At 38.8% G+C, this 136,104-nt stretch overlaps 4 protein-coding genes across 6 annotated transcripts; 3 read left to right on the top strand and 1 right to left on the bottom strand.

Annotated features, from left to right (window-relative positions):
• Window positions 1-38,168: 38,168 nt before the first annotated feature.
• H2AZ1 (H2A.Z variant histone 1) lies at window positions 38,169-42,417 on the top strand. The gene is made up of 5 exons (XM_081332092.1): window positions 38,169-38,368; window positions 38,978-39,055; window positions 39,248-39,361; window positions 40,632-40,761; window positions 41,014-42,417. The coding sequence occupies exons 1-5, from the start codon at window positions 38,366-38,368 to the stop codon at window positions 41,073-41,075; spliced, it is 387 nt and encodes a 128-aa protein (XP_081188218.1). The 5' UTR covers window positions 38,169-38,365; the 3' UTR covers window positions 41,076-42,417.
• A 721-nt stretch (window positions 42,418-43,138) lies between these two features.
• Window positions 43,139-67,984, top strand: DNAJB14 (DnaJ heat shock protein family (Hsp40) member B14). Its single transcript, XM_081332584.1, has 8 exons — window positions 43,139-43,570; window positions 51,665-51,839; window positions 54,091-54,236; window positions 56,557-56,739; window positions 57,307-57,401; window positions 58,343-58,452; window positions 59,584-59,756; window positions 61,830-67,984. The coding sequence occupies exons 1-8, from the start codon at window positions 43,438-43,440 to the stop codon at window positions 61,952-61,954; spliced, it is 1,140 nt and encodes a 379-aa protein (XP_081188710.1). The 5' UTR covers window positions 43,139-43,437; the 3' UTR covers window positions 61,955-67,984.
• Window positions 67,985-71,496: 3,512 nt separating this feature from the next.
• Window positions 71,497-82,257, top strand: LAMTOR3 (late endosomal/lysosomal adaptor, MAPK and MTOR activator 3). 3 transcript variants are annotated; one of them, XM_081332770.1, is made up of 7 exons: window positions 71,497-71,596; window positions 73,594-73,633; window positions 74,437-74,471; window positions 76,304-76,362; window positions 78,906-79,039; window positions 79,982-80,045; window positions 80,616-82,257. In XM_081332770.1, exons 2-7 carry the CDS (start codon window positions 73,625-73,627, stop codon window positions 80,687-80,689), a joined length of 375 nt encoding a protein of 124 aa, XP_081188896.1. In that variant the 5' UTR covers window positions 71,497-71,596; window positions 73,594-73,624; the 3' UTR covers window positions 80,690-82,257. The 3 variants fall into 3 exon arrangements, with proteins under 3 accessions (XP_081188896.1, XP_081188897.1, XP_081188898.1); XM_081332771.1 differs by having other exon boundaries at window positions 71,561-71,596; window positions 73,597-73,633; XM_081332772.1 differs by lacking the exon at window positions 71,497-71,596 and adding an exon at window positions 72,391-72,406.
• A 206-nt stretch (window positions 82,258-82,463) lies between these two features.
• Window positions 82,464-132,593, bottom strand: DAPP1 (dual adaptor of phosphotyrosine and 3-phosphoinositides 1). Its single transcript, XM_081332769.1, has 10 exons — window positions 132,510-132,593; window positions 124,663-124,769; window positions 108,005-108,127; window positions 105,492-105,625; window positions 95,278-95,408; window positions 93,789-93,836; window positions 91,100-91,162; window positions 88,572-88,657; window positions 86,695-86,782; window positions 82,464-84,341 (listed from the first exon to the last, which is right to left on the bottom strand). Exons 1-10 carry the CDS (start codon window positions 132,516-132,518, stop codon window positions 84,294-84,296), a joined length of 837 nt encoding a protein of 278 aa, XP_081188895.1. The 5' UTR covers window positions 132,519-132,593; the 3' UTR covers window positions 82,464-84,293.
• Window positions 132,594-136,104: the final 3,511 nt, after the last annotated feature.

Genomic DNA, 136,104 nt, shown 5'->3' with positions numbered 1-136,104 from the left:
GCTGAAGCAGAGGCCTGTGCTGTGCTGTGCTCTGTGTGTGTGTGTGTGTGTGTGTGTGTGTGCATATTACAGAAATACATATCTTTATTCTTGTTTATGCTGACCGTTACTGCCTACTATGTTATTTTGTCAATTATATTGCATTCTCTCACATTTGATCATTAGCTGCCCTGCCACCTGCTATTAAAAGAATGAAAAATACAAAGCAATAAATAAAGGAATGTTAGAAAACATTATTTTTTGTCAATAAATGCAGAAAGGAAGAGAAGGATAGGCAAAGGGGTTTTCCCAAATAAAGGCTGGTGAACTGGGGGAAAAAATAAACTTGTGGATACTACCAGATTTAACATCCAGACTGCCTCATCCAAATGAATATTGCTGCTAAATTTCTCTGCCATTGCTCTCCAAGCCTCTAAGGATGCAGTTGTGCAGTTGTGCTTGAGAACAAAACTGTTGTGTTTACTGGGTGGCCTTTTCTGGCTGATTATTAAAAAAAACTTTCCAAGTAATTCATGTGCTGCAGGCACTTAATGAATACTGCTTTTGTGGGCATCACTGGCAACTTTAGAAGACTCACAACATGGGCAGTGGTTGTTTTTCATTAATTTTCCAATTTATTGTTTGCTTGCTTGCTTGCTTGCTTGCTTGCTTGCAGGGTTTCTGTGCCAGTCTTGCTCTTGCTGAAGTCAGCAAGTAACAAAATAAATCTGGCCAGTCTATTATTTAGCCAGAGTAGAATCTACTCCAAATGAAGCAACTTTTCCAACTTGCTGACCAATGAGAGATTCCAGACTGCATTTGGTCCTCCTGTGGAAAACAGTGAGATGTTTACAGGTATTGCTATTTCATCATACCCAGATTGAATTCTAAGTTTTATGACTGCAAAACTCCGGTATGGAATGAAAAGTCACAAAGGAGTCTGTAAGAACTTTGAGCAGTTTCTCTCAAGTCATCAGCTTCATCTTCCAAGCTCTACTCCAGTGTTTCTCAACATTAGACATTTTAAGATGTGTGAACTGCAACTCCCAGAATTCCCCTGCCAGTATGCTTTATTCCCTTGAAATGTATCTTTCCACGTAAAAGGACTGCAGCAACCTGACTCTTGCACCACACACCTGTTTACAACACATGAAAGAGTTTCTGCAATTCTGCTGACTTCCTTAACTTCCTCATTTAGCTGCAAAGATTGTTTTACAGTATTTCCTTTGCAGCTGTGGGTTAGTTGGTTTCCCACTGGCAAACACTCTTGCTTTTTCCTGCCTCCTGGTGTGTGGGATTCCCTCTCCCCTCCAGAAGTTGAGGTGTCAAGAGTGATTTGGCACATTATTTTCAGTCAATCCAAAAGGTGATGACACACTGGCTAGGTTTCAGTGGGTTAGGACACTGAGCTTGCTGATCAGATGGTCGGCAGTTTGGCGGGTCGAATCCCGAGTGCCGCGTAGCAGAGTGAGCGCCTGTTACTCATCCCAGCTTCTGCCAACCTAGCAGTTCGAAAGTACGTAAAAATGCAAGTAGAAAAATAGGGACCACTACGGTGGGAAGGTAACATCGTTCCGTGCACATTTGGCGTCTAGTCATGCCGGCCACATGACCACGGAGACGTCCTCGGACAAACGCTGGCTCTTCGGCTTTGAAACGGAGATGAGCACCGGCCCCTAGAGTCGGAAATGACTAGCACGCATGTGCCGGGGAACCTTTACCTTTACCTTTTAGTCCTTGAATTACAACTATTCATTTAGTGACCATTCAAAGTTACAACAGCAGTAAAAAAAAAGGTACTTATACCGGGTTTTTTTTTACCCAGCAGTTGCAGCAACCCCATGATCACGTGATCAGAATTCAGATGGTGGGAACGGCATATATTTAAGACAGTTGCAGTGTCCCAGGGTCATGTGATCCCCTTTTGTGACCTTCTGACAAGCAAAGTCAGTGGGGGAGCCAGATTCACTTAACAAGATTGCTAACTTAACAACTGCAATGATTCGCTTAACAACTGGCAAGAAAGGTCTTGCTCGTTTTGCAATGGACCCTTTGGGCTCAGTTGTGGTTATAAGTTGAGGACTACCTGTAATAAGCCATGACAAAGAATGTGGGTAGGAGCAATAGCAGGAGTGTTAAATTTTGCACATCACTGTTGGCACCTGAAGGAGGTTACTGGTCAACTCATGATGTTTGGCAGCCAACCATGAGGGTGCTTGCATGGTAGCATGACTGTAATGGGAGAAAATGTGACTGAATGAGCAAACTGTGGTGGCTGAGAGAAAAAGGTATAAAATGGGGATTTTTTTTCATTCTCTGTTGCTGTAACAAAAATAATTTGATGATGTTGCTTCGCTAGAAAAACCTCAAGAGAGAGAAGGAACAGGAGTAGGAGGGATAGGAAATGCATTATTTAAAACACAAATTGTCTTTATGTATACATTTGATTATTTCTATGATGAAGGCACAGTTATAGAAAATGGGGGAATAGAAAGACCATTTCACCAATAAATTAAAAAAAAAGACTGTGTGACCAGATCAATATTGGTCATTTTATGGACAAATTCCTTTTTCTTTACAGCTAGACGAGAACTTACAACTATTTGTTCAGTGACCATGTGAAGTTACAACAGCACTGCAAAAATTGCCAAATGATCAGTTTTCACACTTATGACTGTTCACTTATGACTGGTCACATGATCAAAATTTGGGCACTTGGCAACTAGCATGTATTTATGACATTTGCATCATCCCGGAGTCATGTGATCACCATCTGTAACCACCTCTTGCCGGCTACCAACAAGCAAAGTCAATGGGGGAAGCAAGAATTGCTTAACAACCGCATGACTCACTTAACTGCTGCAGTGACTCACTTAACAACTTTGGCAAGAAAACTCATAAAATGGGGCAAAACTCACTTAACTCACAGCATTCTCTAGGCGGTTTACAATGTAAGTATATTGCCCCCAACAATAAAAGTCTTCATTTGACCGACCTCGGAAAGATGGAAGGCTGAGTCAACTTTAAGCCGCATCAGGATCGAACTACAGCCTGTGGGCAGAGTTTGTCTTCAATAGTGCACTTTTTACCACTGTGCCACTGGGGCTCTGATGATGCTTTTGCAGTCGTTCCTTCAAAAATCCTAAAGCCTAGAGCTTACAGCTTTCCTATGGAGCCCCACCAGCCAACACTTTTTGGCCAACAGTGCCCACACCAGATCAGATATGCTAGGTGGAAACAACTGGAAAAAGATAGTCTCTCTTGAGCTTTCAATGGTGAGCCTGAGACCTCCTGAAAGTAAAGGGTAGCATTGAAAATAGTGGATGGAATACATTTAATCAAAATTTACATAAAATGAATAAAATTGTTATCAGTGTAGTTCCCCTTTTGGCTTGTTACAAATTATAATTTTGGGGTAAGAATAGAAATTAGAAAAGAAAAGAAAAAATAATAGAATAGAATAGAATAGAATAGAATAGAATAGAATAGAATAGAATAGAATAGAATAGAATAGAATAGAATAGAATAGAATAGAATAGAATAGAATAGAATAGAATAGAATAGAATAGAAGACAGAGTTGGAAGATGGTCTTCTAGTCCAACCCTCTGCTCAGGCAGGAAACCCTATACCATTTCAAACAAATGGTTGTCCAATCTCTTCTTTAAAACTTCCAGTATTGGAGCTTTCACAACTTCTTGAGGCAAGTTGTTCTAGTGATTACTTGTTCTAACTGTCAGGAAATTTCTTAGTTCTAGGTTGCTTCTTTGCTTGATTAGTTTCCATGCGTTGCTTCTTGTTCTGCTTTCAGATGCTTCAGAGAATACGGTAACTTAATTTCCTCTTCTTTATGACAACTCCTGAGATATTGAAACACTGCTATCATTTCACTTCTAGCCCTTCTCTTCATTAAACTAGACATACCCAATTCCAGCAACAATTCTTTATATGTTTTAGCCTCCGGTCCTCTAATCATCTTTGTTGCTCTTCTCTATACTCTTTCTAGAGTCTCAACATCTTTTTTACATCGTGGTGACCAAAACTGGATGCTGTAATTCCAAGTGTGGCCTTACCAAGGTGTTATATAGTGTTATTAATACTTCATGTGATCTTGATTCTATCCCTCTGTTGATGCAGCCTAGCACTGTGTTGACTTTTTTGGCAGCTGCAGCACATATTTTGCTGGCTCATATTTAAGTGATTGTCCACTAGGACTCCAAGATCCCTCTCACAGTTACTACTATTGAGCTAGGTACCACCTATGCTATACCTGTGCATTTGGTTTTCTCTTGCCTAAATGTAGAACCTTACTTTTTTTTCCACCATTGAATTTCATTTTGTTAGATAGCACCCAATGTTCAAGTCTGTCAAAATCCTTCTGCATCTTAAGCCTATCTTCTGGCTTAAGATACAGAAGGATCTTGACAGACTTGAACATTGGGTGCTATCTAGCAAAATGAAATATGCACCTTTATTCCTGGGAAGGTCCTCACTCTGCCCAAACACACGAAGCAGATTTTAAAACAGAATAGTACAAAAATGCTAGACAGGCTTTGTTTGTTTAGTGACTATTCAAAGTTACGACAGCACTAAAAAATGATTTATGACCGTTTTTCACACTTATTTGCAACGTCCCCATAGTCATGTGATCTAAATTCAGCTGCTTGGCAACTGACTCTTATTTATGAGCTTTGCTGTGTCCCAGGGTCACATGATCCCCTTTTGCAACCTCCTGACAAGTCAATGGGAAAGCTAAATTCACTTAACAACCATGTCACTAACTTAACCACAGTGATTCACTTAACAACTGTGGCAAGGAAAGTCATAAAATGGGGTACAACTCAGTTAACAACTGTTTCAACAGAAATTTTGGACTCAATTGTGGTTGTAAGTCTAGGACGGGATAGGCAACCTTGGCTCTTTTATGACTCGTGGACTTCAACTCTCAGAATTCCTGAGCCAGCGTAGTTGAAGTCCACGAGTCATAAAAGAGCCAAGGTTGCCTACCCCTGGTCTAGGACTACCTCTATATGTATAAACAGTATGTATGTATGTATGTATGTATGTATGTATTTATTTAGAAAATATATTAGCCACCCACTCACTTTCAGTGATTCTAGGCCAGGGGTCCCCCACTAACAGGCTGTGAGCCTTTCGGAAGTGGGACGCAGAAGTGGTGTGCGATTGCGCACACATGCATATGAATCCCGATTTGCGTGAACAGCTTGCACGCACGCTACACACATGAAACCATCGTCTTTCCTCCATCCTACACTGGTCCGCAAAGCCCAAAAGTTTGGGAAACTCTGCTCTAGACGGTTTACAACATTAGCATATGTATCACCTCAGTTAGTAGAAAATTCTATCTGCCAACACAGCTCTCTTTCTACAATGGGCAATTTCTACTAAATGTGAAGTACAGTGGTAATTTATCTCATAATTACAAGTATTTACATCTGCATTTGATACTGAAATTGTGGCCTTAAAGCAATTTCACAATTAATAACATAAAATTGTAATTACAAGTCATAATCAAGGGTTGCCAGTATACAAACATTTCACAATGTAACATTTATGGGCCTATGTCCTCCTCTAAAAAATCTCATATAGCCAAACTAATTCACTGAAAAGATTCTGTGTGCAATGCCATATTTGGCTGCAGATTTAGAAGCACAAGCTAAAGATACAGTCTGAAGTAAACAGTCATTCCTAGAAATGTTTTGACTGCAGCTGCTTGTTTTGCTTGCTTGTTTTGAGTCATTAAAGCATCTAAAGCACTTTCTGTGTGCAAAGCTCCTGCAGTCTGGATAACGTGATCCCCACAAACAACCTTGAAAGACAGATTTGGAAGCCTTGCTTAATGTGAAATTCAGACAAATAGAGGGCTTTCCACAACTAGTTTTTGAAATGTTATGCACTCAACTTCTGTTTGAGAGACATGGTGAGCTAAAAGTCCCTTTTTAATACTGGGACAGAATTTCAACAAATTAGGCCTGATATGTCTCTGGAATAAGGGGAAATCTTGAGGTAGTCCACATGAGCCTTCATAGATGCTTCTCATCAGTAAACTGCAGGAATTGCCATTTCACAGTTTTTCTTATGGGTTGAGCAGCTAGAGGTTGAGGGAGGAACCATCTTCATTCACAGTTGTTAACACAGTCTTTGTTAAGGACGCTAAGCAAAACCAAGCCTCAGTTCTTAATCACTTGGATTTGTATTTTTTTTCCTGTTGTTTTGGAAGTATAGGGACGCTTCAGAATGACTACTTATACTGGCTTTGCTAAGTGACTTGCCTTCTCCTTAGAGAAAAATAAATATATTTTCTTAAAACATTTGAAAAACACTTTTTGGGATTAAACATCAGAAAGTTTCTCAAAATATGGATTTTAAGAAGCTTAATAATGGATTAAGGGTTCAGATGGACTTAAAATTCCAATTTTAAAATGTTGAAATAATTCCTTTTTCTTCAGTCAAAACAAGGCAATGGAACTTTAAAAGCTGGACACTAGAGGGAGGTAGAAAAGAATGGAAGGAAATATTCTAACAGCTGTTTGATGGAAAGCTATGAAAATTTTATGAAAATTTGAGACACATGGTGTTATGTATGCAGGCACCTGTATAGCAACAGCCACCAGGGGGCGTTGGCCTGAACGGTTTTGGCGGGAAACCCAGTTTCGGCGGGAAACCTAGGGCCAACCCCATTGGCTGTCCGCTTACCTGGCTAGGTATTTAAGGAAGCCAGGTAACCCTCATTCCTCAGTATGCTACCCCCCTTCCAATAAAGAGCTGAACACGTACTCCGGCTGGCGTCTCTTCCTTGCATCGGACCCACTACACAACACATGGTCTTTGAAACTCTTCAAAATGATGTGTAGATTGTCTGTTAAGAATGCAATGGAAGAAGAAAAAAATAATCTGGATAAGTTTAAAGTCAATCTGAATGTATTTATAAATGGGCAAGTAATGAGAAAGATGCAGAAGAAGACCTGGAAACTGGACTTTCAAATTGAAACAGGATCAATGCGTAAGAAATATATAACTATCAAATCATAAAAGGGATATGATAATGGACATATAAAAGGGATCTCTTAATATTTTGAAGGAATTTCTGAGAAATGACCAGGGAAAAAAGGACAAATTACTCTTACTGGGAATCTACTTACAAAACTTTATTTGAAGATATTAAGAATTAAGAGCATTTAAAAGCATAGGAAAGGAATATAAACTTGGCTTATCTGATCAAGGCTAAGATAAATAATTAGTTCTGTCTGACAACCCTTACTGGACTTTCCTGATAAGGAATGAATGACGAGGATTTTAAATCTTATTTTTAGCTAAGAGATGAGATATGGGATGAAGAGAATGTATGTTGTAATTTAAGAGAAGTTGATAAATGTATGTATATACAGTATGTTGGGAGGAAGAGTAGTTCTTTTTCCTTTTTTACACTACTTTTATATTTTTGTAATTTGTATAATTTTTATTCTTTTTAATTGTAATCTTTAATAAAGTTATTTGTTGGGGGTGGGGAGAAGTATTATGCACTTATCTTTGAGTCAGCAGTAAACTATACAGGCATGAAACTTGCTGACCCTTTGTTCATCCCCAGGTTGCCTTTCTTCTGGATTCAGTCACATCTGACTTTTCTCCTATGGTAAAGAATTCTTCTGAACCCTACTAAACACAGACAGGCATTGGCTTAGTAGGGAACAATTCTGAGGAACATGAATGAATTACATTGCCTTCAACTTATCTTGGCCTCATTGGGAGTGCAGCTTGCACTTGTGCTCTCATGATCCACTTATAAAGTGCTAAATTTTTTAAGCTGTTGACTAAGCTTCAGGATGAATAAATCCTACCAACAAAACGGGGAAAGCCTGTCCTGCTTATACTGCTGATCTGGCTTCCCATCCAGCCTCTAAAGTCTAATTTGAAGAGCTGTTGGCTTTTGGCAGCAAGAGAATTGGGGCTTTTCCTTAATGTCTCTACGCCCCGTCTCCAACTTCATTTGCTCATCTATATATTTGTAGCTTCATGATGTTCCTGAGATGGAATCAGGACTGAATGCAGGAGCTATGGAAATCTAATTGCATTTAATTCCAAGGGATGTGAAAACAGCATTGCCTTCAGGTGCAACACAACCCACCCACCAAACCCTTAGTTTATTATAAACCAGTAGTGGCACATACAGAATATTTTTCTGGCAGAGTTGAAACAGACAGAGTGAGCTACTATCACTTGTCCCAGCTCCTGCCAACCTAGCAGTTCAAAAGCATGCAAATGCAAGTAGATGAATAGGTATTGCATATAAGCCTATGGGAAGATAACAGCATTCCATGTTTCGCCATACATTGTGTACTGCATTGTGATATCATGCTGGCTACATAACCATGGAAATGTCTCTGGACAATGCTGGCTTTTTGGCTTAGGAAATGGAGGTGAACATCATCCCTTAAAGTCGGTCATGACTAGCAAAGTAAAACTTGTGGGGACATCTTTACCTACAGTTGAAATACATAAATATATAGATCCATACGAAGGTCCTGGATGAGTTTCTTCTCAAAGTGGACAGAATTATATTTCATTTTTGCTTTTTCTCACAAAATCTGCAGCCCTGCAAGGCACAGCTTTTAAAAGTAGTGCTAGAAAAATTAGACTGTGCTATTGCTTCTCTTACAATCTTTTGTCATTTCCAGTGCCACACAGAACTTCTGCAATGAAACATTGCACAATTCAGCAGCAAAAGAAGAAAAATTAAGATCAGTATTGAACTGGAGAAGGGTCGTATCAATTATCCAATTGGCTCACATTAAAGACAGTTCTCAACTGCTCTTTCAGATGGAATTTTAGTATTCTGGGCCTCAATGCCATCCGTGAAGAATCTGGAGACAGAATTCCTTGCTGTCATGTAGCAGTACAAGTAGCCGAGGTTCCCATAACAGCAGGTTTGTCTTATCACATATTGAAGTGTATATTGCAATTTAAACAATCCTTCACTCCAAATCATTGAAGTGCAAAGATCAAAATGAGTTTTGGGATGTGTTGGAGCATACAGCCTGTTGAGGATACCTTAAAGTAGCTTGCATATGATCCTAGGGAAAAAATGAATTAGTTTAAGAGATTCCAATAAGTGTTGTGCCTTGCCCACACACTGAACAAATTTTTTTGTAGTCCAGATTGTTCCAGGTTCCAAGGTAAAATAAGTGAGATAATGCATAGTAGCATCTAAACCACTATTTCTCAATCTCAGCAATTTTAAGATGGATGGATTTCAACTTTCAGAATTCCCCAGCCAGCAGGGAGAATTCCCCAACATGGCTGCTAGGGGAATTCTGGGAATTAAAGTTCACCCAACCTAAAGTTGGCAAGATTGAGAAGTACTGGTCTAAACTCACTGCTTTTACCACATTTCTGAATAGGTCTGATTGTTACCAGCTGTGATTTATTTTTTAATTGCACTTTGAAGAAATGTAGACCTATAGTCTTCAAATATACTATCATGAAGCAAGAGCAAAACACTGGGTATACATGTGCATGAAGGGTCGCTACAGATGGATCTTATACCTGGCAGTCAAACTAGATTTTTTTCAGGTCACCCTTTTTCACAGTAAAAAAGCACAGCGCTTTGGATCCACACCTTTTCCCTTAAGGTTTAGTAGCCTCTGTGCAATTATTAATGATGTAGCCTTCCCAAACTTTGGAAACAATCTGCTAAACCATGGGTCGGCAACCCGCGGCTCCGGAGCTGCATGCGGCTCTTTGAGCCATCTCCTGCGGCTCCCAGCCGCCCGGTGCACACGCACACCTCTTCGAATGGGCAGTGGTGCGCACGCACCTCTCCAAATGGAGAGTGGCACCGCCCGTTTGGAGAGGTGCGCGCGCACGTCTCCGAATGGGCGGAGGTGCGCGCGCACCTCCCCAAACCTTTGGAGAGGTGCGCGCGCACTTCCGCGTGAACGGGCAGCGGTGCCGCTCTTTGGGAAAGCTGCCGCGGCACGTTTGCAGGCTTCCGAAAGCGGCAGCTCTGCAGACGGGCCGCGGCAGCTTTCCCAACAAGCGGTGCTGCTGCCCATTCCGAGAGGTGCACGCGCACCTCTCCAAACGACCGTAGGTGCGCGCGCACCTCCCCAAACCTTTGGAGAGGTGCGCGCGTACCTCCGCGCGAACGGGCAGCGGCGCCGCTCTTTGGGAAAGCTGTCGCGGCACGTTTGCAGGCTGCTGAAGGCGATAGCTCTGCAAACGGGCCATCGCCGTCGCGCAACCGGGAACCGGTTCCATCACATAATGTGTGATGGAACCGGTTCCCAGTGGCTCTTTTCCTTTTTCAGGTTGCCGACCCCTGTGCTAAACCGATGGTGCTTTGATTCAGCAAATATTAACTCTGAGAAGCATAATAGAACACAGTCAAACTAGAGTCTTGGACTTTAAGAGAGATAATTTCAGTAAACTTAGAGAGAGTTTGGGAAGGATTCCATGGATGAGAATACTCAATGGGAAAACAACTCAAGAAGCTTGGGAAATTTTGAAAAGTGAGATAATAAAAGCCCAGTCTAGCACAATACCAACAAAGAAAAAAAATAACAGCTCTCAAAAGAAACCAGCATGGCTGCATAAAGAACTCTCTGATAAATTGAAAGATAAAAAGGACAAGTATAAAAAGTGGAAAGAGGGGCACATAACTAAGGCAAAATATCGGCAAATTGCCTGTGCCTGCAAAGATGAAGTGAGGAAAGCTAAGACTCAAAATGAACCTAGGTTTGCGACCAAAGTCAACAGTAACAAAAAAAGCTTCTTTCAACATGTAAAAAACAAGAAAAAAGCTAAGGAAATTATTGGTCCATTAGTGGGGGAAAGTGGCAAGAAGGTGACAAGCAACAGGGAGAAAGCAGAACTACTGAACTCGTTTTTTTGCATCTGTCTTTACACAAAGGGAAAAAAACAGTCCAACCTATCAAAAACAGTACCATGAAAAACAGATTAGAAACACAAGTTAAGATAGGCAAGAAAATGATAAGGGAGCACCTGCCCACCCTAGATGAGTTCAAATCACCAGGACCAGATGGATTATACCCCAAAGTTCTCAAGGAACTGGCAGATATGATCTCAGAACCACTGAAGAATCCAGATGAATTAGCTCCTTTCATCTTCTCAATCATGATCCAAGAGTGATTTTCAAAAGGCAACTGGATTTTCTTGGTTCTTTTCTTGAAAACACTTCACTTCTGAACTGAGGGACGTGGTGGCTCAGTGGTTTACTATGCTGAGCCTGTCGATCAGATGGTCGGCAGTTTGGCGGGTCGAATCCCGAGTGCCGCGTAACAGAGTGAGCGCCTGTTACTCGTCCCAGCTTCTGCCAACCTAGCAGTTCGAAAGCACGTAAAAATGCAAGTAGAAAAAATAGGGACCACTATGGTGGGAAGGTAACAGCGTTCCGTGTGCCTTTGGTGTCTAGTCATGCCGGCCACATGACCATGGAGATGGCACTGGCTCTTCGGCTTTGAAACAGAGATGAGCACCGGCCCCTAGAGTCGGAAACGACTAGCACGCATGTGCGGGGAAACCTTTACCTTTACCTTACGTCTGAACTGAAGAACCTTCTTGGGTGAAAAGCGAAATGTTTGCAAGGAAAGAACCAAGAAAATCTAATTGCCTTTTGAAAAGCACCTTGATCTGGTTGATTGAGAATCTCCAGAGACTTTCCCAGTCATAAGTGTCTGGAGTCAAGAAAGGCAGTACAAAATTATCCTGTGTTATATAATGTCCAAACATACAGTATAATTCATATTTGGGGCACTTGCTGCAGAGAAAGTTCAGCACTGTAGTCTTTTGTGGTCAGATCTTCCCAGACAACCTTGTATTTGAACACACAAATAAAACAAATATATCTTTTAGAAGGGCACCATATGCTCATAGAACATTGTATACTGTAGCAAGCTAAAATGAAGAGATCAAGGACAAGGACAAGATTTTTTTTCATCTAAACACAGAGAGGATGAATAATTGATATACATCTTAACACTGGATTATGAAAAATTTCCATGGTATTAAGAAAGCCACAAAAAACAGAGGTGGGGAGCTGTTGTTTGTTAAAACAGGCACAGGAAAGTGTTTTTTCACACAACAATTCCAGGGATTCATTTTTCGAGGTACAAAGATTAGAATTAGAGTTTTGGGAGAATGTGATGAACACTTGGGTCCTTTAGAATCATATATTACCAATGATGCACTTGTCTTCTGAAAGATGCTGTGTTAAGTTCTCTTTTCAAGGACAGCTCTCTCATTTCCAGGGAGATTTTTTTTTTGGAGATGTTAGAAAATATAAGCTGCAATATGGAAAGGGAAGTGATTAAAAATAAAACCTCTATGGGCTCTTTCTTGTGGCAAAGTTAAAACCCTATCTAGTAGTCTTCAAACCACCAGAATGCTACTCCTGTGTAAAATTTATTGTTCCTCTGTTTTGGTGATTCTCATCCTCTCTCAGTTACAATGGCAGCAAATACTGCTTGCTTTCTTTATTTATTCTTTATAGCGTAAAAATCACATTAAGAAAAATAATTGGCGGATTTTCCCATTTTATTTATCTTCCCCTGCTCCCATAGACATCAGCCAAAGTGGAAAACTTCAGTTTAACATGCAGTGGGGATAGGGTGAAGGCAGTGGTGGGATTCAAATATGTGAACAACCGGGGCTTCCGGTGGCGGTGCGGCGCCGAAGACAGCCTTCCCGGGCTGCCCGCGGCTCAGCTGTTTGTTTTTTCGCCCGAAACAGCGCCGATCAGCTGTTTGGGCGAAATTGAAGCCCCCTCCTCGGGAGAAGAGGAGGGGGTGAGGCCCCAGGTAGGGGTAGAGTTCACCGGGGCCGCCTGAGCTTGGAGCTTGGGCGGCTGAAGGATTGAACTCCCCCGAAGCCTGGGTCGCTCCCAGCTGGCCGGCGTCTCTGCTCCGAACTTCTTGGAGCAGAGCCAGGCGTCTGCGAACCATCCCTGCCTGAAGAAAGGACTATGATTTAAAGGAGCAGGCAGAGCGGTGCAAGAGGCAAAGGTGAAGAGGATTATTTTACTATACTCTCTAGCTTGTTGGACTTTTTAAACTTTAAGTGAAAGTGCGTCATAATTGAGGATTAAAAGATGGCGGCGAAACCTCCCCCTAAAACTCTTCGGAGCGGTGGATCCTCGCCGGGGCAACAATCATCACTACAGGCGTTGCACCCTCCTGAAGCGCTGACATCGCAGGACTTACGAGATGCTCTGGATAAACTTTTGGAATCAATCAATCAATCAATGGGTGATAAATTTGCACAGATGGAGGAGAAATTGGAGAAATTGGAGGAGAGAATGGAAGAGAGGATGGAACAGAAGTTCAGCGTGATGAAGGTAGACATTTTGTCTTCAGTGCATAAAGTGGCGGAATGTGTGGAAGAATTAGATGAAAAAATGGATGATCTGGCTCAAAGGAATGCTATATTAGAAGTTAAAGCACGGGAGAATGAAAATGTAAGAGACAAAGTGGAAAGGAAGTTAAGCCTAGCCCAATATTACCAGATGCAGTTTGCTGTCAGAATCAGAGGTTTAAAAGAGAATATTAAAGAAGATTTAAAGCAGCTGATTTCTGAGGCTCTTGAAGTGGTATTAAACCAGCCAGCATCTGAAATAAGAGCAGCTATGGATAAAGTGTTTCGGGTGAATTCATGGATTGCCAGACAGAGAAAGTTGCCTAGAGATGTGGTGGTTTATTTTGCAAAAAGAGAGATTAGAGATCAAGTTATACAAGCTGCCTATGATGCTAAAGTGGTGATTGCTGAACAAGAAGTCTTGGTTTTAAAAGAAATTCCTCCAAGGATTTTAAGGGGAAGGAAAGACTATACATTTCTCGTGCATGAGCTTAAGCAAAGAGATATAAGGTTCAGATGGGAGATTCCAGATGGGCTGATGGTGATGCATGAAGGTAAAAGATATCGGCTGATTACTGTGAAGCAAGCGCGTGATTTCTACAATAATGTCTTAAAAGCAACCCCATTAACACTTCTGGAAGCTGGAAAGGGATCTGGAGAAGGAGAACATCAAGAGGATGAAACAGAGGAAAGTGGTGCTGGAGGAGATCAAGCTACAACTTCTTTGGATGATCCTAGAGAGCAAAGAGTAACGCGTGCTGCTTTAAAACGAGCAAAGAAAATAAAAGAACAAGATCAGCAAAAGTCTTCAGATTCTTCACAACGTACATATAGTCAAGCTGTGGGAGGAGCACGGCCTAAAGAAATTAGTCCTATCAAAGCAGTGCTTCAAGAGCTTTGGGAGGATATGCATGGCAACTAAATTTCTAACCTGGAATGTTAATGGACTAAATTCACCGCAGAAGAGGAAGAAAGTTTTTCAATATTTAAAACAATTTAAGATAGATGTTATATGTTTGCAAGAAACGCATATTAGAGTTTTGGATCAAAAGCATTTATTGAACTCGAGACTGGGTACGCAATTTGTTGCCTCTGCAGAGAATAAGAAAAATGGAGTGGTTGTTTATGTTAAAAGTGCATTAACAGCAGACTTAATTGAAGCAGATAAGCATGGAAGATATGTTATGATTGAGCTGTTGTTAGAAGGTAAAAAGACGCTTCTAGTTGGATTATATGCACCTAACCAACAACAAGCTGATTTTTTTAGCTTACTCCATACAAAGCTTACCCAGTTGGATTATAAATCTTTTATTTTTATGGGAGACTGGAATGGTGTTTTGGATGTACAGTTGGATAAGTCTGGAGCTTTTAAGCGCATTCCAAGTCATGCTAGACTGCCTAAATCTTTTTTTGAAATGAAGGATGACCTGGAATTGCGAGATATTTGGCGTGAGAGACACTTGCAGGAGAAGGATTATACTTTTTATTCTGACAGACACCAATCTTTTTCGAGGATTGATTTTATTTTGTTGACTAATGATTTTTTTTTGAGAACTAAAAAGGTGAAGATTTGTGCAAGAACTATTTCTGACCACAGTCCAGTTTGGTTGGAGATTGATAAGGAGAAAAGAGACAGGCGCTCGTGGCGCGTAAATGAGAATTTGTTTAGAAATCAGAGAAATGTGGAAGAATGCAAACAACGGATGAAGGATTTTTTTGAAACTAATATGAATAAAGGTACTTCTATGGATATGGTGTGGGATGCTAGCAAGGCATATATGAGAGGGGTGTTGATATATATGAACAACAAACATAGACGTGCTGTGGAAGCTAGGAGGAAAGAACTGGAGAATGAAATAAAGGAAAAAGAAAAGGCTTTGATTTTGAATTCAGAGGATGTGAAGACTAAGGAGGCTATTAAATTGTTAAGAGGACAATTTGATAAATTAATGGCTGACCAAGTGGCAACCAATCTGCGGTTTGCCAGGCATAACACTTTTTGTAACGCTAACAAACCAGGCAGATGGTTAGCTTACAGATTGAGGAAAAAACAAAGGGCTTCTAATATAGACAAGATTGTGCATAAAGGAAGGGTTGTGTTTCAACAGGACCTTATCAAGGACGCTTTTGTGGATTTTTATTCTAAATTATATGCTAAGGAGAAAATTAATGAAAAGGACATTGATATATATTTGGAAAATGCTAGCATCCCGGTTCTCACGCAAGTACAAAAAGAAGGGATTAATCAACTGATCACAGAAGAAGAAATTTTTACAGCAATTAAGGAATTGAAGGTGGATAAAGCACCAGGTACGGATGGCTTGACTGCGGCCTATTATAAAAATTTACAATTAGAAATGATAAAACCGTTAAAGGAACTGTTCCAGACAATCCAGAGGGGGGGAAAGGTGCCACCGTCTTGGAGAACAGCTTTTATCTCTTTGATTCCGAAGGAAGACCAAGATGTTACTCAAGTTAAAAATTATAGACCGATATCGCTTTTAAACACAGATTATAAGATATTTGCTAAGGTTTTGGCTAATAGACTGATGAGGGTTCTGCAACAGGTGATTCATGGGGATCAAACAGGGTTTATTAGTGGTAGGCAAATGAAAAATAATGTGAGGCATATAGTTGATGTGTTAGAGTTTTTGGAAAGGAACAACCAGATTGCTGCGGTGCTAATTTTTTTAGATGCTGAAAAAGCTTTTGATCAATTGAATTGGAAATTTTTGTTGAAAGTTTTAGATAAAATGGATTTTGGGGAAAATTTTTTACAACCGATTAGGGCATTATATCAAAAACAAACTGCCCGAATTATAGTTAATAATAGCTTGACAGAAGCATGTAATATTGAGAAGGGCACAAGGCAAGGGTGTCCGTTATCGCCCTTGTTATTTGTGTTAACATTAGAGATATTATTGGTTAAAATTCGGAATTCGGAAAAAATTAAGGGGATTCAAATTGGAGATCAGGACTATAGATTGAGAGCATTCGCAGACGATCTGGTTGTTACAGTGACCCAGCCAGAGAATTCTGTTGTGGACCTGATGGAGATAATAACACAATATGGGAAGGTTTCTGGATTTAAGGTTAATGTACAAAAAACAAAAATTTTGGCCAAAAATATGACAATATCGCAAAAGGCCCTTTTAGAAGGATTAACTGGATTTGAGATTGTTAAAAGGGTTAAATATTTGGGGGTGATTTTGTCGCCCTCTAATACAAAGCTATATAAAAATAATTATGAAAAATTATGGGGGAAAATTCAAAAAGAATTGGAGAGTTGGAAAAAACTGCAATTGTCTTTGTTGGGACGGATTGCAGCAGTAAAAATGAATGTCCTGCCTAAATTTTTATTTTTATTTCAAATGATACCGATTCTTAAGAAGGATTCCAATCTGGAGGAATGGCAGCGAGGTATCAATAAATTTGTGTGGGCAGGGAAAAAACCACGAGTTAAACTTAAGATTATGCAGGATACTCGTGAGAGAGGTGGCCTTAAATTGCCTAATTTTAAATTATATTATGAAGCTGCTGCATTAAGTTGCAAGATACCATTGTGGGCAATTCCAAAACACGCAATAGAAAATATACATGCTGGCTTCAAACATGATTTGACTACGTACAAGGAGATTCTCAGCTTGGAAAGAAATGTTTGGTGTTTGAAATCATATAGCCTCTTGCGAGAAGAGAAGGTTGTTCAAAATTGGTTTCAATATACTCAGTTACGGGCCAGGTGGAAAGAAGACCAGAAAAATGGATTTACAATGACTGATGAAAACTTGATAAAGCAAATTAGGAATCAGGGACCAGCACATATCAAACGGATATATCTTGCATTAATAGAGATTGACTCGGAAACAGAGCTTGTTAAGGATTGTATGATAAAATGGGCCCAAAATATCCAGGAAGTTATCACAATGGACACATGGGAAAAGATTTGGGTGAGGAACGTAAAATTTACACAAGCTCAAAATTTAAGAGAGAATTTTTATAAAATGTTTTATAGATGGCATTTAGATCCCAAAAAGCTTGCAAGTATGTATCCGAATTATCAGCCTAAATGTTGGAGGTGTGGTGATGAAGACGCAACATATTTTCATATATGGTGGACTTGTAAAAAGGTTAAGGCTTTTTGGATAAAAGTCTGGTGGAATATGCAGAAGATTTTTAAACAGAGGATAAAGTTTTGTCCGCAATTTTTTTTGTTGGGAATAATTACAGATGTCACAGTTGTGGACACTAAGTTGATGTTGAACTTAATTACGGCGGCAAGACTTTTGATAGGCCAATATTGGAGGAAAGAGGAACTGCCGACCATAGAGGAGTGGACTTTAAAGGTTTCCGACCTGGCAGAGATGGCGAAGATTTCGGCCTATTTGAAAGATCATTCGCAAGAACGCTATATTATGGAATGGAGAAAATGGATTGATTTTATCCAGAACAAGTATAGGGTTAAGAAGTTTTATGTAGCATTTGAATAAGTCTTCTTTCGTTTTTTTTTCTTTTATTATTTTAGTTTCTTTTTATACATATTCAATATTATTATTATTTGTTTTATATAAGCTAGAGAGTGATGGATTTTAGAGTTTATAATTGTTAGTATATGATTGTTTATGATTGCTTTTTATATATATACCTTGTATTTAGCTCTGGGAAGTCGGGGGGGGGAGGGGGGGAGGGGGGGAGGTAGGGAGGGGGGAGGAGGGAGGGGGAAGGGGGGATTTTTAAAGGAAAACTGTATTTTAAAACTTTTCAATAAAAAAAAAAAATATGTGAACAACCGGTTCTCTGGGTGGATGCCCCTTCCGGAAGTCTATTCTGAGCCTGGGCAACAAAAAATTAGCTACTGGTTCTGCCGAACTGGTGCGAACTGGCTGAATCCCACCACTGGGTGAAGGGGAGTAGAGTTTTGACAGATAGACAGAATGGCAGATTTAGTCATCTGTCAAATTAGCTCTGACTGTATTCAAAGAAGTCCAACTATCAGCTGATATCAAAAGAAATTTACTTGATTTCAGTGTTACTCTGAAATACTTCCATTCCAAAATAGAGACCTTTTGGAATAGTGCTATTCTGGAATAATACATCCCATTTCCCAAAATAGCCCAACAAATGAAGAAATTATATCTTCCTCTAAAGTATTTTGGATTCATATTTATTTCTAATCTCTACTTAAATTGATGGCATCACTTGCTGATTGGTACCAGTAATTCAGCCAAGAATTGGTTTCTGTATTACTTAACTCTCTGGGGCAAATCCAGTAGAATGCACTTACAATTGTTCTACTCAGAACCCTGCATGGACAGGAAAGGCAATCACCAAATCCTGAAAGAGTCATGAGTTTATTCCTCCAGAGTTATTGAACTCATTTTAACTGACCTAAGCGGAAAACCCAGGAGATTAATCTAATTGAAATAGGATTTTTCCAGACTTAGACTTGATATCATTATATTTTTCAAAGCCAAGAAGCTGTCAGGATGAGGAGATGGAAGCTACAAGCCTAATGCAACTTTTCCAGGAATAAAGCCCCAATGAACGCAACAGAAGTTATTCCTGAGTACACCTCTGTATAGGCTTGGGCTATAAATGGGACATGGTTTAGGAATCTAAAGTAGGAGAATAGGAAAAGTCACTCTCTAATTGTCTCAAAAGAAGTCTACTATGATACATTTTGGTTTGAACTATTAAGAGGCATGACCCTAATGCTCATAAAGGGATCACAGATAATATGTGAATGTTTTTATGTGATGATTATTAACTGATTAAACTAAAGGCTTCAGTGAGCGAAAGGTTTATCACCGTGGTCTCTCCGATTGGATTCCCCACCACATTCCCTGACCTAGTCCCCAGATTGGTCAATAGGTCCAGTGAGTAGCAAATAAGAGCAGAGCAGACCAAAACAATAGGAGCCAAACTTCAAGTCACATTGCCAATGAGAATGATTATTTTTTGTTAAATTAATTGTTGCTGATTGCATTGGAAAGTCACATGGGAAGAAGCTGTGTTTTAGGAATGTTGGAAAGTACCACAGTGGCACACACTCTCTTTTCTGATTCGTAGCAAGAATCCACCATGTTTGTTATTCTCTCAGCATTTGCCATCCTATGTTTCTTTCATAGTCCTTCTCCTGACACTTCCCTTTTCTACCTATTTTCAGTTTATTTCAACCTATTTTCCAAAGCAGGACAAGAAGCAATGGATGGAAACTAATCAAGAAGAGAGCCAACGTACGACTAAGGAGAAATTTCCTGACAGTTAGAACAGTTAATCAGTGGAAAGAGTTGCCTGCAGAACTCATTGTGGATGCTCCAACATTGGAAGAGATTGGACAATCATTTGTTTGAAATGGAATAGGGTTTCCTGCCTGAGCAGGGGGTTGGATTAGAAGACCTCCAAGGTCCCTTCCAAGTGTGTTATTTTGTTATCTCCCAACTTCTCTCTAAGCTAAGAATAAATAAAACCACCACTATTTCATCTGGAGACAAAGGATGCATTTATGCTTATCAATAGCGTTTCTGCATTTGTCAGTTAGAGCTACTCAACAAGCTCCTCAGTGTCACTTCTACCCTCTTTGGACCTAATTAGTTCTGTAATCATGACAGCCTTTTCCTCTGTGGGACTATTTCTGCCTTGATGTCTTTTCATATAATTATTTCACCTTTTGTTTTGTTTTAACATGTAGGAAAGATGGGCAAACAGACTGCTGACTGCTGAAGTCAAACTCACCCCTGCTACAGTGCCCAGATTGGTAGATTTTGTTTTCTGCTGGCTAAAGCTGAAAGGGCAATAAATCCCAAGGAGAACATCAGTCACTTTACCTGTAATGAGTGGTACACTCACAAATTAGGACATCATTTTTCACGGGAACCCAGAAAAGAAATAATAAGAGCGGGGCAGACAGTGGAGACAAAAAATGTTATAGCCGCAATGCTTGTGCCAACTGAAGGAAAGGTAGATAGCACTTCAATAGACAGTGGAAGGGGCTTAAATCACTATATAGTGATTCTCAACCTTGACAACTATAAGATATCTGGACTTCAACTCCCAGAATTCCCCAGCCACCATGTAAGAAAAATGAGTTCATTCATTTTTAATCTATAAAGGGAAATAAACTATATGGAACTACAGTAAAAAAATGACAATAAAAGGTTATCTATAAAAGGTTATCTTATCAGTCAAAGCAATTATATATTTTTGAGATATTCTAAACATGTGATTATTGCTAAATAGTCACGCTTACCACTACAAAAGGGTACAAGTAGGAAGGTGCCAACCACATTCATCGAAACCTAATGACTCTAACATAATATTTGTCTGTAAAATTTTGGAAAATTAAAATAGACATCCATGTCAAATAATCATATTGATAGGATATATCAGCGCAGAAAAAAAAATCTCTACAAATTATTTTTTTTTCTCAGAGAACAGTCTACATCTTAAGTGTTGGATGAGCATTAATTTATGTTAATTGTATCTTTACTTTCAGCAGAACCAAAATGTAAAGGCTGTATTGTATTGCATGTGCAGAGCCAGTTCTGTCCTATGACAAGGAATTAGTTTCTACAAATTGTTCAGACAGTGTGCTGGAGACGCCTAGTGTCCATTAAAGGAAATGCCATGGCCCTTAATCAGTAATAGTGAATATTAGGCTCAAACAATTGTCAACAGATCACCAGGTTGAAAGCAAGAATTTACAGTTCCTTCTTTCCTTCTTTTAAGTATAAATGTGTGTTTTCTAACAGCATAACATAGTGGCATAGAATTGCTTTTGGGTTTTTAATTCATGTTAATGTTAGCTTGTTTGCTTCTGACAGTTTTTACCATTAAAACAGCTCATATTTTCTCAAGAACAAAACAATCTTTTTCCTCTTTTCCTCCCTCAGATTCTGGCCACCAGGAATATGCTGCCCTTTGGTCTAATCAAGCAGGACTCTGATATCTACCTGTAGACATATTAAAGAATAAGATATTGGCCGTTTTTGTGCCTGAGCCAAGAAGGCTGTACAGGTAGTCCTTGCTGAACAACCCTAACTGGGACCAGAAATTCTGTCACTAAGTGAAGTGGCAAAGCATCATGTGACCACACTATTTAGTGATGGTAGTGCTGGCAATTCTAGTCATTAGGTGAGGATCATGCCATTGTTAAGCAAGGACCTCCGACTCCTTTGGCCCTGCTGCAATTACCTCCACTTCACTTCTCCCCATCTGCCTCTCTGCTCCCATCTCTGCCCTTTTGGACACCTTGCACTCTGCTGCCACCACCCCCACTGATATTCATCATCTGCTTCCTTTTGCTACTGAAGAGGCCCGGCCAGCTGAGGCAGCTGCTGGCCCTTTGTGAGGCCTCACAACATTTTTGAACACCTCAGGGGGGCTTTGCAAATGGTCAGCAGCTGCCTCAGCTGGGTGTGTTTCAGTGGAAGGAAGATAGCAAAGGGCAGTTGGTGGTGGCAGGAGCATAGGGTGGCTAAAAGGACAGAGATAGCAATAGCAATAGCAGACGTATATACCACGTTACAGCCCTCTCTAGGTGGTTTACAGAGTCAGCCTATTGCCCCCAGCAATCTGGGTCTTCATTTTACTGACTTTGGAAGGATGGAAGGCTGAATCAACTTTGAGCCGGTCAGGATTGAACTCCTGGCAGTGGGCAGAATTAACCTGCAATACTGCATTCTAACCACTATGCCATCATGGCTCTTTAGGCGTAGGGGAGGGTGGATATAGGCAAGTGGGGGGAATTAAGGGTAGGCTGTGGTCATAAACTGTAGATGAGTTGTGAAGCTTTCACATTTTGATCATATGACTGGAGGTTCTGCAACAGCAGTGACTTCAAGAACCAATTGTAACTACCCTTTGTTCAAATGGTCTCTAAATGAATGGTCATTCATTCAGCAAGGACTACACCTGCATCTTATGGGAACCTGAGCAAATTACTTCAGGAGCTTCAATTCCACTTCATTTACTGTACTGTCACAATTAAATCAACTATAGGGATTTTGTGATACTCTGCAATGGTATGTTGGAGTCACCTTGGGAGATGCTGCCCAGGGAATGATCAACCAAGAGACAGCATCACCCACAGCTGGATAGTGGGTGGGACAAGAGGCTCAGAAGGGACCCTCTCTAATCTCTCAAGATGTAAAAGAAGCACAGGGTTAATATAGTTTCAAACCTGCAAGACTTTATCAACATAGCTTTATAATTAAGTAGAATTAACTCATCTGGTCTTGTTTCCTATCTAGCTTCTCCTGCAAGTCAAACACTAAATTGCTTAGCTGTTTTCCTATACATAAACAAAATTCCTTCTCACTTGAATATTTTTATGGTTTCTAAAATGGCCCTACGGTTGGGCATCCAAATAATATAGACTAGTGAAAAGGAATTATCTCAAGTTCCGTGGTAACTTAGTCTGTTTTTTGATCTTGAGAAAAAGCTGTTATTTAGAACTGTAATCTAGCATATGTCTCCCAGAATCACAGAATCAATTCTACGATCCTACTTTTTGCTCCAAGTGTCATGGAATACGTATTTAGAAGCACAAAGCAAAACACTCAGAAGGAGCATGTTTATTGCAAAGATCATTGGGTTCCCATTTTCACAGGAAAGTGGATCTCCAAAGCTTGGGAAAGCAAAGCTTTTTCTAGAAGTTGAGGGCTTCAAGATGATAGGTTCAAGGGTTCTGAATTGCTGGCAATTTTGGAAGAAGCTAGGCAAGTTACTATCAGTTTATCCAGGGTTATTTCTATTATTGGGTAAAATGGACCTTTCGGGAGAATAGCATAGCTGCCAAGTCCATTGGAGAGATGATGGAGAGAGGGAACATTGAGATAATCAAAGATGTATCCCTGGTTGAGGATGGAATATTGGGGCTTCTCACTTCATTATGTTTAAAATCCCTTATTGGGGTTGCCTTTGGGTTTAATATGAGCTGGTGAGGAAACGTCTGTTATCTGCTGCAATGGGGTTGCAGTGGGTCTTGTTTGGGAATAGGGAACATCAATTTGGGTCTGATGGGATTAGCAACAAGAGGAGCCGGGCTTGATCCTGGTCACAGGGAGGAAGGAAAGGGTGCTGCAGCCTCCACTTCTATCTTCTCCATCGTTTAAGTCCTTTTTTTATATTCCAAATCTGATTGTAGCAATAACTAACCCAGGTTGCCTTGTAAAATGACTCATGTACAATAAATAGGTTTATTGAACAGTCATAGCAAATGCAGTGCACAGCACAGATCAAAAGGTTGCATGAAATAAGCATTTAATATTACCCACAAAACGTACAACATTTACGGCCAGGAATTATGCCTGCTATACAACATCATTACTCCCTTGGAAACATAAAAATGAAGGTACTGTATTACAACGATAGAGGCAGCTTCTGCTCAATGTAATTAGTGTCTCCTAAAATGTGCATTGTGATAGTATGATGGTTAAGCAATGGTGGATGCTAAATAAAGGCAAAGTCCATCCTAGATTGCATGGTAAAGTTATATCATGTTTACTTCTGGCACATTCAATTATTGAAATGCTTAATAAACTGCATTGTTCAAACATTAGTCTTCAGTCCTAAACTAGTTCGTTGATCTTATTTTAATACCAATGTTTAGTACATTAAATAACTTAAATGGAGATACAGCTGGACATTTAATAATTTTGTTTCTTCTTGTACTATATAGTAATCTATGTCAAGTAATATCAATTAAAAGTTTCTGCAAGTAATATAATGAGGGAACAAGAACAAGCAAATTCACTTGAAACCATGTCCCTAACTAATTTTTGTCTTCAAGGTAGCTGTCTATTCCTGATGTTGTCCAGAAGATTTTGAGCTTCTTGGACCCCATGACCAGCAGCAACGTTTAGGAGTTTTTCTACATCCCTGGAAGAGATTAAATTAGTTGTATAGATAATGGCAGAGAATGAGCAATTCTGTCCTGACGTAGCTTCTTTATTATTTCTAATACTAGAATCCATCTTTGTTCTATTCCATTTCTATTGTCTTATTGAGCTGTCTCTTTCCTGTGCCTCCATTATCTACTGAATTACTATATTTTAAGAAGTATCACTTGACATTCAGAGAAGAGAGTACTGTGGTGGTCTGAGTCATCCAAAGCTATATATGTTTTTTTAAAAATATCTCTCTTTTATATGAGATTTATTTATACACTGAATGTTGTATAAATGCATGTCGAACCAAGGCTTGCTATTCTAGAAGTATCAAATCATTCTGAGTTTTCCATGCCCTCTATGCAGAATAGAAGTCCCAACCTCACCGCTTCACAAGATAAATGGGCAACCTTTGGCCCATAATCTGTTTTAATGCTCTTTGCAAGAAATTAGTAGATTTCTGGCAAAAAGAGTGAACATCACCGTGACAAAAGTATTGATGGAAGAAGGCAAAAACTTCTGGCCCTCAGCAAACTCAGCATTCACAGGAATGCACTTGTAGCAGCCTGCCTCCAGAATGTCTTTTTTTTTGCATTTGAAAAGACTGAGCATATGGCACTTCTCTGTCTCCCAGCAAGCATTATTTCCACTGGAAATAACCCAGTGCTTGCTGGCCACTAAGAATGATTCACATGCCCAATGAGATAGTGCTTGATTTGTCCCTTTCCTGGTCACTTGCTGGTCACTCGCAGTTGAAGGAGAGAAAAAAAAATGTCAGCAAGAAGGAGAAGGAGGGACCTAACAATGAAATGTCTTCCTCTCCTTTGAATACAGGTAGTCCTCGACTTACAACAGTTCATTTAGTCACTGAAGTTACAACAGCACTAAATAAAGTTTTTCTTCTGACCGTTTTTCACACTTATGACTGTTGCAGCATCCCCATTAGTCATGTGATTTATATTTGGATGCTTGACAACTGACTCACATTTATGACAGTTGTGTCCCAGGGTCATGTGATCACTTTTTGCAACCTTCTTGACAAGCAAAGTCAATGGGGAAAACAGATTCACTTAACAACCATGTTACTAATTTAACAACTGCAACGATTCACTTAACGCATGTGGCAAGAAAAGTTGCAAAATGGGGCAAAAGTAAAATTAATAAATTTCTCACTTAGCAATTTAAATTTTGGGCTCAGATGTGGTCGTAAGTTGAGGACTACCTGTATTCTGCTCTTGCTTTGGCCTCATCTATTCTTGGCACAGATTTCATCCTAGAAATTCCTCCTCCAGTGAAAGGAAAACCGGTTCCCCATTCTTGTTTTGGATGCTATATCAATTTGGCTATTAGTTTCTGAGAACAGAACTCCCACCCGAGCAGAAAGCAGTAGACATACCTGTCTTCAAGCCCAGTTGTCATATTCTTCAGTTTGGCAACAGCCAAATTAAAAGAGGAATGGGGGTGGCCTTTCTCAGCTGCTTGTCTAAAAGGAGAAGGCAGACAGGCAATCTAAACCCCATTTCTAAGAAGTGGGATTTCTTTGTACTTCTCTTCATGCTCCTACTCACTGACTCGTCATTCTGGATAGTCAAGAATTATGGAGGACAGTAATAGAGGCAATATTGTAATCCTATAGTCCTGGCATGCAGTTTTTAACCCATAATGCAGAGTTGCACAATCTATGGTCCAGGGCCATTTGTATCTCCTCTCCCTAGAGCAGGGGTAGGCAACCTCGGCTCTTTTATGACTCATGGACTTCAAGTCCCAGAATTCCTGAGTCAGCTACCCCTGCCCTAGAGCATACAGTACAGCTCTTACAACAATCCAACAAAAGTTGATGCTCTAACATCATATTTAATAATATTATTTAATATTTAAGAGGAAAAAATTATTAAATACATGTGGAGCAGTAATTTTAACTGTATTTAATTCCTTCCATTTAAGTTTCATTAACATACATTTAAATTAAACCCAATCATATTTTATTTTGTTCCTGGCCCCATCTCCAGTTTTTGCAGTAGATTCCCCCCATTTTCAAAGGGAAAATGTGGTCATCAATGCAGAAAGAATTTTGCAGCTCCGGCTCAAGGAAAAGTTAGACCTGAAGAATGTTAAAGATGTTCTGCCAATGAAATGACACTGTCTATCCAACCTCTACATCACAGACTCTCACACTTTTCAAAACAAAAGAAGGAACACATCTGACCCAACGTTATTGCTGCACTAAAATTATATTGTCTATGCATACTGTGAAAGGAAAGGTGTTATGTCTTTCTTTGCAGCTCATCTTCCTATTGCAGCTATTCAGTGGTACAGTTAAATAGTTCTAAACTGCTCTCAAATGGTAGTGGAATAAATGTTAAATTGAAGACCCGCCCCATTCTCTCTCAGGGTGTCTATCCCTAAGTGCTGTCAAAATTGAACAAGAATTCTGGATGAAAAGAACTTTGGAACCATTTGTTTATTCTTCAAGATCTGTTCTAATAAACATATAGGAGTGGTAGGTGTAAAAATTGGAAAAAAAATGCAATATTAGATTGCAAATCAAATTTACCCTAATTCACTTACCTGAACCAGAGCATGGCCTTCTCTTCATTTTTTTCTACACCAATTCCTAGCAATGAGATAAAGTCAGAAACAATAGAATAATCTGATGTTGTTGTTGTTTCTTGCTCCTGTTTTATGAACTAGCAGCTCTCAACTAATACAACATGTGTACCAAATATAGAAGTCAGAGGTTGTCTAGGTGGAATACAGGCTTGCGGGCTATGTGTTCTTGGAAACTGTGCAGGTTTTACTGCATAGGAACCAGATTCTTTGATAAAGTGATTGGTGAAAATTTAAGATGCAAAATGTTGACATCCATTTCTGCAAGAAAAATGACAGTTTATCCTATGGACCACAGTAGTTGTCAACGATAATACAGTACTCAGCTTGCAGTGATTTCTGCAGAGCAAGTTATTTTGGTAACCTTATGCTGTAGACACCATCCAGCTTTGTCTCATGATCTTCAGTATCTACTTTAGATAGCAGAACTGCAACATCTCTGATATCCTTGAACTATGTTAAAATCTTGTGATTCACGAAATGACATGCACAATTGTTCTAAATGCCATAGTTTAGTCTACATGCTTTGCATGCAAAATGGTCCAGACTGAGTTTCTGGTACCTCCATTTAAAGAAGAATTGTAACTTGAAGCAACTTGAAGCAGTCGCTCTTAGCTCAAAGAAAGGAAAAGACTATGAAAAGGAGAAGAATCTTTTTCTGAAGCCCTGTAAGCCAAACAAGTCTAATGAGTTGCATTTGGTCTTTGTTTGAAATTTCCCCATACGTACATATTCATCTCCCATATAATGCTGTGTTTGGGAAATTTATAAATCCTGTCTAACTGAACATTTGCCAAGAGTTTCAGGAACCATGATTCTCTTAAATTTTTTAAGACAGTCAATAATATTGACAAATGTGTTAAAATGCCATTCACCGTTTTCTATATATATAAAATACAGATAGGAGAAATTCAGATACACCTACTGGTCCCTGAACCTCACAACTATGTCTCCTTTTCAATATTTATATTTCAGCATAATATGTGAAAACAGCCAATGTACATAAATCATAAACCTACATGAAAATCAGTAATCACAAATTAGGGTAATGACTGAACTTCAAATTCCAATTTTCCAGAATGTATTTAGATGTGAAAATAATTTACATTTCTATCATGCCAAGCTCTATATACTGTAAAGAAACGAAGATCTTTCATGGATATCATTTTCACAAATTCAAAGGCTGAAAACCTGGGTTAAGGATTGGTCACTCCTCAAGTCAGATATTACCTTTCAAGTATCTCTGTCCCACAATGTGCTGGGCATTGGGATATCCAAGATGAGCATACATATGAGCCACATGGAAATGGAAATTTTCATAACACAGCACAATATAAAGCAGCAGGAAAATGGAGCCACCAATAGCCGTCAGCTATAAAAAAAGGAAAATAAATTGAAGTAGCCTGACACTCTCTATAGATTTTTGTTCTCATTTCAGTGATATATTCTCACTTCTCTTCCTCCTTTTTCTGGATATATATATATATATATATATATATATATATATATATATATATATATATATATATATATATATATATATATATATATATATATATATATATATATATAACTAGTGGGGAGAGGCTAATGGACCTCTTTTCTGGAGTAAGTAATCCATCTCAAGGACGTGAAGTGGCTCAACATTCGGTAAGTTGCATTTGCACCCAGATCACCTGTCACAGGCTGCTTCTAAACTAAGGTGAGATGCATTATATTTCCAATGAAAATGCAGCATTTCTAAGTATGTGCCCACAGATGCTCAAACTTTGTGAAACGTCTATGTGGGATATGTGTGTACTTTTGGAACAGAACTGATTCCTGGTAACTGCCTGGACAAGTCCCTTCAGTTTTCTTTGGAACATTTTTGGAAGTGATTTGCCATTGCCTTCTTCAGGGTAACTGGCCCAAAGTCACCCAGAGGGCTTTGTAGCTAAGACAGAATTAGAACTCAACATCTCCCAGTTTCTACCTTGCTGTCTTTACCACTACATCAAGCTTGTTCTAATTTTATTTTTTATTTTTTTAATAAGGCATAAATGACCACCTTCAAGTATTGCCACAATAAAGTTCCTCTCAACTGCTCCTGAGGAACTGAGAATGCACTCCTCAGCAACCAGTATCTCTAGGCCCAATGTAATTAGGGCATTAAATATGAAGATAAACTGGTTTATAATATTTATCCAAGGTCCCTGTATACCAACCCAGAATGTACTTTTTGATACAAAATTAAATTAATTATTTATCCAGGACTACTACTTCCTTGCACATAAGCGGAGCAAAATTAGGTTTCCTGATTTTATTACTGTACAAGAGAGCAACTGCAGTGATTCCTTTGAATCAGGGATAGATGCCTTCATCATAATGAATTTCAGATTTTTTATTGTCTCTGATTTTTGGCCATACTGACTGGGATTGACAAGACCCAGACTCATGCATTACAGCTTCCCATACTGGTCTGAGATCTTAATGCAGCCAATATTGTTACAGAACGGTTGAAAAATAGACAAAGGAACTGAAGTCTGGTGCAAACTGGCAAGGGTGTTGCAGAAGTTCCTAATTGGAAGAAATCAAAGGAAATAAAGTAAGTAAATAGGAGCCTAAATTAAGCAAAGGATTAAGAAACATATTGTTAAACAGCTTTAAACCAAAACTGGTCCCACAGAGTACAGAGGGAAAAGTTAAATACAGAGTTAGGAAAGATATTGAAAGCTTTGAGCCTATGGGTGCAAGACACAGATGTGCATGGAAAATAACAAGTACAGTAAGCTACTGAAGAACAGTAACCAGCAAAAATTCAAGGAAACAGTCTAGAAAGGGCGAGCATAAGAATACAAAAGGAATAAGAGACAAGCCATTAAACCGAGAGAGAAAGGGGGAAAGCAGCTAAAATCCCATTACTGCAGCTAATAAGGGGAGGTAAAGGTAAAGGTTCCCCCGCACATGCGTGCTAGTCGTTTCCAACTCTAGGGGCCGGTGCTCATCTCCGTTTCAAAGTCGAAGAGCCTGCGTTTGTCCGAGGACGTCTCCGTGGTCATGTGGCCGGCATGACTAGACGCCAAAGGCGCACGGAACGCTGTTACCTTCCCACCGTAGTGGTCCCTATTTTTCTACTTGCATTTTTTATGTGCTTTCGAACTGCTAGGTTGGCAGAAGCTGGGACGAGTAACAGGCGCTCACTCTGTTATGTGGCACTCGGGATTTGACCCACCAAACTGCCGACCTTCTGATCGACAAGCTCAGCGTCCTAACCCACTGAGCCACCGCGTCCCTTAATAAGGGAAGAGGGGTGTTCAAAAAGTTTGGTCAGTGTGGAAGAGAGAAGGGCAGGCAAGTTTATTTAGGAGAAAATCACCCACTAATTGACTGGTGGAGGTCAGAGACTTGAAGAGCAGGAGAAATGAAGCTGGGTGGATTTAGATACGCCAGAATGGGGATAACCAAGAGGGATTAAGCAGCAAGAATAGCCTAAAACAGCTCAATGAGACTTTTGCAGTGACAGGAATTGCTGTAGTCATTTTGCAAGGGAGGGAAAAGAATGGAAATATGTACCATATTTTAGAAGTCAATTGCACCTTTAATGAGACTGTCCAGCCTGTTGTATATAATCTGAGGAACCTCTTTTTTACAGGTTAAAAAGAGATACACTGAGCCTAATATCGTAGTGTCCTTTAAAGGTATATTTGTATTTGTGAGATATTACCTATTTCTGTATATCTGTATGGTTGCTGTTTTTTCCATAGGAGTAGTAATATTATACTTGGTGTCGAAAATTAGATGCTGATTTTTTTTTTCTGTCTCTCATTGGTTACTCCAGGAAATTGTCCCTTATGGTGGCCATGCTAATTTCTTCTTTTATGAAACAAGGTTTGGGGTTTTTTAAGTATCTCTGCATGAGAGGACAAATGGAGGAATAGATGAATAGTTTTGTTTTAGGCAGAGTAACTGTGTTCTGTTTTCCCCATGTAATAAAAGAATGGGCCATTCACACTTCTTTTGTACAGGTTGTTGATAAGTTAGTTTATCACATATTCACAGGCAGTGGCTGGCAATTTATCTGAAGCCAAACAATATCACAACTAGAAAATCTCCACCTTCCACAATGGTTCAAATACCTACTTGACAGCCTCTGGCCAAATAAAATACAGCTGTCTTTTTAAGCTTGACAAACTGTGTTTTTTAATCGCCTTGTGCATGGTTATCAGCAAAGAGCTCTTGTAACAGAAAACACTGTCCTAGGGAATAGATGCCATGTTGCATATAGTTTTTCTATGCTTTAAAATATGCTGTAGTGTTTCTTCTGTGACTTTTCGATCCCTCCAGAAAGTTTTTTGAGATATTTACATTCAAACTATCCCTAGATTGAATGTAATATATTTTCTGTTTGTTTGCTTGCTTGACGTGGACACTGCCTGATTCCAATTGACTCTGGATGGTTCATAAAATAAAAACAAACAACTGTATGCAATCTACATAAAAAAAACCAATGTACAAGATGGTAAATCTAGCCAATAATATACATACATCCTACAAGGAGCTCCAATTACCCAAGCCATAACCCTGGGAGAACAGCCAGGTCTTTAAAACTCTCCCTCATCTTACATGAAAAGAGGTATTTATACTGCATTTGTAAAATAAATGAAATGCTTCTTCTAGGCAGCTCATGTGTGAACTATACTTCATTTTCAACTTTTCTTGGGTTTTAGTAGCATTATAGGTAGAGCATTGCCAGAGTGACCTACGATAAGATGATCTGAAGGCATTCAAATGAAAAGTAAGGGGCAGAGTTCCATGAACTATGATTATCTGCATGCAAAACTCATGCTCTATGGTTGAGCATTGGTCTTTCTGCATCAAAGCTATAACATCTCTAAAGAAGACTGAGAAAGCTTCTTGTAGGAAAATCCTAGAATATGAATTCTAGTTGACATGGAGATCAGGAGTCAGCCTCTTTTCTGACCTGGGCACCATCAATTAATCTTCTGCAATAGCCTAGCCTCAACCCCACCCCCAAAATATATCCAAAATCTTGTAAGATTCCCAAATCGCAAGATTTCCCTTTTTCTTGTTCTTGAAATCCTTTGAAACTTCATGAGAAAAGTCAAGAGCTCATAAGATTTTTGCAATTTTTGTGAATGCTTTTTTATTTAATTATTTGAACTTAATCTGACAAACCAGTGGAGAGCTTGGTTCTATAGATGGGCTAAAGAAATCAAAGGACTGATTTGGTATAAAGCAATGTCTTATACTTATGAGCAGACCTGAACTCCAAGCAGACCTGAACTAGGACTTTGGTCTGGGTTAGCTACATCAGTTTTCTCTATTTTGTATTCTCTGGGTGTGCTGGACTCTTGCTTCTATCCTCTTCAGCCAACACAAATACCAGGTGGTTGGCTTGGGTGATAAGAATTTTAATCCAAACCCATGCAGAGAGTTGTCAGGTTTGAGAAATGTGTCTGACTACTGTATTAGGGATGCTAGCTAATAATTGGCAATCTGACCCAATATTTACAGCATACACAGTTATAAACATGTCCTTTCTAATGGAAAGTCTGTCAGTCTATTTACCAGGTAGACAGATGGGCAGATAGATAAGGTAGATAAGACTAGAATTATGAAAGAAAATTCTAGTCAAAATTGCAAATATGAATGGGGTATAATTAAAGTCCTTATTATTATGCCATGAATGCTGACTGTCAGGGGAAATGGTTGAAAATTGAAGGTTCGGTAAGGAATAAAAAAAATGCTAAATGAAGGTACAGCTTAATCAGGTTCATTGATTCTTTCCTGAACATTTCAGGCCCCTCAGTGTCAAATATGGCCATCTTAGATATCAATAGAGGCCTGGATTTCTTCTAAATCTAAGGCCCTAATCCCAATAAAAATGACAACACTTTAAAAACAGCGTCCAAAATTATGTGACAAAACTTCAGTATTCAAGAAAACAAGCACTCGTTTTTGAGTCATTTTAAACTTAAAACTCAGACTAGTAGGCTCTCTTGTCCCCATTCCCCCCATCTCTCTCCAGTTAATAATAAACGTAATAAAAATGTAAAGTTTCAGGTGCAAAAATCCCAACAATGGACACTCACCTCCCATTTGCTCCACGTAGAAGGTGAAGGTTTCTTAACCCTCTGGGGAAGATGAACTTCATTGATCCCTCCAGGACCTGCCTGGCTCCCTGCTGTCTGCTTCCGCTGTACCGTTACGGATTTCATGCTCCTCCGTGCTCTTGCATGCTTATTATTAGCCAGCTTTTTACTCCAGTGAAGCACTGCCTGTCTCATCCTCCTCCTGTAGCTCCCATTCAGACTTCATACCCAATCCCTGCTCTTTTCTTAGCAACACTTCTTGCTCTGATTTATAGCCAGCAAGAAAAATAAAATATAGCGTTCATCAAGGTGGACACAAAAGAAACACCAGATTCATCACTTCCCTCTTTCCAGCAAGTAAGATTCCTATATTTTTTTCCCCTGGGAAATAAATCTTTCTGGATTCTGGAAATTTGTCAGGGGATACTTGCTTGAGATAAATGCAAAAATGATGGGCATAATCAAACTGTTCTGTCCAACAAGGGACATAATTTTGCTTTCAGCAATCTTCTAACATCCCCATTTATTAAAGCAAAAAACTTTCTGTGAGACATTTTTCAGCTTTACTCTGATTTCTTAGTAAATACCAGGCAATCAATTAAATGGTAGTTATAAGTCAAAATAAATTAGATACCAGTGAAAAAAAGATGTGAACTATTTTAAAGAAATGTACAGTTTTCCATCAAGATAAATGCAAGCTTTCCTTTGGCTTGAATTAGAAGTAGAATAATAACCATTCCATTAAAGTTCTAATAAGCATGTATGCGCACAGTACTGCACAATCGTTCTAATTGCATTGCTACACCAAATTAATAGTGAAATCTAAGCATTAGTTATTGCCATAAACTTTCAGAGTCTTGAACATTTTGGGGAAGCACTAGAGGATATTTAAGACCATAGTTATCCACTTTTTATTTTTTTACTTATATATTCAATTTCTATAGCCGTCCATCTCAGACAAGTGACTCTGAGCAGTGAACAATTATAAATTAAAATCAGTACAAGCAACAATAAGTATTGTAAGTATTTGGCAGCCAACTATTTATTTTTTCAGATAATACACTGTTATTTTACAAACAAACATGAAAAAATTAAAATGTCTTCAATTCTTATATACGCAAGACCAACGTTTAAAATAGTGCTTATATTCTTGCACTATATTTCACTTCCAATTGAATAATATAACTTCTTGATAGGAACAGTTCGATAACTGAATCAATTACCTAGTCGGTGGCCAAAAATCAGACTAGTATTATTCAGACCAATAAATCTTATTGAAAAGCATATACTTTTGTGAACGAAATTTAACAACTTTAATGTATTAAACATTCATTGTTTAAACAAGTGTCTAAAACCTTTTGATGTATTTAATTTAGGCAACCTCTCCTTTGATTGTGCTGGTAAAACTTATTATTTCCTTATTTGAAATCAGTAATGGAACATCCTGGAAGTCATAATGCTTTGATATTATTTTGTCCTTTTTTTGAATCTTGAGGTCAAATTTGTGTGTTAATTCTTTTGAGAACGTCTGTCCTAATAGTCCTATTAGAGTCCAGATTGCTGGCAAACAATGGCATATATTACATTAAAGGAAGAATTTGTGAAGGCATCTTTAATCTTGGATGTGAAGATTATTGGGGCCTGTGGTGCTGTTGTTGGTGTAAATGTTAAGTTTCTTGTTGCTTATGAGATTTCATTACTGGAGATCTTAAGACAGAAATGTCAAACAGCTATCTCTTGTCTCTGCATCGAACAAAATGGTAGGTGGTTTACATAGCTTACAGGTCCACTTTAAACACTACAATTTCCTGTCCCTCTTTGTCCTTTCTTCTTCAAACAATAGTGGCACTTCTTTATTTACTACCTGTCCTTCCTGCTATGATGGTTGGGCAAATTGGTCTCTTCCTTTGCTTCATTTTATTAACCTTACTACCTCAGTTTATTATCTTAATCACCCTGACCCATGAGCTTGTTGGGTTTTTTTTTCTCACATTAGCACCTTCCTTCCCAATTTACTGGATTATAAGTGAACATACTTGTACTTTTCTTGGTACCAAAGAAAAGATGGCTCGTCATTGTTCTCCTTTGAGATATCTTACAGCCCTGATATTTTCTAGTGGTCTCCTGCCATGTCTGACTCTGCTTAGATTCCAGGCCCAGACAAAGTCAGCCAGATGCTGCCCCTGTTGAGACAATGATATATTTCCTTATACACTTAGCTGTGCTTATTATTTAAATTTATTTGCTTTTATCAGAAGTTTAGAGAGATGGTGGGAAATTGCCATATTCAAAGACCAATCTTCTCAGTCAAGTGCCTTCAAACTATACTGAGTGTAAGTGGCTAGAATGAGAAATGAGGTCCAGTGCACATTAGGCAGAGTAAAATGTTGTTAGTTGCGAAGTCGTGTCCGACCCATCGCGACCCCATGGACAGCATTCCTCCAGGCCTTCCTGTCCTCTACCATCTTCTGGAGTCCATTTAAGCTCACGCCTACTGCTTCAGTGACTCCATCCAGCCACCTCATTCTCTGTCATCCCCTTCTTCTATTGCCCTCAATCTTTCCCAGCATTAGGCTCTTCTCCAGTGAGTCCTTCCTTCTCATTAGGTGGCCGATAAAATAGACTGTTAAATAGATAAGCTCTGACTGTCCACAGCTGTCCAGGAGACATTTTGGATTCTATCTGAAAATGCTACATGCTGTGCCTGAATCTTTCTATACATAAAGTATATTAATCTACAACTGAGGCATAACCTTCCTTGCACAAAGCAGTGCTAAGAAACAGTGTTGTAGGGAGATCCCCAGGTTCATGTCTATCATTTGTCATGGAAGCACACTGGATGACTGTGGTTCAGTCACACTCTTTCAGCTAAAGGTATTTCAGTTTTGTTCTTGTGGGGAAAAATGGAAACAGTGAGCGCAATATATATTATGTTGAATTCCTGAAGGATGGAACTAACAAATAACAAGCATAATAAAGTTTCCTTTTCAAAAGAAAGGCTAAAGTTAATGACTATGATTAGTTACTTGAATGCCCAATATATTTTTAAGAAAGGCTCTAATTAATCACCTCCAATCTATTTTTACTGCACTGCATTAAGTGTACAGCAACTAACATACAGCAACTAATTAATGTACATGGATTGGATTTGTGCAAACATACAAAATGGCTACTGGCTAGCGTATGTCATATAAACTCAGCTCCTGATATAATTTATCTTCTGAGGAAAAAAGCTGAAACCTGGACTAGCATACCCATACCTTTCTCCTTGTTGTTCACCACTATTCTGTAAGCATACATGATGGGTTTCCCAGGACATGCTGATTCATAAATGACCCAATTTAATTTAAATATTGTAGGGCAGGGGTGTCTGGCCCGCAGACCGGTTTCATCATACCAAAGCAGCACCCACCCCATTGCTGGCAATGCAGTCGCAATACGCTGCGACAGGTCATGTGACGTGGCGAGTTTGACACCCGTGTTGTAGGGCATGCAAATTTTAAAGGACTCAATGTTTACAGCATTAATTAAAAAACTGAAGGTTGATAAACGTATTTTAAAAGGACTGGGTGTATTTTCAGTGTGATTTACTTTTTTCAATTTTGCTTTTTTAAAAGTGTGAATTTCTTAGCTTTTGTTATTTTACAAATACAATTTTATGCTCTCAAAATTCAGTTTTTATATCCCCAGCAGAAATACTTAAAATTGTCTCTTCTTCGATGGTGAAGGAGTTTTACCATGAGAGAAAAGAAAGGGGGTAAAAGAAGTATCCAATTTATGTTTTGAGGGAGGGTTCCTTTGTGCTCTCTAAACTTGCTTGTTTCTTTGCAGACGTTTCATTACCCTAACTAGGTAACATCATCAGTGCTAGTAAGGAATGCTGTTTGCTGTTGGGTTTATATTCTGGTGTCTTGCCTGTCTGGGAGGGTGGGGGCAGTCAGGGATTCTTTGGTTGGGCTGTTTACTAACCATGGCAGTTTCTTGCTTGCTTGTTGGTCTGAAGATGACCCTGGAGTTAATCTATGCTGATCTGAGGGCTGATTACTGGTGGGGAGGTGCTGGAGTCTTTTTTTCTTTGGGGCTGGTTCATTATCTTTTGCATAATGTATATCTGTTGTTAATATCTATGTGTATGTTGATTGATTTGTTAAGAGTGCTGGGCTTCTAGAAATTCGCTGGCATTTTTGGATTTGGACTGGTCTAGGATTGTCACATTTTCCAAATTGAAACTATGGTTAAATCTGTCTATATGTTTTGGAATTAAAGAATTTTCTTCATGCCTTTTCACTGCGTTAGTGTTCATGGATGCATTCTGCCAGTCTTTTGCCTGCTTCTCCTAAATAGTAGTTGTTGCAGTTTTAGATGAGTCCTGTTTTTTTCTTCTGGGGCAGCTAGGTCTTTGGGTTTACTTAGGATGTAGGGCAGTGTAATTCTTTTTAGGGTATGTGTTGTTTGTGCTGTATTGGGTTGAGCGATCAGGGACTTTTTGATGAAGTTGTGTGGAATCCATTTTGCTGGAATGTTTTGTATAGATGCTCCATTTCCCTTTTCTGCTATTCTGGGTTGCTGCAGTGAGTTTGGACTCATTTAAAGTCCTTACACAGTTTCTGTTGTGGGAGGTTTGCTTTGGTAGTGGAGCGCCTGGTTAGTACAGGTGGTGTTTCTGTAGACTTGCACTGTTTTATTGTTTTAAAACGTATTTTATAATTTATCCATTTATTAAAAACAAAGGAGGAATGCTTCCCACACTGCAATTAACCTTAAAAGATAGGACAAGAAGTACCGGATGTAACCTTATCAAGGAGAGATCCAACTAGAACTAAGGAGAAATTTCCTGACAGTGAACGGCTTCCCTCCCGAAGTTGTGGGTGCCCCATCACCGGAGGTTTGACCAACACATTTGTCTGGAATGGTCTCCTGCTTGAGAAGGCGGCTGAATTAGTAGCATCCCCCACCCCACGGTCCCTTCCAATTCTGTTATTCGAGGTCCGGGTAAAAACCAAGGCGACTTGCCACGCTGCTTATCCACTGTAGCTGAGAGATCTAGCAGCGAGCGACTGGAAAAGAGGCGGAGCTCACAAGCAGCGATTCCGCACGAGTTTCTCCGAACAGTTTAACAGTCCGTGGGGTTTTTTGTTTTTTGTGTCTCACTTCCTATTGGTCGACGGAGAGCGCAGGACGAATCGCCCCTTTGTGACGATTGGCTGGGCTTGCCAGCTCGGATTCCCGGATGTTGAGACGTTACAGACGGGTATAAACGGCCGGTAGAAGGCGGGAGAGGGTGCAGTTTTGAACTGGCGCCGTCGCAGAATAGCAGCGGCTAACAATCGAAATACCGAGTAGTCGTCTTCTTTGATTGGCCCTAAACGATTCTCTTCGTTTCTCCTCCCGCTGGTGGACAGGCCTCATTTAAAATGGTAAGGTAGCCATACGGCTAAGGTAAAATTGGGAAGCGCGGGGCGGGGGCGCCCGGCTGAACTCGCGGATTCTTCTCCCTCAAGGGGCCCTTCAGAAGCCAGACAGCCGTATCGTACTCCCCACAGAGTTCAGGTTTGAAAAAAATTGGGGAAATGAGAAAAAAAACGGGCGCGGTCATACCCGAACGCTACTGCGGTGGTCGAGCGTTTTATAGTTCTTGAAGCGCATGCGCTCGTGCTGTCTAGGAACGGTGGTGAAGCGCGTGCGCGGCGGAGGGTGGGGACGTCGAACGTGATTTGGCTCAACGCGCATGTCTTGTCTCCGCGCTTCCGAGGCTCTAGATCAGGGGTCTTCAAACTTGGCCCTTTTGTGACTTGTGGACTTCAACTCCCAGAATTCCTCAGCCAGCCATGCTGGCTGAGGAATTCTGGGAGTTGAAGTCCACAAGTCACAAAAGGGCCAAGTTTGAAGACCCCTGCTCTAGATCTAAATTCTGCGGAACAGCCGCGGCGGAGGGGGAAAGAATATGTGGCGTTAGTAGGCACTAAACGTTTCACGGTGTAAGTGATTTCCTTTCCTTCCACCCGACTCTCCCCAAATGGCTTTAGGCTGGAGGAAAAGCTGGGAAGGACTCCGGAAAGACGAAAACCAAGACGGTATCTCGTTCACAAAGAGCCGGTTTACAGGTGGGTAGGCACGTAGGAGTTTTAGGATAACTGTCTTACAGAGTCGATACATTTTGCGTTTTCTGGAAAGGAATATTAAATATTAAAATATTCCTTAATTCTTTTAAGAATTTAAATAGCTCGCGATTTTTTAAAAAAAAACACGACTTGAAACAAGTATTTAGGTGCTGAGTTTTTTTTCTTTGTGTACAGTTTCCTGTTGGTCGTATTCACCGACACCTGAAATCGAGGACAACAAGTCATGGACGTGTGGGTGCTACAGCTGCTGTGTATAGTGCTGCTATCTTAGAGTACCTCACAGCTGAGGTGAGAGCTTGGTTAGGGTAAAAGCATTTTGCGTTATAGGACTTATGGGATGTAATTGTATTCTACCTTTACAGTAGCAGTATTAGATTTCTTTTTCTGTTCCAAAAGACAGGCTATAGTTATCCTAGAGTTGCATAGAAACAAGTGGATGCAAATAAAAACAAATATTGTTTCAAAAGTCCCTAAGCACTTTTCTCTTAAGCATAGCTGATATATCTTGAGGTTATAAAGGAAGAAATTCAGTTGGGGGGGGGGAAACATCCAAATTGAAATGCAAAAGGGAACTGAAAAACACAATATAGAATGTGGCCTTCCAAAGTATGGAGCAATAATTGAGCATAAACTGTTGATGTTGGCTATTAAAAACTTAGGCAGAAGTAGTTTGTCTACCAATTTACAAACAAATTGAGATACAGCAAGCACTAGATTACAAACTTGTATGTAGTTATGATATTGGCTAACCGTTTGCCAGCACAAAAAAAACTTAACTATAGGGTGTGCATGAAATGTTTTTCAAATCTAGAACCTTACATTTTGGATTTCTCCCAAATTGTTCAAGATCAGACACAGTCTGCAGAACCAAAACCTTAAATCTTATTCAAAGCTTTAGATTTTTTTTTAAAAAAAAAAAGATGACAGCTCTACTGTCCTTAGCCATTCCCACTGCAGCATATTTTATGATCCATCTGTTCCTGAACTTGTTTCGTTCTGCAATCACTACATTGGCTTTTTCCATTCTTCACTACCCCAAATCACTTGTCCAAAGCAAAGCAGCCGTGGTTGGTTGGTTTGTGTGTGTACACATAGAACAAAACACCCCAAACATATTTTTCAATGAGGCACTTGCTACCTGAAAATCACTGTTCCATAGGATGTTCTCACATTCTTATAATGCTATGCTGTAGGCTGATTGCCTTATGGCATTACGTACCTCAAGGGGAATGTGCCACTCTCCAAATTCCTTTCCAGCATTTCTGATATGCTCCAGGAGGATGGCTTATCAGACGTCATTTGTGGGGACCAGCTTCCTTAACCCCTCTAGGTCAGGGGTTTCAAACTGCCAGCCCGCGGACCGGATGCATCATACAGAAGTGGTGCCCACCCCATTGCCAGCAATGGCAAAATCGTCCCGATACATTGTGCAACATCACATGACATCGCAAGTTTGACGTGTCTGCTCTAGGTCATTGAATCCTCAATAAGACATGGTTATTTGGTATTTTAAATGGGAAGCTTTGCATTTAACAGTTTGTCTTGGTTTTATCTCTAGGTTCTTGAGCTGGCAGGGAATGCATCTAAAGATTTGAAGGTAAAGCGAATTACTCCTCGTCATTTGCAGCTTGCAATAAGAGGTGATGAAGAACTGGATTCATTAATCAAAGCAACAATTGCTGGTGGAGGTATGTGCTGATTTTACTATTTTGTGGCATCTAGTTGATGCTTTAACCCAGGGGTGTCAACCTGCCGGCCCATGGGCCAGATGTGTCACACAGAAGCCGCACCCACCCCATTGCTGGCAATGGCAAAACCGTCCCAATAACTTTGCGTGACGCCACATGATGTCATGAGTTTGACATTTCTGCTTTAACCTAATGATTCTGTGCTTCTGTTACTTGACTGATGAAAAAATCTTTTCCTTTTTTTTCTTTCAGGTGTAATTCCACATATTCATAAATCTCTCATTGGAAAAAAAGGTCAACAAAAAACAGTGTAAAGGATTACATATCAGAACTTTCAAAAAGCTATGTTGTCCATTGTTAGTGGATTTCCAGTGGACTTCATCTGTGAAATACAATTTTGCCTTTTTTTAATGAAGATGGAGCCCATCAAGCTTCTAACCAAAATTCTGCATTGAAGTCTTAATCTTATTTAAGTGTTACATGGCTTCAGAGAAGCTATTGTCTGTAGTGGTTCTTGACTGTTTTAGATATGTTGGATTTTAATGGGATTGTTGACATTGTTGCTAATCTGTAATTTTAATACATTGAGTATTCAATTATACTATGAAATTTAAGACAGATTTGGACATCAGCATTGCTAATTAAATGAAATTATAAAAAAACTTGAATTATAAAGCTTTGATGTCAATCTCTTGTAGTTAAGAACAAAAGGTTCCAAAAGAGAAACAAAAACAGCATTGTTTGTCTTTGTACAGAACTTTAAATCTGGTAAAGGAGCTAAATGAATGGATTGCTTTAAGGCAGTATGTTTGAACCATTTTTAAGTTGCTGAAAATATGTATGATTAGTTAGGTCAAATTCTTGAAAAGCGCTTTAGAGAGTAAGCTATGTATTTATATTTGTTCCCCATTTCACAGAAACTGCTGATCTTAGTACTAATGTGCATGCACTATGCTAGCACATATAATTAAAACCCTAGCAAAACTGTTCCATGACCAATCACTGCCAAAGGAATTGCATTAAGCCATATGACTTATGGTTTCGGTTTAATGTGTAAAGCTAAGCATTGTGACTTGCATGCCACATCTGACCTGGGTACTGTCCATGCTGTGCCTTGTTCTAATGTTTAAAACTAATCTTCAGTACTTGTAGCTGTGTTGCTTCAGCTACCAGCTGAAATAAGCATTGTTTAGATGAGTCCATCCAGTTCCCAAACTAATATGCTAAAATTGAAATCTCCAATTGTACTTAATGGATATACTTGGTATATAATCCCTTCACTCACCTAAAAATACATGCCTTAGAATGTTGTATAATTTTTAAAAAACTGGCATTTTGTTACTTGTATCCTGAGTTTCCTGGGAAGAAGGGCTATATTACTTGAATTACTGTATTTCTGCCTTGTCAACCCTTTGTCATATAATAGTTTTATCATTTGTTTACAGAAAAATGTACATTCTAAGTTTATTAAATTAAAACCAAATCATAAATATTTCTATAGATTTTCAATTAGTTTAGATTTAGTTGTTGCTAACAGATTTTTAACCATTATGGTTGTATTGACCCCCAGTTAAGTTTGAAATATAAAACAGGTATTACTTTACTTACCTGGTCTAGTGGGAATCTATAATGTACAAATAAAGTTACTGAAAAATACTTTTAATTGTGATGCTTACTTGATGAAGCAAGTGGCTTTGATTTCAGCATACAGTACTGTAATGTGGGAAAGTACTGAGTTGCATGAAGTGAGCCATAGGTCTTGCAGTTCTAAACATGGCTTGTTAATGCCAACTGCCTTGCCAAGAAAAAGTAAAGTACATTATCAGCTGTCTTAATTCTGTCTTTGTGGGATGGGAGTTAGTCAAAATGGCCCTTAATATTTACTAATTTGATGAAGTTGTCTACGATTCCTGAAACATGAATTAATAAACTGCTTGAGGTGTCAGTAAAATTGCTATCTTGTTTCAAGCATCTGGAAGAGTTTTGGAGATGCTTATAGGGAGCTGAAAAATAAAGTTTGGGTAGTACCCATCTTAATACTGCTACCGTAGTAAAACCAAATTCAAGGCAGCTTGCAAATACCTCAAGAGCAAAATGAATTGTAAAAATGACAGTCTGTTAATCTCTTACCGAGAATAACAATAAGCAAAAGACTGAATAGGAATTGAACCGTTGAAACCTTTTAAAAGTAGCTTTGGTTAAAGCTCCACAGAGGCCTGTCAAACGGAGCAGGCCTGACCGGTGGTAGGCTGTAACTACGTGGACGCTCGCGCGCTGCCCGCCACCGGCTCTGCGTGAAACCGACCGAGCAGCGCGCAGAACCGGCATTTTAATCCCCGGCGCGTGCGCAGAGACAGCTCCGCTACCGGCTGCAGAACTTCCCGGAAGCGAGAGGAGCAGAAGCGGCTCTGCTATTTGTCGGCCTAGGGCTCTTCGGGGTCTCAGGCGCGACGTTTGTGGGCACCGGGTCCTTGGCGAAGGGAGGACGATGTACCGGAAGAGCGCCGGCGGCAGCGGCCTAAAGTAAATTTAAGGCCGTGCGAGCGAAGTCGTCGCCGCCGCCGCCGAGTCAGCCCCGGTTCCCTCGGCACCCGTCCGGCTGGCCCCGCAGCTCTGGCCCCGTCAGGCCCCTTTTCTCTGCGCTGCGGCGGGCGGAGGCGGCGAAAAGAAAAGCCGATGGAAGGGAACCGGGACGAGGCGGAAAAATGCATCGGAATCGCACGAGAGGCCCTGGAAAGCGGCAACCGAGAACGGGCGCTGCGCTTCCTCAATAAGGCTCAGAAGCTCTATCCGACGGAGACCGCCAAGGGTAAGCACGGGACCCCCCCCCCCCATAGGCCAGCGGGGACCTGGTAGAAGCCAGCCCTGCGCCCTTGCCTTGCAGAGCATCCCCGCCGCTTGAGACGCGTCCGTCTCGGTGAAAGGACGGCCCGAGGCCTCTCGCTCTCTTCCTGGGTGGCTTGGCCGGAGCGGTTGGGCTCTTGACACCAGAGGAGAGGGAGAGCAAGGAGCAGGCAGAAGCTTCCGGTGGGTGCTTTCGTCAGGATCGGTCGGGGCTCTTTAACAAGGTTCTTAGATAAGCTCTCCTATGTTGACTAACCAGCGTTTCCCAACCTTAGGAACTTGAAGATGCGTGGACTTCAACTCCCAGAATTCCCCAGCCAGCATAGCTGGCTGGGGAATTCTGGGAGTTGAAGTCCACGCATCTTCAAGTTCCTAAGGTTGGGAAACGCTGGACTAACCCACATTCAACCCACCCCCCAAACTGTAAATATACTAAAAGCAACATTTTGGCTCGTTCATGCAATGCTGTAAGCTAAAAATCAGATCATATTATGGTTTAATGAGATATATAACTCAGCCTTGTTATCACTGCCACTCAAGAGTGCTTATACAGAACATTACATGTTGGTCTGCTTATTTACCACCTATTCTGAGAAGGGTTTGAGTCGTTGAGGATGGCAAGTGCATCTGTTTGGAGAAACCAATCCTGAGAATACTAATACATTCAATAGATTATTTTAATAGTGGCCAGAGTGACCTTGCGAGATAGCTGTGGATTTTATTCCAGAAAGTTCTTTAGAGCACAGTGACTGCTTGAGACTCTTGAAAGCAGATGTATCTTTTTCCCAGGATTTCATAATTGCTTTAAAGAGTTGTACATGGGTATTTTCTTTATAATCCCATGTGCTCCAAAGCACATTTTTAAAGCTGAATTCACACAATTTCTATCCCAAAGAGAGAGGTAGGCTGAGACAGCTGTAGATTGCATAGTAAGTTCGCATTTGAACTAGGTATTCCCTTGTGAAGAAATTCTGTCATCATGTGATATATCATAATTTGCATTCAAACTCATTATGCTATTCCCTTTTGAGATAAGGAAAGTTATGAAAGAGCAAACAATTTTTCCTTGTACTGTGGCCAGATACCATTTCAACACCCCCATTTAAAGTCCTCATCTTCTTGTCTACCCATTTACTCTTATTCATAAATTTATATTCTAAATGTATTTGTATATTTGTGTTTATCTTATAATTGGTAGAATGGATGCCCAAAGCTCTTATTGGCTTATAAAATAATCTTCAGTTTAGAGATCATAGCTTGCCTAAAGTAGCGTGAACATACTTGGGGGTTAAATTTGACTTTGGTTGCAATTGTGGCATATTGGCCAGAATGTGCCAAAACTATCTTGGATAGTTAATATTGATAATATCAAAATTATCTTGATATTGGCAAAGAATGCTACATTAACAAGGACATAATGAGTGCTGGTAACTTAACAAACACAGTTTGTTAGTTAATTAGTGGTATACTATGTTTTATGAGCCCATAAAATTTGGGTAACCTACTAAACCATAGTGTTTATTATTAGGTATATATTTTTATTTTTATTTTATACAACTCAAAATGATGCACATAATACTCCCACCTCCTGTTATCCCACAGAAACAATTCTGTAACTGGCACAAAAAGGCATCCAGTTGGCATAAGAAAGGACTAAAATTCACATTTCCCAGCTTCTACTTTAACATTTTAACCACTAATTTAATTGATTAAATTAACTGTGGATAGCTATTTCATGTGAGCATAACTACTGATGTAATGAAATGTGCAAACTCATCAATATTCAGTGAACTATGCTTATATGTAAATACTTTAGTGTTTTTGCAACTTTCTGTATTTTCCACCCTCCTATGAGAGGATGACTAGTCCTACAGCCTTGTAGTAGCCTTTTTGGTTTTAATTTTTACATAACTCACTGTCCTCTGTTCTTCCATTCCCTTGGCCAGTGTGGTTTTATTGACAAAATCTTAGAAATGTAGCCATGATTCCTTTAGATACAATAAAGAGAAATCTGCATTCAGGATGGCATTATAATTGGTTAAGAGGTTTCAAGTTTTTTATGTGTTTGTAGAGGTGAATGGTAAAGGATAGTGCAATTTAGGTGTTCAAAGTTTCCATGAATGTGAGATAGTTACAGCAAGATAGCCTAGGTTTTATATACATGTGTATTTTTCAATATTGCACATTTGTTGGTCATGGAGAAGGAAAATAGAAAGCAGTGAAGCAGATTTCCATGTGTGTGAAACATGTCTTTGGTAGCCCTAATGCTGGAAAGTTTATTCTTTTAAAATAGGAACTTAAGTGTTTAAGATACTGAATATCTTCAGTGCCAAATTCTTCAGTGTGGTTGTAGAATTACAGTTTCCCACTTTTCCTTGCTGATGCTCCATCCTGTTTTCTATTTTCTTGGTTTATTACTGATTTATTTCTAATTTCCTCTCTGCTGAATCTTCACTATTGGCTTTCTGTTCTTCAAGTCAGTTTCAAACTATTACTAGAAACATTTTTAGAGAATAGCACGATTTGTAATGTAACTAGGCTGTGGGATATTGGCTGAATAGATGAAATGCAGAAGTACAATATATGAAAACAAATATTCAGTTTATGCAACCACCATCAACGTATGAATCTGTGTGGGTAACAATGAATAAATCAAGATAAAAACATCACAACAAATAACTAATATACTATATACAGCAACTGAGATAAAATCCATCCAATACAACAAAACTATGATACAGGCTCAACCAAATACTCAAGAACCTAAGCTCGGTAGCAAAACCTTTTTCAAAACCTTATGAAAGGCCTCTAAGGTCAGAGCAAGTATAATCTCTCCAGGCAGGGAATGATATTCCAGAGCAGAGGTCCCCAAACATTTGGGCACCAGGGACCGGTTCTTTGGAGAGAGCTTTTTCCGAGGACCGGAGGGTGCATAGTTTTGTGTGCTGCCTGCATCTTGCAGATGGGGCTTTGCTTGTTTGTACGGACCGATACTGGTCCACGGACCGGGGGTTGGGGACTCCTGTTTCAGAGGCCAGGTGACAAGACAGAAAAGGCTCTCTTCCTGGTTCCCACTGACACTATTGAATAGATGAAACCCAAAGCATGCCTCTCCTGCTGGATCTAACAAGACTGGTTAATATAACCAGGGAAAGGTGGTGTTACAAGTAACTCATTCCCATGTCAAAGAAGTTTATAGGAAGCAACTAACTCTTCTAACCAAAGTTGCCACCTGCTCTTCAAGCAGGAGCCATGAATCCAACCCTAACCCTTGTCACTGACCTCTAAATCAGGGGTCTGCAACACCTGGGCCATGAACTGGTACCAGTCCATGGCCTATTGGGAATCAAGCCATATCTTTTGAAAGCACCTGTTTTAGCTTAACCTACAAGTTTTCTGTGATTTTATTTTTTTATTTTAATTCATGAGGGACTGTTTATTTTTTCACAATGTTGCTTAAAGCCAATGACTCTGGCAACAACCATAGTGCAAATTGTAGTAAACTGAAATTGGATCTTTAAACTAGGTGTAAATCAGGGGTCTTCAAACTTGACCCTTTTATGACTTCTGGACTTCAACTCTCAGAATTCCTCAGCCAGCGTTGCTGGCTGAGGAATTCTGGGAATTGAAGTCCACAAGTCATAAAAGGGCCAAGTTTGAAGACCCCTGGTGTAAATTGTCATAGCGTTTCAGAGAGAAATCCAACTGCCATTAGATACTTTATTTTTACATCATTCTGTCTGATTATACAACGACATTCTGCAAATAACAGTGCTGAACTGAATGGCATAACATGTTATATTTGCTTTGAAATAAATCCACATAGCTTTCACATTTACAAATATATTAGGATCAGGTAAAATGTTGGAAGCTGAAGAATTCTAGGTGAGGAAAAACATGACGACAGAAGCCTGTAAATGGTTGGCAATTTCAGTTAACGATTCCTCATTTAAATAGCTGGTTGGCAATGGTTGTCTATGTATTTCTTGAATGACTTGTTAAAGGCTAATGGGACTGCAGAAATTCTTTTTGTATCCCATTTGGCCTTAGTCTCAGTAATATTTTCAAGCTCATTTGATTAAAAAAAATGTTTGTTCTTGCTGTGCAAGGACTCGTACTCGCTTTTATCTTGAGGTGCAACTTTGAAATGTAGGTCAATATAGACTTCAAGAAAATTTTATAAATTCAGCCAAACCCTAGCATAGTTCTATAATATAACATCCAAACAAATGACTAAATTTGCAATTTCACAGTCAAGCAATCAACTGACAAATATTCATATAATTGTTGAAACACATCAAAGGAATCATAAGAGTAAAAAGGTTTATTAACATTTTCATTCTAGATATTGCTTAAAAATGTATTATTCTTCTATTATAGTTTATGGTCTTTACTTGGCAAAGGGAAGGGACAAAAGAGAATATAATGTATTAAGAAAAAAATATTGGGTATGTTCCAGATATTCTCTTTTTTATTCTCAGATCATTATTTGGAGCTCCGAAAAATGTTTGAATTTAAAATAATGATTTCAATTCTGTTAATTTGATTTTTAATTTCTGAGCTGTTAATAAACATACTGCAAACAGCAAGAGTTGCCATTGGAGATTTCAACAAAGCTTCTTTCCTTAAAGATTGTAAACTTCCCTACTATCTTTTTAGTAGTAGTTATATTGATAGAAATTAGTAGGTAAGGATTTTCAGAGTATCATGATCAGCATTAAAACCAACTAATGTTTTTACCTAAAGCTGTTACTTGAAGCGGTCATTTATTTAAAATGGTGAGTTTTTTCCACTTACATATAAATGGAGCTTTTTTCTGTTTCTCTTCTTACATCATTTGAAGCTCTATATGTTTAAAACAAGGGACGCGGTGGCTCAGTGGGTTAGGATACTGAGCCTGTCAATCAGAAGGTTGGCAGTTTGGCGGGTCGAATCCTGAGAGCCATGTAACAGAGTGAGCGCCTGTTACTCGTCCCAGCTTCTGCCAACCTAGCAGTTCGAAAGCACGTAAAAATGCAAGTAGAAAAATAGGAACCACTACGGTAGGAAGGTAACAGCATTCCATACACCTTTGGCGTCTAGTCATGCCGGCCACATGACCATGGAGACGTCCTCGGACAAGCGCTGGCTCTTCGGCTTTGAAACGGAGATGAGCACCGGCCCCTAGAGTCAGAAACGACTAGCATGTATGTGCGGGGGAACCTTTACCTTTATGTTTAAAACATGGAATAGCTAAAGTGAAATTTGGTTTAAATCATCATGTATAGCAGGCATGTCAAACTGCCGGCCCGTGGGCTGGATGCATCATGCCAAAACCGCGCCCAGCCCATTGCCAGCAATGGGGGAAAAGTTCCGATATATCGCGTGACGTCGTGAGTTTGGCATGCCTGATGTATAGTATATGCTAAAATGTATTCAATCTAGTGTGCTCTAATGGTTAAGGTGCTGAACTAGGAGCAGGAGACCAAGTTCTAGTTCACCATCTACCACAGTAGCTCACTGAATGTCTTTGGGGCAGTCACACTCTCTTATCTCACTCCACCTCACAGCTAGTCATTGTTTTCTAACTGTTTCTTCAGAGACTCTCTGAAATTACAGTGGTGTTGAAAAAGCACGTTTATGACCACTCTGAACTTGAGGCTGTCACAGCATCCCCATGTTCTCATAGAAATGATCGGAGCGCTTGGCAACTAGAATGGCAACTTAAATAGCTGTAACAGCCCACCGTTATTTGCAACCTTCCCTACTTAGTTTCCCACAAGCAAAGTCAATGCAGAAGCCAGCAGTATGTCGCAAGTCATGGTGATTTGCTTAAGAGCTGCAGCAGTTGTAAATTGGTCATGTGAAGTTTCAGTTAACAACCACTTGGCTTAGCATTGGAGTTGATGGTCCCAATTGAGGTCAGTAAGTGAGGACTAGCTTTTTCCTTCCTGATGTTTTCCCTGCAGTTTTTTTTTTATCAACTTGAGTATTGATCTACTGCTTGTGAGGGAAATTGACCAATCAGCTTGTTGCCCAAGCTTGACTGTGGGCTGAGAGAGACTGACTGGCCCAAAGTTACCTAGCCAGCTTTCATGCCTAAGGCAGGATTAGAACTCATAGTCTCTTGATTTGTAGTCTGATGCATTAACTCCTAGACCCAAGTGAGGACTACCTGTGTGAAGAAAAGTAGAAGACTGCCATCTTGAACCCTGGTATAAACAGGATGGTATATCAGGGAATCAACCAAATAAATAAGCAAACTAATAATTGCATACTGTGTGAAGGGATGAATAAAAATATAAGGGATGCCTTAGGTCAGACATGTCAAATTCGCTACGTCACGTGACATCGCGTAACATATTGGGACGGTTTTGCTATTGCCGGCAATGGGGTGGGCACAGCTTCCGGATGACACGTCCGCCCCATGGGCCAGCAGTTTGACACCCCTGCCTTAGGTTGACAAGAAGAGAAATTCACCACGATGCTAAATGTATTCGATAAGCTGTTAATTGTATGAAGTTCAGGGTATAGCAATAGATTGTATCTTAATCTTTTTACTAAAACAAGAAACGGTTTACAATTAATATATTTTAAATTGGGAATGTTAAGACTGTAACACTACAATTGCCAAATAGTTCATTAGTTCAGAAACATCCTTGTATAGATAATATTTTGGGTTTTTTTAGTTCCATCATGTTAACACCTCGATAGCAAGCATAGAAATGTGAATGTTTCATTTAGTTCAGTAAAAATTGTATAACTGCATTGGCTACCCTAGGGATATGTGATTAAATTAAATAACTTCATTATCTCACATTTCATTCATATATGCATGTTTACACAAGTCTGTTAATGTTAAAATATATTATAATTAAACTCTAATTGATATATAGCACAGATTTTTATAATTATCCTTGGTTTTCTTTTATTACCATCCTAATTTAAACTTACTAACTTAACAACTGTAGTGACTTACTTAACAACCATGGCAAGAAAAGTCATAAAATGGAGCAAAACTCACTTAACAAATTCTTCACTTAGTAACAGAAATGTTGGCCTCAATTGTACTTGTAAGTTGAGGACTACCTGTATACACTTACTTATAAATGAGAAACTTCTCCAGCATTCAGTCTCTCAGAATTTCTAGCTTGATGAATATGGGCTGCTTTTATATACATTGTTTATATTTAATATGCCTTTTAAATTTTCATTAATAAATTATCACATACCTGTTACAGTGATAAACGCTGTATTAAATGATTGTACAACCATTTAGATATAACATTTTACGAATAAATGTCTGCAAGATGATTGGCAGTGCCTACTTTTATTGTAAGCGAAGAGGCTGATATTCTTTGCTGTTTCTTTCAAGAAAGAGTAAGCCTACAAATCTATGCATGCTTACTCAGGGGATAAACTCATGGTAAAGGTAAAGGTTCCCCCACACATGCGTGCTAGTCGTTTCCAATTCTAGGGGCTGGTGCTCATCTCCGTTTCAAAGCCGAAGAGCCAGCACTTGTCCGAGGACATCTCCGTGGTCATGTGGCCGGCATGATTAGACGCCAAAGGCACATGGAATGCTGTTACCTTCCCACCATAGTGGTCCCTATTTTTCTACTTGCATTTTTACATGCTTTCGAACTGCTAGGTTGGCAGAAGCTGGGAGGAGTAACAGGCGCTCACTCTGTTACGCGGCACTCGGGATTCGACCTGCCAAACTGCCGATCTTCTGATCAACAAGCTCAGCGTCCTAACCCACTGAGCCACCATGTCCCTTATAAACTCATTATACCCAGTGATAATTACTTTTGAGTAAACAAATATAGACTTGTGCTAGCAAAAACAAGTACTATAATTAGGCAAAAGTCAGATTTTTTTAATGTATGTCTCTGTGTTACTAAAGATTGGAGCAGGGAACTTTATTCTTGTTTATACAGTGTACAGTGTACTGTACTGTGTGCATGTGTGTGTATTTCTATAAAAATACTTGACTTTTATATCTTCTCTTAGAAGAATATTGAACTGGCATAAGTCATGGAAATATTTGAATGTTTTATTTGCACTTTTTTCTCTTTAGTGTTATTGGAGGCAATTATGAAGAATGGGAGTACAGCTGGAAGTGGTACTCACTGTCGAAAACCAGCAAGTAAAAATGATAAAAGTAAAATTAACAACATGAAGGACAGCAGTGCATCTGCTGCAGGTGAAATTGGAAAGACTTACACCAAGGAGCAAATTGAAGGAGTACAAAGGTATTGATTGCTCTATAACACTTTATCTAAAAATGCTAGTACAATGCTGCCTATAGGTAATTTAAAAAGTACCCGATTGCAGCCTGTGTCGCTGTGTTTTCAGGAGGTTGGTATAGTCAAGATACTACGCTGTTTTTAAGTCAGTGCTTTGGGGAAAAACTTTTATCGCCTAAATGCTGCTATGCATGACTTAATTTCATGAATTCACCTTTTGAACAGTCTCATAGCGTTTGACAAACTAATAATTTTAATTTAATTTAATAATATTTCTATACCGCCCTTCTCCCGAAGGACTCAGGGCGGATAGATAATAATAAAGTGCCTTGGTAATATCAAATAAAGCCTGATGCAGTTTGGAATAGATTACTTGTCACTAGAGTTTTTGTTTGTGCTATAAACAAATTGTGCATTTACAATACTTATATCAATATGTTGAATGGTTTCTTACATTGAAGACTTTATTTTGAAAATACATATTTCATAATTATGGATGTATGTTAATCATTTCATTTTTTCTATATTCTAAGTTTTGAGCTTTTATCTGTTTATAATCACATTAGTAAAGCTTTATTTGAAACTGAACTAGGACAAATTGTTTATACTTTTAAGTAAGCTCTTTCTTGATCTTCATCACATCTTTCCTTTGGTGTATTTGTGCATTCAAAAGGAGGTAGGCATGTATGGGATAACATTTTAAAGTAAAAAATAAGCAGAATGCAATTAAATTATGTGGTAAGAAAGTTAATGATGAAGGGCATTCAAACGTGTGCTTTAAATTATTTTAAAGCACTAGCTACATGTTTGTTCTGACCTTTTTTCAACACGATTAGGGAAATTACGTTTTTTACTACAATGATTTTAATGTCAGAACAACCCTGAATAATATGATAGTAAGCAGAACGAGTGAGTTTTGTAACTGAGTAGGAATTTTACATTACCTTTATCAATGTAAGGTAATCTAGCACTGTTTATTGCCACATCAACATTGGTTTGTCTTGTTTTCAAGCAGAAAATATTTTAAAGATATTTCAACAATACATGGAACAAATTATGCTCAGTCTCTGAATGGTAGTAATAAGAAATGTAAGAGAAAATAGGGCAGCCGCTCAATTCGTGTGCCTGAGTTTAGCCATTTGGCTCTCCTCCGTTCTAATAATGTGTTGGTAGGCACAAATATAAGCACCCAACGTAGGCTTGTTTTTTTTCTCTGTCTTCTGTGTCCTATACACAAGAGACAGTGCTCCCTTCCAGATTGTTGTAGCTCTTCAACTGAGTGTTGCTCAGTGACAGTTTGACTCAAGTGGGATCTGGGAAAGATGCAATAGCTCTTTACTGATTGCATAAGTACTAAGCAGTTATGCACGAAGAATAAGGAGAGAGCAAAGGGCTGCTCATTTTGGTTGTGCAAAAGAAATCTGATAATATCATAGGAGCTAAGTTTCATTTGCAAACTTCTAAAAAATGAACTTGGTTTTCTAATAAAGAAAAAGAACTTCACAACTAAATAGTAATGATTGCAATTTTGCTCTGACTAATCCCAATCCATTGATATATTTTTTTTTACGAATAAAGCAAAGTCTTTTTATATTACAATAAGGTAAAGTGCTCTTTCACTGAGGGAGAAGACATGGAACCTTTCCTTCTTGATTGTCTTCATTATTCTGGTCCATTCTTGAAAAGTAGTTGTGCTATCTACCCCTTAGGTACTCTTTATTTTATAGTCTCTAGTGTTTGAAACATCTTTCTTAGTGGTTGCATCACTGACCTAATAATACTATAATATTGAATAATATTGAAAATACAACTCATGGAACTTGTCAAGTGACTGGATCTGAATGTGCCTGTTATTTTCTAGATGCTTTAGTCTATAAAAAATAAATTATAAATATTAAACATATTTTTATGTATGGGTTTAAATATTTGCAAGTCTTTGAAAAAAAATAGAAATAGTAATTGTTTCCCAATCGTTCTATCTGAATAAATCTTAACTTCTGAAAAGTGGTTTTTCTTGTTAATCACAGCCACTTGCATTTCAGGTATAAGATTTGGCTGAAATAATAATGCTATAGATATGTGTCACAACACACCTGTTAAAATAACCATGAAGTCTAAGATAAAAATATTAGCTCTATAAACAGTAGGAAAGTTATGTAACCTTGAAAATTAAACAATAAGCTTCTCGCATTGTGTTTTGAGATTTAATGTGCATTAAAGCTTGGTCTCTGAAGAATTACTTCTTGTTATTCTGCAGCGTAAAAAAATGTAAAAATTACTATGAGGTCCTTGGTGTGTCAAAAGAAGCAGGTGAAGAAGACTTGAAGAAAGCTTATAGAAAGCTTGCTCTGAAGTTTCATCCTGACAAAAATCATGCACCAGGAGCAACAGAAGCTTTTAAAAGTAATATTTCATTATTCTTTTATAAGACTATTGCTGGTGCCTTACTGATTAGGTTACTTATACATCTTTTTAAAGCAGGATATATCCAAAAATATATTCTAATGGCATTTTTTTAAAAAATCTGTGTGATTTTTTTCAGTCCAATTTCATTTTTTTGTTTGCCCAAGATCAGGGATAGGCAACCTCGGCTTTTATGACTCATGGACTTCAACTCCCAGAATTCCTGTGCCGGCTGGCTCAGGAATTCTGGGAGTTGAAGTCCATGAGTCATAAAAGAACCGAGGTTGCCTACCCCTGCCCAAGATGGATGAGGCAATGGACCAGTCAATTCTTCTATGGGGAAAATTCAGTCAGCACCACTTACAGACGTATTTGCTGAGTAGTACTCCTGTTTTGTTTTCATTCTACTATTGGATACTTGATTCCAGCCAGTATACTCAGTCTTTGCAAAGAAGCTAGTCTGCTTGAGTTGGCCAAAGAAAATTAATTATAAGCTATGTGCTACTACATTTTAAGTTCTGAATACATGAATGAAATTTATCAAACCAGTTCTGTCAAAAGGTACTGAATTACATAATGCAAATAGAGGACAATATTACAACTTTCTTGCAGAAAAAGCTGTAATAATGCCCTTTTATATATAACAGGGATCTTCAAACTTGGCCCTTTTATAACTTGTGGACTTCAACTCCCAGAATTTCTCAGGCAGTGTGCCTGGCTGAGGAATTCTGGGAGTTGAAGTCCACAAGTCATAAAAGGGCCAGGTTTGAAGACCCCTGCCCTATATCGCAATCCAACTACAGCTTTCTTTTTCCAGCCTTCTGCTTTAAAAAGAAATCCACTGGAGTTTTTTTAATCCCCATTCTCTGTAGCTGCTCAGTCTATTGTGTTTTTTACATTGGTTGTTACTTCTTTTGAACATGCTAAAATAAAGAGTTAAGATTACTTTCTAGTTTGTAAACAAAAGAATAGGTATGTTGTAAGACAGTAAATCCTTTGAAAACAGGTTTAGGAACTGAGCAGGCACTAAATAACAAAGTCGTTATTTACAGTCAGTTTTGAGAGCAAATCTCCTTTAGCCTTCTAAAAAAATTACGGTAACTGCAGCTGCACTATAATAGAATTGGACTTTGTTTAAAATATATTTGGAAAGAATCTGTTTTCAAGATGATGGATGCTGTCTAGGGTTTCAGAGATTCTTTAATGGATTCTGCTAGATTCAAAGAAAATGCTGAAATGACAGCAGAAGAAAGACAAGGTGGAGAAAATCAGCTTTGCACTTCTCGCTGATCACCTATTAAATCCAGAATTCCCTCTGGAGGGAAGAAAAATAAAGGAACGATGCTTTGGAACCAGAATAACACTAAGCCTCTCAAAACAGTACTTTTGAGTTTTTAAACCAAATTTAGCTACAGCTAAATCAGCCTCTCTAATTGTTCTAATTGGTAAATAAGATCTAATATAACTTTGCACATCTCAGGAAAAATGCTTTTTGAAGGCAAAAATATCTTAGGAATTCTAGGTTTATAGAATATTTAAATTAAATAGCAAAATGTGATCAGATATGGCAGGAAAATCTATCCATCACCTTCCTTCCAAAGAAAAGCTTTTCAAAAATTAGTTTGTCATGTCTCAGGAAAGACTAAAACTTCATTCGTATGGTGATACTTTTTAACCTTCATTACTGTTATTTGTTTTTGGCATCTTATGAAACTTACCACATTTTCCAGGATAGTGTGCAGAAAACAAACATAAAAGCAATTTATGTTTGAGTGTAAGTTTAAACAATGTAAAATTGTTACAAAATAGAACTTGCATCATCTTGAGAATTTTTGTACACATTACAAAACTAAGCCCTTCAGGCTATGCAAATTTTTAGAAACATATAACAGGAATGGTGATAACATTGCAGCAACTTTTTATTTCGGGAGGGGTGTTCCCCAGTTCCCAAAAGGCAGAAAAATAGTATGCAGCAAATCTCACGCTGCATTTTCAACAGCATGGTTGTTTTGATGTGTGGAAAAGGATATTGCAAATCATGCTATATTGAATTTTTGCTTTCTGATATAAACAGGGCATTTTTTTTGTCATAGAATGCCCAGAACGGAGTTCCGGCACCTTTTTTTGGGATGGAACCTTGTAGGGTAGGCAAGGCGGGTTGTATGACATGTGTGAGTTCCGGCACCTTTTTGTTTTTTACAAAAAAAGCACTGGATATAAACATACTCATTTTTTACACTTTGAATTGCTGGACAATGGTAGTCATATCTGTATTCATTTCAGATTTTTTTCCTTTTTTTCTTTTACATTTTATTTTCAGAAATTGGGAATGCTTATGCTGTGTTAAGTAATCCAGAAAAACGCAAACAGTATGATCTCACAGGCAGCGAAGACCCCTGTAATCAACCAGGAAATGGTAGATTTAATTTCCACAGGGGATGTGAAGCCGATATCACCCCAGAGGACCTCTTCAACATGTTCTTTGGAGGAGCCTTTCCAACAGGTCTGTTTAGCTGTTAAAAAATAACATTCAGACCTTTTTTTGTCAGTCATAAAACTGATTAAATCTCTATCCTAAAATAGCATTCATGTGTAGCATCATAACAAATTAATTAAATGTTGTGTGGGTTAATAACATTATCTCTAGGACAAAAATAGAACAATTGAATTGCCTCATGCAAAGATGCGCTACTTTTTGATCAACCATAGAAATGGATAATTAACATTTGTACAATTGAGATTGAGAATTGCAGTGAGCAAGATTGCATGCAGAATGGATGAGGAAATGTCACACAGTTTAATGGCAACATTTTCAGGATTTTCTTGGCAATTAAGGGACAGAAGATAGCTTAAGGATTTTTCCTTTCTTTCTTTTTATGCTACAGTAAATCTATTTAAAGGTTTATGCTATAATTTTTTACGTCTTCTCCCCATAAATAGCATCAGACAGGTTTGACAGATGTGCTTGAAGGGGGTTCTGCAGGCTGTAATTCCTAGATTCAAATGAAAGGTTTCTAAAACTTTAATTTTGTATTTAAATTCTATCAACTCCATCTGGTTTTGTTTATAGGAAGTGTACATTCTTTTTCTAATGGACGGTCTGGGTATAGTCACCATAATCAGCATCGTCATAGCGGACACGAAAGAGAAGAGGAAAGGGGTGATGTAAGCTTCTTCTAAATAACTATTTCCTCAGTCTAATCTGGGATGCATTTCTGTATATTAAATTTTCTAAACTTTTTTTTTTTAAAAAGGCACGCCTGTAACATTTAATAAATGAATGTGCAAGTAAACAAAAATTGAAGTGCTAATAATTTTAATATAGTCTAATGTAAATGTCTGCTTTCTGAGGTATAAAGCTTATGTGGGTTCCCCCGCAAGCACCCCAGGCCATAGGGAGGGAGGGAAGAGTTTTGTTTAATTCAGAGGTTTGAAAAGTCATTTCTACCACAGAACGACACTCCTTCCTTTAAACAGTTCTTCAAAGATTTTATCTGATCACCTTAACTATATTGCAGCCTGAAAAAAAAAGCTGTAGAATTCTGGAATCTGGCTGTTTAGTGATATGGGAAAACAATATTTGATCAGTTTCAAGCCTTGATTTTGTAGATTTGTTGTCTGTACTGCTTTCTCAGTCTGGATCGCATTAATTATCGGCATTAATAACAAATGTTCTGATTTCAAAATTCCATTATCTCAAGGAAACTTAACGTTTCAAGTTCAGAAGACCTGCAAAATGGTCGAAATGGTGTTTTGAATTTGGAATTGCTTGAACTCAGAACATTTTACATATGCCTATTTGCCAAACTGGATTGTTGAAATTAGAACACATTTTGAGGAAGCCTATTTTAAAATACAAGGTAATGGTTTTAAAACATTTGTAAGTTACAATGAAACAAAATTAAATTTAAAAATAGTGGATTATTAATAACACAAGATTTATTAAGATGCACATATTTCAGAAGCTTTAAAGAAAATTTATAGGGATTTGCTACAAGTACACAATTTCTGTTTAGCTTTTGTGGGCTGGATAGGTTCCTTTCAGTTTTAAAAAAATAACCACATATCCTGCAGTTCTTTTCATTGATTTCTGTTTTGTTTTCCAGGGGGGGTTCTCCATGTTCATTCAGTTGATGCCAATTATTGTGCTGATCCTTGTTTCTTTACTTAGCCAGTTGATGGTATCCAATCCTCCTTATTCCTTATATCCAAGATCGTAAGTAATAATACATTTATAATTATCTTTATTGCCCCTACTTTGTTAACAATTACTGTCTATAAATAATTCTCATTTATTTCTTGCATCTCTTTTTACCATTCTTGCCTTTCATTCCCTCTTGGGCACTGTCCTTATAATAACAACTGTTATATAGGGTGTACACAGGATATTTAATTTTTGGTACTATATTTGATGAACCTGAAATGGATTGTGGTTCACAAAATACACAAGACTCTTTGTTCATGTTTTGCAAAAGAGCATATTTTCTGTAAAATTGCTATTTAAAATTCATTCTGTTGATTCTACATTGTTTGGTCTTGTTTATAGCAACTTTTTTCTTCTCTTGTATGCATCAAATCAGTGTAATAACCCTATTTTGTAATAAGGAGAAATGCAATCTTTTCCTTTTGTACAATTCTGTAGACATTGATCTAAAAATCTGATACAACTAATTAAAAATCCAGGTGTACTCTATGCTTGATAGTGGTAGATGATGCTACCTAAATAAATGTCTTGAGCATGAGAAGATTTAAGTTAGAAATGGAAAAGTTACAGCAGACATTCTATGGTTTTGTTTTATTTTGCTTATCAGTTTTACTAGCTGAGTGGCTCTGGGCAGTTTATAGATAAAAGCTATAAAACCCATATGAAAAGACACGATTAATAAAAGCAAAACCGAGTTTAAAAGGTGAAGGAGCACCTTCAAGCCTCCAATCGTACCTCCAAGGTTACATGCCACTATTGTTAAAATCAAATGTTTGATTTTTGGAATTGGAATTCCGGAGGCGATGGAAAAAAATTGTGAAAAATAATCAACTTTAGTTGAATTGTTTTAAACAATTGGTTTTCATATTTCATATTTCTGATAGCCAAGTGTATACTACTTGATTTATGTAATGGTATATAGCAGTAATTGGCAAATGTTGCCATATTAAAAGCTAGATTCCAGTTGCATGCTGGGATCGTGCCTCTGGCTTCATAATTATTGAGGCAGTGAATAAGGCAATATTAGTGGATTTGCAACAATAATTATTTGCTTGGAAATTAAATGGTAAATGAATAACATACATTATAGATGCTTTGAAGTATCCACCCATGCTAACAATACATATGGAAATCTTTTTACAGGAGTTCAGGGCAGACAATCCAGATGCAGACAGAATATCTGCGTGTGGTTTATTATGTCAACAAGGACTTTAAAAATGAATACAAAGGTCCAAATTTGCAAAAGGTGGAAAAGAGTGTGGAAGAAGACTATGTCTCAAATATTCGAAATAACTGTTGGAAAGAAAGACAACAAAGTAAGTTTTACAGCTGACATTAAACACTTTCTCAAACATAGCTAGAGTTATTGGCGAATTCCCTGAGCAATGTTGGAGGGAAAAATCCCTTCAAATTATCCAGAATTCTGAGATTACAACAGCAGAATTCTTCCAGCGCTACTTTTTTGGTATTTAATATAAAACTAGAAGTTATATAAATTCCATGTATCAGTTAAAAAATTTCCAATTCTGTTTTACCTCAGTCACCATCCCTTCGTGATTCTCTTGGTTTGCATTCCCCACCTTTTCTCAAATATGGTATGAGGATAATGTTGGACCACTATTGATAGTTCTTATGTATATTATTAAACTAATTTATTGTAGAACTGCCTTCTGTTATATTAATTTGGTTTTTTGAAAGTACTAGAATACAAATAGAGTAAAAGCTTTTGAAAAGGTCGTGTAAACTAGCAGTTCCTCTAAAGCAGGGGTGTCAAACTCAATTTCATTGAGGGCCGCATCAGCATTGCAGTTGCCCTCAAGGGGCTGGGTGGGTGTGGCCTACTGGGTGGGCATGGCTAGAGTGTGCATGGCCTATTAGGTGAGCATGACCAGCTCTACATCGTTCGCATCAAGGGTGCCTATGGGGGCCTGGTCAGGAGTGGGACAGATCTGAGGGTCTCTGGCAGAAGGAGGGTCTCTGGGCCAGGGCCAAGGCAGTGGGGGCCGTTCCCTCACTGTTTCCAGGATGGCTTCGCGGGCTGCATGAAACCACTTTGCGGGCCAGATCCAGCCCCCGGGCCTTGTGTTTGACATGTCTGCTCTAAAGCATTGTAACATAGCAGTGTTGGTGACCAAGAAGCATTTTTCCTCGCTGCTATTGCATCCTTGAAGTCATTCAATAAGCTTCTTCCGAGCAGCATAGCTTTTAACATTTTGGAAATTGTAAGAGTTCAATGCTGTTTTTTACTAGCATTTGTCATCATTCGGACAACATAGTGAATGCTGGTGAAGAAAAGGAGTTGTACAGAATGTAATTTGGTACGAGTTTAATGACATTTTTCTTCTAGATTGAAAATTATAGTCAAGATGTTTGGCCAAACCTTACTAGCCATTTTTGGTTTGGCAATTCTATTTCCTCTCTTCATATACTCACCAGGTAAAGACAGGGAACTATGCACAAGACATATGTTTCTAATGAAGAGAAAAAAAGCATGGTCCCATGATGCTTAGGATGGACGATTCTGCAGCAATTCCTAATGAAACATTTGAGCTTGATTCCAATAGCAACACCAATTATCAATGGCAATAACTGATACTATAAGCAAGTGGTTTATAAGCCACTTTTAAGCGTGGTTAAATAAAATTGGGTTTTCTGGGTACCCTTCAGTTTCACTATGTGAGTTGTTATTTACTAGGCAAGAAATTAGGCTACAACCTTGTTAATATTTTGGTGCTGTACAGTTGAGGCTATCTTTTATATCAGTGGTTCAGAAAGTAGACTTGAATTTCTACTGATTTCTCTGCATTTATTCTTTTGCAGAATTCTATCTTACCTATTAAAATGCACGTTTTAATAATTACATAAAATTATTGGATAAAGTCAACCAGAGGTTTCAGATAACATCTAATTCTCTTTTATAGTTAATCCGCTTGACTTGATGGAGATATAAACCAAAGTTCAGCCCAAACAAATGGGTAGTTTTTGTATTCAGTTGAATAACTGATTCTGATAGATAGGCAGAAATTCATATGTAAATTTGTATCTTAGTAGCAAAATTGTAAAACATTTTTAAAGCAATATGTAGAAGATTAAGATCAAAGCAACATTTCCATTCTCCATAATTTGGATGGGCATCTTTTTCTCTGTCAGATCTGTACAAAGTATATTTAATGGAATGATAATGTTTCCTTCCTCCATTTATATTTTTAATGAAAACAGATATAAAAATAGTTCACATTTAAAAGTGAATAGATTATGAAGCAGAAGAGACCCTTTGGAAAAAAAATCATCTTAGTTTTGTTACTTGGTATTATGTGGAAGAACCTAGACTGGGGGGGGGTCTGTTTAAATTTCATTTTCTGACATATTTTTTCCATTTATTTTTAAAGAAACCGATTTACTCTATGCAGCAAAAGTTTATCGGGATGATCGCCTACGAAAGAAAGCAGAAGCTATTTCCATGGACAACTGCAAAGAACTAGAACGATTAACCAGCATCTATCAAGGAGGATGAGCTAAATTTTTGACCTATGCTGCTGGAAATACATGCTTTCTAAGAAAAATACTGTTTCATCATGACAACTGAAAAGGAGAGATGTAAAAAAATTCACTCTGTAGCTATTCCCAAAAACCTTACCCTAAAGTTTCAATATCATTTAATAGCCTCTTTATGTAGTCTGAAATAAAGGACAAAGATGGTTTACATCATTGAATTGTCCTTTATATTTTACTCCCAAAACCTCTGTGAACTTTTCCACAAGAAAGAAAACATTTTGGACAAGCTGCTCCACTAGAGATGTAGATGTAGTGGTTCTCTTATTAAAATACTTGCCATGTAAATATATGTGAGACAATTACTTATATGTATATAAAATGTTTATGGACATCTGAAGGCATTTAGAATATTAAAAGTTTTAATAGATGGAATACATAATATGACTACATTATTACTTATTCAGATGTCAGGTATGTGGAACTAAAGAAGGAAATAGAGGTTTTAGGTCTCTTTTTCCATTTATTTTCTCCTCGTCAACAAAATTAAGATCTGTGCTGGAAAAGAGAAATGTTGTATATTGAATGTACATGAGTTCCTAATAGCAGAATATTTTGGTGTTCCAAAAAAAATCAGTTAAGCAAAAGCTGCTTTTCAAACTCTTCAGTTTGATTTTTATTTTACTTTTATTTTTTAAAACATAATCATTCAATAATTTTTGAAGTGTTTTTAACCAGCTCCAGGTCCTATTTTGGTATCAGAAGTTGGTTAAGAAAGTTGTTCTTAAAGTTCAGCTTTGTGCCTTTGTTTTGTGGTTAGTTGGTTCACTTTATGTCTGAATTATTATCAATACTAATAGAAGCCATGGTCTAGTTCAAGGATGTGAGTTAAAGTCATAATATATCAACTTCAGGCCATATGTATATGAAGGGTGGCACTAATGATAAAAGTGATCTGCTTCTAAAGATCATATATGAAATATTGCTTATGTAATCACTTTTGCCAGTTTAAATTTAATGTGATTTTGCAAGAACTTAAGATAAAGACTTGGAATTTCAGAACTGAATTTGTATGTTTATAAGCTACCATATAACTAATACGGAAAAAATATTTATTTTTGATTAATTTTTATACTTTGTTCTAAGGGCAGCCAATGTGGGAAAAGATTAGAAAGTAGCTTTCAAAGGAATCAGCGCATCATTGTAATATAAAGATGCCATTTTTAACTGAAAGATGGTACTTCAGAATTATTTCATTGAAACAACTTGCATTATGATCTGTGGCGTATAAAGTTTAGTTTTGAAAACTTGAAATTTGTCATAGGTGGCACTTAAAATTTCTTAAGTCTTGACTCATAAGGTCACATGAACAGTTTCATTACTGCTACGGAACAAAAGCCCAACCAATGTGTGGAGGGCTTTTCTTTTAAACAGATAATTATAAAGCCACATTATTTCAGAACTATTTTAATAGTACGTCAGCGTTTTTGTAAAAAGAGAAAAATGTGAAATGAGTTTTGGATTTAAAAAGGGTTCTGGGAACATTCCCATCATAGCATTTTTAGGTAATAAGTTTCTTTGTTGTTCTGAATTAGTTTCAAAACGAAATTCAGTTATGAGCTGCACTGAAAAAAGCACCCCTACTGTAATCTATTTTCCCTCATCTGCATTTCAAATGGTTGGACAAATAGTGATTCTGTCAAAACTACTTTCGTTATGTCTTCAGTTTTATAGAGGAATAAACAATACAGATTCCCTGTAATTTTAGTTATCTATTTTATTAATGAATTTGGTTTATTTTGAAGAGCACTCGGGCTTTATAGAGTTGCAGAAATATTTTTTAAATTTCATGCTGAAATTACAGGTGCCATTATCATTTTAAGTTCCATACAAACACACCAGGCTTGGTCTCTGACCCTTCCTTATAGGAAGAAATGGTAAAAGGATAGAAATAGCAAAATAAAGTAATGGTAAATCAAATTTTTAGAATTTGAATATTCAAAATTTTGTAATTTGGTTCTAAAATCAATTTAGGTAGCCCCAACATCTCATAAATGATTCTTCACTTAATTCCAAGTAAATATGTTACAATGAATTCTATATTTTCTATAAATTAATGATTGCAGGTGTAGGTACAGTTTTATAACATCCACACATGATTATTTTTATTTGAATTTCACTGATACTGGAACTGCAGAGGAGCCTAACTAAATGTTGTGTGATACGTTTTTGCAATAATACGCTCAAAAATCATTAAGCAAACTTGGACAAATCGAGTAATCCGAAGTTAAATGCATTCATGGTATAGGAATTTAACATTCTGCACAGAGATTGATGACTGAGAGCTTAATTGGGCAATAACACAGCTCTCTTCGGGCATACACAGCTATTGAGAATATCAGGGGGTGCTCTAGGAGCATTTTACATTTGCGTAAGTCTCTGGCCAAGCAACCAGAACCTGAACTGGGATAAACTAAAGCTCAAACTTCAGAAACCGTTGGGGGGGGGGGAATAAGAAAGCTTTGAAAACCTGAAGTTTAACATATAGGTAAGCTGAATGAAGATAAAAGAAACTTCTATGGCCATCAAAAATATTTGATAATTTTCATTTGGTAGTTGATTTTCAAGATTTTCATTAACATTTCCATAGTGAATCCATGGGCTTGGATCTAAAGATGCATAGGAAGTTGTATTTTAAAGTGACTCTCCTCTTTATATTGATTCTCCTCACCTGCTGCAGCTCACAATATTAATACCTCATCTTAATCTCTTAAGAGCAGGTGTTTGGAAAATTGCTAGTAAGAGTAGTAGAAAGCCTGCTTGTTCAAATTGTGTCTCTTAATCCAAAGCCCAAAGTGTTGAAGTAAAACTTGGTGAAATTAGTGAAACTTGTTCTCAAATAGTATATGGGTTTTGGATCTCCCAAGGGTGAACTACTAGTTCATAACAGACTAATTAGCCCTATTAGTTTATATGCAAACAATATACTAGAATGCTTATACTTATGAATTGTATTAATTTATTCCTCTGGTCAGGAATAAATGGATGTAGAAAATTATGTTGATTATTTGCAGCATATCTTCTTTTATGTTTCTAGAATAGGGATGTTTGCTTTATATGAAATTGATACATAATTAAGTTTCAGCATTCAAGTACATTAATTCTCCTAGAATATTTTCCTCTAGGATTAATAAGTGGAAAGCATATTAAATAGCATTAGTAATAATGGAAAACATGGACAGTATTTCACTTTAAACATAGCTTTCAACTATAATTTTAATCAGGATTTATAATGACATTACTAAAGGTCTTATCTTCATTCCTAAGAAAGTCTGTTCTTTCACACTCCAATTTAACTGGACTATGCCCTGATTGCCTTACACTTTTTATTTTTAGTTGAAAATAGCCTCGAGGGCTATAAATTTGGTGACAGAATTTTGCCAGGTACAGAAGTGTTAAATTATTTTCATGAACACCCTAATCTCAATCTATTCATTTTATTACCAAATCTTGTTTTTTAGTTTTGGAAGAAAAAAAGTGGTTTAGTTAAAGAACAAACGAAAAATAATTTTAAAAAGTCTTTTGCCATCACAGCTATTCCAACCAAAGATGAAGCTTCTTTTGAATGAACAAAAAGCTGGAAGATATGTTTATAGTTCTCTTGCAAATTTGTCCAGTTCTGTTTTCCGTACTACAGGTTACTTAAATTTGGAACACTTGGTTAAGACATTTTTTATTCCTTTGGCCCAAACGTTTCATGAATGGAAGGGTTGGTTACTGGCTTCTTTTAAGTTGCTTTGATATATATATTTTTTTTAAAGTTGCAAGCTCTTTTTTCTTTCTTTAGAATGTCAGTTGGATGTATTACAATCTGTTTCACTGCTTTAAACAGTGCAGTATACAACACTGTTTCCAGTTTTCAAGGCATTAGTTATAACTACACCAGACAATGTGGTTATGATTTAGTGAGCCATAATCCTTAACAAAGCTAAGATGGCCTTCCTGTGTTAAAAAAATACAAAAACAGTCTTATTAAAAAAATAGTTTAAAACAAATATAAAAAGCTCTCTTCTAATATTGCTAAGCACATTGATTTGTGCTTTAAATTGTAAGCCGCCCTGAGTCTTTGGAGGAGGGCGGGATATAAATAGAAATAAAAAAAATGGCAAGAAACAATCCATCAAAATAAATGGAGCAATTGAGGGAAAATCATATTTGATACGCAGATCTTGCAGTACAAGAATTATTTTCAGGAATAAAAATTCTATTAATAGCAACCTTTCATGAAAGTTTAAGCATGTGCTAAAACATGGATGATTGCTTTCTGTGAACACAAATCAACTGCTGAGGTTTCTGGATGGGCTTTTCTAAATCAGCCCCATAGAAATTAATATAGGCCGTTCTACAAAAGTGCCTAATAAATTAGGGCCCCAAAGAGTTAGATTATCTGTAGCCTATGTAATATTAATATTACAACAGCTTTTCTGATTTGCAAAATAACAGCATGCCTCTCTAGATAATATGCCGGCTTTGTTACAATTTTGATTTAAAAGTTATATGCCTTACATTAAGGATTATGTTAAGGTTGCATATTTATATTTATTTATTTTTGTTAGCTTATGTGTTTTATTTCTTTTCACTGCACCAAAGTCTTTTGGTTTGGGAACTGCTGCTCTTATAAATGACTAGGTATGTATGCATCTGTATATTGCTGTATTTCCTAGCATCATGCCTCTAACTTGTGATTGTATAATATTGTCCAGAGAGTAGCACAAGTCGTAGGGATTTCGATGTCATAACAAGAAAAAATGCCTGGAAATTGCCATTCCTTTTCTTTCCTTGATAATCTTGCTCACTTTCAATTGGGATACATTAGCTGAGAGGTGAGGTCTGAACCTTCACTGCAATGAAACTGTCTTGGCTTATGTCTTTGCTCCCACATAATGCATATAAGGAGACATGAGCAAAATTTGTTGATCACTTACAAAGAGAAAATAGAAAAACAGAAACTGCCTTAATGGTGAGTTGCTCAGTGCAAAGGTTGTATGCAAATTTATCAGTAAATATTACCTATGCTCATAATGATAGTTTGCAGTAAGAGCCTCTATCTATGGCTTCATATCATGTAATTAGCCAATTTTAGTGCTAGTTCAGGTTCTTCAGGTATGTTCAAATGTCTGTACATCTGGGTATGGGAGGACATGCTGGACGACAAACAATCAGAACTAAGAAGTCAATTCTCTTTCCTCCTAAATTTCTGTCAAAATCTGTTCTAGACAAATTTCCTGGAGGAGATATTCCTGTAGCAGAGGGGAAAAAAGTTTGGTCATAGGAGCAAACCTCTGCTCATGAAACTTAAGACTTCACCCTCTAGTTCTTACAGAATCTGTTAATTAAAACCTCTGTGGATTTGCTTTTTTCTAAAAGCTACACATATTTTTCCATTTGAGTAAAGTTAAATAATACAGATGTCTTACCAACAGACATTTCTTAACAGTTTGCTAATTTTTCACATAACAATCTGATAACAACTACAGTTTGCTCATAAGGTTTTATAAAACGTGATTAAATATGCAAGTTTCAGTTGGCAAGGGCTCAGCGAGTATAAATTTGTTGTCAAGTAAATATCTTTAGAATTTCCTTGATCTGTTTTGTCTGTTTAAAAATCTAAATGGAGTTCAGTGTTAATTCTCGAAAGACCTGATGTTTTAAAATTAAGCTTTAAAAATCTATCAGATGCCCAGTAAAAAAAATCCTTTAAAATTTAGAATGGCATCTTACAAAAGAGATCTTATTTTATTTATCTGTACATTTATGATTAGGAATAAAGAAAATTTTAATTTGTAATGTACCTAATATCTGACTTATCAAAATAAAACTATTTTCAGTGTGAATAGACTGTATCTAATTATTCGCCCGAACACATTCAGATAGTAGCACATTACATGGAAGCAACAGCACAGAGACAGTGTTTGTAAAGTTCTCTTAAATCCTAAATCAGAATTTACAATTCATAATGGTTAAACCAAAACTGTTAAGTCTTAAGTTAAACCATCAAGTTAATATGGTTTGTTTTGGCATACTATGTCAATATATGAGCGTGTTTGTTGAATACAGTTTAACCTGTTGGGCAAACAAGACTTGTTCTTCTAGAACAGGGGTGTCAAACTGCCGGCCCGCGGGCCAGAGCGTCGCGGAGAAACCGCGCCCATCCTATTGCCGGCAATGGGGAAAAGTTCCAATACGTCGTGCGACGTCATGTGACGTCGCGAGTTTGACATGTCTGTTCTAGAAGAATAGAATAAAGCTGGAAGGGACTGGCGGCCTTCTAGTCTAGACCCCTACTCAAGCAGGAGAACCTACCATTTCAGACAAGTGACTGACTCTAGTCTCTTCTTAAAAATTTCCAGTGATGGAGCACCCACGATTTCTGGAGGCAAGCTGTTCCACTGGTTAATTGTCCTCACTGTTAGGAAGTTTCTCCTTAATTCCAGGTTGCTTCTCTCTGGTCAGTTGTCAACCATTATTTCTTGTCTTGCCCTCTGGTGTTTTGGAGAATAGTTTGACGCCTCTTCTTTGTGGCAACCCCTCAAAGACTGGAATACTGCTATCATGTCCCTGTTTTTTCTTTTCTTTGGACTAGCCAAACCCAAGTCCTACAGTCGTTCTTCGTATGTTTTAGTCTCCAGGTGTTTGATCATTTTAGTTGCTCTTCTCTGAACTTTTTCCAAGGTCTCAATATCTTTTTGTAGTATGATGGCCAAAATTGGTTGCAATATTCCAGGTGTGGTCTTCTATTCAGATTCCTTTTATCTAATGGGATTAAAGAAATCATATGATTTTAAAATATTCTCAGTTTATATCCTATACTATAAAAACAGTTCCTTGCATTTACAGAAGAAAATTTGATCAACAGAATATCTGTTGCACTTTTCTCCACCTGCGCAGCTACTAGTCTTGGTTTCCGTGCTATATTCCAAAGACTCTCCCAACCTTAAGAAATTTAAAAGGAAGAACAGAAAAATGATTACACTAGCTAGCAGCAAACACATACAGATTATATAGACCTGCCAGAGATCCAGGAAGAGCCTTCTCTGGCATTGCCCCTATTCTACAACCCCGTCCCCAGGTGAGGCAGGCCCCCACTCTGGCCTTTTGGAAAATTCAGCGTGAATATAGTTCTGCAGCCTTAATTGGGCTGCAGAAGACAAACAAAAAACAAAATATAACAAAGGATAACAATAAAATTTGAACAAAAGAATAAAAGGACTTTTTGCATGACAGAATTAGACTTCATAAAGCAATAGTTGCTAATAAGAATTTGGCAACTCTGTTCATAATGGAAGGTTTCTAGCTTGAAAGTAGACAACAAACCATTTCTCCTTCATTGAAAGCTTAATCTCTAATTGGTAGTAAAAATCAGGGTTTTTTTTGTCATAGAACACTCAGAACGGAGTTCCGGCACCTTTCTTGGATGGAACCTTGTAGGGTAGGCAAGGCGGGTTGTATGACATGTGTGAGTTCCGGCACCTTTTTCTTTTACAAAAAAAGCACTGGTAAAGATATACCACCAAGTAAGTTCTTAAAGAAGGGGCAGTGAATAAATATATGGACTAAGGTCTCAAGTTCATTCGGGTCTACAGTTTTTATTAAATTTTATGAAACTCCCATCTAGTACTATCAAAGGTAGAACATTAAAGTGGGCCAAAAAAGAAGGCTCTGCAGAGTGTTGAACAAACCAGATTGAACAGACAGTTTGCAGGTTGAAAACGTTTTTATGAAGGAACGCATCCTTGTAAGTTGCCTATAGTGCTCAAGTCTAACACACAATGGCAAAGGGTTTTGCAAATCTTGGCTTTGGCTTTTTCTAGGCCTGTAGGTAGCAAGGAGTGAGTAGAAAGAGCCAATAGAAAATAGAAATTTGAGCCAATAAGAGAGCGCAAATCCGAATCCTCACCTCCAGTAGGATCATTCCTGTTTCCATGCAATTAAAAAATTTGGAACTGAACGTGGAACAGTGCTCACAAAGCAAAAATGAGTGAAAAACAGTCAGACTATATAGATGTAATTCATTCAATATAATTACGTGGAGAAAGGATTCTTTTCATAGCAAAATGCTTTCAAGCAGCCTGTCCTATTTAGAGGCCTTTGGCTCATTTTGCAATGGAGTCCTGGTCTCTTCCGATACATCTCAAATTATAAAACACTGGCTTCCCTTTTTTCCACAATTTTAGATTGCTTTTGCAAATTTTTGCTTCTTTTTAAATCTTTATTGAATATCTATGCAATTCATTATAGTGGAGAAAGCTCTGTTTCTCACAACAAAATAGTTTTCCAAGTGTGGGAAGAATTCGAGAAAGAAATCTTTTGAGAAATATTAAAAAGGCAGAATATATTTCCCCAAAGGTAGAATATATTTCCCCAAAGGATTTTAAAGGCAGAAACCCAAACCCACCCAGCCCAGTCTCTCTGCTCCAAACAGAAACCAGGTCTGCAGAAATGCAGATGTGATAATCTTGTCAGAAAGATTGGAGTCAGGAAGCTGGGATTAGAAAGAAAGATCTCTAAAAGAATAACAGTTCGTGCTAGACCAAGTTGGAAGGGATCTTGGAGGTCTTTCCCCACCCTTGCTCAGGCAGGAAACCTTACACCATTTCAGTGGTATAAAACTTCCAGTGTTGGAGTATCCACAACTTCTGGAATCAGGTTGTGCAACTGATTAATTGTTCTGTCAAGAAATTTCTCCTCAGTTCTTGGTTGCTTCTCCCCTTGACGAGTTTGCATCCGTTGCTTCTTGTCCTGCCTTCAGGTGCTTTGGAGAATAGCTTGGCTCCCTCTTCTTTGTGGCAGCCCCTGAGATATTGGAAGAGTGCTATCATGTCACCCCCCTAGTCCAGGGGTCGGCAACCTCGGCTCTTTTATGACTCGTGGACTTCAACTCCCAGAATTCCTGAGCCAGCATAGCTGGCTCAGGAATTCTGGGAGTTGAAGTCCACGAGTCATAAAAGAGCCGAGGTTGCCGACCCCTGCCCTAGTCCAAGGGTAGGCAACCTCGGCTCTTTTATGACTCATGGACTTCAACTCCCAGAATTCTTGCGTCAGCTATGCTGACTCAGGAACTCTGGGAGTTGAAGTCCATGAGTCATAAAAGAGCCGAGGTTGCCTACCCCTGCCCTAGTCCTTCTCTTCATTAATATCCAATTCCAGAAACCGTTTTTTATATGTTTTAGCCTCCAGTCCCCTGCTCCTCTTTATTGCTCTTCCCTGCACTCTTTCTAGCGGCTCAACATCTTTTTGACATCGCGGCAACACATCTTAACACGGGCAGGTCAAGCGAAACTATTCTACACGTACCCAGCTACGTCGATTGCTCACACGTTAACCTGTTTTTGATTGTTTCCATCCATCCCCACAAGCCCCTCGAACTCCTGTTAGGCTCCATTCCCCCCCCCCCTTTTTTTTTTTAGTATCTCTAGCAACGCCCGAGGCTGCCGACAGGCTCTGAGGAAGTCACGCGAGAGACGGAAAGAAGTCTTCTGCCCTTTCTAGTATCTCTAGTAACGTCAGGGGCGCCTGACCGGCTGGGAGGGGTCACGTGAGAGACGGGAGTCGTCAAGAATCACGTGACGGCAGGGACCGGAAAACGATTCGGACGCAATCTAAGGTCGGTCGGCTAAAGAGTTCAATGCCGGAAGAGAGGGGAGGTTTGGATGCGGGGAGCGGTTACCGTTATTATGAAGGCTGCGGGGCGAGTTGCCCTTCTCACGTGTTTAATTTTGTTATTAGCACTCCTTTTGCTCCCCAGTTTTGGGGGGATTAGAACCTTCTGCCCCCTTTCCCGGCTTTCCCGGTAGGGCAAGAGTAGTTAGGGGCTGCCGGGTCGGACCCGGCAAATGCCCGGCCTCTTCATCGCCCTTGAGAGCTCCTTGCTCTTCCGAAGATATCCCGATGGTCTCTCATTCTGTGCGTCCGCCTTATTTGTTGCCTTTTACTTTCCTTTTCTTCCCCCGATAGCCGTGCAATTTACTTTGCAATGATAATGAGCTTATTGGGATTGCTTTTTGGTATTTTTTCTAATTGCCAGGCAATGGGCAAATCTGGGATTACCTGTTGGTCTCTCATCCAAATACTAACCAGGCCTAACTAACACTGCTCTTTTTCTGAGCCTAGATATCAGAGACAATTGGCCAGGTCATACCACGCGGGCAGTCATTCTTTATTTCAAAATCAACTGGTCTTTTAATTCACAGTGTGTTTGACTTTTCCAAATCCAGAATTCAAAAATAATTTTTCACAGCTGTGCATTACCCCTGGATCCACAGTGATCCCTGTGGACGTGGTCACTGAAGTTTCTCTGTGTTTCATAATTGGGTTGATGTTTGCCGTTATCTGTAGGGGATTATCCTTTCTTTTCCAGCCTTCAGTTCATTTATATATATTGAAGCCTAAGAAAGCAAAACTTTCCACCTAAGAGGTAAAAGGTACTATGCCTGGTTAAAGTAATTGATACCAAATTTGAGAAGCACAGATTGACTCAGTGCAACTTTTCCCGCTATTTTCTAGGGAAATAGATGTCAGGGCTGTATAGAACTCTAGATTCAAAGGGGAAAAATAAGTTGGACTGTTGACAATTCATATTTTCATGAATGTTGTGAAAAAAAATCACCCACTCAAATTAGAAGCCAAAGCATTTGAAGATGAAATGTGCTTACTGGGAGATAAAATAGAAATGGAATTTGGAAATAGATTCTGCAGAAGGAGAGAGGATCCCAAGTGCAACACTTTGAAACAGAAAGATAAAAGAACAAATACATTTATACTGCAACACTTCTGAAATTGATAAGCCATTAAATTGACTCCCCTGTTAAATTGCATACTTGTGGTAGCCCTCCGGATATTGACATGTACAATAAAAATATTATTTATGTTGTAGTCTTTTACATCATTCAGTTTGTCTTGCCTAGAAAGACAATTGCCTAGTTTATTTTAACTGACTCCAGCCTGGAGTCAAGTATGGACACTTAAGTTATACAAATTCAGCCATTTGTCTGAAATGGTATAGGGTTTCCTGCCTGAGCAGGGGGTTGGACTGGATGACCCTCAAGGTCCCTTCCAACTTTACTGTTGTGATTATGATTAAATATAATCCTGTCTATTAACTGCATAAAGAATCATACTTAAATATATGGGTATGTATATCTAATTTTATTATACCTCCACATGAGTTTGTATAGTGGATCTCAGAAAAGGTATGTTTGAATGAAGGTAGTATTAACAATTATGACATGCATGCCCATACACTTTTATAAGTTAACATGACTAAACATATTAAAAACAATGAAAAAATTAACAAAGGGTAATTGTCTGCAAGGCTGACCAGGATAAACTCAGGCAAAACAATAAAAAAACGTATCAGTGGGCCACCTAACCTCCCAAACCCAAAACATTTTTTACCTTTGAATCCAGATCATTGTGCAGTCCCAGTCCTTGGTGCTCTCTGAGCTTGCTTGTTTTCTTGCAGACGTTTCATTAACCAAACTAGGTAACATCACCAGTGCCAGTAGCTATGTTTTGTTTGCAATAGAAATAACAAAGAATCTGATATCACTTTAAAGGCGAACAGATTATCTTTTCTAAAAATATATCATTTTGTCTTTTCAGTGGACTGGCAATTCATAATTTTTTGAGTATCATGGCAGATGTAAGTATGAAATGTCTTTTTAATTATTGGTAACTGTTTTGTAAGAAGTTACATACTGAACAATTTCTACTAATGTTTGTGGAATATTTATTTAGCTTACTCTAGTCTATAACCTATATTGTATTAGTAATTCATGTGTAATTGGTTCAGATACAAAGCACAATAAGCCCATATGGTAGCTCAATAGTACAAATGCATTCAAAAATGTGGCCCAGAAGTTGGGATTGAGAAGGTTGAGTAGTACTTCTTAGCCCAGACATGTCAAACACAAGGCCCGGGGGCCAGATCCGGCCCGTGAAGTGGTTTCATGCGGCCCGCGAAGCCATCCTGGAAACAGTGAGGGAACGGCCCCCACTGCCTTGGCCCTGGCCCAGAGACCCTCCTTCTGCCAGAGACTCCCAGATCTGTCCCACTCCTGCCCAGGCCCCCATAGGCACCCTTGATGCGAACGATGTAGAGCTGGCCATGCCCACCCAGTAGGCCATATGCACTCTAGCCACGCCCACCCAGTAGGCCAGACCCACCCTGGCCACACCCACCCGGCCCCCTGAGGGCAACCGCAATGCTGATGCGGCCCTCAATGAAATTGAGTTTGACACCCCTGTCTTAGCCTATAGTGATTAAGCTTATGATCCTGGCAGTATTTAGGAATTACTGCCAATTCCTAAACAAATATCATCCTTTCTAATGACAACAAAGTATTGTTTCTCTAAAATCTATCTTAATTCAAACATTAAGGAGTGTGGTCTTTTTATAAGTAATATAAGTGGCTAAAAAAACCTGTTTGCTTTGTTTCACCCTAGGATTTAAAAAGGTTCCTGTATAAAAAACTACCAAGGTAAAATACTTATTATTTTTTATACCATATAAGCATGTAAACTTATCAGCATAAAAATACTCTGAGTGATTTCAAAAATCTCTAATAGTCTTGCAATTCTTTCCATTCTTTTCTGATGATAACTTTCACTTGAATGTTATTGCAGGATGACATTAGTTTTACCAATGAGTCCACTAGTATATGATGTATCTAGATGCAGGTCCATCTGGCTGCTCCTTCTAATTCTTAGGTCAAATGTGTAACTGCTTCAGGGCAATGCCTGAGAAAGCCAAAGACGTAGGCTACTCCCAGCTGAAATAAATAGCATAAGAAGTATAGATCTCTCAGAGGATTTTGAATTACTTTTTGAATTGCAAATTTGGGGTGTTTGTGCTGGAAAGGGAAGAATGGTAATGGCTACTTTTAAAGCTAAGATTTCTTTTTTGACAGCCCCAAATTACAAACTGCAATCTGATGGGCTCAATATATAGGAGGGTTTTTGGTGTTTTGTTTTGTTTTTTGCTATCCTATTCCTTTCTGTTACAGCCCTTGCTGATGTAAAACGAGAATGATAGTATAAAAGGAGAATAAGAACAGAAATACAGATCACCCATTTCATAGTGGAGATTTTTTTTTCCCCTGCTTGTTGAGAGCTGTAATTTGTGAAAAAGCACATGCTGTGCTTGCGAACATTCCCAGGCTCCATTCTTGTTTTTCTATGTAGGGCTAGAAAAACCTCAAAACTGAGATCCTGGAAGTCAGTGTTAACAGTGGTGGGCAAGGTGAAACAATACACTTGCCTCAGTATAAATACAACTTTCTGCAGTCACAAAATACAGGTAGTCCTCAACATACAACCATTCATTTAGTGACCATTCAAAGGGACCACAGCACAACCGTTCCTCACATGTACAACCATCGCAGCGTCTCCAGAGTCACATGATCAAAGTTTGGGCACTTGGCAGCTGGCCTGTATATATAATGGTTGCAGCATCCCAGGCTCATGTGACCACCATTTGCAACCTTCCCAGACACTTTCCAAAAAGCAAAATCGATGAGGGAAGAAGCCAGGTTTGCTTAACAGCTGCAGTGATTCACTTAACAACTGTTGCAAAAAGGTTGTAAAATAGGGTGCAACTCACTTAATAACCACCTTGCTTAGCAATGGAAATTCTGCTCCCAGTTGTGGTTGCAAGTCAAGGACTACCTGCATGGAATTCTTTGGTTGCCAGCAACTGGTTAGTAAACCTAATTTGCAAATATTATATGGCCTCAAAAGTGCTGATAATATTAAACAGAATGAACACAGTCTATTTCAATCATCTTTTCGTCCCTTGCGTTCTGATTAGAATTCATAGATTTCAAAGCCTGTCTCAAAGACCTAAAATCTGTTTAGCTTCAGAGTTACACTTCAATAAGCAAGCACCTTCAGACCATTTTTAAGAATAAAAATAATGTTTACAAAATAATGTTTACTGTTGAGAAAACTGTGATTAGCAGAAATTATTTGACATGAGCTCATCTCAAGAGATTCAGATATTGTACTGCGACCAGGAAAATAAGAATTGAGTTTTCAAATACCCAAAAATCTAATTGGATGAGATTTACCAGTCACACACTCTCGGCCTAAACTACCTTCAGGTTAATTTTTGTGATGATAAAATGCGGAATCGCCTTAAGCTACACTATAAGGAACCCAAAATTATGTTTAAAAAATCAAATTATTCTATAAACTTATTAAGTTTTAAATTGCTATGTTTATTAACTAATTAAAAGCAAGGAGGCAGCAAGCTCAAATGGCTTGCTGTCTTTCTAGACAGATGACTAAGCAATCTCCTTTTATTTTTTTTTAGTGTTGAAGGACTTCATGCTATTGTAGTGTCAGACAGAGATGGTGTACCAGTAATTAAGGGTAAGGAATAATCAAAGATAGATAAATTGGTGAATTGTCCCTTTGCAAATTGATTACTGCATGCTTGGTATTGAACTGTCTGCTGAAGAACAACCTTGCAATCTAACTGTGATGACAAAAGGAAGATGTTTCATCCTTCTTATACCTAAGTTTTAATGCGCCGCTTCAGCCTGATTACAAACTGAAATTTTTCAGAACTGAGCTAGCAAGCATGCATCTGCATTTCTCATAATTTTGTTACTTCATTCTTGTTGGCCTTTAGCATAGTTGTTGGTCAACTGGAAGCATAATGCCAGTTCATCAGCCATGACACACTTCCTTAATGTGTCTTACGGAAACTTTGACTTTGGGGAAATCATATGCCAGCTTTTTTGTGGGTGCTTTGAGTTTGAGTGACAATGTTCTACAAGTGATGAGTGAAAACAACTCATACTAAAAGCTGTGCTGCACATTAAACTGTATACTAAAGCTCTTCTAAAAAAAGGAAGAGGTTTGTCAGATCTCCCAGTTACTTTTGATTTGTAACTTTAAAGTGTATTAGGCGACTATATATTTAGGATTTTAATTAATAGCATTTCAGAAAAGACTGCAGTGGGTCGGGTTTTGAAACATACTGATTCCTTGCTCTTCATTGCTGCAGTCATAGTTTTTCCATATTAATATTCATGGAAGAGCCAATCCGGGAGAAGACACAAGGCTGGTTCCAGGCAGTAATAACTGCTTCTTTGAGGGAGGGTACCTTCCCTGCCACCTTGAAGGAGGCGGTGGTGAGGCCCCTCCTCAAGAAGCCTACCCTGGACCCGGCTATTTTGAACAACTATCGTCCGGTCTCCAACCTTTGCTTTCTTGCGAAGGTGGTTGAGAGTGTGGTGGAACTTCAGCACCCTCTGTTCCTGGAGGAAACTGATTATCTGGACCCGTACCAATCGGGTTTCAGGCCCGGGTACAGCACGGAGACGGCATTGGTTGTGCTGGTGAATGATCTCTGCCAGGCTCGGGACAGGGGTTGTTCCTCTGTCCTAGTCCTATTAGACCTCTCAGCGGCTTTTGATACCATCGACCATGGTATCCTACTGCAGCGTCTCGGGGTTGGGAGTGGGGGGCACTGTTTTACAGTGGTTCTCCTACCTCCTGGGCTGCTCGCAGTCGGTGTTGACGGGAGGGCAGAGGTCCGCCCCGAGGCCTCTCGTTTGTGGAGTTCCTCAGGGGTCGGTCCTCTCTCCCCTCTTTTTCAACATCTATATGAAGCCGCTGGGTGAGCTCATTCGTGGTTTCGGGGTGGGGTATCATCAGTATGCTTTTTCTTTCCACCCCGAACCAACCCAGTGATGCCCTCGACGTGATGTCCCGTTGCCTGGAGGCGGTCCGGGTTTGGATGGGGAGAAACAGGCTTCGTCTCAATCCTGCCAAGACTGAGTGGCTGTGCATACCGGCATCTCAGACTAACCAATCTTTTCCATCGTTAACTATGGGGGGTGAGGTGTTACCCCCCGTTGATAGGGCCCGCAACTTGGGCGTCCTCCTAGATTCACGGCTCAGTTTGGAAGAACATATAGGAGCCGTGGCCAGGGGGGCTTTTGCCCAGGTTCGCCTGGTGCGCCAGTTGCGGCCCTATCTGGACCAAGATGCCCTACACACAGTCACCCATGCGCTCGTGACCTCCCGGCTAGACTACTGCAATGCTCTCTACATGGGGCTGCCCCTGAAGACCACTCGGAGGCTTCAGCTGGTGCAGAATGCAGCTGCGCGAGTTGTGATGGGATTCTCCCGATACTCCCATGTAACACCTCTTCTCTGCGAGCTGCATTGGCTTCCAGTTGCCCTCCGGGTGAGATTCAAGGTGCTGGTGATGACCTATAAAGCCCTAAATGGCATGGGCCCGGATTATCTGAGGGAGCACCTGCTGCCAGCGTCAATTTCCCATCGTCCTGTGCGCTCCCACAGGGAGGGCCTCCTCAGGGTACCGCTGGTCAAGGATTGCCGACGGGCGATCCCCAGGGGGAGAGCGTTCTCTGTGGGCTGCGCCTGCCCTATGGAATCAACTGCCAACGGAACTCCGGACTGCCCCCGACCTTCGTTCATTTCGCCGGGACCTAAAAACCTGGCTCTTTGAGCTATCTGGTCTGGACTGAGGGGTTTAATGTTTTTAAATTGTGATTTTAATTTTTTGCGGCTCGACTTAATTTAATTTTAATTTTATATTGTATTGTTTTTAAATTTTGCCTTGTAAACCGCCCTGAGTCCTTTGGGAGTAGGGCGGTATATAAACCGAATTAATAAATAATAAATTAATAAATCCTGTTTCCCAAACTTTCTCCAAATAAATGGACCATTTTTCATAGGTCATGCTGGATCTCCACACCCAAAGGGTGCCCAAGCTAGAAAAAACTGACCTATGCTTTTTGACAGCAGTACTACTTTTAAAACTCGCTAGACCTTGTCTGGATGTTGAGGACTCAGGAGTTTATACTGCTGTCCAAGAAGGTGACGCTTTGCATTTCTGCTTATTCAGTGAACAGTTACAAAATACCTTCTTCTTCTAGTTGCCAATGACAATGCTCCTGAGCATGCTCTTCGACCCGGTTTCTTGTCAACATTTGCACTTGCGACAGATCAGGGCAGCAAACTTGGGCTTTCCAAAAACAAAAGCATAATCTGTTACTATAACACTTACCAGGTAAGAAATTAGCAACAAGATTGCTTGTTAATGAGAAATGTCAGCAGGTAAATAAATGTAAAAATGCTGCCAAAACGTTTTGAACTGGATCAGTTCAGGTGCCATAGAAAATTCTGTTCAAAATCTATCACTGTTTGGAGTTTAATTGGCATGATGCAGGAACCTTAGTAACTATGGGCTTAAGTCAAGCTGGTTTTGTGGTTTTGTGTCTGTGTGAATCTGGATTCAGTAGTTTAACAAAGTACTGTATGTTCAGGTACGTAGCTTATCACAATACCCAGCCAGTATAAAAGGTTTATACAATTTTAAGAGAAACCAGAATGTTCTTTCAAAATAGGGTATTGTGATGTTTCATGTACAGGTAGTCCACAACCTATGACCACAGTTGAGCCCAAAATTTATGTCACTGAGAAATTTGATAAGTGAGTTTTGCTCCATTTTATAACTTTTCTTGCCACATTTGTTAAGTGAATCGCTGCAGCTATTAAATTAGTAACATGGTTGGTAGGTGAGTCTGGTTTCTCATTGACTTTGCTTGTCAGAAGGTTGCAAAAGGGGATCACCAGGACACTGTAGCCGTCATAAACATGAGTCAGTTGTTGAGCATCCAAATGTAAATCACATAACCGTAGGGATGCTGCAGAGGTCATAAGTGTGAACAATGCTCATAAGTCACTTTTTTTCAGTACCTTTGCAACTTCAAATGGTCACTAAGCAAACTGTTATAAGTCGAGGACTACCTGTTTTTAGATTAGGTGTGACCTGGGTATGTACCTATGAATGTATTCAAAAGATATTATTAGCACTTTCATTATTTTAAAGGAGGGAATAGAGAATGGCTAATTGCTAATCTGCCGGCTTGCAATACACAACCCAGACTTGTAAACTGACCATAACAAAACACTTACGTTGAATGTTGAAGTTGTATTTCTTTTCTTGTAGGTGGTTCAGTTCAATAAACTTCCTTTGGTAGTGAGTTTTATTGCCAGCAGCAACGCCAATACAGGTACATTTTCAAAATTGAAATCAGCATTTCAGTACTTAGATTTAAATGATAAGGTCTGTGCCCATTTTTTAAGCTATATATAACTTTTGCAAAGAAGTCTGAAATTATTCGTTCCTGTCGTAAGGAGTAAAAGCTAGACCTAAAGAAAGCCTTATACCAAAGCTTTCACAGATTATCTTTGGTCAGCATTGGTGGCAGAACCAAATATTTCAATTTTCCTCCCATAGAAAGGGAACTATATGTCGTGCTAGCAATGATATTGCTCCTCACCGAAGAAACAACTTTTTCCTAACACTATGAAAGTGAAGTAACTCCCACTTGGGCCAGTTCTGGATTCAGTAGTGCCTCTGAACAAAATCTAGGGCAGGGATGGGCAACTGTGGACCCTTTGCAACCTGTGGACTTCAACTCCCAGAATTCCTGAGCCAGCCTCTATTGTAAGATGTAAGACTGCCCTTCCAAAACAGTAGTTTAAGATGGAATTTAAATCTTCCCATACTTCCTTTCCTTTCTGCCTGAGAAACGACAGTTATTCTTTATATCTCATCTTCTTTGCCTATCTTTATGTAGGACTGATTGTAAGCCTGGAAAAAGAACTGGCTCCTTTGTTTGAAGAGCTGTGGCAAGTGGTGGAAGTCTCTTAACTCAATATTTATATCCAAAGCACAGAAAGTCTTTAATATGAAACTGGGAAAGATTCAGTCATTTTCACACTGTATAATGAATGTCTTGGGGAAAATGTCACTTTGTCTTATTATATGTTAAAAACTGTACTGGACTGAAATATAAGGTAAGATTGGGATAAATGGGCTGTAGTTTTTCCTATATATCTTAGGTTGCTGGTTGTATTAGTGAGTATAACAACTCCCATGGAGTTAACTTCACGCTAGCATATATTTCATAGTAGAAAAAAATACTTTTTGTGTATAATATGCCATCCACAATTTTTTCACTCTACCAGCAATATGTTGCCTCTGTTTAGATAAATGGAGACTAGTGGAAACATACATTTTGCGGTCAAATCTTCCTTTATGCTTAGAAGAAAATTATGGGGAAAACTTATGTTAATATTGGTATGCAATCAATGGTTCTTTGTTTGGTTAACAGAATTTTAAACTTCAAGGTAGCTATTTGTCAACAATTTGATCAGTGTAATGTGCATTCTCTCCTGTATTCTTTGTAAAACTGATGTTTTGAATACATATAATTATGGTACTTTGCTGACTTATCTGGCTTTGTATGTTCCTAAGCAAATCTGAATAAAAGATACAGGCAAGATGTATAGTCTGATCATTATCACAGAGATAGATATTGCATATTAGCATTATTGCTGTCTTTAATATCAGTATGTTGATTTATATAGTGCTGTTGCCTTGGAGTAAAAAAAAGCCATGAAAACCTAACTCGGAGTATTTTTTAGAGAGAAAGAATTTTGAAAGTTGTAAAGTATATGAGGTATAAGAGTCATAATACATAAAAAGGAATATGCTATATGGAAGAAAGCCACTTTGACGGGACATTAGTAGCTACATATACGATTGCACTCTAACCAATAGGCTTCTTGAGAAAAACATCAGGCATATAGGTGGAGTCTAGACCAGAGCATTGTTTATCAATCATGGCAGCTTCCAGATGTGTAAACTTCAACTCCTAGAATTCCATAACCAGCAAGGCCATTGCTCAGAAATCCAGAATTTAAAATGTACACACCTGGAGATTGCCAAGATTGAGAATGAGTAGAGTAGCTAATGTCCAAGATCCATTCTAACTCTTATGATTTGGAAGTTTCCCCAATTGAAAAACATTGAACCAAGAGAATACACGAGTACTTTTTTTCAAAATCCAGTAGTGGAAATCTCATTTAAATTAAGACCAGTATCTAGCATTAGACCCCGCTGAGAAAGGAAGATTAGTTATATAAAACTTGGAAATATTTGTATTATCACTATTGTCTTATCCACTGCACAGCTATATTGTATTTTCTTTTTGTTCCTGGTTTATTAGAAATTTTATAATAAAAGTATAAAATATGATACAATTCTTCCCAATATATATTTGTACGATCCTTCATTCACTCTTGTTTTTACAAACTCTTGACAACTATGTAACACTGGAAATGTTCCTATTGGTAATACATAAAAATATTAAATAAAACATACAAGAAAACAAATGTTTTACAAGATTAAAAAAAATACATGAAAATGTCAAAAAATATGAGAGCCATAGCTGGTTGTATTTATTTTGGACCTCTTAAATGGTATTAACTCTAAATAGTAATGAATGGAAATTAATTACTAATTCTACGTGTATGCCTATTTGTTCCCTCATATGTATTGTGTTGTTTTATATTTCTTGTTGTGCTGCTTTTCTTTAAAACCAAGTTCTCTGGCCTCTAGAATAGGTTTGAGTTAGTGGCATACTTAGGGGTCCTCACTAGTGGACCGTGTGGGGATTGCAACTGGGCCCTGGAAACAACCGGTGAGCACACACGCATCCTTGCTTGTACGAGCAGTGGGTGAGCACGTGTGCGCGTGGCCTTTTTGCATGCGCAGCAGGTGCACATGTATGCCACTCATGCAGATGGAGCTGCATGCACACGCATGCTTGCTAGCCGTTCGCACAGAACCATCCCTTCTTCTCCCCCTCCCCCCCCAGTCCACTGAGCTGGAAACGTTGGGGAACTCTGGCATAGAACATCATAGTCTGTCAAATGCATACACTAACAGAAAAAAATATTTCATCATTCCAAAGACATTAGCTGACAACTGGAGGTAATAAAATGCTATGCAGATTTATGATTTGATTCTGCAGGTCTCTTACGATCTTGCAAAGGAGGTACAGTCTCACATGACTTTATGCTTTAAGTATGCTAAATATTTGCAGAAAATGTATTGCTGAACCAGGATCAGAACACATATATTAGATGTGCATTCAGCATAAAGCTTCCAATAGATATCAATTTTTACTATAGGGTAAATATATTTAAACAATGTAGCTGTTACCATCTATATATGTCTTGAGACACAAATGCAGTTTCTTTTTGTCTTAGAAAACAGCTACATAGATCTATTTGCACTGACAAAATGACAAATGCCATTGTGGCATTTTGAGTCTTTGGAGTAAATTTAAAGCAGCAGTAATTGGTGACAAAAGTACAGCCATTAATGAATGAGGGCCATGGACACAGAAAGCAGCTTTTAGAAAGCACAGTGCTAACAGCTTCTCAGACCTGGAACTGACTTCTAAAGTAGCATCTCATGTGTCACAATATACAGCTAGTCCTCGATGTATGACCACAATTGAGCACAACGTTTCTGTTGCAATGCAAAACAGTTGTTAAATGAGTTGCACCATTTCTGCCATAGTTGTGAAGTGAATCACTGCAGCTATTAAGTGCATCATGTGGTCGTTAAATGAATCTGGCTTACCCCATTGACTTTGCTTGTCAGAAGCTAGCTGGGAAGGTTACAAATGGTGATCACATGACCTTGGGCATAATTACATGCCAGTTGCCAAGTGCCCAAATTTTGATCGCGTGACACGGCGATGCTGCAACTATCGTGTGAAAACCAGTCATGAGTCACATTTTACAGTGCTGTTTTAACTTTGGCCGGTCACTAAACGAATGGTTGTAAATCAAGGGCTACCTGTAACTCCCAATGTTAAAAAAATACCTTGCCCATAGAAATTTGTTCCCCTAGCAGTAGATTATAACGATTGCTCATCAGGGAATTCAAACTGCAGTGGTTCTGAGAAAATGATTTAGAAGGGTTAACAAGATTCTTAACACCAATCAAAGCCACTTAAAAAAAAACTGCAGGTAATGTGTCTTAACAGACCACAGTGCAAATGGTTTGAAGCATACAGAATGGCAGCCAGGGATGAGTGGGTACACAACTAGTTCAGGTTCATGCTATGAAACTTAAGTACTTTCACTGAAACTGCTTACATACAAAGAACTAGTGAAAACCTGGCAGCAAAGGCAAATACAGAATGCCAGTAATCACTGGGCGTATCCAGAATAATGAAATGTTGAATGGGTGAATATCCGTCTTCCAAGGTAATCGTCTTCTGCTTTAACAGTGTTCAAGAATTTCCTAGAAATAGCTTATCAGCAAGTCGGCAACTGCAGAGTTTAAAAACCTCTGATCTGGTGCAGCACTTCTTAACGCTGAATAATGAATCTGAAGGGAGTATGAATATGAACCGATGTTGGTTGCTGCGCAGTTAGATTTGAAACCGAAATTACTATGGCCTGAGTGAGGCATCATGCTGGCGTTTTTTCCTTATCTGGGACTAGGAGCAAAAATGTAAAGGAGAAAATATTTGCTGTTGAAATGAATTTATAAATTAAAGTAAATTAAAATACTATGTAATTTAAGAGCTTCTGATATCCTCTGCATATTGCTAGACTATATCTCCCATCATTTCTAATCAGTTCACTATAGTATATATCGTATATAAAAGGTAGTCTATCAGGGTGGGCAACTATGACAACTGTACAACCTGTGGATTTCAACTTCTAGAATTTCTGGCTGGCTCAGGAATTCTGGGAGTTGAAATCCACAAGTCATAAGATTGCCATTGTTGCCCACCCTTGTAGTATATGGCAATTAGCAATAATTAGAACTCTACCTCACCCACAAGACCTATTTGAAAGTATAATTTGTTCAAAATGCAGTGGGTCTCATATTAGCATAAGGTTACCATGATCACAATATCAATATTGCAGTTGCTGAATTGGCTGCCCAGAAATTTACAGCCTTGGTAGCAAGTTTGGGAATAGCCTCCCTTCCTTGTCACTGGCCTTCTGGAAACAGTGAAAATGAAAATGAAAATGCAAGTCTTAAGAAGGGCATCTCTGGATTGAAAAGCAGTCAGCTTTCCATTCGTATTATATTGATATTTATTAATATTACTGACTTACTGTTGCAACAAATATTCAATTTGCTGCTAAGCTTGTAAGCCGCCCTGAGTCTTCGGAGAAGGGCGGGATATAAATGGAATTAAAATAAAAATAAAAAATAAATAAAAATTTGTCTTATAAATGTAAGCCACTGGGAGCCCTTTTTATAGCTGATTATTAAAAAAGTAAATGAAAATAAATAAACACTGCAGCAGGGCCAATAATGGAGAGGACTTCTCAACTTTATATATTTTAAGCAGGATTGATTGAATAAAGATGAAAGTATAGTTTGATAAGACACAAAGATATCAGCATGTGGGAGTGGGGGAATGTTGAGCATTTCACAACTTTTTTTTTATTTCTCAGATTGAAACATTAAACTTGGTGAATTCTTACCAATTCTATGCATAATTTTTTATTTTAAAAGTAGTCACTAAGTGGCTTGAGCTTTTTATTAGACTATTTTAAATGTTTTACCTGGAAAATGTAAAGCAACTATTCTGCCTTGATCATCCCATAGCCTTGCTGATTTTGAGTAGCTTCAAACAAATAAACCATTCTGACTAAACTACTGTCCAACTGCAAATTTAGCCTCACTCCTGTTTTCTCATTCCTACCAGAAAGGCAAATCACTCGCTTTTTCTAGAGCTAAGATTCTCCATTCAGCATTTAATCCAAATAAATGCCTCACCTATACTACCCTTCCCATTCACTAAAAGCCTTTTCTTGCGTAATAAAAGCTTTAATTCATGTGATTACCCACAATGAGCACCATTGTGCAGTATTAAAGGATAACTTAAAAGTCCAAATAACAGCTTTGGGGACAGGGGAGTTTCATTATGACTGAATCACCTACACTAGCTAAGCTCAGGAAGACTGCAAAGACACACTACAGAGAAAAGTGAAATTGAATGTGCTCTATGACATGTATAGAAGCATTGGGCCCTAATGACTAATACAGTTTCATTTCCTTTTGGAAAAAGAACATAGGAATCTACCGTATATAAGTCACATTCTTGAGTGATCTAATTTGGTATTGTTTGTATAGAATATTATTGCTCTTAAGATCTATTTGTTATCTGGAGTTAGAAAGGATTGAACTGGAGCCAATGCAGATAGTCCTCGACTTACAACCACAATTGAGCCAAAACTTCTGTTGCTAAGCAAAACAGTAGTTAAGTGATATTCCGTTTAATGTGAATCACATTTTATGACCTTTTTTTCTACCATTGTTAATTGAATCACTGCAGGTAAGTGAATCATGCGGTCATTAAGCGAAACTGGCTTCTCTCATTGACTTTATTGTCAGGTGCTCCCCAGGAAGGTTGCAAATAATAATCCCAAGACCCCAACAGGCTACAACCATCATAAATACATGCTGAATGCCAAGCACCCAAACTCTGATCATGTGACTATGGGGAAATGCTACAACAGTCAAGTGTGAAAAGCAGTCATAAGTCACTTTTTCAGTGCTGTTGTAACTTCAAATTGTCACTAAATGAATGGTTGCAAGTCAAGGAATACCTGTATAAGCAAAGAAGCAACCTATGGCTTTTTGTAGTGAGGAATGTATAAATGTCCATGAATATGGGGGTTGTGATTTTCTCTTTTTAAATACAGTATTTCTAAGGCTCCCATTGTAGGATTAAATTAAAGAAATCAGCACTCCCAGCATGAACTGTTATATGCCACTGTATTGCTACCCATTTAATTTTAATCAAATCATCACGGGCATTTCCTTACCAGTTTCCACTGTAATATTTTAATCCACTCATCTGCTTCTACTCCAGTCTTTGCATACAGATAATACGTCCGCATTGGAAATACTAAACTGTAAAATATAAAATTATAAACATTCTGTGTCACAAATGTAAGGAAACCATAATCCTATCCGAAACTGATACTCCATTTTCCCAAAGAAAGTGAAGCTAAAAATATTATTTTTACTTTTCTTCTTAATAGGAATATAAAGTAATTGAGGTAAATACTTGAAATTTGACTAAAGCCTTATGATAAAAAAGAATAATAGCATTAGTGGTTGAAAAACAAAACAGGTAAAAACTTATCAGCATTAAAGGTGCATCCAAAGTGATCCATTTAATGTGAATCAGACATATGTAGGGCCTACCAGACTACGACTCTCATCAAGCCTAATCAACGTGTTTGAGGAGGGGCTCCTACCTGGAGAAACCATATTAAGCATGTCCTGAAGGTATGGTTGCTTTAAATTTTTTTTAAAAAAAAGTACAGGTAATCCTCATTTAGTGACTGCCTCATTTAGTTTAGTTTAGTTTAGTTTTATTTGATTTCTATACCGCCCTTCTCCCTAGGGACTCAGGGCGGTTCACAGGGCATATATAAATAACAATACAAAAGTTAAAAGGAAATTAAACCAATGCCCGATTAAAAACAACAATAATAAATACTAAAAATCAATTAAAAAACCCATATTCCCCCATCAGGCCAGACCAGCTAATTCAAATAAGTGGGTCTTCAACCCGCGACGGAAGGATCGGAGGTCTGATGCCATCCGGAGCTCAACCGGCAGTTGGTTCCATAATGCCGGAGCGCCCACAGAGAAGGCCCTCCCCCTGGGGGCCGCCAGTCGACATTCCCTGACCGGAGGCACCCTGAGGAGGCCCTCTCTGTGGGCACGTACTGGGCGGAGGGAAGTTGACCCCTTGCAGTCGTATTGGTGGTGAAAAAATAACTTTACAAACAATTCTCACATTTACAACTTTCAGCAAAGAAAAGCTGAAGTAAGATCATAAAAATTATTACAGTTTCACTTAAAGACTGCTTTGCTAAAACAATGTTGCTGGTAACAATTGTGCTCGCTAATAGAGGATTACCTGTAAGTTAAATGCATATTTTGTTATAATTAGATTTATAGAATTGAAAAGGATTAACTCGGTTGAATTGAAACACAAGTATGGCGCAACCCAGTGTGTTCCAAAGGTCAAGTACGACCAGGTAAATTATGGAAACTGCTATTGACCTTCCTTGTTAGGATGATTAAAACCGCAGCTTTTTGTTTCAGTCTTAAGCAACATATATCCTTCCGAGGTAGGTAAAATGAGGACCCAGGTTGTTGGGGGCAATAAGCTGACTTTGTAATAATGCTGCTTGGGGGGGCGAAAGCCCTAATAAGCAGGCATATACATAGAATGAAGGCTATTGCTAAGCACATTGATTTGTGCTTTAAAAAATTGTAAGCCGCCCTGAGTCTTCGGAGAAGGGCGGGATATAAATGGGATTAAAATAAATAAAAATAAATATATGCAAGAGAAGCTAAGCTATCAAATAGCATGCATGGGTAAACTGCTCTTTCCTAATTAAACTAGAATTCTGGGAATTCAAGCACAGCCATTTTCTAAAGCTGTTCAAAAAAATAAGAACAAAAGAAGAGCAGGAATCAATTAATTCTGATGGCACATTGACAAATCAAGGAAAAGCAGCACAATGTCTTAGTTGAATTTATGAAAAATAAGAGCAATTTGGGTAGCAGTGGGGTGAAGAGGAAAAGAAGAAAAGGTTTCTGCAGAATAGCACTGAGAAACTTTTAAAGAAAGAAAGGATACATTAGGAAACCCCAAAGTTGTATTTAAACGTCAACTTACCAAAAGCAATTCACTTTCTCTTGGGAATAGTCAAACTGTACTGCTGAGCATTCAGTTAAATCCAGTGCTCTGATTGGCTCTGTGGACTTGAAAAAATGTTGTTTTTGAAACAATTGCTCTGATTTATTATTTAAAATTATTTAAAATGATTACCCACCTTGCCCCATCACAGACATCGTGTAAGAAACAAAACAGTAAATAAGCCAAAGACTATTTTGCAATTTCAGTTTGTCCTTCAGTTCCCTTGGCTCTTGGTGCTTCCCCTGATTATATGCAAGTTAAATCTAGTCCTGTAATCCTCCACAAATACACTTGCACTAGTCTGAAGTATCGCCTTATGTGTAACCTATGCTGTACGGGGAAGGGGGCTCCTGAGGGGGTGGGGGAATAAAAAAAATCAGATATCAGTTGCAAATACACACAAAATGGGTTGGGCTTTGGTCACATGGTTGTGGCTATCTTATTGACTTTAATGAACCCTGTATGCCTAAAATGAATCGATTCAATTCTGTTAAATTGAAACTGTCAAGAGATAGTTTCTTTACAAGTGGCAACATGGATGTCTAGGAGTGTGTGGATGTACATGCACTCAAATTTTCCTTGAGCAAGACAAAAACTGCACAGAAAAGAATTTCCATTTAGACTGCAGATACCTCCCAAGCTCATTTTGGGCAGCTCTGGATCTCTCCAAAATTTTGCTGAACTTTAAAGTGGAAAATGTAGGATAGACAGTGAATTGGGCCCACAAACCCTTCCCTTGCCAGCCATCTTGTGGGTATGTGGTACCCAAATTGCAGTATTTCTGTATTTACATCATCTATGTTGTCATTGTTATCAATCAATGTCCATAGATATGGAAGGCTTTCAAAGGAAAACACTTCCCTTTAGTTTGTGTGGAGAAAGGTTGGCTGATATGCCTCCACTGAAGTGGAAAATTCACAAGGAATGTAGTGTATAAAACTGATCTTGTAGTTTAAAAAAAAATCAAATCACCTCTTTTTTTAAAGGACTGTGAACACAATCTGAAAATCCCTGATTTACCACTGATTTAGTTTAGTTATTTTGGACATAATCATATGGCCATAAATGATAATAATAATAATGTCATATGTTCTGTGCATCATTAAAGTAAAGGTAAAAGTTCCCCCGCACATGCATGCTAGTCGTTTCCGACTCTAGGGGCCGGTGCTCATCTCCGTTTCAAAGCCGAAGACGTCTCCGTGGTCATGTGGCCGGCATGACTAGACGCCAAAGGCGCACGGAATGCTGTTACCTTCCCACCGCAGTGGTCCCTATTTTTCTACTTGCATTTTTACGTGCTTTCGAACTGCTAGGTTGGCAGAAGCTGGGACGAGTAACGTGCTCACTCTGCTACGCGGCACTCGGGATTCGACCCGCCAAACTGCCGACCTTCTGATCGACAAGCTCAGCGTCCTAACCCACTGAGCCACCGCGTCCCTTCTGTGCATCATTATCTCATTGTAAAAAGGATGCAAATTTTGTAATTACATAGTTTCATAATTTAGGATGATAAGATCAGTATACTCATAGCATCACATGCACTTTTTGGCCTCATCTGGTAGATGCCTAGCAATTTTAAACAGCTGTGTGAACTGCAGGATGAACAAGATGATATTTCTGGATGCTGCTAGAAAGCAACCAGGACTGCCTACAGCTCAGCTGCTATGAGTTGCTCACTAGCAAGTTTGATTTAATACATTGCAAAAGACTTAGTACAGGGGTAGGCAACCTTGGCTCTTTTATGACTCGTGGACTTCAACTCCCAGAATTCCTCAGCCAGCTGTGCTGGCTCAGGAATTCTGGGAGTTGAAGTCCACGAGTCATAGAAGAGCCAAGGTTGCCTACCCCTGACTTAGTACAACTGGAAGGAAAAAGAAAACCCTAGAAAAATAAATCCAACATAGGTGGATTTGCTTTCTCCTCCAATAGTAATGAATGTAGCTTATCCTGCTATAGCTTTAGGCCTCTTGTGAGTACATTTCTGTAAAGGAAGGGCAGCCCACATTTTTGGGCCATACTTTAAAAGTTCTTATTGGCCTCCAATGCCCGTAGGATCTGTATCACATCAACTGTTGGGGTGATACCAGTGGGGCTAGGGCAGCCCCATTTTGCAGAGTTGAAGTGTACGTAGCAAATATTATTAAACCTTGAAGACACTTAAGAAAACTATTTTGGTGTCCAAAATGCATAATTACAGCACCGAAAATAATTTTTGCCACTAAATTTCAGGGGAGAATTTGGGACAAGGGAGGAATGTGCAGTCTGCATTTCTTTACTCTGCTGTAAAGGAAGTACAGTCATTGATGGAAGAAAGGTGGCATGTAAGTGTAGCCCACTAACTGAACTGACACCATGGAATAAAAATGCCAGTGAGTACAAAGTCCATGTTGCCTGGCACTCAGTTTCACAATAGCTATTCTGGAAACATGGGACGAAGAGTATTTCCAGTACCCAGTTGATTCCTTTGTGTTAGCTCTCATGAGCAAACAAAGTAAAACACAACTCACCGTTTGATCTTTGTAGTATTTCAGCTCATTTCTATGCAATGTAAACCACCTAGTTTTCCAGTTCTAAAAGAATAAAAGGGAAATTGAAAGAAATTCAACACAAAAAGAGCAACATGTACTAGAAAAAATCTTCTCTTTCTTCCCTTTCTCACCATGATACAGGTAGTCCCTGACTTGTGACTATAATTGAGCCCAACATTTCTGTTGCTAAGTGAGACACTTGTTAAGTGAGTTTTGTCCCATTGTTCATTTCTTGCCACAGTTGTTAAGTGAATCACTGCAGTTCTCAAGTGAATCTGGCTTCCCCATTGACTTTGCTTGTCAGAAGTTTGCAAAAGGTGATCACATGACCCCAGGACACTGCAACCGTCATAAAAATGAATCAGTTGCCAAGCATCCGAATTTTGATCACAGGACCATGAGGTGTTGCAACCATTGTAAGTGTGAAAAAAGTCACAAATCACTTTTCCAAGTGCTGTTGGAAACTCAAATGGTCACTAAACAAATAGTTGTAACTTGAAGATTACCTGTATCGAACACACATAGCATCTCTCATTCTATTCTAGGAGCCATACTCAATGAGTGTAGGTGGACAGGAAATGCAGCTTGTATCAACAAAATAAGAAAGAAACAGTTAAATGAGACTCGGAGATACCACAGAGTAGCCTTCCCTAAACTGCAACATTTCAGGTGCTAAAGACATTTGGAATGTACCAGGTTGGAGAAGGCTACTTCAGATGAGGTTTAGGTGGCACTGGAAAATAAGGAAATGCAATGGTAGGATGGCTCAGAAGAAGATTCTAGAAGTAAGACAGATTTAGTAAGTGAAAAAGAAGAGGCTGTTGCAACCTCCTACATAACATGAGATGTGAACAGGAAAAGACAACAGATGAATCTACATGAAAAAGGAGAAGTGAGATTGAGGCCATACACAGCCCACATGAGATTGGAGATTAGAGAAACTTTAAGGGTAGTCTTGCCAGTAAACTCATAAAGAGCCTGGAAAAAGGCTGAGATTGGCTACTTGTTTCTCTGATTTGAGAATATTCAAAAGTCAATTCAGCCAATACATTGAATATACCATAACTCTAAATTTGATAGATAGCTGGATCTAAAATTAAGCACTAATTATAACAACTATTTGTAGTCACGTAACTCAGCCATTCAAAACAAAATTCTTTTTTCCCCCTCTTACTATGAATATGTGTGCCTATGGCTTGATAAAGCCCATATCTGTATGTCCTGCATGCTGGCTAGGGATTCTGGGAGCTAAAGTCCACAGAGTTTAAAGTTGCCAAGGTTGAGAAACACTGCTTAGAGAGGTTTTCAGGGTCTATGCTGTGATCTCAGTCTGAAATCAGGAAAAGTAAGGTGGCCACATCTGATTCAGAAAGGGACAATTGTAAGAGAATCGGGGGGGGGGGATTAAGCTTAAATAAGAACTTTGAAAAAAAAGGATAAATAGTGATTTAACAAATTAACTTTTACAAATATAAGTGAAATATAAACTGATCAGAAAAGATGTTATAGGTAGATGTCATAAGATGGATAAGCAGTATAGTATTTTTATAAAATATAAAATATGAAAACATTGGGATGGTGTATTAAAATGGAAAATTTGGATATTTAGATGTTAAATACTGAGAAAATTGTGATTGATAAGAATTGTTTGAATATTAAGGAGAAATTAAGCTTAAAGATTTATGAAAATAGGATATATGGTGAACCAATAAGTTGATTTTTATAAAAATAACACAAGATAAGAAAAAATGTCACATATGGACGCTTTTATTGTTGGTACAAGCATGAAAGAAAATGTTCATTTTTAATCATTTATGCATTGAAAATATTAAAAATACTTGTTTAAGGCTGAAGAAGGAGAATACTATTAGGAGAAGAGAATATCAAAGAAATATACTATTCATCAATATACTAATTATGGAAGTATAAAAATTAATTATTATTGACTGTTAATTAACTACTAGTGTATTTTTTTTGGAAAAAAAATATGAACCAAGACAACATGCTGTACAGTAAGGATTGTTATTGTAAAAAAATCAATAAAACATTTTTTTAAAAAAAAATTGTGAGAGAACTGGGAAATGAAGAGACAATTCTAAAAATGGTACCGAGAGAGGAATATGTGAAACAGCCAACAGATTTTTGGCAGAAATACTGCTCAAAAAACTCAAGGTGGCATCCATAGACATAATGCACATAAAAAAGGGGGGCAGCACACTCTTGCTGAAATCTGGGTTTTTCAGCACTTAAGGTGAAAGTTCAAGAAGCACCTCTCTGCTCTATAGGAAGAAAAAAATGCATTTTTAAATAAATATACCATTTGCTGCCTTTTCAAAATGAGCCACCAAAGGCAGCTTCATATGGTTCTCTGCTTCATACAGCTTTCACTAAGATAATATCCCCCAGGAGCATTCAACTATAACTCCCATCATAGCAGGAAATTATAGGGGTAATAGTCCAACATGAGGCTAGAGGCTGCTATGCTAAGGAAAAATAAGTTCCTTAAGAAGACAGCGATTCTTGGATATATTATATATGTATTCCAGATCTTATTTTGCTCATGCATTTCCAATGTAATTTTCAAGCACTGCTCCTTAGCATGTTTAACAGGATGGTTTTTAATGTGTAAGGGGGAAAAAAACAATAGAACAACTTTTAGATTGCTTACCTTAACTATTTTGCCTTGCTTTGTTAGATAACCTTCTTTAGTCCCTAACTGCAATGAAACACAGGAAAGTTTGTTAGGATGGTTAAGAAGGATATCAGGGAATAGGGCTATCGTGGCGAACCTATGGCACGCATGCCACAGGTGGCACGCAGAGCCCTCTCTGTGGGCGCACGCGCCATCGCCCCAGTCCTAGGCCATCAGCTGGGTTTTATAAAACCTTTTCACTTTAGGCCTCTGCCACCGTGTGCAAAAAAAAAGGTTCAATCAATCAATCAATTTTAACTTCTCACGGGAAAAAAAAAGATCTTGCAAAGTTGAAATTGATTGAACTTTTTAGTCCCACCCAATCTGCCATTACCACTGTAGCCACGCCCACTGAATGGGCCATGCCCACCCAGCACCCGACGATACATAGTAAGTGGGTTTTGGGTTGCAGTTTGGGCACTTGGTCTCTAAAAGGTTCACCATCACTGGGTAGGGGAAGGGAGGAGACAGGTAGATCTTCATCTCAAACATGAGTCTTTTCAGAGTCTTCCTGTGACTGACACAGCAAAAGAAGTTGGTAGTTTTCAGCTGTAATTGTTCCTTTTCTCTTATCAATGAGTTATCTGCTCCCTCTCCCAAGAGATTCATCTCAATGTACCCCTATGCAAAATTTATTTTGCCAAAAAAAATGGTGAATTATTCCCTCTGGCAACATGAATTAAAGTGGGTGCTGACTATAATGTACGAAATACATATTTTAGATGGATCAGACATAAACCATAGGTAACTGAACATCCTTTGTTCATCAAAATTCATATGGTTTATCAAATTCAGTCAACATACATATACAATACCCCAATTAGGGCAAAATGAAATTGGGTCATCTGCAATTCACTGCATTTTATGATCCCAGCCTTCATGTCCATGAATCTTTATGCTATTAGATATATTAATTGCTGAAAGGGGGTGCAGTGGCTCAATGGTTAAAGATCCTGAGCTTGTCAGCTGGAAAGCTAAATGCCCAGGTTTAAGATTCAATCACTGCACAACTGGGTGAGCTCCTGTTACTTGCTCCTACTCCTGCCAACCTAGCAGTTCAAAAACATGCAAATGCCAGTGGATAAATAGATACTACTTCAGTGGGAAGGTAACAGTGTTCTGCCTCAGCATATAGTCAAATAAATATAAATATAAATAAATATAAATATACTGGCCATATGACCATGGAAGAGTCTTTGGACAAAGCTGGCTCCCTTGGAAATGGAGATGAGCACCGCCTCCTTTACCTTTAATTGGTGAAATGCACCATTTGAGGTCAGTAAGACCATCTTTCCCAAACTGATGTCTTCTAGATTTGCCAAGTTTTCAGCCCCAAGAATTTCCAGCATGGATGCCTTCTTCTAAAGGATTCAGTTCAGCTCTAATCAAAATCTTATTTACTGATTCCATAGTAAACTATGGAAAGCGTTCTTTTCTCCAACCAGTAGGAAAAATAGGAACTCACCGATGGAGCACTGGGAATGAGGTCAAATTCTGTCCTTCCGGTCTGCATAGCCGTGTGGACTCGCACAGATTCATAAATGGAAGGCTCTTCTACTTTCTTGGGATATGGATGTTTCAGTACAATCAAAGTCCCTATGAGAAAGAAAATCCTAAGTAGCCCATAAAAGTGAATTGAGAGCCTTTTCCCTTACATAACAGAATGCACGGAAAAAAGTATGAAACGTGATCTTAGAAAGCCATTCCAACATATCACTTACTACGTTTTCCCAGATCTAATCTAGCATCCTTCTCCATTTTTAAAAATTAAACACTTTGATAATTTAACAAAGTATCAAAACATGTTTCGCTATTTTGTTTTATATTTCTCTCTTTATCTCAGATTCAACAAAAACCTACTGGCATCTCCTTCAGGTTCACCTTAACCCAGTTCTGGGTTTCACCCTCACTAATCTAAAAAATACAAGTTGCAAAATATGTCAACCTACAAGGAAGTATCCCTGCACTTTGACGTATTTAGGCATGGAGCTTCTTCCTGGCTAAATAATAAATAAAGCCTCAACAAGGTGCAGTACATACAGTAGATACCTTACTTAATTGTAAAATCTAAACAAGCTACTACATGAAGAGTGTACCAGGGAATCCTAGAGTTGTCGGCTACTTAGGAATTGATCAAGCATCCCAGTGACCAGCAATTTCTATACTGTTGCCAAGAAAACTACATGGCATCTCCATGAAATCACCGGCTGAATTTGACTCAAAGGACATCTTACTTATTATAGAGTCCTTGATGCTCTCTAAGCTTGGATCTTTGCTTGCAGACATTTTGTTACCTGGCATAAGCAGTACTAGTGCATGTTTATACATAGTAATTTGATCTGCCAATGTTAGTTCCTTGATTAGGGTACTCTTTTCTACTTGATTGATAAACAGTGTTATTCCCTGTTATCTGGGTGAAGATGTGTTCTTGTCTTTTTGTTTCCTTTCTAGATTTTTTATTGTCTATTTTGAAAGGTGTGTAAATTTGGTTTGTCTCTATGTATCTCTTGATGACTGATTTGTCTCAGCATGTAGGAATTGCCTATCATTTTTTTATTTATCTTGGTCTGGGATGCTTACAGTCTCTCAGTTGAAACTATGGTTGGTCTACCCATAGGTTATGAAATTAAGGACTTGTCATGTTTTTGCTTATTTTTTAATAAATATTTAAAACGTTCCCTTTTAAAGTGCTTTTAAATATTGCTTGATATTATAAAGGTTTAATCCTCAAAATCAAATGAAATAGTTGATATTTCAAATAAAATTATCCATTATGTGTAACCATGAAAGAGTTTCATTCCAGATTGTTCTCTGATCTATGGAAAGGGAAATATAATCTATTGATGCAGGATCCAATCTGGATCAGTCACCGGGACCAGAGGTTTTGTCTTCCGAGCTATTGGACTCATGCTGGAGCCCATTTTTAGGGATCTTCTCTTTAGCACACATTGTGTTAGGGAGAAGTACCCTGAAGATGGGTTCAAGCATGAATCAGAAAGCTCAGAAGACAAAAACCTCTGGTCCCAGTGACCGACACAGATTGGATCCTTGGACATTTATTTAATCTACTTTGTGGAGTTTGGGCTATTATGGTAATTCTTTTTTTTCTGCTGTTAACTTTCCTTTTCTATGCATGGCTTCATATAGAAAAATAACATGGAAGGGATCATAGCTACTATGAGGTCTAACACCTATCTCCCAGCTGGTGGCACTTTCCATTTTAAGAACATGAAAGGAGTTTCACAGAGCCAGCAGAATCTGATTTGGGAGCTGGTAAACCATAGGCCAAGTCTATCATTCAACACAGGAGATCAAATTCACTATTATATAGTGTGAACTTCTTGACTGTTAACAGATATAACAGATGGCAGGATAGCTGGTGATGAAGAAAAACTATAATAATGTACAAGGTACATCAGAAATATTTAAAACTGAATGAACAATAAACTATAAGGAGGAGAAGGAAGAGAAAGAATAAAAGCAGATTTCCTAGGCAATAATATATAGTACATTTTAGATACAGGCCATGAGAAACAATTTCTGTTAGTTTAGGACTGGGGTAGATGATCTTTCTAAAAGAGTAAGGCTATTTCTACAGTTCTTAATAAATAAAATTCTAATGGATGATACCATAATCAGCAAATGGGGAGAAGCTAATATTTGAAAAGGGCAATTTGCATCACTACTCATAGGATACCAAGTATTTTTCCCATCCAAATATGAATGGAAATTAAATCTGCCTAAGTTGGTATCTAAGGGACGCAGTGGCTTAGTGGGTTAGGACGCTGAGCTTGTCGATCAGAAGGTCGGCAGTTTGGCGGGTCGAATCCCGAGTGCCGTGTAGCAGAGTGAGCGCCTGTTACTCATCTCAGCTTCTGCCAACCTAGCAGTTCGAAAGCACGTAAAAATGCAAGTAGAAAAATAGGGACCACTACGGTGGGAAGGTAACAGCGTTCCGTGCGCCTTTGGCGTCTAGTTATGCTGGCCACATGACCACAGAGACGTCCTCGGACAAGCGCTGGCTCTTCAGCTTTGAAACAGAGATGAGCACCAGCCCCTAGAGTCGGAAACGACTAGCACGCATGTGCGAGGGAACCTTTACCTTTACCTAAGTTGGTATCTACAGGTAGTCCTCGACGTACGACCATAATTAAGTTCAGAATTTTGGTTCCTAACAAGGTGATTATTATGCCCAATTTTACAACATTTTTTTGCCATGGTTGTTAAGCAAATGACCGCAGTTAAGTGAACCATCTGATCATTAAGCGAATCTTGCTTCCCCCATTGACTTTGCTTGTCAGAAACCAGCTAGAAGGTTGCAACTGAAGATCACGTGATCCCAGGATGCTGCAACCATTATAAAAACATGATGGCTGCCAAATGCCCAAATTTTGAGTACATGATCACAAAGATGCTGTGATGGTCATAAGGGTAAGGAAAGTTGTAATCAGTTTTTTGAGTGCCATTGTATCTTTGCTCACTAAATGAATGATTATAAATCAAGGACTACCTGTATCAAGCCTCTGATTTTGCCCATGATCTGATTGATTCTATCTTTGGAAACAATGTGCAGGTAGTCCTCAACTTACAACCATTTGTTTAGTGACCGTCCAAACTTACAACAGCACTAAAAAAAGTGACTTACAATGGTTTCTCACACTTATGACCATTGCAGTATCCCCATGGTCACATGATCATAATTCATACGATTGACAACTGACTCATATCTATGGCAGTTGAAGTGTCTTGGGTTCACGTGATCACCTTTTGCAACCTTCTGACAAGCAAAGTCAATGGGGAAGCCAGATTCACTCAACGAGCATGTTACTTAACAACTGCAGTGGTTCACTTAGCAACAGTGGTAAGAAAGATCGTAAAATGGGGCGAGACTCACTTAACAAATGTTTTGCTTAATAACAGAAATTTTGGGCTCAGTTGTGGTCATAAGTTGAAGACTAACTGTATTTTGGAAGCATAAAGAAACAGATTTTTAATTGTACTGTTATTAATGAAGGACAGCAAAGAATAAACTAGGAGATTTCTCTTTAGTTCTAGGTTGGTTGAAGTTGAGGGCACTTCCCTCTCTGCACCGTTCTGCACATTGCATTTATATACAGGTAGTTCATTTAGTGACCGTTCAAAGTTACAACAGCATTGAAAAAAGTGATTTATGACCGTTTTTCAGTTATGACTGTTGCAGCATCCCTGTGGTCACATGATCAAAATTCTGCCACTTGGCAACTGATTCATATTTAGGATGATTGCAGAGTCCCATGGCCATGTGATTCCCTTTTGTGAACTTCTGACAAGCAAAGTCAATGGGGAAGCCAGATTCCTTTAACAGCCATGTAAACAATTTAACAATCGCAGTGAGTCACTCAACAATTGTGGGAAGGAAGGTCATAATATGGGGTAAAACTCACTTACCAACTGTCTCACTTAGTAATGGAAATTTTGGGTGCAATTGGGGTCATAAGTCAAGGACTAGTTATTGTTCATGGTGGTATGCAGCTTTTAGTTGTTGATTAGGGTGTTAATGGATGGCTATTAAGTTGTTAATTGTTGCTTCCTTGTGCCACTGCACCCTTGGCTCCAAAGTACCTGATAGGCTGGTGGTAAATCAGCACTCCTATTAACTGACAAAGGGCCCATTTCCAAGGCTTCAGTAATTTCTCTGGCTATTTTTGTCCCTGTTCAGCCAACAATCATAGTTTGTGTTGACTATTAAATTTGTCAAAATGGTGGACTAGGTGGTGAAGACTTAAATACAAGAAGACAAGAAAAAAGACTGGGACTTCTTATTTGATGTCGCGGTATGATGGATGTAAGAAGACGGGGCTCTGTCTTCCACATTCAATTTCTCCCTGCTAGGGACCCTTAAAAAGGGTCAAAAGTTGCCCCAGAGAGGCGATGAAGAAGGAGGGGACCTTCATTGATCGTGTGAGGGTGGCAGCCCTTCCGTTTGATCTGAGGAAGTCCTCCAAACCAGCGGGGGAAAGATTGGCTACATTCATGTGGCCACTCAGAAGCTGCTGACAACCGAAGAAAATAAGCACTAATGAGCAACCTTCAAGCAATGTGGATGGAACTGGGTGAGACCCTATCCTCTCTTTATGACTTTAAGATTTTTTTCTTGGAAAAAAAATCACCCAAAGCAACGAATCCTCTCTGAGGAGAGAGGGAAGGGGAATTTCTGCCCCTTTCCCTCAGGAAAAGAAAAGTGGCGAATTAATTGCTTGGGAGAGAATAGAGAAAATTACAAGATTAATTTGAAATCAATACATATATATATACCTTTGAAATTTGGGGATTTTTTTGTAAAAAAAAGAGACTCAAAAAGCTTGTAATATAAGTTTGGACTTTAAAAAGTGGAAGACAGTGTCAGCGACATCTAATGGTGAACCACAACACTACAATTTATTATCTTTAAGGGAAACTTGGCTTGAATCCCAGACCCAGATAAGACTTTGGTTGTCCTTGGAAAATTACACTTTTCTAGACTGTAGCTGGGAAAAGGGAAAAAAACTTTTGGGCTGATTATCTGTGTGGCAGAGACAATAAACTATTTTGAAACTGGCCTGCCTGGATCATGAATGTAAATACTAATTGGCTTTTAGAACTGTGTCATGGAGCTATTTACCTGTAGAAGAAACATGCATTATGGATTGAGATCATGGAATATTTTGGATTATAAATCTTTGACTGATGAACAACTTTTAATTGCTTTTTTCTCTCTGGATAGAAAGGACATGTTTTTCATTGGACAGAAAAACTTGAATTTTGCTTATATTTGCTTAGGGGAGGCTTAAGAATGGACCAATAGGCTAGCTGGATAACTTGGAGCTCAAATGACAATTGACTGAAACTTTTTAAACCACTAAATAGATTGGACTATAGAGACCACATATAAAAACAAAATGGATCTTCCATACTCAGCTTTAAATGGTAAAAAACATCTCTAACACTTATCTCCAAAGTTCCTACCTTGATGTATCAACAAGAAAATGTTGACGAAGCTCAGAAAGAAATTCTATGTTAAAATTAATACAAGAGACAATTGCCTTAGCTCATGGTGAAACTAAAAATAACACAAAAGAGATAAAAGAACAATTTTCTAATCTAATTCCATAAATTCAGAAAACACTATAAAGATGGAACTAGTAACCCAGAAAATTGAAGGAAAATTAGAGGAAATGGATCCAAAGATGGAGAACCTAAAGGAAGGTATTAACAAACAGACTCAGACAAACAAAGAATTAGAAGATGTAGCGATAATACCAGAAACAGAAAAGACATCTTACTGTCAAGATCTCAGAACACTCTTGAGGATAAGGAAGAAGAGCCAATCGAATGGAAGACAAAGCTGTTAGGAGAATTGTGGGAAATTGGAGAAGGAGGGAGGCTGTTTAATGAATATCAATGGGCTGAGCAATCTTCCAAAAATACTTTAATCAAATTGTTTTACTTATTCCAAACAATATACACAAAAACAGAGGAAGAACACTTGATGATTCAAAGGCATTGACCTGGAGAGTTAGTTGGCAAAGGAAGAAAGCTAGAATAAGATTGAAGAAAATAGAGGTCCTGACCCATTAGGATATCATACTATTAAAGAGATGTTTGAATATGGCTAATAGAATAGATAATTATTAGAAATAGAAGTGCGATTAGAACTAGAAAGATAGGATTTATAACTAGAATTTTACATTTTGGTATGAGAAGGGAAATATGAAAATGCTAAGAGGTTTTGAACAAAAGAAACCTTTGGTTGCCCAAATATAATTTATTATGAGAAAATTATAAGTGATAGAGATACCTTGAAAACTGATGGGAAATCAAAAAAATTTTAAAAAGCAGAAAAACAGAATATTGATTGAGCAAATAGATATTAAGTGCAAATGCAATTGAGATATGTTTTGGTTAGAAAAGATATTTTAAACTGACACTACTGATATTCCATATAATATTAGAAAAAAGTAACAAAGATGCTGATATTCAATTGTTTATGTATTAACAGCAATAAGAATTGTATTAGCCTAGTATAGAAAATGTATAACACCGAAAGAAGAGAGGAAGCACTGGATGGTGTAGTATTGTACCTAGATTGAGGAAGTAAATATATACCACTGAATTACTGATGGACCCAGACAACACGTTGTTTATTGAGTACTTATGATTGTAAAACTAGAAAATTAATAAAATATTTATTAAAAAATAAAAAGAACAAAAAACTGGATGATCACTGCAGGGTATTTGTCATCTTAAAGCATACCCAATGATTTGCATGTGCCCTATAAATCAGGGAATCCTCAAATTGTTTATATTGAATCCCGATATCACAGTGCCTGATCCTAAGTATAGAAAAGCAAAGCATTTGAAGGGTTTGAACAAAAGTATAGTAGGACCAATAGGGACACAGTGGCTCAGTGGGTTAGGACGCTGAGCTTGTCGATCAGAAGATCGGCAGTTTGGCGGGTGGATTCCCGAGTGCCGCATAACAGAGTGAGCGCCTGTTACTCATCCCAGCTTCTGCCAACCTAGCAGTTCGAAAGCACATAAAAATGCAAGTAGAAAAATAGGGACCACTACTGTGGGAAGGTAACAGCGTTCCGTGCGCCTTTGGCGTCTAGTCATGCCGGCCACATGAGTCGGAAATGACTAGCACGCATGTGTGGGGGAACCTTTACCTTTACTTTACCTTATAGTAGGACCTAATCTGTGCAAACGGAGAATTCTCTTAAAACAAAAAGCACACAGAAGTGATTTTGTCAAAACAACAACAACAAAGCAGAACAAAACCCATTCAGAGAACTTATTGCTCCTCATCATCCTTTCTTTTCTCAGAATGGCCAGATACTTTAAAGTTTAGCATTCTTAAATCTCAGCCCATTGATCTTACTTGACACATAATGAGTTGATAATGGGAACCTCTTCTTCATCTGGACCTGCTCCAGTAGATGTTGCTCATCAAAAATCTGAACCATATCTTGTGTTAAATAGCAACCTATTTAGGGACTGTAACAACAGAGCTCAAGTTTCTAGGCACTGTGTAGGTTGGGGTCAGTCAATGAGTTTTAACACTTGTATCAGGAAATAGACTTGACACTTGAACAAGATTAAACCATTTCTGGCCTTCAACTCAATTGCCTCCCTATCTTCTCAAATGCTTTCTTAAGCCACCCGGAATGATCTATTCAAGTATTTACTTGTGTAACAAAATTAAGTAAGGATAAAATCAGTACTTATCCCAAATCTATTACATACGGCATTTTAGCCAAACCAAACTAAACTATAAGCTTTTTCAGCTCAGAATTCTGATAAATCCAAAGATTGTGAACAAGAGGAAGTAGAACACAGTTTTATTCCTTTGATCAAAGAAATAGCTAGCTGGGTGTCCCAATCTCTTGTCACACACACACACACACACACACACACACACACACACACACAAACATACTTCGAGACAGAGGACAGAAGGCATGTCCTGATCAAAAAGGTTCTTCCTTTTATAACTAATGCATTTTTTCCCTTAACATTGCAAGGTTTCTGCGCATCTAAAGATTTCTTCTTTTGTTTGAATTTCCTTATCCATCAAGCTTGTTGCACTCCTGCATCTCTTTTTTTAAAAAGTTTTTTATTTTTATTTTTTCCAACTCTCCCCATACATATCAACAAATATACCACCGTAATATTTTATCAAGTATTAACATACATTCTTTTTACATTCTTATCTATCAGATACTCTTAATCACATAAATACACATACACATAAATTTTGGTGTTGCTTTTCCATTTCCCCTTCAGAGCTTCTCTAAGCTCTGAATACACAATAGTTCAATAGCGGGCAGCTAGCCTAGAAACTTTCACTTATTACTTTGCAGGCAGAAAAGCAAAGGACACATTTGAAATCTACAGGGAGAAGAGAGAAGCGAAGTGATACATTTGTGAGCCAAGTGGGGGGGGGAAAGGGGGAGGGAAAGAAAGCTACTATATGTTGCAAGCTATAGCAGTAACATTTTTAAAGTAGCAGAAAGCTTTTTCTTTTTCTTTGGTCAGCACAATTTAGATTACATTGGAGCATGTACAGAAAGCAAAAATAAACGGCTGGACTACGTTATACATGAAAGATGGATCGTACTTAAAAGATTACATTTTGAAAGATTACATTTTGATCCTTTCAAAACCATTTGTATCAAGAGGGTGTTATTTAAAATTTTAAGCTGTATAAGAACGGATCCAAAGATTTCAAAAGAAGAACTGCAAAAGGAATGACTTCTGTGGAATCGGTCCAGCAAAACCAAGAGTGCAGTGATTTTAACAAAGTTATATAGTTATTAATAGGAAAACTACTGGTTATGCAAACAGCCAGTGTGTGCAACCTTTTATCTTTTATTAAAAGGAAGCAAAAAAGCGCTGAAGGAGAGCAAAGATACTGAAGGGAAAAGTATTAAACTTAATTAACTGTGTGTGTATTGACCACTTCTCCAACTATTGTATTAGAACTATTTTTTTAATTAAATTTATATCTTTCTTTCCACTAGCAATACTATTGTTTGCCACTAGACATTCAACAAATAAGGGGCAAAATTACATGAAAAACATAACACATATCTATTTTGGCATGTTCATAAAAACAAAAAGTATCACTCACAAAGTTAAAATCTATTTCAGCAAAAAGGCTGCAGAATTGCATGAATTTAAAAAAAAACTTTTCACTTGCTAGAAAAAAAGAAGAAAGCATTGGAATCATCCAACTTTGCGACTCCTCCCTTTGCAAGGGGATCCCAAAACTGCAACTGTCCCGCAAGAAAGCCCCTTTCACATTCATACAGAGCATGGTTCTTCTCTCTAGATGGTCCTAAAGTCACAGAGAACCTTACAGAACATAACCAAAATGCTGGTTGTTAAGTGAGTCGTCATGTGATCACCACCCAATTTTATTACCTTTTTTACAATGGTTTTTAAGCAAATCCTGTGTTCTTTAAATAAATCCAGCTTCCCTCACTGACTTGTCAGAAGTCCCCTGGGAAGTCACAAATAGTGATCACCACCTACCTCAGGACACTGCAACCGTTGTAAATACATGCCAAGCACCCAAAATCTTGCTCATGTGACTATAGGGAAGCTGCAATGGTCATAAGTGTGAGGACCTGGTCATTAAAAAAGTGCTATCATAACTTTGAACAGTCACTAAATGAATAGTCATATGTCGAGGACTACCTATAAGCTGTTTTGCTTCTTTTTCATTTGAGGCCATTCTTTTCCTTGGCCTGCCTTTGATGGCAAAAGACTTTAAGGAACCAAAAAGCCTTTTCTGCAAAGCATTGAATTAAATGCATTGTGATTTCTAAGCCAACTTGTGCTATACTCTCCTAGATCTTGAATCCACAATGTACATAACATTTATCCTATTAGGAAACATTTTCTAGTATGCAATATAGACTAACAAATTACTGTTGCAATGCCTGAACATCTGGCAGCAAAAAGTAATTATTAGATATTAATTTAAATATGAACTTTGTTGGAGACAGCAGAAAACTATAACACAAAAGGGGAGAATTGATCTGAAGATATTAAAAAAGAGCTTAGGTTTAAAGTAAAACTGCACTATAAAATCTTTAAATTCAATTTTCACAATAAAATATTCCAAAGGAAAGAGATAAAGAAAATTATGATTACCTGTCTCGCTACCTATTAAAGGCTGATTCGCAAAATGCATGATCAGTTCTTTCAAATCTGAAAATTCGTTGAAGCCAAACTTGTATGAATTCCCTGTGTATTCCACGTGAAAATGCTTTACGGAATCTTTTGCTCTGAAACAAAATAAAGGAAGGGATTAACTGTATGAACTGTTCGTACTGGTTCCAGAAGACCATTAAATAAGAGAGTTAGCAACAAGAAACTCCCTTATCTTCATAAGGAATTCATTCATGTTTTTCTTTCATTCCCAGTAGTCTAAGCCTATGGTACTCCCTGCCATCCATCCTTCAGAAAAAATTATAAGCTTCATTGTGAGAAATCTAAGTTTCATCTTATATTAATCCACTTATTATTTTCCTTTGAAGTGTACCAGCCTTCCTTAACCTGATGCCTTCCAAGTATGTTGAACTACATGGGGCCGTGCTGACCAGGAACTTTGGAAGTTGGGAGCCTTCCATAGAGTTCCGAACCAGACTGAAAGCAGTTCCATGCTTCTATGTCCCCTTAACTTAATCAGCACTGGTGAGCTGACCTGATTTCCTTGTGACTCAACTGCCTTATAGGAGCAGTTACGAAGCTCTTGATGATTTTGAGATACGGTAGCTTCCTTTTTTCCCACTGCAGAGAACTATTGATTTACTCCTCTTTCAGTTCCTCATCTTCAGATGTTATGAGAAATGATGCTAACATTTGAGGCTCTCTCTCTCAGTAACCCAAAAGAAAAGAGCAGGAATAAAATCGTATTTTCAGGTCTTGTTCTCAGAATTTCAAATAGAAGAAGGTTTTGACATTTGCCTATCTGTCACACCTGTCAGAATCCATTTATATCATATTCATAAATGGAATGTTTCAAACATTATTCCATGGATTCTGCCATCTCCCGAAGAGAATAGAATAGATGTGTATTGAACCGGTATTAGGCATTTCAAAGGAAAGGAGAAGCCTTTTGAACTGGGGAAACAAAAGGGGGGGGCTAGCATCTGGCTTTTGTCACGGAAGACAGCAATAAACATGAAGGGTCCTAAGTTCCTTTTTCCCACGAGATGGATGATATGAGAGAAAGGATGGGGGACTGACCAAATGGGGTTAAGGGGGGTTAAACCGGGAACTCTTTATAAGGGTTTACTTCGTGGGATAATATTAAGTCCTGTCTCGTTTCCTACAACCAAGCATGTCATAGTAAAGATTCTTTTTGGAATAGATTTGACTCCAAGAATTTTGTCTTCCTAAGACGTGGTTTGGGGTGATTTTGAGATACGGTAGCTTCCTTTTTTCCCACTGCAGAGAACTATTGATTTACTCTTCTTTCAGTTCCTCATCTTCAGATGTTATGAGAAATGCTAGCTTGATGCTAACATTTGAGGCTCTCTCTCTCAGTAACCCAAAAGAAAAGAGCAGGAATAAAATCGTATTTTCAGGTCTTGTTCTCAGAATTTCAAATAGAAGAAGGTTTTGACATTTGCCTCTCTGTCACACCATTTATTCTGTACCTCTGACTATCATCTCTATAGCTAAAACAAAATGCACTTATCTCTTATCCATTGATAGGAACACTAAGCATATAACATCACTAAAACCAATGCATTATCCCTGGAGGACATGAGTTTCAGACTGTAAATCTCAAAATTATAATAAATGAAAGGTCATTCTAGTTTGCAGGTATTTGAGACTTCAGCATTTTACAAACTAATATGCAAACAGTCCTTATGTTTAATGTAAGCTGAATATAAGTTTTTCATGTAAGCTGAAATCCAAGCAAGTACAGGTAACCTCAAAAATAATGTCTCAGAGGTCGCATGTAGTCTGTAGTTCATGAATTTCTAGTTCTATGCAGTTAGTCCTCAACTTACAACCACACTTGGGACCAGATTGTCCATCACAAAGCAATGTGTTAAGTAAATTGTGTCCAGTTTTACAACTTTTTTGCTACTGTTGTTAAGCAACTCCAGCTTGCCTCCTTAACTTTGCTTACTGGAAGCCCCCTGGGAAGATTGCAAATGGAAATCACATGATCTTGGGATATTGCAACCGTTGTAAATACATGCCAGTTGCTAAGCACTCAGATATTGATCATGTGACCACAGGGACCAAATGCAACTCACTTTTTTCAACACCATTTAACTCAAATGGTCATTAAATGGTTGGTCATAACTTGAGGATTATCTGCACTATGCTTAACAGATTAACTGATTAGTTATGAGTATTTAAATTATACTACTTTTGATTTTTTTAAAATTTTGTATTGCAGTCAAAGTTAAATGTTCCTTAGTTGTAGCTATTTCACTGGTGCCCATATGAATTGGATTTTGCCAACTAACTTGTGCAAATTGATCAATAATAGAGTCAAGAGGGTTGGGTGCACTACAATCAGACTTTGCTTCTTGTGCCAGCTGCTAAATATATGACAGTAGTGGGAAAGAAAGCAAATAGTGAATTCAAAATATGAGCAGGCTCACAGGAAAATAATGTAAGAAATATTCATAATACTATACCTTACAGAAAGAGAAAAAAGAGTAGTCTTGCCATTGCTTTTTCTCAGGAGATAGCTTCCATCACTACCATTGGAAAGAAGAAGAGCTTCTGCTGCATGCCGTGTGAGATTGTCATGATACCACCTAATGAGACATCAAAGTTTGTATTCCATTAAATCCATGTCTACTACAGCAAGTGTGAAGTCCCATGCAGCTGGGCATGATCAAGGAACCAAGAATTACACAGATTTCAATAAAGTGACTTTAACAATAATAATAGGGAATTTCCAATTCTCCTTGATTAGTGAATTCATTACGGTGGGGAGTCTCAGAACTTTTTGAATTATTTCTTCCCTGGTTTATTGACATTCGGATTTAGCTACAGTTTATGAAATGAGTTGCCAACAAGTTCATATCTTATCTCTTGGCTCTTTATAGTTGAAATTCATTCTATTAATTTCCCTAGAATCTCTCAAGAAAAGTGGCAGAGCAAAAATGTCATGAAAATCTCATAGGTATAAGGCACACTGCAAAACAAGGACCTTAGAGCATATCTGCCAAATATCCATGAGGATCCCTATCCATCCAGGCCACTCCCATTATGATCCATGTCAAATCTGCAGAAGGGATCAAACTGGTCTGTCCGATGAAGCAAAGTCCTGGGGCTTATGGTGCAGTGGAACGATGCTGTTTTCATCATTTAATGAAGCAGTTGGGGTGTGAAGATGTCTACTCAGCCAGACTTGGGTTTGTGGATGCTAAGCAAAGTTTGGTGGAGTACCAGAGCCACCAACTTCTAGAGACAAATCAGTCATATTATCAGAGAAAGTTACTGATACTAAGTTGTAAATTAATGAAACAGGCAAATATGCAAATTATACAATACAATGGGCAACATGTGATGTGTTTTTTAATGGCTATCAATAAAATGAATTTCTGAAGTACAAGGCAAGGATAGTTAGACAGTTAGAACAATTAACCCGTGGAACAACTTGCCTCCAGAGGTTGTGAATGCTCCACCATTGGAAGTTTTTAAGAAGAGATTGGACAACCATTTGTCTGAAATGGTATTGGGTTTCCTGCCTAAGCAGGGGGTTGGACTAGAAGACCTCCAAGCTCCCTTCCAATTCTTCTATCCTATCCTATCCTATCCTATCCTATCCTATCCTATCCTATCCTATCCTATCCTATCCTATCCTATCCTATCCTATCCTATCCTATCCTATCCTATCCTATCCTATCCTATCCTATCCTATCCTATCCCATTCCATTCCATTCCATATTTTCTATTCTATTCTATTCTATTCTATTCTATTCTATTCTGTTCTGTTCTGTTCTGTTCTGTTCTGTTCTGTTCTGTTCTGTTCTGTTCCGTTCCATTCTATTCTCCTCAAACACTATAAAGTAGCACTTTCAAAAAGACCAATCTTGGTAAATTCCCTCCCACCTATGACTTCGGTATATGTTATCATAAAATTATATGAAGACTACAGTATTTTTTTTATTGTAAAGACAATTTCCTAGCATATATTATGACTGGAAAAGTGTTTTTTGAAATGTCTTCTGGAACTGCAAAAACCAGAGAAACAACTGAAAAAGGTTTTGAGAAGATGCTTCCTTCCCCTTTCTAACATTATTGAAATAAAATTGCACAGTATATATTAAAAAGGGCCCTGATTCATACTATACAGAAGCCTTGGATTCTGTTTCTTATGGCCAAACATTTAGAATATCTGAAGGCAAACTTTTATTTTATTGTTTGAACAGTTGTTGTTGTTAGCTGCGAAGTCGTGTCCGACCCATCGCGACCCCATGGACAACGTTCCTCCAGGCCTTCCTGTCCTCTACCATCTTCTGGAGTCCATTTAAGCTCATGCCTACTGCTTCAGTGACTCCATCCAGCCACCTCATTCTCTGTCATCCCCTACTTCTCTTGCCCTCAAACTTTCCCAGCATTAGGCTCTTCTCCAGTGAGTCCTTCCTTCTCATTAGGTGGCCAAAGTATTTGATGTTTGAACAGTAAACATACTAATATGGCCTTATTTCTTCAATTATAACTATGCTTATTATTTCAATCTAAGAAGTTATTCTTGTCCCAGTTAGTCTCTCAGGAATTGATCTGATAGGTTTATCTGGTCCATAGTAAAGTGTTGAAGACATTTGCAGGATCAGAGCAATATACTGAATATTGCTATCCTAAACTAGAGCATGTAATAACAGCAGCCAGTCAAGAGGCCAGCCAGAATAATCTGAGATGGAGAAGGCTACTCTGCATCTTTCTCCTCCCTGACAGAAAAAATACTACCATAAAAACTTACAAGCTCAGAATTTGTTCACCCTTCATCACAACTCTTTGATGCGAACAGTTGTGATGAAATGTGTACCTGGAGAAGGGGGGGGGGGAAATTCCAGCAACAGCACCATGGTTTCCCAAGAGCAAACAGCAGATTCAAAAAATGAACCCAAATTAAGAGTCCCAAACTGGATAGGGAGGATGGAAGAGATTGAGGGTAGCCACAGCCTAGAATCTCTTAGGATATGTCTATTAGGTTAGATGGTTACAGCTTTAGTCTGGGAAAGATTCTGTCCATTAGATGTAAGCAAATGAAGAATTAGACTAAATTGAATTTCACCGTGTCAGCTTTCAGCTTGAGCCTGATACCATCTCATTCTGCCAAGTGATAAAGCCACCCTATTCAAGTGATCTTAAGTGTTTGAAGCCATCACAGTAACTTTCTAAATCACAATTTCCTGAAGCCATCTTTTCAGACATCTGCTTCCTCTTTTAGAGAAATGAAGCAATCTATGTAAACACATATACTGAAATCCCAGACCAACTTGTATATACATTTCATACATGTCAGTTTGCTCCATTTAGGCAGTTGGCGTGAGACATTATGGTTAAAAATGAGTATTATGAAATAGTGGAGGTTTTCACTCTTTTTGTTGTTCAGTGCATGAAGGTAGTAGATTGATGTATTAGAACCTCAGCTGTTGCCCAAACTACCCACAGAGTTTTCTAAATACTAAGAACACCAGGAAGAAACACGTCAAAGGAAATGTCTGGATGCAATGCAAAAAAAGTCATCTGTCAAAGTGAGCCTCTGACAGCAGAGACACTTTTACCAGGTCCCTCTCCTGCGGAACTGAATACTTGGACTGGAACATCAAACATGACACTATTCCCCCTCTTCCCAAAAAGGATTGTAAGCTGTTTAGGACATTAATCTTAGTAGGATAAAGTCTCCTTCAAGTTTAACTGTACTACGGTTGTTACCTGGACATGTCTGTGTCATTCGCCTGGCAACAAAACAGCAATGTTCTGCCTTTAACTCCTGAGGTTTTTTTCCCCCACTTTTCTATCTAGATTATTGTTCTGGGATTTCCTAATAGTCTAACAAGGGTGAGATAACAAGGTCCATGCTTCCTCAGCTGTTCAGTTCAGCCAGGTTTGTCTAGATCAGGAGTAGGCAACCTTGGCTCTTTTATGACTCGCGGACTTCAACTCCCAGAATTCCTGAGCCAGCATAGCTGGCTCAGGAATTCTGGGAGTTGAAGTCCGCGAGTCATAAAAGAGCCAAGGTTGCCGACCCCTGGTCTAGATGATGCCACTGAAATGCTATTGAGAGCCAATTTCATTGAAGTGGTTAAGGCACCAGGGTAGAAAGCAGGCAGACCATGAGTTCATGTCCTACCTTAGCCACAAAAGCCACCTAGGTGACTTTGGGCCAGTCACTCTCAACTCAACCCACCACACAGGTGGTTGCTGTGGGGTAAATAGGAGGAGAAAGCCACGCTGGATATGTTTGCCACCTTGAGTTACTTGTAAAAATAATAAAAGCGGGATACAAATAAATATTTAAATAAGCAAACCTTGAATTTATAAGCTATTCTAAGCACCCTATGGAAACTAAGCTACCACTGTTTATGTATAATAATACTAAAATTAGAAGCTGCTGCAAAATCTATCTATCCGTGAATAAAAGATCAAAGGATCATCTTTAAAAACACCTGTTATTCCAAGTAAGCTCGTTAAGTAAGTGCCAGAACAAGAAACAGTTGAAGAGCAGATCTCTGATGAATGGATACTATGACTATGCATTGAGACAGACTTTAAGGTTGCATTTCCTTATTTATTTCTGTGGAAATATGAATACAATGGGACTTCAGAGTAACCATACATGATTAGGCACAGTAGGACAGGAGGGTAACAGAGATAAGGTTACTTGCAAATACATTCACTCAGTTTCAAGCTGATTCACCTGTACAGAAATATGCATAATTATTACAGTCTGACATCTGGAAGTAGATGTCCTTCATTAGACAGCAAAGACAACATACTAGATCTGGTCTTTATCACAAGGCAGTGACAACATGATCTGGAGTGAGGAGATATTTTTATTTTATTATTTTTTTACTTCAAACATTGCTCTAGCCACCCAGCTTAAAATGAAACTTTGGCAGCTTACAACCTAACAGTAAAAACAATATATGCAGGTGAAACAACAGCAATAAAACCAGATCACTCCCTCATGGTTCTTGAGTTCTCTGGTGTGTGCCTCCCTGCAGGGAGACAATGCTAATTTGAATGGTCCCTGCTCTAAGAGATCCTGGAGTTGTGGTAGATGGTATAAATGGGACTTTGGTTGCCACTTGGAATGAGTGGATGACTTTGGCCTTGGATGGATAGTGCCTATGCAGACTCTATGCAGATCCAGCAGCGGCCCACCTAACAGATGCCTAAAATGCCACTGGAGACAAAGAGTGTACCCACAATGGAGAAATGGACTGTGAAGAGAACTTGCATAAGTGTCTAAACTGAATTGGATTAGGGAGGCAAAAATAACTACTTTTATAAAAAAAGTGGAACCCCTTTATGGACCTTTTTCTGGAAACTTGAGAAAAATGAACATGATTTCTGGATTTATTGTTTAATAGGGTTTGAATATAAGAACACAGGAACCATGTCTTTGCTCTTTATTTTCATCAACTACATCTTTTTTGTTCCTCCTTCTATATTGCTTTATCTTTTGACTCTTTGATAAAAATTATAGAGTTAAAACACACACACACACACACACACACAAAGACAAAGGTAATAAAATGTGGTTATTTTTCTGCCCATATTGTGTCTATAGAGGGCCCATCAGTGGCCCTGTTTAGGATAGCCTGGTCCTTCCCGGGTAACATTTGTTCAGCATTGTATTATTCTAGTCATCCGTTGAAAAGTTGTTTAGGCTCTTTTAGAGTTGGAATCTAGCTGTACAGGTCCTGTGGAGTTGCCTAAGGCACAGTCTTGCCCAGTTAGATGAGAGGAGTTCAAACCTATTGGCCCTGATGAAGTGGACATCCTTGGAACCACAGATTTAGCCTCCTGTATTTGAGATCCCTATCCCTTCTGACTGACAGTTCCCCTGGGAGGTGGCAGGTAGTTGGGTCCAGGCAATGGGGAATGCTTCTTGTGAGAGGGGGTGTTTCCCCTTACTTCAAAATGGTTTCTACCTCCACCAAGGTGGGTCCATTATTGGACCCAGGATATCCTGACAAAACTAGATCCAGTCACCAAACCTCCTATTCTCGGAACAGAGTTGAGAAAGTAGTTGGCTTACAGCTCCAGAGACCCCTGGAAAAAAACGTTATCTGAATCACTTCCAGTCAGGATCCAGGCCTTGCCATGGTACTTAAACAGCAATGATTGCATTCGTGATTATTTTTGACAGGCTTGGGATGGAGGTAATGCGTTTATCCTGGCATTCTTTGATCTCTCAGTGACCAATACTGGTCATGGTATTTTTCTGGACTGGCTCAGGGGATTAGGAGAGGGAGATACTGAATTACATTGCTTCTTCTTTCTTCAGGGCCGATTCTAGTCAGAGATTCATGCTTTGTGGGTCCCTCAGAGCTCTACTCACTCCTTGCTTCTATTTACCATCTATGAAGCCATTGGGAGAAGTTCTGTAAACTGTCAACCCTAAATGTGATATCAGTACACTGATGGCACTCTATTTTACATCTCTGCCTGGGCTGACCAAGCATTCTTTCCCAGTGTCTCTCATAGAAAAAGAGAGTTATTCTACAAACCACACATAGGATGTTGCCTCAGTAGATCAGATAGTTTTTCCATCTGATCTGATATTTGTACTCTCTGATGGGCATCAGCTTTCCATAGCCTCATGCAGAGATATCCTTTAATTGGAAAGGCCATAGAAATGCATAGAATATGCACTAAGATAGATAGATGAATGGCTCTCTTTGACAAGATTCAGGGCTTAAAGCAGAAAAAAATAGATGGTCAAGCTGATATGCCCTAAATCATGACACAGAAGTTATATGAGAGAAAAGAGCCAAACTTCATATATTAATGCTGATGTGTAGCTTAATAGGTATAAAGAAAAGGGAAAGCAAAGTTGACAATTATGATAAAGAGGATTGATTGCACATTTTAATTATAGCTGTCTTTGAATCTATTACTAAGATCATTCATGACTCATTCTTATTATTTACTTTCTTTCCAAGTACTTTTGAAACTAACTTATGAAATAGTGCTTTGTGGTGTCCCTAGCCCATTAGTCTATTGCTTTAGTTGCCAGCAGGATTAGTTAATACCTGTCTCCCTGCCACTTCACATGTAATGCAGTATGTAAGAATATATGTTTTATCCCACTGAGCTGGCATTTTCACCTCATATTCATGTCTGCATTGATTCTGCTTCCCTTGCAGAACAAATTTGCATGCCTCTTAGAGCTCTACAACCCCATCATTTGAAAATACATTAATCTTCTAACAACAAGTTTTGCATTTGACAGATCTGATTTGCTCATGAGCTTTTTAAGGCTATGAATATATAAGTTTAACCAGACAACCAAGTATGTTGATTTCAATCATTCTTGTCATGCAAGCCATGAGATAGTGTCTGTTTTAAATAATTGAATAGACAAGTGGCCTTCATACAGGAAAACAGACTTATTGTAAAGGTACTTCAGCCAAATATTTAGCAAATATGAGGGCATGTGCAATGACTGCTGATAATGTGTATGGCTTCCTTAGAGAGACACAATATATGTTTGAATGTTAGCAAATTGAAGGTGAAGACCACTAATTCAGTATCACTTTATAAGCATTCAGAGAATCTGTCTCACTTCTACTCACTTCTCGGTAGAATCATGTAAGTTTTTGTCAGATCAATTGAGTTAATTATTCTAAATTAACTTCTTGTATGCATTTCAGTATTGGAGTATTTAAGGAATGGCTAATGCTATTTGGAAAAACAAACCTTGCAAATAAGGAACCATCATTACTCCTGTGAAGGTAAGTCTTGTCTCCTTAATGTAGTCTTTTTTGGAGAGTGTCAATGAAGACAAGAATGATCCTGAATGGTTGGTTTTTTTTAAAAAAAGTCCTTGGCCATTGACCTAGCGCAGCTGCGGTGGAATAAAAAGATAAGGGGGTCTCCTGGATCAACAATTAGTTTAAAAATTGGAACCAGAGAGTTTTTTCACATTTCGATGTACCTTTTAGCTTTCTTTTCAAATTGGTGACCATTTTGAACACATTTTGTACTAATATGCAGACTAGGTCACATGTTACTCATCAGTTGCTTATCTGATTGATTGTTGTCTCCAGGGAGGTGGAGGATTGATTTCACTGTTTGTATATTGGGTTTTTAATTTTTGTAAGCCACCCAGAGTCACTGAGAGTGAGTGGGCTGACATATAAATTATCTTTAATAAATAAATAAACTAGTAAAGGACAAAAATTTCCCAGTTTTTAATTTAATTAATTTTATATTAATAATGTATATATTGATAAATTTACTTTCATTTATTAAATTTATTCATATTTCACTGAGAGCAAAGGATTGGTGTCTTGCCTTCTCCAAGGCATTTAATAAATTAATATTAAATATATCTGGAGCTTGGACACTTTAGAATTAGCACAGAACAGACAAATAAAATTCAAGCCATGGGTGACAACTGAAAGATCAATTCTCATTCCTGCTTTACTGGAAAGTTACTGAGATTTCTTTAAAAAATTCCTCATCTGACATCTCATTTCTCCTCTGAAAGCAGCTGGGCAAAACAGCTAGGCCCTTCTCAAGAAATCTGTGCTGTTCTACACTTATGTCACTGAAGCCAAGAAGATGGAATTTATTCTACTTTTGTGGAAAACATTCAAGAGCATTCTTTTATAAGGCTTCTCATGATTGCTTTCAAGTTTTTTTCAGATCATCTGCATATCCAGCCACTGCAGCTCCCCAATGGACTCACCAGGAATGTTCTTTATGGATGCTCAGTTACATCTGGGAAAGCTCTCAAAGAACTTGTGAGGAGCCTTCAGGATGAGCTAGCTGCCTCAATGCTTTCAATAACATTGTCTTGCATGTACTAAGGTTCATTTCAAAGAACCTCTTTAAATGCTGTGGATAACCACAGTCTGCATTGTATTTATACAAAGATAGCCTTGTTTAATGACTACAATTGCTAAGTGAGATAATGACTGCTTCTGATCTTACCTCAGCTTTGCTTTGCATTACAGACCTGCAAAGGTTGTAAATGCAAGAATTGGTTGTAAGCTTACTTTTTCATTACTGTTGTAACTGTAACAGTTGCTAAATCAGGCAATTACTAAACAAGAACTATCTGGATTGTGAAAGGCTAGTCTCAGCAGGCATTTTACCAAGGTCATTAGCCATCTGCTAATGTCTTCCACAAAAGCAGATGCCCTCCAGCAAATAAATAATCAGTTTCCTGAAAGTGAGGAGATGGAGCTGAGACACTTCATATATAACAATGATCTGACATCCAATACAATGTACTCACATATATAGAGACTGCAAAGGCACATAGTAAAAAAGAATGGAAATGTTAAATAAGAATCAATACATTGGACTAGCATTTGACCCAAGTTCAAGCCCACTCTCGGCCACAAAAGCTGATTAGGTGACTTTGAGCCATGCACAGTCTCTAACACATTTACACATCCATGTCTTCACTGTTGTAAGTGTGTTTCTGATTGCATGCAAAAAATTGTCTGAATGGGTTCCATAAGAGGAAGCTTCAAAAATGTCAATTCACTATTCCTCTAAGAAAGATCTATGAAAGGACAATTACAGCCCAGAAGCCCAATTCCTAGAAATGAGAAAATGAGCATCACAAGCTTCACAGAACTTCAGCAATTCAAACATGATTTTTACCACTGCGAATCCAGCGAGACTAAGAAATGCTAGAGATGGTCTTTTATCACAGAGTCTTTTTATCTCAAGATCATTTCAAAAGAACACCGATAAAAATGGCCAAACTTTTTTCTACTGGCCACTTAGGCTAATATTAGAAAAAAAAAACCACGTATTTCAAATGGGACAAATTCCAAAAGATAACTATATATTAATCTATCATAGCAAATAAGGACAAAATGACTCTTATGTGCTGTCTGAATATTAACATGGATTTTCACTTTAAGCTCATAACCACTTATTGTACAATGAAAATATATAAGAAATAAGTTTAATTTTAAACCTAGCCTAAATTTCTAAAGAAGAAATTTCCACCTGGAGAGAGAGTTGCTCTTACAGTGTCTATTCTAAGTAAGAAGCTTTTATTGTATTTCCACAGTTTGTAAAGCTACCATTATGACCCTTAACTTTCCAAAGAAAACTGGAGTTTAGTCTTGCAAGAAATAAATTGCTTATATTTTTGATCAGGACTAATGAAGAGATCCCCCTTCATGGATTACTGCCTTGTCGTGGCGAAGGGGCTTGCGTAATTCAATGAAGCTATGAGCTATGCCGTGCAGGGCCACCCAAGACGGACAGGTCATAGCCGAGAGTTCTGACAAAACGTGATCCACTGGAGAAGGAAATGGCAAACCACTCCAGTATCTTTGCCATGAAAACCCTATGGACAGTACCAAAAGGCAAAACGATATGACGCTGGAAGATGAGCCCCTCAGGTCGGAAGGCGTCCAATATGCTACTGGGGAAGAGCAGAGGGCTAGTACTAGTAGCGCCAGAAAGAATGAAGCGACTGGGCCAAAGCCGAAAGGACGCTCAGCTGTGGATATGTCTGGTGGTGAAAGGAAAGTCCGATGCTGTAAAGATTTTTTCTCCATAGGAACCTGGAATGTAAGATCCATGAATCAAGGAAAGCTGGACGTGGTCAAACAAGAGATGACAAGACTGAACATCGACATCTTAGGTATCAGCGAACTAAAATGGACAGGAATGGGTGAATTTAATTCAGATGACCATCAGGTATACTACTGCGGGCAAGAATCCCTCAGAAGAAATGGAGTAGCCTTCATAGTCAATAAAAGAGTAGGAAAAGCAATACTGGGATACAATCCTCAAAATGACAGAATGATCTCAGTTCGAATCCAAGGCAAACCATTCAATATCACAGTAGTCCAAGTCTATGCCCCAACCACCGGTGCTGAAGAGGATGAAATTGACCGGTTCTATGAAGCTCTACAGCACCTTATAGAACTAACACCAAAAAATGATGTCCTTGTCATCATGGGGGATTGGAATGCTAAAGTAGGAAGCCAAAAGATAACTGGAATAACAGGCAAGTTTGGCCTTGGAGTACAAAATGAAGCAGGGCACAGGATGATAGAATTTTGTCAAGAGAATACGATGGTCATAGCAAACACTCTTTTCCAACAACCCAAGAGACGGCTCTACACATGGACATCACCAGACGGTCAACACAGAAATCAGATTGACTATATGCTCTGCAGCCAAAGATGGAGAAGCTCTATACAGGCAGTAAAAACAAGACCAGGAGCTGACTGTGGCTCAGACCATGAGCTTCTCCTTGCAAAGTTTAGGCTTAAACTGAAGAAAGTAGGGAAAAGCACTAGGCCACTCAGGTATGAATTAAATCATATCCCTGTTGAATATACAGTAGAGGTGACAAATAGATTTAAGGAATTAGATCTGATAGACAGAGTGCCTGAAGAACTATGGACAGAGGTTTGCGACATTGTACAACAGGTAGCAACCAAAACCATCCCAAAGAAAAAGAAATGCAAGAAAGCAAAATGGCTGTCTGAGGAAGCTTTGCAAATAGCTGAGGAAAGGAGGGAAGCGAAAGGCAAGGGAGAAAAACATAGATATGCCCAATTGAATGCAGAATTCCAGAGAATAGCTAGAAGAGATAAGAATGCCTTCTTAAATGAACAGTGCAAAGAAATAGAAAAAAACAATAGAATAGGGAGGACCAGAGATCTTTTCAAGAAAATTGGAGAGATGAAGGGAACGTTTCATGCAAAAATGGGCATGATAAAGGACCAAAATGGCAGGGACCTAACAGAGGCAGAAGAGATTAAGAAGAGGTGGCAAAATTACACAGAAGAACTATACAAGAATGAGCTTAACGTCCCAGATAATCACAATGAGGTGGTCACTGACCTCGAGCCAGACATCCTAGAATGTGAAGTGAAGTGGGCCTTAGAAAAGCTGAGCAACAACAAAGCTAGTGGAGGTGACAGTATTCCAGCTGAGCTATTCAAAATCTTAAAAGACAGTGCAGTAAAAGTGCTACACTCAATTTGCCAGCAAATTTGGAAAACTCAACAGTGGCCACAGGATTGGAAAAGATCAGTTTACATCCCAATTCCAAAGAAAGGCAGTGCCAAAGAATGTTCAAACTATCGCACCATTGCACTCATTTCTCATGCTAGTAAAGTCATGCTTAAAATCCTACAAGCTAGACTTCAGCAGTATGTGGATCGAGAACTACCAGAAGTACAGGCAGGATTTCGAAGAGGCAGAGGAACTAGAGATCAAATTGCCAACATACGCTGGATCATGGAGAAAGCTAGGGAGTTCCAGAAAAACATCTACTTCTGCTTCATTGACTATGCTAAAGCCTTTGATTGTGTGGATCATAACAAACTGTGGCAAGTTCTTAAAGAGATGGGAGTACCAGACCATCTTATTTGTCTCTTGAGAAACCTATATGCGGGTCAAGAAGCAACAGTGAGAACTGGACATGGAACCACTGATTGGTTCAAAATTGGGAAAGGAGTCCGGCAAGGCTGTATACTGTTGCCCTGCCTATTTAACTTATACGCAGAGCACATCATGAGAAAGGCAGGGCTAGATGAATCAAAAGTTGGAATTAAGATTGCCGGAAGAAATATCAACAACCTAAGATACGCAGATGATACCACTCTAATGGCAGAAAGTGAAGAAGAACTAAAGAGCCTCTTGTTGCGGGTGAAGAAGGAGAGTGCAAAACTTGGGTTGAAACTTAACATTAAGAAAACCAAGATCATGGCATCTGGCCCTCTCAATTCCTGGCAAATAGATGGGGAAGAAATGGAGGTAGTGACAGATTTTATTTTCCTGGGCTCCAAGATCACTGCAGATGGGGACTGTAGCCAAGAAATTAAAAGACGCTTGCTCCTGGGGAGGAAAGCCATGGCAAATCTAGACAGCACACTAAAAAGCAGAGACATCACCCTGTCAACAAAAGTGCGTATAGTCAAGGCTATGGTCTTCCCAGTTGCAATGTATGGCAGTGAAAGTTGGACCATAAGAAAGGCTGAGCGCCAAAGAATTGAGGCCTTTGAACTATGGTGCTGGAGAAGACTCCTGCGAGTCCCTTGGACTGCAAGGCGATCAAACCGGTCAGTCCTAGAGGAGATCAATCCTGACTGCTCTTTAGAAGGCCAGATCCTGAAGCTAAAACTCAAATACTTTGGCCACCTAATGAGAAGGAAGGGCTCACTGGAGAAGAGCCTAATGCTGGGAAAGATCGAGGGCAATAGAAGAAGGGGACGACAGAGAATGAGGTGGCTGGATGGAGTCACTGAAGCAGTAGGCGTGAGCTTAAATGGACTCCAGAAGATGGTAGAGGACAGGAAGGCCTGGAGGAATGTTGTCCATAGGGTCGCGATAGGTCGGACACGACTTCGCAGCTAACAACAACAACAACAACAACAATGAAGAGATCGTCTGACCATGAATTTTAGGATTTTTCCATACAGCAAAACATGCTTTATTTTGTGTTACATGCAATTTGGAAAGTACTTAATCAGTTGATTAGTCAGATTTTTTTTGGGGGGCTAATATAAGCCCTCCCCCAAAAGTAAGCCATACTTAAGGGCATGCACAGACGGCCTAACTCTGTGATGAGGAAAAGCTAAGGGGGGAGGGGGATCTGACCCACAATACCGGTATACTGGTTCCTTACCACTGCCCAGCTTGTTCCACGGCCTCATGGCAGTGGCATTGGGTGCAACTTCGCGAGATCTTTTTTGCGAGAAATTGGAATTGATTAATTGACCTTTCCCCCCCCCCAAAAAAAATCTTCCTTTGTTTCCCTGCACGTGGCGGCAGCAGATCGTGAAGGAGAAACGGCACGGGGCTGGGAGTCAGGTAAGCAAGGAAAGGCAATTCCTGGGGGAAGCAAGGATTTCTTTCCTTACCTGCCCCACTTGTTCCGAGGCCGCTTTCAGCCGAGACACATTGCACTCGCCAATGGCCCGACTGCCCGCTTCACCACCCACTCTTACTGAGCCTCCAGCACTCCACCTGCCACTTTGGTCAGCCTGGTGGGCCCCACCTCGGCGCCCTGCCCGCTGCTGCCCAGCATGACCAACCCGGGGCTGCAGGGGCTGGCTTGGCATGGGAAGGGCACGCGTCCACCCTCCCGCCACCATGCAGGGTAAGGTTGCTGCGACCACCCCCGCTCAGATGCCTGCACCTCCCCCAAGCATATGTTTTTTTACTAACCTGCCTTTCAGCTGCATTGCATTTCTCCGTTCACTTCTCAGCCATCGCCGCGTGTTTGTGGGTCAAAAAAAAACACACTTCAGTCAGATTTTCTAACTTCTTGTGCAATCTCAAGAAGTTAGAAAGTTTGATTGAACTTTTTTTTTATTGGTAGTCCCACAAACACGTGGCGAAGGCCGACAAGTGAACGGAGAAACACTATGCAACTGAAAGGCAGGTTAGTAAAAAAAAAAAGGCTTGGGGGAGGCGAGGGCATCTGGGTGGGGGCAGGCCCGGCAACCTTACCCTGCGCAGCTTTGGCAGGTGTCTGGCAGGCGGAGGGAAGCAAATGGTCCACCAACACACTCTTGCCACCGTGTTGCTTCTCCACTCCATGCACAGGCATCGCCCAACCCCCGTGCACTTGTGGCCTACCAGTGCTGGTACCAGCAAAAAGTATGCCCTCCCTGAAAGTAAAACCTTACTTCAGAGCCCAAAAGAAAGTAAGACTGGGTCTTACTTTTGGGGAAACACAGTAATTAACTAGTGCAACACTTGTTTGACTTTTACTTAGTCTATTTAAATTTAACTTGCATTACTGCTAACACTACAACTACATGTAGCCTCGATTTATCATCTTTCTTTTAGTGACTGTCTAAAAGATGCCCTATGCACGGTCACCCACGCCCTTGTCACTTCTCGCCTGGATTACTGCAATGCTCTCTACATGGGGCTGCCCTTGAAGTGCACCCGGAGGCTTCAGCTGGTGCAGAATGCGGCCGCGCGGGTGCTTATGGGAGTTTCTCAATACTCCCATGTTACACTACTCCTGCGTGAGCTGCATTGGCTTCCGGTTGCCCTCTGGGTGCGATTCAAGGTGCTGGTAATTACCTTTAAAGCCCTACATGGCTTACGCCCAGGGTACTTGCGAGACCACCTGCTGCCATTGTCAATCTCCCATCGCCCGGTTCGCTCCCACAGAGTCGGCCTCCTCAGGGTTCCGTCGGCTAAGCAATGCCGGCTGGTGACCCCCAGGGGGAGAGCCTTCTCTGTGGGCGCGCTGACCCTCTGGAATGAGTTGCCTCCGGAGTTGCAGACGGCCCCTGACCTTCGGTCCTTCTGCCGTGACCTGAAGACATGGCTGTTCCAACAATCAGGCCTAGACTGACTATAGTTTTAAATTAGATTTTATTGGGTTAATTGTTATGTATTTATTACATTTATAATTTAATTCTTTTTTAAATTTTGTATTTTATGTTTTTTAACTTTTTATTGTTGTGAGCCGCCCTGAGTCCTTAGGGAGAAGGGCGGCATATAAATTTAATAAATTCTAATTCTAATTTATAACAGCACTGAAAAAAGTGAGTTACAACTGGTCCTCGCATTTACAACTGTCACAGCGTCCCCATGAACATATGATCAAAATTCAGCTGCTTGGCAGCTGGCATGTATTTATGGTGGTTGTAGCATCCCAGGTCCTGTGATCACCAGTCGTGACCTTCCCAGCCAGCTTCTGACAAGCAAACTCAATGGAGGAAGCCAGATTCACTGAACGACCATGGCAAACAAGTCATATAATTGGGCATGACTCACTTAACAACTGCCTTGTTTAGCAATGGAAATTCTGATCCCAGTTGTGGTTGTAGATACGTTTCCCTCTACTTTTGTTTTTTGTTTATCCAAAATCACAAATGGTTATGTAGCAGACGTGCACTATATTTGCTTCTAGGCATCCACATTGGCAAAACTCCACACACATGTGTGCATAGATGCATGCACACAGCTTTGGAGAACTGATGGCTGCAGTTCTAACTTAAGCAGTATGAATGCAAGTCTAGAAAAAGATTGCTTAATATTCTGCATCTTTAAACCATCATTTGGAAAATGGGTGGGGGCAAATTAATGGCAAAATCATCATATTTGACTTTCAAGAACATTTTGCTGATACTATTCGGTTGCTGGATTTAACAGATTTTCCTTATCTAGGAGAAACCCCATTCTTCAGTAATACCATGAGAATATCATATTATTCTGAAAAAAGCAGAACCATGCAGTCAGTGCATGATGGGGGCTCCTATTGGCTAATACTACGACATTACTACTGACATAAGGATGTCTTGCTATTATGAAGTACTCCCTCTCTTTTAAGTTGCAGCTTTAACACCTTTTTAAAAAAACAGAATGGCATTATTGGTATTCCATTACAGCAACAGTAGGCAGTCCCCAGGCCTTTATGAATGACCCTCAAACCCCTTATTTGAAGTTTAATTAACTTTTCCACTCACAACTGCAGAAAATTGGCAACTTATTTCCCCTCCAGCCTTTGTCGGAAAATACATAACCCCTGTAGTATACACACTGTCATAAATTGTCGTAGCATTAAACCCAACTGCCTGAAAAAGTGAAGGGAGAGGAACAATCAGGAAAAGAATTGGGATTGACTCCATAGGCCACAAATGTGATTTTTGCCCACAGAAGCTCTCAGGTCATTAAAAAAAAACAAAAAAAACCCAACCCCGCTCCATCCATCAGTGACCCACCACTGTTTCAGTAACTGAGCATTGCATCTTGTTTTATGACATCAACAAAAAGGCTTTCCCAGTTAAATAAATGTTCCTCTAGCAAACCTCTTCTCTTGCTCAGCACAATCTCTGTCATTTCCCTAAGCATTTTCTCCCTTCCTTCTGCATTCTTTAAGGACTTGTTTTTCTAATATGGAAACCAGTTAATTCTATGAGTCTGTGATTCTAAGTATCTGCCCAGTTTAAAGAAGAAGAAGGAAAAGAACAAGCTGATTTTCTTTACTATCTTTCAAGACCCCAGTCTTGAAAGGAAAAAAGATAGGGGAGGGATCCCCAGGAAAGGCCAACTGGATAATGTCAGCTTTCGTAAGCTACCCCTCTCCCCAAGAATGAAGGACCCTCAAATTATAACCCACTGTAATCATAACTCCTTTTCTTACTCTAAATTCTGGAGCTCCTCTTCTGCTTGGCCATGAACGTGCCGGAAGCTCATCCTCCTTCTGTCTTCCATCTCCACTATGCCCATCCACCAGAGTTGTTGCAGCTCCTTTTCAAAGTACCACGGGCCACAGAAAGAAAGATAAGAGAGATGGCAAACAGGTCAACATCCTTACGTTCCAGGTTCAGCTTCTTGTTGTTTGTGATAAACAGTACAGACACCCTATAAGATGAGCAATTCTCTCTAGAGCTTGAACAGGGTGAATGAGGAAGTGAAAACAGAGTCCCTCCCTGTCTTTGACAAAGTGCCCTCCCTCACCTCTCAGGCTCAGTGCAGGGAAAAGGGGAAACTGCCTGGAGAATGCAGCTAGGGCTGTTTCATCTCTCATTCTGTCCTGCGTCACGGTACTGCTGTTAGAATAAACTGGCAGGGAAGCCCAAGTATTTGTCAGGAAGGTTGTGTGCCCACATTGTAAAGGGAAACATCTGCTGTATACTACCACTTACCTGTTTATGGACACCAAAATGGGTTTTCCTATGTTTATGGTTTTATTATTAAGAAAACAATAACTGAATATTCATGGAAGATACAATATCATTCCAGATTTATTTTGTAAAAAATCAGGATGTACTTTTACTGTGGGGTAACAGCAAGACTGTATCATAATTTTTATGTTCTCTCACCCCACATTTTCCCTACTTTCCAAACTTTTTACTTTAAACTTTTATCGGAATATAAAGCAACAAAAAGATTTCTTCTTTTTTAAGAGATCTGGCGTGCTTGGAAGTGGGGAAAGCTTAATTTAAATCCCTATGAAGTGTGATGAAAAACTTTCTTCCTGTTTTACTCTTCCTAACTACCTTCCATGCACAATTGCAATAAGGATAGAGAGAAAATTCCTTACAATCTTGGAAAAATGAACAATGAAAAATGAACTTAAAATGAACTTGCATGTTTTATTAAGTTTGCTTCTCTACACACACACACACACACACACACACACACACACCCCATTCCCCCCCCCCCCCGAAAAACCAAAATAACCAGTCAGACTGTATCAGGATTGCTGAGCTGTTGGCTGTTGTTTGCATGCTATATCAGCTGGGTGCAGGGATGGCACTAGATTCTGCTGACTTTGCCAATTCAAACAGCAAACTGAAATAGACACCAGGACAAAAAGAATCAGTCTAGACAAGTAAAGTGATTTTCATTGGGAACTGACTTTGCTCCTATTCATTTACTTTTTTCATATTTTTTCAGTTTAATACTGGAAGAAGCATATAGGCCTTTGATTTCTTTGAGAACATAGCTTTCTCTACGTAGCATAATGCTTCCTATGACACAGACCAGCTGCCCTGTGTTCTGCACCAGCCTGCTACCGGCCCTGCAGAAAAGGCAACCCCTTTATAAACGGCAAGAGGCTGGAATGACGTCTGCCAAATTTATTACTACAAAAAACAAACAAGACACGTACCAAGATACAGGAGCTTTGAAACACTATCTGAGCGGTTGCTTTCAGCAAACCAGCCCTCCCCAAACATTCCCTTTATAAAGAGTTCAGGGCGTGGCCTCTCTCTGCCTCCTTCCGAGAAGCCCCACAGCCTTCCTCTGTTTACTCCTACTTGACTGCCTCCTGCGTCGGGCGTCCTTGAACAGGGCCAGCTGTGGGTCATCTTCATCCACACTGTCAGGCTCACACAGCTGGGTCTCCATGGTGACCAAGTGGGAGGGGCCTGCCTGAGGGCTATCATCAGCAAGATCTTCAACCCCCTCAGCAAGGTCTTCAACACCCCCCTCCTCCTCTGATTCGTCTGACCCAACTGCCGAACCCACAGGCTGACCCTGAATCACAACACCCTGACTTGATCACAACACCCTGACTTGGCATTTTCTAAGGACCCCAATGCCATTCTAGGTACAGTTTCTCACTAGACCTATTGTTCTTTGGTTTTATATCCTTGCTTAGACCTTCCCTTTGGGCTTTGAGCCCAACTTTTAATCTCCTGTTAGTGCTGACTCCCTTCTGATGGTTTTTCTAGTAGACACAGTGGGTGTCCTTCTCTCTTATAATCAACACATACACAAATACACACCATGAATTTCCCACATAGCCAAGTAGTGTCTGCAAAACAACAGATCAACAGAACATAAGTAGTGGTCTTGCTACTTTGCAGATCCTTTAAGTGGAAAGCCTTTAAAATCTGAGGCTTTCTGGTGTGCAAATGTCATACTGTACTAGAATATAGTTTATTAGCAGCAAGAGACTGACTTCTCTTTCAAACTCAATTTATCTTGAGGATTATTCCTCAGAAAGAAAAAAAGAATCGAGTGGAAACAGTGCTATATAAAAAGTTCCATTGTAGAGAATCAAGTCACTAACTAATCCATCTGCTCCATGCAGAATTATTAATGCAAATAATCTCAGTTTGAGCCCTATATGAATGTATTTATCCTGCTCATATGATGTAGTTGGGCCCTTCTTTCCTGGTGTGTTCCTTTGACATATTTTTGTTCAACAATAACAAATGTCACACCACCATCAGAATATTTTCCCTGTTCTAAGAGGTCTGTTTACTCATTGCACCATTAAATTGGGTCTAAGTAAGATGGATGTGAAAGTGGTAGTTCTTATACATAGGTGATTTCCAAAGAGGAAGTACTAAATATGGCAAGTCCCTTTCAAACAGTACATATTGAATTACTTTTATTGGTAATCAAAGCCTCAGCTTACTTATCTTACTCTAGCTTATTGTTTCACAGTACCAAAGGCTGCTTAGACATCATTCCAGCAGAACAGATGATATAGTTTTTCCTCTCTTACATTCAAAAATATTCAGTTTAGAAAGGAATTGTAGAAGACAGAGAGAACCAATAGTCTGTTTTCAGAGTGGTCTACAGACTCTACACAATATCCAACAGAGACTCATCAGCAAGATAGTCCACCTTATGACCTGAAGACCACATGTAGCCCCCAACCTCACTGCTAAAATTGTGTAGCACATAATAAAGGCATATTTTCCTATCAATATTTTGTATGCAAGGAGAGAGGTGAGCAAAGACAGTTCAGCTGATTAATTTTTTGATTTAAATCCTGCCTCAGTTTAGGGACACTCAACAATGTCACAGTAGAAACAACAACAGAAGAATTACAGCAACATAAAATACAGACTACAAAGCAAAAACAAAAGCATGAGAGAGAGAAAATAAAAGGCAATGCTCCTGAAAAGCCTTTTGAAACAGCTTTGTTTATAATGACTTCCCAAAATCTACTAAAAAGCTCATTTCCTAGCATCAGCAGTGCTACAAAAAAGCAGCATCTTAATTTCAGCTCCCCAAGTGTGGGTCAACCAGGAGACCCTCCCTACATGTTCTAACAGCCCAGGTGGAATTCAGCTGGAGATGGTGGTCCCATAGATACTCAAGTTCCTAGCCTTGAAGAGCTTTATACCTCCTCAAAATGGAAAATAAGCATATAAAATCCTCTTTACCTACCAAGTCTAAATCCTGCCCACTTGTCTAACAATAGTGCATCAATGCCCTGCCCACCGCAGCTTTTCCCTGCTTCAAAGTAGGTAGTGAGAAGTAGATGAATGGCAAAGCATTTAAAGCAAGGCTAGAGGCTTAGTGGTATCTCAATATCAGGATGCATTTTATTTTCCTACATTCTACATTCTCCTTCTTCCTTGTGAAATGCAGTACTGGCTCGCTGAGGGAAATCAGGCTCCTTTCTTATATCTGTGTTTATGGCTCCCCCCATAAACTGGGGAAATAGAAGTTACTGCATGAGCGGTTCAGCAAAGAAAATCATTGATGCAGATTAGCCAGAAGGAAGAAGTAGAGAAAATAGGCCATTTTTAGCATAGGATATAAAAATAGCTGCCACACAATGTTGGTTATCTGACAAGTCTGCTAAAGGTATGACTATGCTGGAATGGCCATATAGAGCTATAGTAGTGCACCTATCAGCACTTTGTGCTGAGCTCCTGCCTGCTGTTGTAGGACATCCACGCAATCCTCTCAAGAGAAGTATGTCAATAGGAATGGGCCAATTGCCTTTTAATACCTCCTAATGCCTAATCAATACATTCAACCTGAAGTAATCCTGCCATGTAAAGGTTGAGTATACTTCAATTTAACAAGGATGCGATTTTTGGGTGGCAGCAGTTACCTGCCTTTAGCCATGGTCTTTCTTCCCATGAAATAATAATGTCAATAAAAATTATATCTAGCTATCTGGCAGCATCAAGGGGACCCTTGGTGATTTCTACAGCTATACAAGATAGAACTTGATTTGTACTCTTCTGACAGACTATAAAATAATATCAAAGTTGTAAACTAGAGTGAAAATTGTAAAAACATCCTAATGACATATTACTCCTGCATCTTTGCCAAAAACAAGATAGCCAGAAGAGAATTCAAAGGAGTGAGTTCTTCATGTGCATTCTAAGGTCACAGAGAACATTATGTCATATTCTTTTTACTGCAAATGTATGTAATGCAGTCATGCTACATACTGTATACTACAGGTGGACTGTCAGACTGAAGACCAGCTTTCCATGTTTGAATGTTGCTTTCTGTGAGATAAAAAGCCCTAGTACAGCTGCCTCTTCCAAGAAAGGTTGGTGCAGTGGTTGGTACAGTCAGCAAATGTGCTATATGGACGGGGTGTTTTTAAATGCAGGTGATTTATTCATCATAAGCATTAATACTCAACATTAATCTTCAGCTGCTGCATGTGCAGATGAAGACTAGTAGACCAAGTTCAAGAGAAGGGAGCGTGACAGCTATTTTAGACCAGGAGGATGGCCATCTGCCAAGAAAGATCATTTCTAAGTACAGTAGAAAGTTCCAGTAGGTGGTGTTTGCATAGTATATCACTTCTGCTGAAATTTCTCTTTTGCATAAATCCTAAAGGGGCAGAGTCTTCGTAGGTGGCTTCACCTGGCTGCATTGATTTGGGTTTAGCCATTAAAGCAGGAAACTATAATGGTCTTCCATGGAAGGAGAGGGGGTAATAGCAATAGCACTTAGCCTTATATACCTCTTTGGACCTCAGGAAGGATGGAAGGCTGAATCAACCTTGAGCCAGTGAGAATCGAACTGCTGGCAGTCAGCAGAATTAGCCTGCAATACTGCATTCTAACCACTGCACCACCACTGCTCATACAAGTGGGTGAAGATTAATCATGCCAATCCTGTACCTTATATACCTGTGTCAGTCCTAAAATATTGAGATTATAATAACATTTGCATGATAGCATCATCACTCATGTATCATCATTTTGGCATCATTGTGGCTTACTGCAGGCTTCAGTGGAGACACTGAAGCTGGCAGCTAGATTGGAAAGAGTAGGAGAGCTCAGCTTGAAGCAGATTTTACTTAGATGCAACAAGTTTGTTGTCTCAGACTGGCAACTATACTTCAGATATAAAGGATCTTTTTTCTATACCAAAGATGAAACAGGACACAAGATAGCCATAATTTTGTTTGAATTATGAGGTTTACGGAGGCAGCTGACTAGTATTAGCAATTGAGCTATGGATCAGGATGGGCTTAATTTGATTTATTTTTATATCATATGTGTACAGTGTTAAAAATGCATCAGAAATAAGTAATAGGAAACAGAAGTTAATTAGAGCTAACATATTCAGGTTGCAAAAATGCAGTTGACCATTACAGGACAACAAAGAGTTGTTGGTGCTGCTGTTTTAAATTTCTTTGCTGTGGTCTAGTTGCCATTTAGATTTGCAACCCAAACATGTCGATCTGCTTCCTTTTCAAATGCAATTCTCTAGAAATTCTTTCTTTAGAAAGTGCCTCTTCTGCAACCAGGTCTGCTTGAGGAGGAAATCTTCCACAAATGTTGACTGGATTTTCTTGAAATGCAAATACTACAATCAGCAGAGGGATTATCTTTAGCTTCACTATATTATTTAAAGCTTAATTGCTTTTTTGGAGTTTGTCCTGATTCTACCAATAATCAACCCCTCCCAGCTAATTCAAGTTGGTTGGGGTGAATTTGAATGCATTTACTATTATATTTACTTTAACTCTCAGCCCAGCAATAAAGAAATGGTACTGATTTGGGTTTTTTTACATAATTACTGAAAGAATTACAAGCAAATGCTAGTGCAACAGTATGCAGCAGAAAGAACTGGAAATCAGGATCTTGTTAATGTATTAGTCCATATGTTTCCTCCTTCCAACTGTTTCGGTAATGTGTTTCCCATCTCTTCCCTTTTCCATTCTGCATTGTTAAACTGAATATAAGTAAGTTAACCCCACCAAAACTAGCAGAGCAAGTTACAGGATATAAACAGAGAGCAAACGTCACACTCTCTCACAATGATGATGTTACCTAACTTTGGGTAATGAAACATCTTAAGCAAACAACCAAGCTCAGAAAGCATCAAAGACTTCACAGTTCAGTTCCGAACTACGTATATTCTCTTTTATACTCTATTAGATATATTGTTTTCTGGAAACGAAGAGTTCAGAAAATTCCAACAGTAAACAGGTTCTGCCTTTGAAGAAAGAAACAAAAAATAATTGAGTCACTTTTTGTGTATTGATTTTGTGCTGTGTAAGAGCAGTGGTGGGATTCAAATATGTGAACAACCAGTTCTCTGTGTGGATGCTGCTTCCGGAAGTCAATTCTGGGCCTGAATAACAAAAAAATAGCTACCGGCTCTGCCAAACTGGTGCGAACTGGCTGAATCCCACCACTGGGTAGGAGAGTAAAGTTTCCAGGTATGAAAAAGAAACATGGCGCAAATACTGAAGGGATAAAGATCTTGTGTCTCTTCATGCAAGGAAGAGTGTGCAAACAATACCCCAAAGGATGTGTAAGATTGCAGATTCATACACTACCCAGCAATCACAAAATACATCAATGTAAACTCAGAACCATCTGTTAGAACAGTTATTTTCTTTGCATATTATCAACATTTGCAAAGGATATTATAAAATCTTGTGTCATCAATGAATTGTTGAAGTTTGTTTTTTTCTTGGAGAATAAATAAAAAGGTACACTTATTGAAAACTAAATAAAAGGATTTGATCAAGGAGGTGGACTTTGCTATACGTTTGTTGTGCAGAGTTTCTTAGAAGTTGATGGAAATGTGCACAAAATACTGTAGCGTTGTGTGAGTTTTAAAATACGCTGCATGCTGTTCATATAGTACAAAACAGATGGTGAATGTTATGTGGATGGCCCTACCTTGCAGGAAGAATTACATTTGGTGGCCTTCTGGACTGTATTTAGAACTGTGATTCCATCTATTGAACATATAATTCCTAATGTTTGGCATATAATTTCTCCATATACTAGTCAGGGTAGCCTTTCAAACGTGATTATGTGATTTTTATCTCCTCTTATTTTGGTAAGAGGCCACATAATCACTACTTACATGTATGAAACCAGAAACCAAGAGGGAACAAATGGGAATCTGAAATACCACTGGCATTTCCAAGTCACTGACAGCTTGATTTGTTGCCAGATGCTTATTTAAAGTCCCAAATACTTTTCCTGGTCATTGCACAAAAGATTTCTAAGATGAAAAGGGCCTCCATTCCATAAAGGAAATCAGAAGTTCAAAAGACCTGTTGGGTGGCATCCAGAGCATCATATACTGTATAAGTCTATTCCCCGATTGTCCCCTGGCAGGACTTCTGGCCCTTCACAGTAGTTGATATGAATAATGAATCGCTGTTCTGCTGTCTTCCATTTTGGGTTAAGGTATTTGGGCCATGATAAAAACCAATACTTTGTCACATTAACACCTGCCTGCACAGCCTATCAGAGTGGTTGTTATAAATATAGATCCTCTCAAGAGGTGTAGTCTTACCTGGAACATCCATGTAGGAATATTAAAAGCTACAATTCGTGCTTGTCTATTACTTGGCACTTCTTATTGGTTTTCTTTTTCCCTCTGAGGAGAAGGAGGAAAAAAATTGTTGTACTGACCTATGATACAATGTGCACTAAGAGAGAAATACACACTTAGATCCAGAACAGATATTATCATGTATTTCTCCTCTTGTGATCACTAGAATCATTTATTAACCATTAGGAAATATTTTGAAGAATAGAAAATGATCTACAGAATCCGCTATATTGCCTTTTTTTGCAAAAACATACACATTTCTTACCCAAATCTCTTATTAAAACATCCCACTTTTTTTTTAAAAAAAAGAGTATTCTGTGCTACATTATTGAAGAATACTTTGAAGCCTTGAAGAAAAAACAAATAGCCAATTTTACCCTGACCATTACTGCATAAAATTGTCACTTCAGACCACTTATGCTTCTGAGGTTTTGATAACATAAACTTGCATTTTCCCACAAACTGATTGCTGAGACTATAATATCTATCTATTGATAGATCAATCAGTCGATCAATCTATCACCTTACAGTACCTAACTACCTACCTACCTAATAAAACCAGTTCTCTACATTTTATCATTATTGTAAACAAAGAATGAGACAGTGTCCAATCTGGGTTGGTCACTGGGACCAGAGGTTTTCTCTTTCAAGGTTTTGGACTCGTGATGGAGCCCACCTTCAGGGAACTTCTCTCTAGCAGAGTGTGTGTGAGAGAGAAGTTTCCTGAAGATGGGCTCCAGCATGGGTCCAATAACTCAGAAGATAAAATCTTTGGTTCCGGTGACCAACCCAGATTGGACTTGCTAACGTTATTCTGGGACATGCCTTCATTTGTAAAAGAATGAGACTCAACAGAGGTTTGTTTTGATGGCTAGTAATGTTTCCAAGTAAATTTTATCTTGCTGATTGTTTCTATGCTGTCCAAGTGGAGAAAGCATTGGCTTGCAGCAAGTATTGTGCTTTGATGACTACTACCCACCTCAAATTCTGATGGTTCTACAAAAATGATCCTCATGTACAGAAGATCATAGCATTAGGGCGGAAACAGTTGTTGAACCTCTGAAACAGATGAGATGAAGACACACTATAGCTTGATAACCAAAAAATCTTGGATTAGAAACAGTACAAAAGGAAAATCAGATAAACCCCACAAAGAACCTTTTTTCAAATTACAGTACTCAACTATATACCACTTAGTTATAATACAATTGCCTATCCAATGTAGTTCCCAACAAAAAAAAGTCATGGAATACTGTGAAAAACATATCTGAATTGCCCTGCAGTTCATCCTTAGTATTTAATGAAACTGAGAATCAACCTTTTTCGAGTGTTTCTGGATAAAGCTTCACAAAATCTGCTACCAAGAGGTCATTTGGCCACCAACCCAGATAGATATTATAGACTATATTCTCACCATCCCTTACTGCTAGCCATTGTGACTAGATTTCATGGGCATCAATCCAAAATATCTGCAACATCTTGAGGATACAAAACCAGTAGACAAATCCAATGTACATTTTGCTTTTTTCTCATTATACAACACAAGCAGATTATTTCAAATGATACAAATGTAAAAAAATAAATAAATAAAGCCTCTCATATCTCCTTGTTTGCTGTTTTTTTCAGTGATAATTATGGTAAGATATTTAAATTTAATATCTGGAGCAGTGGGATTGTGCAGTGAGCCAAAACATACAGTTATAGTTGATTGGTTGGAGAGGACTGGCTCCTGCATGAGGAAATCTGTGCTGTGATTGGTTGCTGTGGGTGTGGAGAGGGAGGTTCCATGTTTTCCTGCCTCTTTCTTCTGTGTCCCCTACGTGCACTGTGATTTATTTTTTATTTTTATTTTTTATTTTAATTCCATTTACGTATATCCCGGCCTTCTCTGAAGACTCAGGGCGGCTTACAAGCTTAGCAGTAGCCTTCATTCTATGTATATGCCTGCTTATTAGGGCTTTCATACACCCCCCCCAAGCGGCATTATTACAAAGTCAGCTTAATTGACCCCAACAATCTGGGTCCTCATTTTACCTACCTCGGAAGGATGGAAGGCTGAGTCAACCTTGAGTCTGGTGGGATGCGAACCTGCACTAATTGCAGGCAGCTGGTGTTACTTAAGGAGGCATTAGCCCACTGCTCCACCAAGGCTCATGATGTTCCTCTTTACCTGACTATCTAGTTTGCTGTGTATATAGTTGTAAAACATATTTATTTATATAAAACTACAAGTTCGTCTCAGCATCTCCGACTTCATTTGGACACTTGCTGCGTAATTCCCTGACAAATTATTAATCTTAGGAAGTGTCCCCAAGTATTTTCTTCCTGCTGCTTTCTGATGAATTGTATAAATATAAAAGCTACAGGTGAAAGTAGATATACGCACAATTCTAGGTTAATTATCTTTTAGAATCAGTTATCAGGTCTGAATATTTACTAAAGTTTGTAGGCCAAGAATTTGCTTACAAAGTTGATGGCAGAGAAGAACTGCACAGGAAAATATTTGATTAATGGGAAATAAGAAAGCATATTTAAAACAATAGATTACCGTACATTTTTAAAATTTCCTAATGTTTCTCTGCAAGTGGGCTTCCCATATTGAAAGAATGCTGTAATATTAATCCAGAAAAAAACTGGTGAAAAGAAGAAACTCCCTGGTTTTACTTTTTTTCCTTTGATGCAACCTAAGAAAGGGCTACAAAAAATTTTTTTCACACTACAGAGTCATAGTTGTCTCAAAGTACTGTTGGCTTTTTGTTATTTTTCTATGCATGGCATATGTTTTGTGACAGGGCTATATATAGAGAAAAAAACCCTACACATCTAGTTCATATAAAGGGTACAAATTATGCTTTTCATATAAAAGATCCAATCTGTTATATCTGCATCTCAAAAGAAATCAGAAAGTGAGTGCTTACACAGGAAGAAAACCCAACTCAGCCGTGATGGAAATTGGGAATGTGATTCTTTCAGCCTAACTTACTTTATAGAAATATTGTGATGTAAAAAGGTAGAGGATCCATACAGATCATCCTGCATTCCTCAGGGAAAGGATAGGATAATATGATAAGGGGAAATATTAGCAATCATTGTTGGCCAATTCGAGATATGTGGCATTGCAGAGAATTCTGGAGGGCTATGTGCACATCTGTAAGATGACAAGGTTCTCAAACACTGTTATAAACAACAAGGTTCCCCCGCACATGCGTGCTAGTCGTTTCCAAGTCTAGGGGCCGGTGCTCATCTCCGTTTCAAAGCTGAAGAGCCAGCGCTTGTCCAAGGACGTCTCCGTGGTCATGTGGCCGGCATGACTAGACGCCAAAGGCGCACGGAACGCTGTTACCTTCCCACTGTAGTGGTCCCTATTTTTCTACTTGCATTTTTACGTGCTTTCGAACTGCTAGGTTGGCAGAAGCTGGGATGAGTAACAGGCGCTCACTCTGTTACATGGCACTCGAGATTTGAACCGCCAAACTGCCGACCTTCTGATCGACAAGCTCAGCGTCCTAACCCACTGAGCCACCGCATCCCTATAAACAACAATACTGAATTTAAT

The sequence above is a fragment of the Vipera berus genome (genome assembly GCF_964194415.1).
Source record: "Vipera berus genome assembly, chromosome: 7".
NCBI lineage: Eukaryota > Metazoa > Chordata > Lepidosauria > Squamata > Viperidae > Vipera > Vipera berus.
The sequence above is the reverse complement of the archived record's forward strand: the minus strand, read 5'-3'. Positions and strand labels throughout refer to the sequence as shown.

Bases quoted from the DNA above. Each gene is read 5' to 3' on its own strand.
- H2AZ1 (XM_081332092.1), top strand. The intron at 39,056-39,247 runs GTGGGTAGGCAC...CTTTGTGTACAG, and splicing joins CACAAAGAGCCGGTTTACAG to TTTCCTGTTGGTCGTATTCA. The intron at 39,362-40,631 runs GTGAGAGCTTGG...TTTTATCTCTAG, and splicing joins TAGAGTACCTCACAGCTGAG to GTTCTTGAGCTGGCAGGGAA.
- DAPP1 (XM_081332769.1), bottom strand. The intron at 108,128-124,662 runs GTAAGAAAAGGA...ATGTCTCATTAG, and splicing joins GAGGAGCTCCAGAATTTAGA to GTGGTATCATGACAATCTCA. The intron at 105,626-108,004 runs GTATAGTATTAT...ATTTTGTTTCAG, and splicing joins CTTTTTTCTCTTTCTGTAAG to AGCAAAAGATTCCGTAAAGC.
- DNAJB14 (XM_081332584.1), top strand. From the start codon at position 43,438: ATGGAAGGGAACCGGGACGAGGCGGAAAAATGCATCGGAATCGCACGA. The intron at 51,840-54,090 runs GTATTGATTGCT...GTTATTCTGCAG, and splicing joins CAAATTGAAGGAGTACAAAG to CGTAAAAAAATGTAAAAATT. The intron at 57,402-58,342 runs GTAAGCTTCTTC...TTTGTTTTCCAG, and splicing joins GAGAAGAGGAAAGGGGTGAT to GGGGGGTTCTCCATGTTCAT.
- LAMTOR3 (XM_081332770.1), top strand. The intron at 79,040-79,981 runs GTAAGAAATTAG...CTTTTCTTGTAG, and splicing joins GTTACTATAACACTTACCAG to GTGGTTCAGTTCAATAAACT. The intron at 80,046-80,615 runs GTACATTTTCAA...ATCTTTATGTAG, and splicing joins CAGCAGCAACGCCAATACAG to GACTGATTGTAAGCCTGGAA.